The sequence below is a fragment of the Mastigoproctus giganteus genome, chromosome 5 (assembly GCF_048544385.1).
Source record: "Mastigoproctus giganteus isolate SK-2022 chromosome 5, ASM4854438v1, whole genome shotgun sequence".
Classification (NCBI taxonomy): Eukaryota; Metazoa; Arthropoda; class Arachnida; order Uropygi; family Thelyphonidae; genus Mastigoproctus; species Mastigoproctus giganteus.
The window spans coordinates 229,893,566-230,036,430 of record NC_143579.1 but is presented as its reverse complement, the minus strand read 5'-3'; the positions used below and the strand labels follow the sequence as shown (position 1 = coordinate 230,036,430).

Sequence of the window (142,865 nt, the reverse complement as noted above, 5' to 3'; positions counted from 1 at the left end):
TTGTTTGATGGAATATGGCTGCAAATTGAGTTGAAAAGAATATTCAGATGTATTAAATCAAAACAAAATATTGACAAGTCCTTGTATTTTCTGCTGACAAAAATACAATATATAATGGTCTGAATGGGGTGCTTAAGTTTCTTTTACAGATTTTTTTTTTTTTGCAAAACCATGATGCAGACAATGGATGTCAGTTACTTTTGCCATGATGTTAAAATATTTTTACTTTACTCGGTCAAAAAAAGCAATGAGTATTTATATTTTAAACAGAACTAGTTTTTGGAAATTTTATTTTGATTTGAATAAAAGTTAACTAATGGAGTTAAGCAAAAGCAGGTCAATTATAAAGGCTGTCTGGTTATATTTCAGTGCAGGCATGGAAATGAATGAATGCAAGCGATTTTAAAAAAAAAAGTGGAACCCCAGTATAACTGGATCCAAAACCTGTCTATGCTGAGTGTCATGAAGAGAATATTTTAATTCATAATGGTTGTTTTGCATATACATTATTAAAAATAGTCTCAGACTTTTTTTTTTTTTTTAACATCATGGCTTGGAACAACATTAAACTAAGTGAATCAACTTTTTGTTGCTGTTTCTCTGATTATACCTGTTGATATTTTATCCACTTGTGATGTGCATTGCCTGCTGTATAAAATAACACACACGCACAGTATCCACTCCACTGCACTTATAGCTGGTGATCTATTTTGATTTTTCCAGTTTTAGTACATATCCTCTTTTCATTTTTCTTATAGGCATGTATTATCTTACTTGTTCACTTATTTTATGTTGTAATGCATATTGATTTGTATGATCATTTCTTCCTTTCTTGTTTGCACCTAAATTTATCTTCCCTAACCTTAATGGATTATATCTTATTCATATAAGCCATCTCCAATATCTAACTGCATTATATGCCAACAACCTATAGTTATGAAATAAAAACTTCATAACTTCATATGTAAACTTAATCTTTAATTAGTGTTCATATATAATAGCAGTATCTACAAATAAAATATGCTACCTGTACAGGAACTTGCTTATAGTCTTGTCATTTACCTTTAACCACTAGGTTTTTGGTGCATAATATATATAAACCTTCTGGATATAGTAAATAGGTATATGTAAGCATTCTTTCATTGTCATTGAAGGAATTTATTGCTACATTGATGTCTTTCATTGCCATTAATCAAGACAATTGTCATTTAAATCATTGTTATGTCAATTTTTAGAGTTTTGTGGCTGTAAGTATTAAGTGCTTTCCTTTTCTGCAGTTCTTTCTCTCCAGTCTTTTGTGGTAAAGTAATCAATCTATAACTATTCATAATACTCTTTAGCTGAAGGTTTTTACTGTCTTCTCTTCCATTATCCTCCTTTGCAGTTTCTGAACTGCAAACCAGAAGAGATTAGGGCTAATTTAGTGGGATGCATATCTTCATCCCATATGGTTGTGGAGCTTAACAGATGTAGACCACACTGTTAATTTGTCCTTTTGTAGTCTCCACACATTTCACATGGCAAGTGGCAATGATGCTATAAAGTACCCCAGATTGATATGCTGTTTGATGCAGTAGAAGCTGTTGAATGCAGCAGCCTTGCACTCAAAGTAATGCTGGATTTTAGAATGTCAACCATAGCGATAGGTGGATCAAATTAACTCTTTCATGAATGCAAAAGTTTATTTAAGAAATGGGCTCTGTGGAATGATGAACATATGTTCTGAAGGTTGTTTTAAGGCAATGTCAACAAGTTCTATATATGTACGGATTATCTTGAAATGCTACAGACATGATGCCGGAATAAAGACTGCTACTATTACATTTAAGTAATAATTTTTATATTTACGACATTTTGAAATTTTAATATTCACACTCTCTAAAATCTTGTTCAAGACTGTGTACTTACACAAGCAAAGTTAAAGAAATTGTGAGATTCAGAACTTGATGAAACTGAATCAAGTAGTATGTGTTTGTGTGTGCACGCACACGTGCTAGCATTAAAGAATAATGAAGAAAATAAAATAATTAAGAAAGTGGGATAAGCATCAACAACTGCAAAGCTTAATCAACTGCATGTTGCTTGAACACAATGTAAGTTGATATACAATTGAGAATATGCTAGCAGAATGGATAAGCTGTGCAAGGTGCAAATACAATGAAAAATAGTGCAATACGCAGTGAAGAAAAATAAACTGAAAGGGGGAAATTAAGAAAAGGTTTTGTAGAGGAATACATACCAAAAATTTAAAACAATTAATTAATGGCTAATATAGAATGTTTATCAAGCCAATTATAAACAAATTAGGATAGGTTCCCAGTGTATGCCAAAATCAAATAAAGTGAAATATTGCATATAAAATACTGAATCCCCACCACCACCACCTTTTTTTTTTTTTAGCTAAATGGATCATCTACTTCTAAAACATTTGGCCACTGCAGTCTTTTTTTTTTTTTTTTGTCAGGTTAATTGCTGCAAATTGTGGCATATGTATGAAGGATAAAAAATAAAAACTTTCTCAAAATATATATTTTTGTTATTTATGTTCCCCAGTGAGATTTAATAAGAAGGTATGATCAGAGATATAGCATCACTTGATTTGTATTATATCTGTTTGTAGAATACAAGTGTTGAGAATATTGTAATTTTATAAAAAAATTTTCTGTTGGTGATATACTTAAAAATTGCTGCTATAATACTTGAAATAAAGTAGACAATGGTTTCATATATAATCAGTATAGATTTTTATTTTGTTTTTGTATAGATGTCAACCTTTATGACAATCAGAACTGCAAAATTAACTAGCAGTTGTGTTGAGTGTTCCATAATGTTAAATGCATGCGTACATCCTTAAAATAGAAATAAACCATGTTTGTATAATTCATTATAATAACCAGAAGAAAAGGGTAATGGGTATTTGAAGTTCTTTTTATTTTATATATGCTTGCTTATTGATATTTTAGTGTTGTAGTCTGTGAAGAGTGTTGGTATAAAAAAGCATATAAACTAATGATGCATCAAGCTTAAATAGTTGGCTTGAAGCTGATGAAATCTACTTGCTGCTTTCTTCCAGCACTTTCATTTGCTATGTCTCAAAATATCTTTGCAATAAAGTTTTTAATCTATTTGCCTGTTGTTGGTTTTTTCCTTGCATTTCTCACTGCCAACATTTTCAAAATAAGTGCGTGAGTATCTCAATGTATCTTTCAGTTATGTTTAATTTATTGTAATTTTTAAATTTTTTATCCCTTTTAGGTATGGTTTTTCCTTCTCATTTCTTCCTTCTAGGAGTTTTTTAGAAATTAAAATGTGCAACTCTCCTGAAATAATGGACCTGGTGGTGTGGTGTGGTGTGGTGGTTTAGCCCAGTGGTTTTCAACTGGGGTGCCACAACATTTCAGGGGTGGCATGTAATTTGGTTTAAGTTAAACTTATTTTTTTTTTTAAATTTAAGTATTTAGAACTCTTTATTGCATACAAAAGACACACTCCATACACAATACCCTTCATGGCTACAAGCCAGGGGTTTATTTCATTATAAAAGGTACCATATAACACTTTTTTTTTTTTTTTTAAATATTAGATATATGTATTCAGATATAACAGGCAGAAAATAGAGTAGGGGTCCCACAAAGTAAAATGTTACTTAAGGATGCTATTATTAAAAAAAGGTCTAAAACCACTGGTTTAGCCAATGAAAAATGTCCAAAAAATTTGTTTAATCAATTAGTCATCTCGGAACAGCAGGAAGTGATATAAGGGTGCATCATTAAGTTAATAAACAGTATCTTGTTCAGCAGAGTATATCAATAAAGCAACACATTAAATAACAAAAGGCACTGCAGTTAATCAACAGCAAAACTAGGGATAATTAAGAAATAAAAATATTAATATGTAGAAAACAACAAAATAAAAACTGTCAGAAACATACTCTTGTTTCTACAATGTGCATGTGCAAATACAAGAACAAAGTTTAAAGTTGCTTCACATGGCCTTAAAACTGAAGATATTTGTATGTTTCTTCAAAGGTTTTTCTCCTATATGTATGAATATTGTAAATTGTTAAGCTCAAGTTGCATCTGATTGAGCCCAACTGAATTAGCTGGAAACATGCTTTGAAGAGTTAACTGCACAGGTCCACCCCATACATGTGTAGTTCCTCTTGAACATGATCCTGCATTTACTGTTTGTTGAAGGTAAAAATCCATAATTTTTCTCTACATTTCTAAATATAAACAATTAAAATATTATCAATCAAACATGAAGGGCAATATTTCCTGTAGTACCAATCTGCTTCTAGGGTGGGGGAGTACATACCAAAGTTGCAGTAGAGATAGGTGACATTTTGTATATTTATTTGGCCATCAAAGGCTTATCCGGTATTCAATTCCCAGGAATTGGTTGAGTAGGTACTTGGGAATGATGGGTATTTAACTGAGATAAAGTGCAACAGAGTAAACATACCTTTGTATTGTACTGTGCAATGGGTTTGCATTTGAAAAATCTGATCAACTCTGGTTAGGCACTCCAAAGTGTTGTCACAGTTTTGCCTTTATGTTTCTGAAGTGGTGGAAGGAAGGACAGGTTCTCATCTTGGATGGTGACCAAGTCCCTCAGAGATTTAACCTTGTCCATCAAGATTTCTTGTATGGCAATGGAGTACATAATGCTTCTTTTTGAACATTGCCCCTGCAGTCTTGCAAATATTAATATCAAGTTCCAACACATGAGGCTAGCCTATCAAATGCTGTATTCGTTCAGAAGCAAGGAAAGTGATATGTTTTTTCTGCATCTTCAATAGGGAACAATGTTTGCAGTAAAGAATGGTTCCATCGCCATAGAAAAAAGGTGGCAGAGAGAACCTTCCACCATAAATTATTGTCTAACCTATAAGAAATTTTTTTTTTTTACCAAAGTCTTTTCTATGTTGTATATGATTGTTGCTTTTTTATTTTTTTAGGGAGATTTTTAATTCCAAAGAAAACTTGATTTGGTCATTTTGAAATTTGGATTATTTTTGAGTTGCATCACTCTTGATGCAGCTCAAGATGCTGAAATGGACAGCTTCATTTGGTGATTGTCCATTAAAGTAATTCCAATTTGTTGCTTTTGAGGATTTTCAAGATGACATTTCATGTTAAGAATTTTGTTGAGAATACAAGATAGCAATTGATTTTCTTCACCCTAAAGGTCATTGGGGTTTTGAAAGAAAAGAAATCATAGATAAATGAAAATCTGAATTATTTTAATGCTAGTAAGAGACCAGGACTATCATGAATGACCAGATCAATTTTATATCTCTGGTAGGTGGTATCTCTTCTGAGGTTCAGGCATGCATCTTTTAATGTCTAAATGAGCTCACTTCTTTTTATTATCTCATTAATCATTAAAATATAATGATAGTGTTAGTAATCATTTGGGACGGTGGTTCCCAACCTGTGGGATGACTATGATCTGCAAAGGTTGATGAGCATCCCATTTAGCAGTCCAAGAGCTATTTTCAGTACAGTAAATGATATGGCTTATCAATTTTCCATGCATGATTTTTATTTATTATTTATTAAATTTTTATTTCTGAAAAAATTCTGAGCTGTAATATTGAAAAATGGAAGAATTTGAGTTAAATTATTTTTTTATTAAATAAATAATGGGCAGATGGCATTTAAAAAAAATACATGGTGGGGGAACAGTAAAAGGGATCCTTGATCATGGAAAAGGAGCAACCTATTTAGAATGTAGAATTTTTGTTTCTAAATTCAGCTTGGGCCATATAACCTATCTAGAATGTATGTTGTGGATTCAGTTATCATATACAATGGAATAATCACCTTGTATTTGCTAGCAAAGTTTCTGTGTAACATTGAGAGGACTCAAAGGAGTTCTCTGAGCAATGTAGATGGGCTTCTGCACTGCTCAAATGATGGTTTTTTAGATTATCACAAGGGCTTCTTTGTTTTCTATTACTTTGATTGTGATCACCCAGGCGGTAGGTTATTTGGATGTTACTCTTACCCTATGTAGTACCATGCATTTATCAACAATAAAACTCCATGCCTACTTTCAGCCAGTCTACCAAATTTATTCAGGCCTTGTTTAAGTAGCATATCCAGATTACTGTCATTATTGACTGGAACTTGTGGGTTGGTCACTCTCAAGCTAGCAAGACTTTTGTTGATTTATTGGATGATTGTTTTCTACAGCAGCATATCCAAGAGACAACCAGAGGGAGTAATACTCTTGATGTGATTATTAGCATTAGCATTAGCATTAGTAGAGGCATTTGATGCAAGAAAGCAAGCTTATGCAGCATCAGCCAAAAAAAAAAAAAAAAAAACCACTTCCACTTCACCCCTCTGTTCGTTCAAAATACCTGTCCAGCTGAGCCTTAAACTTATTTAGGCTATCAACCTCCACCACAAGGGATGGAAGTCTGTTCCACCAACCAACCACCCGCTGGCTAAAGGCAAATTTCCGCACGTCTATCCTACATCTGTCTTTCCTCAATTTGAATTTATGCCCTCTCAGGTGATTATTCTGAGCTAGAGGAAGAATCCCATCAGCATTGAGCATGCTTAAACCATTCAAGGCTTTATACACCTCTATCAGATCACCTCGCTGGTGCCTAGTCTCCAGACACTGTAATTTGCAAAACTTAAGCCTTTCTTCGTAAGAGCACCCCCTTTGTTCCATTCACTAATCTTGTTGCCCTTCTCTGTACTCGTTCCAGCAGCTCTACATCCTTCTTGAAATGAGGCCTCCAGACCTGTATACAGTACTCTAGGTGTGGCCTGACCATCGCCTTATACAATGGAATAATCACCTCCTTATCCCTGCTGGAAAAATTCCTGTATATCATTGACAATACTCCATGAGCTACTCTTGCAGCCCGTCTGCACTGCTCAGAGAACTTCATATCTGCCTGCACAACCACCCCCAAGTCCCTTTCATTCTCTACCACTGTCAGTGTTGTACCATAGAGTTGATACGTTGCTCTGGGGTTGCTGTTTCCCATGTGTAGTACTTTACATTTGTCAATGTTAAACTTCATTTGCCACCTCTCAGCCCATCTGCTCAACCTTTCCAGATCCTGTTGCAGAAGCATAGTGTCAGTAGTGTCCTTGACAACCCTGCCAACCTTTGTATCGTCTGCAAACTTGGACATTAATCCCGATATACCATCATCAATATCATTTATAAATACAGAAAACAATAATGGACCCAACACTGAGCCCTGAGGGACTCCACTAATAACATCAGTCCACGATGAGCAGTGTCCATTGATTACCACTCTCTGTCTTCTCCCCCTCAACCACCCCTTTATCCATAGCAGCAATTTGCCTCCAATGTCACACTGCTCCAATTTGTGTAGCAGTCTTGCATGTGCAACAGTATCAAAAGCCTTTCTAAGATCCAAGTATATAATATCAAAGTTATTCCCTGCATCCAGTTCTTTTGTGACTGCATCATAGTATCCAATCAAGTTGGTCAGGCAAGACTTCCCCTTAACAAAACCATGCTGTGTCTGAGCTATAACTGAAGTCTTGTCTAAATGATCCTGCAGTGCGTCTTTAACCAGTGCCTCCATTAATTTTCCTGGAACAGAAGTCAAGCTCACAGGTCTATAATTACTTGTGTCAGCCTTTGATCCTCCTTTGTGAATTGGGGTCACATTTGCACATTTCCAGTCTATGGGTACCTCCCCTGAGTCCAAGGAAGCTCTCATAATTATGGCTAAGGGTTTGCTTACTTCCTTTGCTGCCTCCTTTAATATAACTGGATAGATCCCATCCACCCCGGGTGCCTTTCTTGTGTTTATCTTCAACAGTTTCTCCTCCACTTTACTCCCAGTTATTTCAAGATTCTGTAACTTACTGCTAGAGTTGAATACACCTCTGGCATTCCCCTCGCTGAATAACTCCTCATGTGTGAATGTCGATGCAAAATATTCATTTAGTTTGTTAGCCACCTGAGCAGGATCATCAACACTTGACCCATCAATATCAAGTGGACCAATCTGATTCATCCCTTTCCTTCTAGAGTTTACATAAGTAAAGAACTCTTTGCTGTTTTTCTTTGCATCCCTTGCCAAGGATTTCTCGTAATCTACCTTCGCCTGCCTAACCTCCTTTGTAACTTGGTTGCATATCAACTTGTATCTATCATAGGCTTCTGTGTCATGTGTTAATTTGTAAGTATCCCATGCATTTTTCTTCTCTGCCATATGCCTCATTAGTTCATCTGACATCCATTTTGGCCTAAACCTTGAACAATATTTCTTAGTTGGTATGTAAAGCCTAGTAGCTTCCAAGATAAGTTCTTTGAATGCTTCCCATTTTGAATTTGCTGTTGGTAACATCATCAGTTGGTCCCACTGTATAGAATTTAAATACTGTCTCAGTCCATCGTAGTCGCCTTTACGGAAGCAATAACCCTTCCCTTTACCCCTAATGGTAGTTACCTCTTTGAGTAAATCCCACTTCAGCACACTGTGATCACTGCCACCTAGTGGTTCATTTATCTGCAGATTCTTAATGCATGAAGAATCACTACTGATAATCAAATCAAGAGTATTACTCCCTCTAGTTGCCTCCCGAACATGCTGATGTAGAAAACAATCATCCAATAAATCCACAAAAGCCCTGCTAGTGTGTGAGTATCCAGCCTCCAAATTCCAGTCAATATCTGGGAAATTAAAATCTCCCATTATATGACACTCTGATTTACTGGCCCACTCTATTTCCCTGTACAGTTCCTTATTATACTCATCAGAGTCATTAGGCCTATAGCACACTCCTACTCTCAATTTTGATCTCCCAATGTTTATGTCACACCAAACTGACTCCACACTGCACTGTCCAGCGATGTCGACTGGCTTCACTTCCTTGGTTTTTATGTGTTTCTTAACTAATAGCATAACACCTCCCCCCTTCCTATCCTGTCTATCCTTTCTGTAGACGTTGTACTCCCCAAATTGCAGTTCCGCATCCCTTATATCTGTGTGACACCACGTCTCTGATATCCCAACAATATCTGCCTTCGATGTTTTGAGCAATACCTCAAATTCATCAAATTTATTTACTAAACTCCTAGCATTGGTGTACACGCAAGTATACCTGCACCTGTTTCTATTCTTAGCTACCCTAGCACAACCCATGTGTTTACTTGTACCACAATGGCTCCCAGCAGTCTCTGAAATACCATGCATCTTGTTTTTCAGGCTTCTGCTCATTCTAATAGAAGCAGTGCAAGAATCTCTTTCACCTCTGCCAGTGGCTACTGTCAATCTATTGGTCTTTGTCTCCCCCCAAGCTAGCAGTTTTCCGACCCACCTAACACTGCCTCGATAGCATCAGCAAATATTCTTGCACCCTTTCTATTTAAGTGTATCCCATCCCTGTAGAAGCAATCTCTCCTGTTAACAAGTACAGTCCAGGCTGAAAAAAATTCTACCCCTTGAGCCTTGCACAATCTTTCCAGGGCCGAATTGATCGACAAGGCTCTCATCATATACTCCCTCCTATCGTGTCTGGGCAGAATTGCAGACACTTTCAAATTCAACCCTAATTCTCGGCTTTTGTTCAACAGTGACCTGTACTTGTTAAGTAATTCTGCCGGTCTCCTACTCTTAATATTATTAGTGCCAACGTGTACAACTATATCACCTTTTGTGCCCTTAAAAGATGATATTCGCTCTACAACGTCATCAACCTTTGCCCCTGGCAGACATACCCTGGTCCTGTTCCACCTATCTTTTTTACAAAGCATGTTCCCCGTTTCCCTGACAATAGAGTCACCAACAACTACTAGTTCCTTCGGAACCAGCGCATTCTGCCTTGGGGGTTGTCTCTGTGTCACGCGATGCCCAAGTGCAAGCTCTGGCGTTGATGTGGGCAGCTGAGAGCTTGATGGGCCCCTCAATTTAGTTTCTTCGAGGGCATCCACCCTGTCCTTCAAGCTCTCATATAGGCCCAAAAGAACGCCGAGTTGTTGCCTGATATCGATACACTCCTTGCATCGCGCACACACAAAGACATCCCCCTTGGCAGTATCATGTTCCGTACCCGATTGCTCTGCAAACATCAAGCAAACAGTGCATTTTATTCATGCATTAAGAATTTGGGGAACCACAAAGTGGCAGTGATCACAGTGTAATGATGTAGGATTTATTATTATCAGCCATATGGTGCAAGAAGCCTGATTCTGTTGCACCAGCCAAAAAAAAATTTCTAAATCACCCCCAAGAAAGAGAAGAATGGTAAAGGGAAGGGATTTTGCTTTCATAAAGGTGACTACAGTGGTCTTGGACAGTTTTAAATTCTATACAATTGGACCAGCATCAAATCTGAAATGGGAAGCATTCATGGAATTAATCTTGAAAGCTAATGGGCTTTTCATACCAATTAAGAAATAAAGTTCAAGCTTTAGGCCTAAATGGATGTCAGATGAACTAATGAGGCTCGTGGCAGAAGAAAAATTCATGGGATGCATATAAATTATCAGGAGACAAGACTATGGTAGACCTACGCTAGTCTGTAATCAAGTCACAAAGTAGGTTAGGCAGATTAGGAGAAATCTTTGGCAACGGTTGCACGTAAAAATAGCAAAGGCTTTACTTATATAAACTCAAGAATGAAAGGGATGAATCAGTTTGGTCAACTTGACAATGGTTTGACTGTTGATACTGCTCAGATAGCTGACAAGCTGAATGAGTATTTTCATCTACATTCACATTTGAGGAATTTTGTAGGGAAGTGGAGGACAGAAGCTTATTAAAACATTTTGATGATCGAAGTGGAGGTGACATAAGAAAAGCATCTGGAGTGGTGGGATCTATCTAGTTATATTCAAGCATGCAGCAAAGGAAGTAAGCAAACCCTTGGCCATAATTATGAGAGCATCCTTGGATTCAGGGGAGGTCCCCATGGACTGGAGATGTGCAAATGTATCCTTAATTCACAAAGGGGAAATCAAATGCTGACACAAGTAATTATAGCCCTGTTAGTTTAACTTCTGTTCCGGAGAAAATAATGAAGTGACTGGTTAAAGAAGCAATACAGGAACATCTAGATAAGACTGCAGTTATAGTTCAGACACAGCATGGGTTTGTTATATACTTGGATTTCAGGAAAGCTTTTGATACTGTTGCACGTGGAAGACTACTGTACAAATTGGTGCCGTATGGCATTAAGGGCAAGTTGCTACGATGGTTAAAAGCATGGTTGAGTGAGAGAAGACAAGTGGTAATCAATAGATGCTGCTCTTCGTGAACTAGTGTTATTAGTAGAGACCTCCGGGGTTCGGTGTTGGGGCCATTGTTGTTTCTTGTATTTATCAAGGATATTGATGAAGATATATTGGTCTTAATGTCCAAATTTGCAGATTATACAAAAGTTGGCAGGGTTGCTAATGATAGTAGACAGTATGCTACTGCAACAGGATCTAGAAAAGTTGGGAAAATGGGCCAAGTAGTGGCAAATGAAGTTTAACATTGACAAATGCAAAGTATTGCATGTGGGTAACGGTAACCCCAGAGAAAATTACCATCTGTGTGGCACTACACTCAGGGTAGTAGAAAATGAAAAAGGCCTGGAAGTAATTGTGCAATCAGATATGAAGTTTTTTTAGCAGTGCAGACAGGCTGCCAGAGCTGGTCATGGAGTCTTGTCAATAATATACAGGAATTTTTGCCAACATGGATAAGGATGTGATTATCCCTTTCGTATAAGGCAATGGTTAGGACACTCCTTGAGTATTGTGTACAGGTCTGGAGGTCTTATTTTAGGAAGAATGTAAAGTACAGACAATGGCAACAAGGGAGTGCTCTTACCAAGAAAGGCTTAAGTTCTGCAAATTGTAGCATCTAGAGACTAGGCACCTGTGAGGTGATTTGATTGAAATGCATAAGGTCTTCATTGGTTTGAGCAGGCTCAATTCTAATGGAATCCTTCCTCTTGCTCAGATTACAGACCTGAGGGGCATAAATTAAAATTGAGGAAAGACAGTTATAGAATAGATGTGTGGAAATTTGCCTTTAGCCAGCGGGTAGTTGATTGTTGGAACAACTTTCATCTGTTGTTGTTGTGGAAGTTGATAGCTTAAATAAATTCAAGGAAGCAGTGGATGGGGGATATGGAAAGTTTTTTTTTGATTGATGCTGTATAAGCTTCTGTTCCACAGGCTTTTCCGTCATATTATGCTCTTGCCTATCAATATACTCGTGAATCCTCGCTATAGCAAGTCAGCACAATATCATGTGAATTCCAGAAAAGCCTGGGTTTCGAATGATCTATCTAGTGGTTCAAATTAGGACAAAATCCTGCGCCCTCAAGTCTCACTCAACATGTCACAGTGAGCGTACTCGCAGCGACAGAATTGCGTTGTGTTTTTTCATCCCGAAACAACTCTTAGCTAAGGGCTGGTTCGAAATGCCGCCATAAATGATTCTTTAAAAAAAATGATTGTTAGTGATTTGCATGTATTGACAAAGAATGATCACGACATAATTATAACAAACAAAAAAAAGGTTTATTTAACATATATGTATACAAATGAGTACAATATAACTGGTAAATAAAGTAGATTAATTGGTATTTAATTGTTAGACAAATTAATTGAATGCAAGCATTATCTTGCTGTTAGCTATATTACAATGTTGTAATATTCTTCATATGGTTTTTCCACTAATTCCTTAGCAAGTACAAAATAATTAGTGTTTGTCATAACATATCACTGTTCAAAATATGAAACAGGTAATTATATTATCTTAATAGTGTAATTAGTAATTGACAATTAAATTAATAAGTCGCATTATTATTAAAGTTGAATACTAAGAAAATAATACAATTGTCGGGGTATATTTATATATATTTATGTGAGGAATGATGTCTTATAAATGCATTAAACGTATGCAGGTAATGGATTCGGCTTTTGGGTGATTTAATACTGTTTGTTATCAAACAATAGGGGTTGACTTACCCGAAAATATTCTGCAACGCCTCGGGGGGGGGGGGGGAATCTGTTCCAGACATCAATACGATTCTTTTCTCATCTTTTCCTATTAATTATTAATTTACCTCTTCTTCACATAATGACAAAAATCGGCCAAAACTATCACTACTCTTTCTTTAGTCATGTCTTGCACCAAGATCACTGTGTCTCTGTGTGTCCGTCTCTCTTCCCCTTTTCCAATATATACCTCCGCATCCCCTCAACTGCGCTCCCTAAGAATTGTCTTATTCTCACGAGTCAACTATGTGGGGGGGGGAAGAATTAAATGGATACTGTACCATGCACGGCGTCGTAGTGACAATTAATATCTTTATAAAGGTCTTGTTATGCAAGACCTGCTGTGTCTTGTTCTGTAATTTCTACTCATATACAATTCACCGTTCTTCGGACCTTTGCGTTCGATCAACATTCTTGTCCGCTCAGGAGAACGGGTGACGTCACTGTGGTGTAGTATTACGGCGAGCGCACCCCTGGGGTGTTTGAATTCGAAAGTAAAAGCTTAGCTCAAGTGACGCTATCGTTATATAATTTAGTTGTATAGGCCGTGAAAAATATATCAGGCATTATTAGGCCAAATACCTCTTGAAAATAAGTGAAAGGGCTGAAAATGAAAAATATTTTTCACACACCTTCCCCCTACGGATAAGAAATTCTGAGCGCCGAGAATTTCACAAGCTCAAAATTTCTCAAGTTTTTTTTTTTTTAAAAAAAAAACGTGTAACATGAATTCTACCGGTGTAAAAAAAAATGAAGTGACAGACATCTTTCCTCTTACAGAATTCGGATTGTTCTCCACTATGATAAATGGTACCCCAAACAAAAAGAAAAAATGTGTCTACATACTTTTCAAAATCTTCTGAGTCCTCTAATCCTACCTTGGATGAGCCAACAACTTGGTCTGCAGACCTTAAACAAAATCCCATATTAGCAAGTAAATTTTCACAAGAGGTGTTTATCATATATGCAATGTCTATATTGTAGCAATGTTTATTTTTGTATTAACACAAATTGTTGTAGTATGTTGCACTGAATGTTCTCTACACAAACGTCTGAACTGGACAATTGAAGCACTGGAATACTGATAGGATTGTTCATTGTTGGTCAGGGAAAAATACTGAAACTTCTTCTCAAAGAATTCTTTGGTCACATTTCCTTTATAACAGCATTGACTCCGCACAATAGTATTACATGCAACAAAAAAAATCAAAGAATCTGTATCTATTCTTTTTAACATAATTAGTATAGTATGACACTAGATATACTATTCATTATGACAGTTAGCAACTGAGACAACACAAATGTTCAATACATATGACATCCTTTTATAATAAATGTATTTAAAATATATCAAGCAAACAGCAAAAAAAAATATTCTTCTAACAGGTGAACATTTATTTTACTTATTCTATCATATTTATTTATTTATTTACCCTTTTTTTTTAAAAAAGAAAAACATAGCAAACATCAAACATTAAATGATTATATAATATAAATCCTCACATATAATTAAATTCCTGCAACTAATATACAGAATTTGCAATAAGAACAAAAAAATCAAAAATCAAAAAAATCAAAGAATACATTGAATAAATATGGCTGCAAGTACTAACTTATTCTTGCAAAGTTATAAGACTACAAACTGAACTGTAAAAAATTTAGGCAGTTATATCAACTGACCAATTGTATAGTTTTAACTATTCAGCACCTTCTGATGGTGCAACCATCATCTGTGGGGAATATCTCACTAACTCTCCAGACATAGAGAGAGTTCTTGGGTCCACAAATCCTTAAAGTTTAAGGCCACTGAGTACACTTGTCAGCTGTGAAGACTGCATCATATTCCTTGAGTGATTTCATGGAGATAGTCCTTCACTATTAACTGGAACACCATGTCAGAGCATGAGAAAGACTAAATGTTCACTACAGTTCTGAATGGGAGAACTTTTTGCATGCCTTCAGAGGAAGGACAACCATCATGCACATAAAACTGATACATCCTAAAAAAATATCCTCTAAGCAACTGAGCAAGAAGATAGTAAAATGTTAAGTGGATCTCATTTTCTCTTTTTGTCTTTCTTTTTTTCTTTCTGGACAATTTGTTCAACTGATAGGTTCACAACCTTTATTCATCTTTTCAGATTTGTTTTGACTTGTAGGAGAGGGGGTGAGGTCTCATGCCATTTACCCTTCATCTATACACTTTCCACTCACTTTTCTTGTACTTGATCACATTCCAAAACTGTCACCTCCTTATTTCCTTTCATTTCTTTTCAATAAATGGATTTTTTTCTCTCTATTTTCAAAACAGAAACACACAAGTCACTCATGACAGATAAACAAGATTCCCTTAACAGAAAATAGTAACCAATCTCTAAACTTGAAAATGAGCTCTGATCTGCTCAATCAGTGCACTATTTTAATCATCAGCTATTTGGATTATCAAAGGCAAGAGCACAAGATTGATACTTCAACAGTTTGCTTTCTGTTCTCTTTTCATTATTGCAGTTGATATAGTCTAAATATGCATACCATCCAAACTCTCTTTACATTAATACAATATCATTAACCTTTCTAATGTCATACATGATAAAGTTCCAATTGGTGGATAAATTTCTTTCCAAAAAAAAAATATTTGTGGAACTAGAACTCTGATTTATATGGTATCAAAACTTTAGCTCCGGATGAGGCTGAGTATTCTTTTTCAAAATGCTACAAGGAAAGATTCTCCTATCTTCATCTAGAAACACAGGTGTTACTATTTATTACACTCTACTCTTCTCTTCGGAGGAACGACAAAACAAGCAGTAACTGGGCGGAACCAGCCGTCCTCAGGCCACTTATTTCATCCGATCTTCAAAAGAAAAAGCCTAAATATATATATAGACATATTTATATTTTTTTCCAGAATCTTTTCTCTTGTAGTGAAATTTTAGTCAGCAATGAGAGAGAGAGAAAACAAAAGAAACTAGGGGGTGCACCCAAAAGGCCCTAGTATCCACTGCAACCTTCCTCTCAAAATTGGCCTATACAATTGCAACATGTTTTGTGGAAGAGGACTATAATATAGGTTCCATAAGAAAATATTTTCCTCAATGGTCAAATTTGAATAAGAGTTCTAGTATTTATCTTCTTTTACCTTCTCTTTTTTTTTTTTTGGCGTGAAACAACTCCTGAAAATAACTCTTGTTTTTATTTGAAATCCAGATTCTCTTTCCATGTTCTCTACCTGTATCCTTTAATTCTCTGTGCTCACTACATCATCCCTAACATAACTGCTGATAAACACAGTGATAGAGTTTGATGAGAACTAACCTTTCTGTTCCCTTTATAAGTAAAAACTTCATGGGTCTGATACTCTAATTAATCAGAAACTTCATTTAATGTATCTCTTAGCTTATAATCAAATCATCTTCAACCGAATGCAATATTCATCTCATGACACTATGCATCAATTTAGCATGATACTGGAATCATTATTCTTATATAACTTTCCCTCTCCAAGAACTGACTTCTTTTCTTTAAAGATGGAGGAAACACAATAACAAACTTTTCCTCATACTGTTTTCTCTTTCTCACAAATTTCAATTTTGCTTCTTTATAGTTTTAATCTCTCCACGCATCTCTGATAAGACCTGCAAAATCAAAACCCTTATCACTATTTTGTGAATCCAGTCTCGAAGCAAGTGGACCTAGCATCCACTGAATAGTCCTATCTAATCCACTGGGTTGATCAGCGTGATCAGCACTTCCATGTTCTTCTGCATTTTGATCAGAAGATTCGCCTCTCTGCATCTCTGTTTCATGAGAGGAGCTTCCATGTTCTGTTCCTACTCTACTGTCAGAAGCTGATTCGTGAATTCTCACTTCATTTTGTGACGGTGGATTGAGGGTTACCACATATGGTGTGTGAGTTACACGACTACGACTGCGCAAATTATAGTCATGTGTCTGTACTGGCCTATGGGTAGATTCAACTGTCTCTTCAGACTGTTTTATCACTGACGGCCTATTTTGGTTCTCATTTGAAGATGTCGTCAAAGGTTCTGGAATAGGTGCAGTTCTGGTTGGCTGCAAATACACAGGTTGGGGGTCTATGGGTGGGATTAAATCACATTCTTCTATTATGGGGTCATCAAAGATCCATGTTTCTTTTGGCACTTTTGGCACCGTCTCTGTACCAGATTGATCTTGTATTTCACCATCTTCTGATTCTTCTGACTCTTCTACTCTAAGTTCAGGAAACACTTTCCTATTTACCACCTTTGTCAATCTGTCAACATGCACTAACTGCTTGTCCTTAGGTTTATTTATATTCTGTATTTCAAAATTGACTGGAGAGGTCTGATTGATCACACGGTAAGGTCCTGTACTCAATCGAGCCAGTTTCTTCGTGGTACCGGCTTTCACCTTAGGAGTGAAAAGGTAAACAAGACTTCCTACTCGAATATTCTTATCCACAGCCACTGCTGCTCTACGTTGTTCTTGTTTCTGCACTGCTTCCTCCAAATGTTCAGAGACCATTTCATAAGCTCTACGGAGTCGTGCACACATTTCTTCTGAATAGTTCTCTAAGGATGCGTAACTTGGCCTTAATTTTGCATGCCATAAATCTGAAGGTAACACTAAATCTCTGCCATAGATTAAAAAGTTGGGTGTTTCTTGAGTAGAACTGTGAGTTGCAGCATGATATACAGCTACAGCCAATGGAATCATTTCGTCCCAGTCAGTCTGAGTCTGATTTATGACATGGGATAATATGTTCGCTAAGGTACGGTTTAACCGTTCCACCTTGGCATTGCACTGCGCATGAAACGGAGAGGTATGAATTTGGTGAATGTTCAATTTTTCACATACTTGTCGCAATAATGAGGACATGAAATTTGTACCTTGATCGGTGAGTATGTATTTAGGAATTCCATGTCTCGCTATCACATTGTTTATAAATGCGGTGGCTACTTCATCTGCCTTCTGAGTTTTGAGTGGAACTGCTTCAACATAACGCGTGAAATTATCCACTGCTAACAATAAATATTTGTGTCCTCTCAAGGACATAGGAAGTGGTCCTAGGATATCTAATGATACTCGCACCCAAGGTGAACTTTCACTGGGAACTCTCATCAGAGCTGCTTTAGCTTTCGGATTGTACCCTTTTCGTTCCAAACACGATGGACATGACTCAATATAATTCTTAATGTCGCTGTAAATCCCAATCCAGAAAAAATTCCTTTTTACCTTCTCTAATGTCTTCTGTAGAGACCAATGGCCTCCGTTGTCGTGGCATGCTTTCAATACCTCTGTCTTCAAGCCCACGGGGACCACTAATTGTTCTGTTGGCTCTTCTCTTGTCGCTCCAGGGTCAGATAAAGTGTAATGATATAGTATTCCCTCTTTAGATAAATAGAAGGAATCTGGGATTTTTGCTGATGCCTGGGGTATTCCTTCCAATTGTTCAATTAACTTTCTTAAAACCGGATCTTCTCTTTGCAGGGTTTTAATTAAAGTTCTGGTTTGTTGCTGGGGCATCACCAATGACTCCATGGTTAAATCAGCTGATATGGGAGCTACTAACTCAGTTGTTTTAGCCTTTCTTAGCCTTTTTTTCTTTTCATCCTCTTCTAACACTGGCCTTGAAAGAAAGTCTGCGTTTGAATGTACTTTACCAGGACGGTACTGAATTTGGAAGTCGTATTCTTGTAAAAGCATACTCCATCTCGCTAAGCGGGGGGAAGGATTCTTCAGATTGAGCAAATAACTCAAGGGTTGGTGATCTGTTATCAGGGTGAAATGATTGGACACTAAAAAAGGTCTGAACTTTGTTACTGCGAAAACAATAGCCAAAGCTTCTTTCTCTGTCGTACTATAATTCAATTCTGACTCCTTTAATAGCCTAGAAGCATAGGCAACTGGCTGTCTTGTATCTTCATCCATCTGAAGCTCGAGACAGGCCCCTACACAGTACGCTGAGGCATCAGTAGATAAGAGAAATGGTTTTGTAAAGTCAGGAAAAACCAACAGAGGTTCAGTTGTCAAGGCAGTTTTCAGTTGATCGAAAGCGTGCTGCGTGGAACAGTCCCAAACAAAAGGTTTTTCTTTTTTTGTTAGCGAAGTGAGAGGTCTTGCTATCTCTGCATAATTGGGAATAAATTTCCTATAGAAACCTGCCATTCCAAGAAATGATCGGACTTGTTTTACGGACCGGGGGGGGCGTGCGTCTCGAACGGCGACTAAGTTTTCTCGATCCGGACGGATGCCTTCAGAACTAACTAAATGCCCAACATATTTAAACCGTTCTTTCAGGAACTCACATTTCTTAGGTTTTAGCTTAAGGTCGTATTCTCTCAGACGCTGGAAAACCTTTCGCAACCTCAAGAGATGCTCATTAAGGTTGGGCGATGCAATAATTATATGATCAAGGTAAGCGAAAATCGATTCTTCACCGAGTCCATGAAGCACTAATGATAAGGCTTTCAAGAATGACGAAAATCCATTTTTTAATCCATGTGGCATTCGAGAAAACTCAAATAAGGCTTCTCCAGTAGTGAAGGTGGTTTTGTGTCGATCAGCTGGGTGCACCTCAATTTGATGGAATCCACTTCGCAAATCAAGTGAAGAGAAGTAGCGCGCTTTCCCTAAAAGTTGGAGAATTTCATTTAAATCTGGGACAGGATATGCATCTGAAACCGTTTTCGCATTCAATCTCCGAAAATCAATACACAGCCTATATGATTGGTCCTTTTTGCGCACCAAAACAATTGGCGCTGAATATGGGGAGTTGCTGGGTTGAATGATGTTTGCCTCCAAAAGTTCATTCACCTGCCTTCGAACTTCATCTTTCAACAAGAAAGGAACTCTATAAGCTGTCTGCTTAACCGGTATGCTGTCCGTCAATTTAATTCTATGTTTATATACCTTTGAATTTCCTAGCTGAGCTGGACACTTGGCAAAAATGTCTCTATATTCATACAACAAGTCTGATAGTTTATGTTTCTGATCACCAGTCAAATGATCAAGATTAAAATCATTTAAAGTCACAGGAGATGTCTTATTGTCTTCTACTTCCTTACCTGCAAAAGTAACTGGATTAATTTCAACCCTTTCCAAACTAGCAATACCCATCCCCTTTGGAAGATATAAAGGCTCAGTTGACAAGTTTGCCACCAGGACTGATACTAATCCATCGGCCTGTACTTTGTCCACTGAACAACGGACAGCTAAGTCCTCACGACCAAGGTTATAATTAGGCTCTGTTAACACAAGTTGTTCTGTGGAAACAGCAAGCTGGTTACAATAGGCTGTCACCACCCTTTCGGAATATCCAGGTAGCACATGTTTACATGTGAGTTTAGCTACCACAGGTTTAGAACTCATAATTTGTTCCCTAACACCTACTTCTCTTAAACAAATATTCAATGGGATTGAGCGAACCATTTTTTTACCTAAGTCAATTATGAACGAAAAACGTCTCAAAACATTCAATCCTAATATAACATTATATTGTCCGGTGAAATTTCCATTAGCTACCAAAACATTATCTTGAAAACTTGCATTATCCAGTTTAATGTTTACTGTAATTTCAGTATGGATCGGTACTACATATCCCGAGACACCCGTTACCGTCAAGTTTGGAGTTCTTGGATTTAGAGACTTATCATGTTTAATTTTATTAAATAAGTCTGTATTAATTAAAGTTACGCTAGCGCCTGAGTCTACCAAAAATTTAGCCTCAACATTTTGAACTGACCCCATGATCAACGGCAATTGAGAATCGTTATCTAAGATATAAACTCCATGTTGCACATTTTTGTGGTTGGCATACGATTTAGCTCCTCTATAATAATTTTGACCTGGTAACACATTTCTATGACGCAGATAGTCCCTTCTATTTCCTTCTGACATCCGTTTATGTCAGAAATACCTATCTCTACCTTGTCTGTAACTTACATTATCTACCTGGTTAATTTGCCTACCAAAAATCGCTTTAGGGTGAGTTTGCCCCTGATTAAACTTATTTCTAGGCATTTCTTTTGTTGCCCCTGTGTAAGAGTTCATATCTGTCTTATTTTGATTATTATAATACATTTTATTTGCATTTTTAACCCCATTTCCATTAAAATTGCAACTTTGTGTATTAACATAAGGCGTCCGATATTTTGGTAACTCAGTGTATTCGCGCGCTCCGCGACTCGGGCACGGACGGTTAGAATAAGTTGGCGTCGGTCGGGAGCTGCTCGGACGACGGCAAGCGGCATAGCGTCTTACTGCCTGTCTTGCTTCGTATGTAGGGTTACAGTATACATGCTTCCCAGCATAGCACGGAGCAGGAACGCGTCTCTCACTTTGGGCGAGTTCATTGCTACTGACACCTGAGGGCATAGCGTCTCTTCGTTCGTCAGACTGCGAATACGTAAAACTACTGGGCGCTCTGTTATTGTAGGAAGGAAAAAATGGATAAGCTGCAGTATCAAAATTTTGACATCGTTCCGTTTCGTAAATTGGCGTTTGTAAATTATTACAAGTCGCGTTACTTACAGCTAATGCTTTAAGTGATTGTTTTAAGTCCAGTATTTCATCTTGTAAAGGTTTAATAAATTTTTCAAAATAATTTTCCTGCTGGCTACTGACTGCTTCATTATTAGATTGACAATATATGGCATTAATTGGTCTGTGTTTTGTTTCTGTAATAAGTTCATTTGTCTCCTCTCGTTTCGAAATAATAATTGCTTGATGGAAAGTGAGGGGGTTTTGTGACAAGACTATCCTTTTAATTTTATTTGAAACACCCCTAAGAAATTGGGCTAACATTGCCTGATCTAAAATCGACTTTGCTTCAGGGGTTTCATTTTGTATCTTAAACGCCTTTCTTGCCAGATTTTGAATTCGGGCTCCAAAGCTGGCGACATTTTCGTCAGGTTTTTGCACAGTATTAGCGAATTCGCTTAAACAAGTGACTATGGGTTCCGTTTTTTCAAAGTGAGCTAAGAAAGCATTTTTGAACACGTTATAATTTTTTTCCTTCCGTAATTCAATGGATTGTGCTAGAAATTCCGCAGCCAAAGAACGAAATTTCGCTCGACAAATCGAGATGAGTTCGGAATCACGCCAATATGCTAGTTCCCCTACGCTTTCTAAAGTTTCAAAAAAATATTGGGCAGATGGACCTTCATCTGTACCAAAAAAAGTAGGCACAAGGCCGAGAAAACCTGAGATATTAGCCACATGCAGTCTGTCAGATCCGGGAGGGGATTGTGTTTGTTGCGTATCAAACAATGGGGCAGAAAAGTCGGTTGAAGTTTGTGGGATTTGTTCTTCCATGTTGGATTTATAAGTGTCTATGTTAAATTAGGTGACTCTATTAATATTTGAGTAAAATTCGGGGTGGGAAGGTCCCTCCAAAATAGTGTACTGACCTTTACGTAGCTGAAATAGAACGAAACTGTTAGTACTGAGCAATGCTAAGATCAAAATGAGTTTCTAACACATATAGCAACCAAAAATTTTTTTTTTTTTGTAATTTATTATTATTATTTGTTTTGACAAATCAATTAACTACTACTAAATGCTTCTAGTTGTATGTATTACTACTGTGTATGTACTTGAGGACTATGTTATTTGTATTGCTGAAAAAGAAAAAAAATAATAATAAAATGTCTCTAACCATTCTCTGTATACACACAAAATCACTAGTGTTAGACGTTTCCCTTTTATTCTATTACCACATTAATCCCTTTATTTGTCTACTATTCACTAGTTACTCTTGTTGTGCTTTGCTCTTCAGTTTACAGTAATCCTCATAACTCACAAGCTTTCATATAAAAAAAAGAGGTTTTTCATCCCGCAAAAGCACATTTCATCCTGGTCACGATTAGCAACCAGTGTTCCACAGGCTTTTCCGTCATATTATGCTCTTGCCTATCAATATACTCGTGAATCCTCGCTATAGCAAGTCAGCACAATATCATGTGAATTCCAGAAAAGCCTGGGTTTCGAATGATCTATCTAGTGGTTCAAATTAGGACAAAATCCTGCGCCCTCAAGTCTCACTCAACATGTCACAGTGAGCGTACTCGCAGCGACAGAATTGCGTTGTGTTTTTTCATCCCGAAACAACTCTTAGCTAAGGGCTGGTTCGAAATGCCGCCATAAATGATTCTTTAAAAAAAATGATTGTTAGTGATTTGCATGTATTGACAAAGAATGATCACGACATAATTATAACAAACAAAAAAAAGGTTTATTTAACATATATGTATACAAATGAGTACAATATAACTGGTAAATAAAGTAGATTAATTGGTATTTAATTGTTAGACAAATTAATTGAATGCAAGCATTATCTTGCTGTTAGCTATATTACAATGTTGTAATATTCTTCATATGGTTTTTCCACTAATTCCTTAGCAAGTACAAAATAATTAGTGTTTGTCATAACATATCACTGTTCAAAATATGAAACAGGTAATTATATTATCTTAATAGTGTAATTAGTAATTGACAATTAAATTAATAAGTCGCATTATTATTAAAGTTGAATACTAAGAAAATAATACAATTGTCGGGGTATATTTATATATATTTATGTGAGGAATGATGTCTTATAAATGCATTAAACGTATGCAGGTAATGGATTCGGCTTTTGGGTGATTTAATACTGTTTGTTATCAAACAATAGGGGTTGACTTACCCGAAAATATTCTGCAACGCCTCGGGGGGGGGGGGGGAATCTGTTCCAGACATCAATACGATTCTTTTCTCATCTTTTCCTATTAATTATTAATTTACCTCTTCTTCACATAATGACAAAAATCGGCCAAAACTATCACTACTCTTTCTTTAGTCATGTCTTGCACCAAGATCACTGTGTCTCTGTGTGTCCGTCTCTCTTCCCCTTTTCCAATATATACCTCCGCATCCCCTCAACTGCGCTCCCTAAGAATTGTCTTATTCTCACGAGTCAACTATGTGGGGGGGGGAAGAATTAAATGGATACTGTACCATGCACGGCGTCGTAGTGACAATTAATATCTTTATAAAGGTCTTGTTATGCAAGACCTGCTGTGTCTTGTTCTGTAATTTCTACTCATATACAATTCACCGTTCTTCGGACCTTTGCGTTCGATCAACATTCTTGTCCGCTCAGGAGAACGGGTGACGTCACTGTGGTGTAGTATTACGGCGAGCGCACCCCTGGGGTGTTTGAATTCGAAAGTAAAAGCTTAGCTCAAGTGACGCTATCGTTATATAATTTAGTTGTATAGGCCGTGAAAAATATATCAGGCATTATTAGGCCAAATACCTCTTGAAAATAAGTGAAAGGGCTGAAAATGAAAAATATTTTTCACACTTCCTTTTTTGCATCATATGCCTCAGCTAATGCTAATTAACCACCCAGCTGACATTTATATCATCAGCCTGTATTGTCTGTAAATTGCGTGTTGTGTTCTGAAGTCGGTTTGCTGGGCGAAAAACCGAGTTTCTAGGAGAAAAAGCCATGCTACCTGAGACTGGCTAACTCAGCCACATTGTGGAAAACGCCCATAAAAATTCCTCCCGTCATTGACGCGATTCGAACTCAGGTTTCTTCCACATGGTGTGGGGAGGATGGCGAACCTACCAACTGTGCTACTCACGAGGGCAGGAAAATCATGGAATCTTAATCTGAGACCAATGAACTGAGCCACGTCCTGAAAAAAAGTAAATTCAAAATTACTTGAGTCTTTGAGTGGATTCAAACCCAGGCCTTTTCTAACCGATGCGTGGACGACAGTGATTTTATCAACGATGCTACCCTCATGTGCGTGTGCCATCAGCAAACTTGGACATGAAGCTTCAGTAATATCGTTAATAAATTTTGTCTTATTTATTAATATCGTTAATAAATTTTGGAAACAGTAAGGGACATCAGTGCTTAACCATGAAGGACAGCACCAATAAGGCCACCAAGAGCAGCAGCCGTTAATAACCACTCTCGTTCTCCTAATGTTCAATCGTCCCTTTTTCATGGTAGTAACCGGCCTGTGATGCCATAATTTCTATAGCACTGTTTATGTGCAACAGCATCAGAACCTGTAATGAAATTAATTATTTTTTGGATCCAGTCCTATTTGAGCGTTTTATAGAAGCTAATCAGATTGGTCATAAAAGGTCTCCTCTTAACGAATGCATATTGTGATTGCCGTATAACTCGAGATGATCCTGCATTACTTCTTTAACCATTGACTCCACTTTTTTTACTTGGCACAGAAGTTAAACTTATTGGTCTGTAATTACTCCATCCCACTTTAATTCCACTTTTGTGGAGGGGTCAAGGCCAAAATTGCTGTTCTCTCCATCCATTCTAAAAGATCTACATCGCTCCTAAAATGAGGCGTCCAGAACTGTAATGAATACTCAGGATGAGGCTCATGATTGCCTTATATAATAGGTAATCATTCCTTTTGTCCCTGATGGAAAAATGAAAAGTTAAAATTCCTGTAATGTAATGTCCGGTAATATAATAATAATAATAGAAGCATGTGATGCAAGAAAGCAAGTATCTATTTTCATTTATCAAACCTGAACTTCTACTTCTCTATGTCTTGTAGCAACCTACCTGAATCCTGTCATTAACCACCCTCCAACCCTTCTATCGTCGGCACTGTTTGATATTCAACTTACTATGGCTTCATCAACATCATTAATAAATTTCGAAAACTGTAAGTGGCTCAACACTGAACCTTGAGGGGTTCCACTAATAACATTAATCTAGTTGTATATTGCCTATGAATAACCATTGTCTGTCCCCTGCTGCTCGGCCATACCGGTAGAATTAACCTGCCCCTTATGCCACACTGCTGCAATTTGTAGCGCAGTCTTTCATATGAAACAGTATGAAAAGCTTCACTGAAATCGAAATACAATACAGTATATGATACGAAAATTACTCTCTTGTGCCCAGTTCTTTTGTGGCTACGGCATAGTAGCTGATTAGACTGGTTAAACAAATTATCATATCTGTATTGTGATTGTGCTATGACTGTGTTCCTGTCAAGATGATCATGCATTATTTCTTTAACCGTTGACTCCACTGTTTTCCCCAGTAAAGAAATTAAGCTTACAGGAAACAAGGTCCTAATTACTACCAATGGAGTAATTAGGACCTTGTTTCACCTATGTGTAGTTCAAGGGGTGAATTTGCACATCTGTGTGTAGACCCTTCCTTCAATTCAATGACGCTCCGTAATTATGGCTAAAGGTTTGTTTGCCTCTTTTGCTACTTCTTTTAACATAGTTGGATATATTGCAGTGTCTCCAAGATCTTGTTTACTTTTAGCTCCAATGTGTGCCCAGTATCTTATTTGCTTTTAGCTCTTCTTTGAATACCTCCCATTTAGCATTTGCAATTGCTTCCGGTTAACAGTTGCTCCCAGTGTTTGTTTGTTGTAGAGTTTAGGCGCATCAGCAACTTAAACCGTATTACACCGTATATATTATTATTTCTGTAAATTACGTGTATTCTGTTATTGTTTTGCTGAAAGAAAAACCCAAGTTTCCGGGAGAAAAACCATTCTACGATCGACTAACTCAGCCACATCGTGAAAACGACCCATAAAAATTCCTCCTGTGATCGAAGAATTCGAATTCAGGGCTTTCCTAGGAACTGTGCTACACACGAGGAAGTTGCTACCGATGAAAAGAATTTAAAAACTGTCTAAGGCTATTGTAGTCAAGTTTGAAAAACTGATATCCCTTCCCTTTAGGCTTTACAAAATAGTTACATTTTTGAAGAAATCAGTTGCGCTCTTACCAGAAATCCTTAATTATTGTTGAGATACTGCTAATAATCAGATGAAGAGCATGTTAGGGAGGTAACAAGCTTTCCCGTTACCTCCCAAACATGCAAGTGCAGTATATTTTCATTCAGTAAATCCAGACATGTTCTGCTATCCTGTGAATCCCAAACCCAAAAAAAGTTCCTGTCGATATCGGAAAAGTTAAAATCCTTCATAAAAGATATTTTGATTTCTTAGTTCATTCAGTCTGTTTCTGTTTGTTATACTCATTACAGTGATTTGGCCTACAAGATGTTCCTTATCATTGATGTATTCCCAATGGTCACGTCAACAAAAATAACGGTGTTAGTGTACAGAGTTCACGATAATTTTTTTTAGATAAAGAGGAAAATTACATATTAGACACACCCAAGAACTTATATAACTTACATAATAGGTCCATAAATTGAGTGTGTTCTCTGGTCGATTTTCCTATTTTTCTGGACGAAAAACCCTAGTTTCCAAGGAAAAAACCATACTATGCACGTCTTAGACCAACTAACTCATATGGTGTTGGGAGAACGGCGATTATAACCACTGTGCTACCACGCAGACTTGCGATAACAGGAATGAATAATCGAAAGAGTGAGTTATTGTGAAATTTTATTATTAATTCTATATGTTTAAATCTTATTGGACAATAAGATTTAAAAATATCTTTAGGAGCAATGTCCAAAAATAATCTCTTTCCATGTTGACAACCCTTTGACGAGTACTAGTATGCCTACTACGTCTCAGAGTATTGAGAGAGGGTAAAGGGAGAGAATGAGCATAACCTAACCTAAACAAACAAGTCAGTAGTGGATCCCAACTCTGTACAGTTCAACTTGTCAGTGATGGGTCCCAACTAGAAATGTGCAATATCTCGAAAACGATTCATTTAAGGACCCATGTTTACTTGGCTTTTTTGCATATTGTAGTCTGTACAGTTCACCTTTAAATTATTGACCATCACTTTTGAAACACCCTGTATATAAATATTTCCCGTGCTACTTATGGACAAAATCTAAGGTTAATCAAAACTTTGTGGAAAGATCTCAGACGGAAAGATCTCAGACGTTTAGTCATTGAGTTTTTCCCCCTCCCGCTTCGTAAACTGATTTTTCATCTTACAAAGATATAAAAGGATCAGAATACAATTTGCAGACATGATCTATTGACACTAAGTTGCTCTCAATGCCTATTAGAAAATAACTAAATTTATTCGTTGTTGTTATGTCCCTTCGAGTCTTGGTCACCATCCCGTCTCTCGTGATTCTTTGGACAAGTGCTCTATTTCATTCTATCCTCCGTTGAATTTCGCAGCTCCTGTAAATGAAATTTATAATGAAAGATAAATTGAAATTACTTATTTTCTCAGTTTAACTGAAAAATTACAAGTTGAATATAGCAAGAAACAATCATTGCCAAAATATTTTGTTATCGATTATTATTTTTTATTTTATTTTATTTTATTATTATTTATTTATTATTTTTTTCCCCAGTAAGTTTGGCTCCTACCGGGCTACCATGTAACTTTACCTCGCATGGTTGAATCGACGTGTGGTTTCACATATCAGACCTGTCTATGGCATCGTTGACTCGTGGTAATGTGTTGAATACTTTTAATTGTACTGTAATAATTTGATTCTTGGTCATCAGATGTTTTTGTAGCCACTGCTGTAGTAATGCTGCATGAGAACGATTTCCTAGAGTTACACTCTACTGTGTGACACAGATTTACACTCTGCTGTGTGATACTAGCGAAAAACAGACTGAATTTCGGAATAATTTGTTATTTATTTATTTTATATTTGTCGAAAGTCGTCATTTAATCAGTTTGGTGAAATTATCTCTGTAAGTTCTTGTGTCCGTTAATATCAGTTATTTTAATAATTTTTTTGAAAACACTTCACTAGGAGCAATAATGTTTATCATATTGCACCTGTAACCACCTTCCATCAAACTTATCATTACAGTTTTCGTTGCCGGTTTTCGTTTTTTGCTATTTTCACAGGCCATTCTGCATTACGGTTTACCTTTAGCAATAGAATATATTTTGCATTGTAATTTTTAAGAAGATTTTATTACTTGGCTCCTAGTCATTAAGATTCCCACATTCACCAGTGATGTATGAAAATTACGAAGGGAAGTGGGTTGAAAAATTACTAATTCCGTATTTAAAAAAAGAAAATTAATCGACAGTAATTTAATAATTTCATTTGAAGAATCATGGTATATAATGAGCATTTTTCTCAAATTCTAACGTGAGGGGCGGTTACCTGTCTGTCACTTTACGCAGTATTTGACAGCTGTTGATATGAAGTATGTGATTGTTGTCTAGTTAATTAAATACGCCCATGTCGAAAATGAGCAGGATAAAAAAAAAAAAAAAAACTGCCGACGAAAATAAGGATGCATAGGAAATAAATGCTCACTTGAATTAAATAAATAATCATATAGCGAAGATGGCTATATAAAAAATAAAATAAAAAAATAAGAATCAAGCAGACACAATACCTTTTATGAATAAACGTTTTAAGAAAGCCTGCTTATACAGCATCAGTCAAAAAAAAAAAAAATCTATCCACCTCATCTGCCAATTTTCCCTAATAATTTGTCAAATTTCATGGAGTCTTGCACAAATTACACTTGCCAAAGAATTGAAACTTTTTTTTATTCATCAAAGATGTAAATGTACTTTTGAAAACCAATTTTGCACGCTAATTTTAAATATGTTCTTGGTATTTTTCTAGTGCATGTAGATTTCCCCAAAGGTTCCTTCTTTCATTGTCCTGACCTTTGGAAAATTTTCACTTAAGTAATTAAATCTCAAATTTGTCTTACCCACTGCTTTCACAAAACTTTCCATTAGCCAAGTTTAATGTGGAGAGGTGGAAGGAAAATCATCATTGGATTCACTAATACTGCATTCTACTTGTTCCTGACTCGTATGTGCCTCTTTGAGGCCATTCGCATCTGACGTAATGGTCTACAGATGGTTGTCCCACAGGCAGAGGAAACAAACTATGATTAATCTTGAGAATACAGGATGCAATCCCATGGATGTTTGCAATGAGATCTGATTGACAGGGCTAGCTCTGCCCACTAGTTGCTCTCATAGGCTGCTAATCACCATGGTTGAAATAGTGTACGGGCCAATGAACTATGGTTTTTTAAATAGACTATTATTCAGCTAGTGAAAAGAGATCAGGTTAGTTTATTCCACTAATTTGGAACAGATTCAAACAAAAAACGGTGTCCATAATATATACTTTCATATCCAGCTAATGAAAAAAGTCAGTGGTGGAACCCATGTTTAGAGAGAGAGAATCTTTAATTGCAACTAGATGAAATACAATATTGATAAATAAGTATAGTTGCAACTGTCCCATCATGGCCAAAGGCCAGGGATTCACATCAGAGCAAAGCACTGGCAACCCCTCCACCTTTTCCATCATGCAGTATGATTGATGTCTTTTGAGGTTATGATGGACATCATGGTTGACAATCTTCCTTACATTTTGACGATACAGCTCTAAAACGGTGTTTGCAGGCTGGCCACTAGGTAGTCCACTGGGCTTGAACCTATTGGTAACTCTCTAGGAGGCTTCTGGATCAGTTAGTGTATAATCTCGCTGCCTCTACTCTTCCAGATAGTGACTGGAGGGAGTCCAAGTAGTATATATACAGGGGGCATTGTCAAGGAGTTGGGTATATTCTTGCCATTTGCATGCCATATCCAAAAATTTCATTACTTCATACAGCATGTTCTCCCCACCTTTCTTACTATTGAATATTTCATGAATTGTCAAACTAATAGAACAAAATAGAGGAAAACCAAAAACAGATTTGGAATTAGCATACAAAGATCTACCTAGTCCACTTTTTTTTGATTGATGAAAAATATTTGACCAATGTTATTATTTTTTGCAGATACTTTAGAGATAACCTGTAATATCAAACTACATATCAATCTGCTAAATTCTGTCAGGATGTAAAGTGTGGTATTGAAAGTAAAACTGAGCTAGTAACTGTAAAAGTTACAGTAAAGGTATACATATATAAAGTTGGTATCATAAAAGTAGAATATATTTTGGAATCCTACAAAATATCATAACGCACATAGGCTGGCCATAAATGTTATTTGTCATCTTAACTGTTTTCTTCTGCATAACAATCAGAGCTGTAAACTAAGAGGAGTAAAATTGTAGAGAAAATTAGAAAATGCCTAAGAACTTAATGATATTGCACTAAATTAGAATTATGAAATACAGCAATACCTCACATTGCACTGATAATTGGTACTGAAACTGTTCCGTGTTATGTGAAACCGTGCTGATTGAGGTATAATTATAATGGGTTTTAATTGAATGCGTACCAGAGAAACAGTATAAACAAATTATAATAAATTTATAAACAATTTGTGCTTGACAGCCAATTAAAAATTATTTGAAATAAAAAAAATACTGCAAAAATTTTATTAATGAAACGGTAACATCATGAAAGATGAGAAAAAAGCTTTATTGTTTATTTTGGTATTTCAATAATGAAGTCTGAAGTCATCTCTTCTTTTTCCAGCATACAAATCTTTGTAGCATCGAAATCCCATCTTGTAAAATTTTCCTCATCTTGTTGGTATATTCAGCATTTGGATCTCCATTCATAATAGCCTCGCAGACCGTCAACCCCCCCCCCCCCCCGAAAAACTTTCTCCAATTCTTCTGTTGAAAATTCTTTTGGTGCCACTTCAGTGTTATCCACTTCAGAATTGTTTTCCTCTTCTTCATATGCAGTTTGCTCATCAATTTCAAGGAGAGTTGCATCATCTAAGTCATTTCCATACGAATCAATGTAGTCACATACATTAGCAGTGTCCAAAGTTTCGAATCCCAAGTCTTTTCCGATCTTCACAATGTCTTTGGGATTTGCCTGAACTTGCAATTCAAAACCTGTGAAATCATTTGCCAAATGTGGTGAAACACTCTGCCAAACAAAACGCATGTTGTTGGCAGTGATTTCTAGCCAAGATGTAGATATATATTCGATCGTATTTAAAGGGGTAAAAAATAAATTATGAAATGAAAAGTTTGAAAAGCTATCACGGCAGGGTGGAATTAAGAATATTGAACACTGTTGCATGTTGCCGTTGACTGCCTGAGGGGAGCTATTGGCGCATGTGAGACAATAGAGTTAGCATCACAGCATATATCTAAGCGTACCTAGGCTATGACAATGCAGCATGTATGTAGAGTATGTGTCTAGGCTATTGAATGAGTTTTAATATGTACAGTAAATTTTCGACTTAAACTTAATTGAAAATCGTGCTGTTTTGCTGTTTGAAGCCGTGCTAAGCGAAGTATTGCTGTACTCTATTATTAAACATTCACAGATTGAGAAAGGTGATGTTTTTAAGCTTGCTGAATAATCTAAAAAAAAAAAAAAAAGTTGTCATTTGGTTTTTAGGAGCATTAGCAACTAAGGCCATATTGCTCCGGGGATATGCGGTGGTCATTTCCTGACTTTTCCGCATCCTCCATATTTGGTGGTCACAGGCTTGAACCCTGGTCTAATCAAGAAGCGTGTGCTACACACTGTTGCTCCTGGCTACGGAGGCACCTCAAAAAAAAAAAAAAAGCAAAAAGCTTTTTAATTAAATATGGTGGAATGCTAAACATGCTATTTGAAATAATAAGCAGCAAAGTACAAAAACCAAATAAAAGTGTCAAAAGGTTAGAAGAAATATAGTATGAAAAAAATATTAGATTTATCAAATGCATTTGATAAATTAATATTTCAATACTACTGTAATGAAATTTTAATGAATTCAGTTCTCTCACGTCCTATTTATAGACATCTCTTTAAATAAATCTCCAATTTAAATACATTAAATTTAAATTTATTTATGTAATAAAAAGTACAGTTGAATCTTGTTAATACAAAGTTCAAGGGACCTAAATTTTCACATTTTGTAATAACGAAGTTTTTAGCAACAAGGTCCCCCAAAGTGTCAAAATTTTACCTTTTTTTTTTTTGGTACATAGTACTGTATTTACCTAAGAATAATAATAAATAGTAATAATATCAAAAATAAATTAATAATAAAAATGAAAAATAAAAACAAAAGCTTTGTCTTACAATACAGTAATAGGAATAACACATTTTTTTTAAAGATTTTAATTGTATGATAAACTAAGAGAAAAGCAATTAACGGAAATGAAAATACAGTAGTACGGTATATATATTTTGATATATGCAATATTTTAGAATCATGGTAAAAAGAATTACAATCTTAATATAAAAGTCTATGTATTATAAAATATATAAATCTTAATATATTAATATATAATATAATCTTAATATACAAACCATTAACTTTTTAATAAATTAATCTAATTGAAAAAAGGAATACAATGTTGTTTGCAGTTTTTGTCCTGTATGCATTTTTAATTACAGCACAGACATTATAAAATGCAATAGTTGTTTCTTTACTGCAGGTCAACACATTCTCTATTATGCTCAATGCATTATGGACATCTTTTTTAGATGGCAGTGTATGCTTTTTCGCTGTTGCTAGTAACAAAAACTTCATCGTTTTGCTTGGTGATCAGCAACTCTTCTGGTGTTGGCTTTGATGTGGTAGCAATTTCATCATCCACCTGTGCAAACTCTTCAAATTCCATATGCTCCTTCAAATTCCCCCATTCCTCAATGTTGCTATCACATTCATCTGCTTGACCATGTTTTTTTATGATATTCTCTCCAAAGCCACTCTTTATCTGAAGTAGTTGATTATTATACTTGATGCAATATTCTCCCAAGCAATAACAAGGTTACAGATAGCATCCAAGGCATTCCAATTTGGCTGAAAATTGTTCCCCCCTATGTTGCTAATCAAATACCTTATCAGGCATGCTCTGTATGCTCTCTCTTGAGGGTATAAATAATGCCTTGATCCAGTGGCTGCATAAAACTGGTGGTATTAGGAGGTAAAAACAACAGCCCTATATTTGTTAACTACAGTGTGTTGGCAAAATGTGCTGTATGATGATCTTTAATCATCAAAATGTTCCTTTTTTCCGAAGCCATTCTATCCACTTTTGATAACCAAGATCAAAAAATTTTGACTATAAGCCAAGCACTTCTATCGGCCTCTTAATCACAGGGAAGTTGGTTAACTTTGGTTAGCTTCTTTAAAACATCTTGGCTTGGAAAACTTACCAATCGCAAGCGGGCGTAGTTTTGTACTGCCATCTGAATTGCAGCATAAGAGAACAGTGAGCCTTTGTTTACTTAATTTTCCACCATGACAAGACTCCTTAAACAACATATTTTTTTGTTTGGCAGCAAATTAGGAAATAAACCTGTCTTGTCAAGATTAAAAATATCCTTTGCCTCATAATTTTCAAGTATGGACTGTACAAAAATCGGACCTGATTTGGCAAATTAGATGCACACATTTGTTGGTACCATTTGAAAAGTTTGTTTCAAGTTCCTCCTGTTTTGCGCCTCGAATTCATTTCCTGTTTTTTATAGCTGCTCCAGTGTCACTCACTTCAAGTTTTTTTCAGTTTTTCAGTATTGTAGATAAAATAGGTAAAGGGATATTGTATTCCTTTGCAATGTCAGTTTTGCTTTGGTCCATCCTATCAGCCTCTTATATAAGTTTCAGTTTACTTTCCAGGGCTTAATTCCATCCATTTATTCTGTCCAGTATTATGGCTACAAATTTATCACCATAACACTGCTAGATGAGGTTTAATATAAACAAAGTAAATTAATTTAAAGACACAGGTTCCAAAAAAGACATCAGCTCAGATAAAATAGCACAAAAAATAGATTATACTGCATCAAAAGACTGTTTGAACTGGCATAATAATTGCAGTGACCTTAATCCCATGGAGAGCGAGGGAGTGTATATAAACAAGTTAGAAAAACTGTTTTTATTCTTTTGTTAATTTAGCAGCTCATCCTTCACAATGATATTTTTCAAAGTTCACTTACGTTGTAAACAAAAGTAAATTCTAACAAGTGAGTGCCATTCTTTGGGTAGCAGGGAACCAGGTGGCCAGAGGCAATAATAGGTGTAATAATCAGACAATTGTGCCAAAGTTTGTATTAAACATACAAAATAATAATATTTATTTTTCACAGGGTGAAAACGAACTTGGTAATACATATTAACCGAACTTTGTAATAAATAAATATATTTAGCATTAGCATTAGTAGAGGCATTTGATGCAAGAAAGCAAGCTTATGCAGCATCAGCCAAAAAAAAAAAAAAAAACCCACTTCCACTTCACTCCTCTGTTCGTTCAAAATACCTGACCAGCTGAGCCTTAAACTTATTTAGGCTATCAACTTCCACGACAAGGGATGGAAGTCTGTTCCATTTACATAGAAAAGCCTCTCCTTTTGCAGGGGAATGGTATATGCTTCGTATAAACGAGCTTGTATAAACTGAGTTTGTATTAATGAGATTTTATCGTAACTCTGTATTGGAGTGTGCAGTCAGGTTCATTTTAAATTCATTTAAAAAAAAACATGACAGGTTGCTGAATATCCAGATTTGAGAAAAACATCTCTGTTTATGTTACGTGGGACATCAAAAAAACCTACTTTCACCTGTCTGTTTGATTGATATATCTATCATTGGTTAATTTGATTAAATTAACAGAATTTATTCTGCGATTTCCACATACTAACAATGTGACTGAGCAATTCATTAGTTTTCTGAATGCATGGCAAAGTGAAAGAAATAGGTTGACCAATACTCTATATGTTGGAAGGGAAATTAAGGAAGAAACAGTTTTGTTTTTACTTTTGCACAGTTCAGGAAATATATTGATATGCATGACTCATGTGTTGAGATATTTCTGGGCCAGATTATTGCTTGGCTTGTGTCATGTGTATTAGTAGTAGCAGTGGCATTTGATGCAAGAAAGCAAGTGTATGAGCTTATGCAGCATCAGCCAAAAAAAAAAAATCCCGCCATTCCCTCCAAATGCCTGTCCAGTTCCTCCTTAAATTTATTCAACCTATCAACTTCCACAACGACAGATGCAAGTTTGTTCCAGCAATTAACCACCTGCTGGCTAAAGGCAAATTTCCGCACATCTAATCTACATCTGTCTTTTCTTAATTTGAATTTATGCCCCCTTAGGTTTGTAATCTGAACAAGTGGAAGGATCCCATCAGAATTCAGCGTGCTCAACCCATTCAAGGCCTTATACATCTCAATCAGATCACCGCGCAGGTGCCTAGTCTCCAGCCACTGCAATTTGCAGAACTTAAGCCTCTCTTGGTAAGAGGATCCCTTCATTCCCCTCACCAATCTTGTTGCCCTTCTCTGTACACGCTCAGGTAAATCTACATCCTTCCTAAAATGAGGCCTCCAGACCTGTACGCATTACTCAAGGCGTGGCCTGACCATTGCTTTATACAGAGGGATAATCACCTTTTCCCTGCTAGCAAAATTCCTATATATCATTGACAAAACCCCATGACCTGCCCTGGCAACCTGTCTGCATTGCTCAGAAAACTTCATATCTGACTGCACAATTACTCCCAGGTCTTTTTCATTTTCTACCACCTTAAGTGTGGTACCACACAGTTGGTATGTTTCTCTGGGGTTACTTCTACCCATATGCAGTACTTTGCATTTGTCAAGGTTAAACTTCAGTTGCCACTTCTTAGCCCATCTGCCCAAATTATCTAGATCCTGTTGCAGTAGCACACTGCCATTACTGTCATTAACAACCCTGCCAACCTTTGTATCATCTACAAACTTCTACATTAAGCCTGATATATCTTCATCAATATCATTGATAAATGTACAAAACAACAGTGGACCCAACACCGAATCCTGTGGGACTCCACTAATAACATTAGTCCAAGAAGAGCAGCACCCATTGATTACCACCCTCTGTCTTCTCCCACTTAACCATCCTTTTATCCATTGTAGCAACTTACCCTTAATACCATTCTATTCCAATTTGTACAATAGTCTTCCATGCACAACAGTGTCAAAAGCTTTCCTGAAATCCAAATATATGATATCAAAATTATTTTTTGCATCCAGTTCCTTTGTAACCACATCATAATATCCTATCAAATTTGTTAGACAAGACTTTCCCTTAACAAACCCATGCTGTGTCTGAATTATTGCTGCAGTCTTGTCTAGATGATCCTGCAATGCATCTTTAACCAGTGACTCCATTATTTTACCCGGAACAGAAGTTAAACTAACTGGTCTTTAATTACTCGTCACCCTTTGATTCCCCTTTGTGAATTGGGGATACATTTGCACATCTCCAATCTGTGGGAACCTCTCCTGAGTCCAAGGATGCTCTCATAATTATGGCTAAGGGTTTGCTTAGTTGCTTTGCTGCCTCCTTTAATATAACTGGATAGATCCCATCCACCCCAGGTGCTTTTCTTATGTTTAACTTCAACAATTTCTCCTCCACTTTGCTTTCAGTTATTACAAAATCATTAAGTATCTTGCTACAATTTGATAACCTTCTGCCATTTTCAAACCTTAATAATTCCTCATGTGTGAATGTAGATGCAAAATACTCATTCAGTTTGTTTGCTATCTGAGCAGGATCATCAACAGTCGAACCATCGATGTCAAGTGGACCAATCAGATTCATCCCCTTCCTTTTAGAGTTTATATAAGTAAAGAAATCCTAGCTGTTTTTCTTAGCATCTTTTGCCAAGGATTTCTCGTAATCTTCCTTCGCCTGCCTAACCTCCTTTGTCACCTGATTACAGACTAGCTTATATCTGCCATAGGCTTCTAAGTCGCTTGATAATTTATATGCATCCCATGCATTTTCCTTCTCTATTACAAGTCTCATTAGTTCATTAGATAACCATTTAGGCCTAAACCTTGAACAATATTTCTTAATAGGTATGAAACTTTTAGTAGCTTCCACGATTAATTCCTTGAATACTTCCCACTTAGAATTTACTGTTGGTAACATCGTCAGTTGATCCCATTTCTGAACTCTTCAATTAATGCTGTAGTTAGCCAATCTCAAGCAGAGAGAATGGGTTTTAGAATGGTGCAACTTAAACTATATTGTGCCATTGTGTACTATAGACATAGTACATAATAATGCAATATGGTGTAAGTTGCACCATTTTAAAACCTAATGATAATAACATGTATAACATGTATAATAACACATTGTGTAATATCACTTCTTCCAATAAGTGTCCCACGGTTCCACAAAAAGTTAATCTTCCAATAAATGTGAAGACAGCAGTAACACACTTAAAAAGAGATGTGGAGTATGCTTCTCAAAATGTGTGTAACAGTTGTAATTCAGTCCAGTTGAGTTTAGGATATGGGAAAGTTTGTTTGCAAAAAAAGAGATTCAGAATAGACTGCTTTTTGGATCTGTTTTAGAATTCCAGTTTCCTGAGCAATGTATCATTCAAAGATTTGATTAATCAAACTTGTTTTCAAAATGATTGGTACTGAAATCTAGTTACTTCCCTAGTACCTCTTTAAAACATCTCGTATTAACAGGTGTATTTTAGTGGATTAAGTTCCGCCCTCCATCTCTTTTCCACTGATATAGTGGTAATGACTCTGGGTTGGTGTGATACTTTTGTCACTTGTTTGGAAAGGTCTCTGTTCAAGTTCTGTCACAGTGGCTTTCCACTCAAGTTTGCGTTTTGCAGTCTCAAACAGAGGTGTATGGTTTGTTTGTAGGATTTACCTCCCTGCAAACAAACCAACATCAAATGCAAGCAGCTTTAGTAGACCTGTTCTCACAGGCATTCAGTTCATGGGAACCATGCATTAGTCTGTATAATTTCCTTGTGGGTTATGAACCTGCTCACTCACAAGAACGTCCTGTAATTTTAAATTAAGTTATACACTTTCCATGAGTTTGTGTATGCATAATTTTTCATCTTACAGTTCACCTTTTAGGCAATGGACAATTATGCATAATAGCCCACTTCCTAATGTAAATATTCTTTAGTATAGGGTGCAACACTGTGTGAACTAGTGATTTTTATTTTGCAATATCATTTAAACAAATTGGCATAATTTTGTGAGAGAAAAAAAAAGTAAAGAAGCTGGGCACTATATTTCAATATATATATATATATATATATATACACACATAACGTTTCAACACTTCTCCCTCCAATAATATAACTTGGGTTTATACACTTTATAAATGGCTGTTTATCTACGAGTTGACCTCAGCAACTAATATTGTTGTTAATCAAATAATCTCACCTAGTATGTGAATCCATTATTCATTAACACTCTCCTTTTGAGTTTTTAATGAATAATGGACGGATCTACTGGGTGACGTTATTCAATTAAAAAACAATATTAGTTACTTTAGATCAATTTGTGGATAAGCATAGTCATTTCTAAAGAAATAGCATAAGCTTAAGTTCTGGCATTGGAGGAACAAAAGTACCTCCAGTCAGCCATGACAGAAAAATATAATGCTGTGTTACATTATTTTCTCAAACTGTGGGGGGAAAAAATTTGTTTATCCAGTATAAATAATGCAGTTTTAGTTCTTAAAACCTAAGAATAGGTCCCCTCTTCAGTTATGCAGCTTTCTTATCTATGCTGAAAATTTCTCATGGCATGATGTTACAGGTTTTCATCAGTCGACCTTGTGGAATCTTTTCTTTTAATTTTGCAATATTTGACTGGCAGTTGTGAAAAACTTTCCTTCAAATATCTCCCTGGGAGAAAGTTATTTGCATTAAGATTCAGGGATCTTGGAACCAATTTAATGTCAACAAACCTTTAAATAACATGATTAGAGACATTATGCAAGACTTGCATAGTGGCACAGGAAGTGGGTGTTGTACATTCTTGTTGGAAATAAATGCTATTCTGGTCTAATCTAGTATTCATTAACTCATTTTGTAAAAACTTCTGCAGTAAATGTCATTCTGCATTCACTGTTACAATTTGATCATCCTTCTCCTGAAAAAATAATGATTTTCCTGTGATTTCAAATGCTATCACATTCAGAATCATAGGAGGACTTTATTGTAATCGTCAGACTGTATAAACCTTTTCACACATTTCTCTAAGAATGTTTTTTAATTACTGTGCAAATATCTCTAAATTAAAAGATTCCACAAGAAATCAGACTGATCAATGACATGATTGCTTGTTGTATCATTTCATGGATAATTTTCAGTATGAATTATAAAGCTGTGTAACTAATAAGTGACAGTTTTTAAGAACTAAAACTGCATTATTTTTACTGTTAAAATTTTTTACAAAATTATGTTAATTTATCCTAATAATATTGGAAAAACTGAGTTTGCAATGCACCATGTACTGAAATAAAGATGAACTAGCTGTACTCGTTGCGAAAATTTCTCAATTGGTAGCATGGTTTTTCTCTAGCTGTCCTAAAGAAATGTAGTCCGTGTTTTGTGGTGAGCATGTAAGCCAGTATGCATCGAATCCTTTCTCATTTCTTTTATCTGAGGAATCTTATAAATTTTCTTTCGTTTCACCATCTTTCCGATTATTCAAAATGTGCACGTTGCATAACAATTTCACACGTACAAAATGTAGTACAGTCTCTATAATACTTCTTTGAAAACGACATTTTTTATATTCTTATGCCCTTCTGGTAACCTTATCTTAGCATGCTGGAATGATCTGACCCTAGACTGTAGAAAATGTAGAGGAATGGTTGAGATTTTATATACTGTACATATTTTATGAGACAGTAAGCAGTGAAAGAAAGGCTTAAATTTTGCAAATTACAGTGTCTGGAGACTAGGCACCTGCGAGGTGATCTGATTGAGGTGTATAAAGCCTTGAATGGTTTGAGCATGCTCAATGCTGATGGAATTCTTCCTCTTGCTCAGAATAATCATTTTAGAGGGCATAAATTCAAATTGAGGAAAGACAGATGTAGGATAGATGTGCGGAAATTTGCCTTTAGCCAGCAGGTAGTTGGTTGGTGGAACAGACTTCCATCCCTTGTTGTGGAAGTTGATAGCCTAAATAAATTTAAGGCTCAGCTGGACAGGTGTTTCGAATGAACAGAGGGGTGAAATGGGGCATGTTTTTTTTTTTTTTTTTGGGCTGATGCTGCATAAGTTTGCTTTCTTGCATCATATGCCTCTACTAATGCTAATGCTAAGACATTGCTACATACAATTGGCCGTGACTAAATACAGGGTTAGTAAGCAAAATTCCGACTGTATCAAACATTTGCTCTCGACTTATATTTATAATCATCGCAAAAGCCAGCCAAATAGGAAATTGCAGTCTCTTAAATGAGAATGACAAAGTCGAATTGGATGGAGTCAAATCTACTTGCTGTAAAGAGTACCCGTTTTCCTTTAGCTTCACCTGTTATTATTTCTAGATCCAAACAATTCTGATGTTTGACTTTGACTATAAGTCTCATACCGTTGATCAATCCTTCTGAAATTGCCATATTCCGTGGTAAAATAAAATGATCCCTGAATTTTTCACACTTAAAATGTAAGGCTTGACAATGAGCACACCTTTCACTAAGTAAGCCAATATTGTGACATATTAAATCTTTTGGATCCTTAAATGCATATTTGAGACCGATCCTGGATGCATTTGCAGGTGCACGAAAATGTGTTTCTTCTTTGCTGCAGGGTACATTCAACTCGACCAGTCAGAGTAGTATGGCGGTAGCGGGGGCTAAGGTAAGCAGTACTAGTAGACAAAACTGACCCATTCCATAAAATAAAACTATTCGGAAATTTTATATTTTCCCATTTTTCTGCACACCTAGGAAGAAATATCTTCAATTTGTCACCAATTTCAGCCTGATCGATTAGGCCTGTCGTTTACAATGGCCGTCTCAACAAAAATGGCTTCTGTAGTAATATATAGAATAGATATTTTATTATATAGTTTAGTGAAAAACATTTTGAGTACTTCTTAATTTAGTGCCTATGGCACTTGCTGCCACACTATTTTCCCCCTGTAGAGGAATGGTTGAGATTTTATATACATATTTTATGAGACAGTAAGCAGTGCAAATTTCGTCAAGTCTTTCTATTTTAAATATCAACCATAACTTCCATCATTTGGTTCTTTGAATGATCATAAATTTGTTTCACAATCTTCTAGAATGGCAGTTACGTTTTTTTATATATATATATATATATATATATAATTATGTTCTGAGATATAAACTGACAATCTTTAGTGGATGCATGTGGACAGTGTGCATGCATGTATGTATAAATTATTTTTTTTCCCCTTCATGAAAGGGTCCAAAGGAGTATGAATGTATAGCCACTCCCCGACTTCTGCAGAACTCTACGTAAGTCGAATTTTGTGTGTCAGAATTTCCCTAAATGCTTTGTAGCACTCGCAACTATGTGCACTGAATTTGATTGAAGCAAAAAAGAAATGTGTGACGAACATGTAAATGGAATCATTTATTCAATTTTTTTATCTCATGTGCAGGAAAAATTACAATTTCAAAATTATAAAATTACAAAAAGAGAGAGGAGACAGGCATCACATCAGCAAGTTTTACCTTTCAAGCATCGTTGCCAGAATTAACTCTCCAGCTTATAAGCAATCCGCTGTGGAGATGTAGAAGGGTTTTTTCAACACATCACAAAATTTCTCTGCATCAGCAGAATTGGCATTGGCGACTTCACCGCATACTTTAATGTTTTGGAAACCAGCACGATGCTTGAAACTATTAAACCACCCGTTGCTTGCCACGAACTTTGCTTGGGGTTCGCCGTACTTATCCTTATTATCTTCATAAATACTTCTTGCTTTTGCTTGAATCACCTTTTGCTTCTGAATCTGATTTTCCATCCATATTATTAATAGCTTTTCCATCTTTGATATAGCACCTGAACGCTGTTTTGTGATCATTGTTGATCTTAAATGCATTGATCCTTTAATGGGTTCTTTTATACACCCACTTTCCCTTAAAATATTATTCACTGTTGAAGCAGCGAGACCTAATTCTGTGCAATAGAAGATGAACTTTGTCTTGCTTTATACTTCTTAATTAACCATCGTCATTTCTAAATCAATTTTGTTTCGTTTCCTGGCACTGCCAGCACTTGCACTTTCCATTGATCTCTTTCCCTTCACCATTGTAATAAGTAAATAGGAATGAAGAGAAGATTCTGAAAATTTGTTTTTTATATGATTCAAGATTTCAGTGAAGGGGAACTCATTTCACCATAATACCATAATGTAAAAACCCACAATTCCAGTTATCTGTATTATTGCAAATGCGATAAAATCGAGTTTACTACCTGGTTATAATAGATTGCGCTAACAGAAAAGTCCAGTAAACTGGAAAGTGCAAATTGTTTTATGGTGGCGACCTCCGGGGAAAGTGTTTTAGAAAAATATCACAAAGGCATTCAAAATTGATTCTTATAACCAAACATATAACGATGAAAGTGCAATTTCCATTATAAAATTGACCTTTTAGAGAGATAAATTGCTTAGTTATATAGTGAAAATTTCAACTTCCAAGGTCTTGGAATGAATTACTGTGGGTTTTTACATTACGGTATTATGGTGAAATAAATTTTCTGAATTTTCTCTTCATTCCTATTTACTTATTACAATGGTAAAGGGAAGGAAAGAGACCAACGGAAAGTGCAAGTGCCGGCAGTGATAGGAAACGAAACAAAATTGATTTAGAAATGAAGATGATTAATAAAGAAATATGAAGCAGGACAAAGTTTGTCATCTATTGCACGGAATTAGGTCTCGCTGCTTCAACAGCGAATACTATTTTAAGAGACAGTGTGCATATAAAAGAACATGTTCAAGGATCAACGAATTTTACACTGGGGTCCAGTCCACCCCAACAGTGATCACAAAACAGCGTTCAGGTGCTATATCAAAGATGGAAAAGCTATTAATAATATGGATAGAAAATCAGATTCAGAAGTAAGAAGTATTTATGAAGATAACGATAAGTACGGCAAACCCCAAGCCAGGTTTGTGGCAAGGAATGGGTGGTTTAATAGAGTCAAGCATCGTGCTAGTTTTCAAAACATTAAAGTATGCAGTGCAGTTGCCAGTGCTGGTTCTGTAGCTGCAGAGAAATTTAGTGAAAAATGTGTAAGAAAAAACCCCTTCTAAATTTCCACAGCTCTCAACTTCCGCAGCGGCTTCCTTTTCAGTTGGAGAGTTAATTCTGGCAATGATGCTCGAAAGGTAAAACTTGCTGATGTTATGCCTGTCTCCTCTCTTTTTGTAATTTTATCATTTTGAAATTTTTGTATTTTGTCCCCGCACATATGAGATAAAAAAATGAATAATTTTGTTTACACTGGGGTTCAAAAAAAGTGCATGCCCCCTTAAAATTGTAATTGTCATCCAAATAACATAAGTATATAGCATTATTTCTTACAGATTGCATCAGATAAGATTGACACGTGTCGGTGACGACGTAATATTGCATCAGCTGTTTCTTTCAGTTATATAAGCATGCTCGACAAAAGTTGCAGAGGGTGCTTATATAGCTGAAAGTAACAGCTGATGTCAGGATTAAAGTAACAGCTGACGTCTTTGATTGTGTCAGGATGGTGAGTTACGTGCAGTTGATGCCACGAAGAAAGAGTGCTATTGTTGCTTTATGTGAGGAAGGATGTTCTTCCCGTCATATTGCTTATAGTGTCTTGTAATCAGTTCACAGTGAGTAGATTTTTTTCCAAACTCAAGAATACTGGTTCTGCTGATAGGAAAAAAGGAACTGGATGCAAACGAGTCTCTATGCCAAAACAGGACCGTGTTTTGAACTGCTTATGCCTTAAAAACCAAAACTGTAAAGCTTCTTCATCTGAGCTGAAAAGAGAATGGAAATAACATACAGGAGTAGTAGCAAGTGCAGTAACAGTCAGAAGACACCTCTTCAAAAATGGACTTGTAGCCCGTCGTCCTAAGAAGCCCCTTCTCACACAAAAAATGAAAAGGGCCCGATTAATTTGGTGTAAGGAATATGTCAAATGGACCCCTGAGCAGTGGAAGTCAGTTATTTTCTCAATGAGAAGAAATTCAACCAGCATGGCTCTGATGGGAGACAAATTATTTGCCATAGACAAGGTGAAGAATACCATCCAGACTGTATGGTGTCTGCAGTGAAATTCCCTACCAGCCAAATGATATGGGGGTGCATTTCGTATCACGGAATAGGTCACCTGCAGTTTATAAAATATTTCTTAAATGCCAATGGATACCTGTCTATATTGGAAGGCAAATTGCTGCCAACCATTAGAGACCATTTCAACCTGCCAAGTAACTGCATCTTTCAGGATGACTCTGCTCCTTGTCATTGGCAAAAAGTGTAAGTAGCCATTTCTCTGGTTACTTTAGCTTCATTTCTACGTTAGAGGTTCAACAGTAATGTGTTTACATTTGTTATAGGTGGAAAAATGGTTGGAAGAACAGTTCATTACAACTCTTAGCTGGCCAGTAAACAGCCCGGACCTGAATCCTATAGAGAACTGTTGGCATCTTGTGGAATCTGCAGTTTCCATAAAGAAATCAAAGACCTTTCGTGAACTTTGGGAAGCCATAATTCATGTTTGGAACCAAGAACTATCAGTTGATTATCTTCAGAAATTGATCTTGTCAATGCCTCGATGGTGTGCTGCTGTCATCAGGGCCAGAGGTGTTTCAACTAAATATTAGTTTGCACCCGGTGAACTTTTCATTTTGTTTTCCGTTTTAAATGATAAACTGAAACAAATTGAGGGCTTCTGATAACATTTCAGCCATAATTGTTGTGTTTACCAAAACTGTTGTATAAAGGTTGCAAATGCTCATTTTGGAATATTTTGAGAGCACCTGTCAAATATTACTTAGCTTTGCCTTAACTATTAATAAATATCTTTTGTTTATATTTCTATTTTTGATGCTAGTCATTAATGTAACATACCATTGCGAAAAAAAGGTTAAAAATTTGAAATTCCTAGGTGATGCACTTTCTTTGAACACTAGTGTACTTGTCAATCAAGGTGCCTCCGTAGCCAGGTGGGCAGGAGCAGCAGTGCATAGCACACACTTCTTGATTAGACTGGGGTTCGAACCCGTTACCACCAAATACGGAGAATGTGGAAAAGTCAGGGAATGACAACCGCATATCCCCGAAGCAATATGGCTCTAGTTGCTAATGCTCCTAAAAACCAAATAACTAACTAACTTGTGAATCATTTAAAAAAGAAATGTTTGTCAAAAATTTTTTTTGCTTCTATCAAATTCGCCATGCATAGTTGTGAGTGCGAAATTTCCCTAAATGCTTATTTACAGAAATTCCGACCTACGTAGCGGAACGCAACCCTTACGTAAGTCGGGGAGTTCCTATAGTAGCAAATAAAAGGTGTGAAATATTCTGCAAAATGATTGCCAAATATAGATATACATCACATCTGATTTTATTCTAGTGTTGAATTTATTTTACATATTTTGTGTGTGGGCACACGGATTGTTGTCGGAGGGCAATATGTTTTATTTTACAATACACAAATTTGTCGCATGATGTCTATCTATGGCCAGTGTTGTCGTTTTAGTGCCTTAGATTTGGCTTTCTTTTCCTTTCCTTTTTTTGTTTATCTGAAACGAAAAACTTCAAGGACTATGAATGAGTTATTAGTATGCTAACCAGAGAGACGTCTAAATTGCCGATCCTTTTATCCTCGTGTATGTCAATGAGATTCTGTAAGTGATCGGTGCATTGGGAGGAACACTTGAATGAATTAGCATTCGTCCCATGGTGTTCATGCCGACCGGGCTAGCCGAGTGGGTAAAGTACCTGCCCGGCAACCCAAAGGTCGCGGGTTCGATTCCCGCCTCGGGCTTGGATCAAAGTACTGCAAAAACCTTGGGAGGTGCAATATGGCCACAGAAGCCGATGCGCCAACAACTACCAAATCAAAAAAAAAAAAAAAACCATGGTGTTCATGGAGCTGATTAAACAATGACAAGGAAGAGTAAAACGTCTACTTCAGTCACCCCAAAATTAGTGCATCTCCATTGACAAGTTGTCTGCCCCACATGTCATTCTAAAGCATGCAGTTTCATTAAATTTATGGTTTTGAGGTTCATTTTCACAACAACATTCTACCCTTCTCAATCACTTTCTTTCTATATAGCCAATAGGACTGGACTTTGTCACTTTTAATACATTTTATAACTGTTTTATATGTATCTGTTCTGTTTTTGCTTATGATGGGAAAATTTTTGCAAACTTGCTTGAAGGAGAAACTGGGGTAAAAGAGAGTGGAAAAACAGAACAAAAAAATTCAGCCAATCACGGATATTTTCATTTTGCTGTATTGGCAGAGAAAGTTCTGCAGCTGTTATCAAGCATCATCTACTATTCAGTGATTCTACAGTTTCAAGTGTAGTGATTTCACTTGACATTTTCAAGAACACAAAAAATATTCACCCATTACCATTGCAACCATTATTTTCTATCCTGTGATATAAAGCTGAAAATGTAAGTGAATTTATTATTCCAGTTTTCATAAGTTTACATGGTGGACCATTCACAAATTATGAATAGTCCATGACGTTGGCAATCATCAAACGTTGTATAGTTTGCAATACTAATATATGTTACCCATTGCTCTAGATATATTTTTATTTATTTATTTTTTTTTTTTTTTACTATTCTTTGCATTTTGTTACAATTTGACAGAATGACTTGTAATTTTATTACTCTGATGGTCAATTTTTTTTTATTGAAAATTTGTTGGTGAATCATTTATAAATCAGAGAAAGATATAATATGAATTTCCTTTTCAACCTCCTTTCTTTGAAATTTGACTTTCTGCAGTCTAACTTTCCTAATACGGAGTGTTGCTTTAATGCTGGTTCACTTTTCGAATTACTGAAGTAGACTGCCCAAAACATAGATGCAGTAACTTAAATCGTTTCCTCATGCAAACCACTGTTCTGTATAGGTTTAACAGAGTGTTGATGAAAACTTTTCCTTTTTCATTTGTGATGATTTTGTGTGTTCAACTGCTTTGAGTAGATAACTAATTTTTTTTTTTTTTTTTTGCTTATGAATTTTCATATTAAAGTATAGTGTGTAATTTTGCCCCTTTTTGAAAATGAGCAAAAAATATAGTCAACACTTCCATGATCAATGGCTCAAAGATACTAAATATAAGACAAATTAGATGGTAATTATTTGAAATGTTTTTGTGCTGAATTAAATGATATTGAAAAGCCTCATAATACAAACAAAGCACAAGAAAGCTGAAGAGCCCTTTAGTTTTCAGCATCAGAGAGCAGGGGCATATTCAGGAGTGGGCAGAGAGAGCATATGCTCCCCTTAACCAAAAATTCAAATTTAAAGAAAATGAATGCAGTAGGCATTCAAACACCCCCCCCCCTCAAAAACCTGTTTGCCATCCCCCAATTACAATGATACCTGGATGGTTGCCGTGTGCCACCTTTATGATGTGATACCTGAATATGCCATTGGGGAGCTATATGATTTTGTAATAACTGAGAGAGAGGAAGTGGAAGAGAAATTGTCGAAGTTAAACATAAAAAAGGCATATGGGGTGGTGGATGAGATCTATCCAGTTATATTAAGGGAGGCAGCAAAGAAGGTAAGGAAACCCTTAGCCATAATTATGAGAGCATCTTTGAGTTCAGGGGAAGTCCCATGGACTGGAGATGTGCGAATGTATCCTCAATTCAATCTGCAAGAATATTTGCTGATGCTATCGAGGCAGTGTTAGATGGGTTGGAAAACTTCTAGCTTGGGGATATACAGACTAAAAGGTTAACAGTGGCCGCAGGCAGAGGCAAAATTGATTCTTGCACTGCTTCTATTAGAATGAGTAGCAGCCTGGAAAGCAAGGTAATGGAGACTTCCAGGATGGCTGGGAGTCATAGTGGAACAAGTAAATACATGGGCTGTGTTAGAGTAACTAAGAGTAGGAACAGGTGCATGTATACTTGCATGTCACCAATGCTAGGAGTATAGTTAATAAATTTGATGAGCTTGAAGTGCTAGTCAAAACATCAAAGGCAGATATCGTTGGGATATCAGAGATGTGGTGTCACACATATAAGCAGTGCCGAATTGGAATTTGGCGAGTACAATGTGTACAGGAAGCATAGACAGGACAGGAAGAGAGGAGGGGTTATGCTGTTAGTTAAGAAACACACAAAATCTGAGGAAGTGCATCCAATTGATGTTGGTGGACAATGCAGTGTTGAGTCTGTTTGGTGTGAAATAAGCACTGGCAAAGTAAAAATGAGAGTAGGTATATTTTATAGGCCTAATGAATCTGATGAGTATAATGAGCAATTGTGTAGAGAAATAGTGGGCCAGTAAATCAGAATGTCTTATAATAGGGGATTTTAACTTTCCAGATATTGACTGGAACTTGTGGGTTAGTCACTCGCACACTAGCAAGACTTTTGTGGATTTATTGGATGACTCTTTTCTATAGCAACATGTTTGAGAGGCAACCAGAGGGAGTAATACTCTTGATCTGATTATCTGCAATGATTATTCATGCATTAAGCATTTGCAGTTAAGGGAACCACTGGTGATAGTGATCACAATGTACTGATGTGGGAATTACTTAAAAGATGTAACTACCATCAAGGCTAAAGAGAAGGGCTTTTGCTTTCTTAAAGGTGACTACAGTGGTCTCAGACAGTTTTTAAATTCTGTACAGTGGGATCAACTGATGATGTTACCAAACGTTGAATTCTAAATGGGAATCCTTCAGGGACTTAATTTTGGAGGCTACTAGGCTTTTCATTCTAACTAAGAAATACTATTCAAGGTTTAGGCCTAAATGGATGTGAAATGAATTAATGAGGCTCATGGCAGAGAAGCATGTATGAGGCATGTAAAGTATCAGGTGACACAGAAGCCTATAGCAGGTATAAATTAGTCTGTAATCAAGTCACAAAGGAGGTTAGGCAGGCAAAGGCAGATTACGAGAAATCTTTGGCAAAGGACGCAAAGAAAAACAGCAAAGGGTTCTTTACTTATATAAACTTTAGAAGGAAAGGAATGAATCAGATTGGACCACTTAACATAGATTGGTTGACTGTTGATGATCATGCTCAGGTAGCTGACAAACTGAATAAGTATTTTGCATCTACATTCACACATGAAGAGTCATTCAATGAGGAGAGTGCCAGAAATTTATCAAACGCTAACAGGGAGCTAAAGTAGAGGTGAAATTGTTGAAGTTAAACATAAGGAAGGCACCTGGGGGTGGACAGAATCTATACAGTTATATTAAAGGAGGCAGCAAAGGAAGTAAGCAAACCCTTAGCCATAATAATGAGAGCTTCCTTGGAATCAGGGGAGGTCCCCATGGACTGGAGGTGTGCAAATGTATCACCAATTCACAAAGGGCGATTGAAGGGTGACACAAGTAACTACAGATCTGTTAGTTTAACTTGTGTTCTGGGGAAAATAATGGAATCATTGGTTAAAGAAGCATCACAGGATCATTTAGACAAGACTGCAATAATAGTTAAGACAAGACATGGGTTTGTTAAAGGGAGGTCTTGTCTGACCAATTTGATTGGATACTATGATGTGGTCACAAAGGAACTAAATGCCAAAAATAATTTTGATATCATATATTTGGATTTCAGGAAAGCTTTTGATACTGTTGTACATGGAAGACTGCTGTACAAATTGGAGAGGTATGGCATTAAGGGTAAGTTGCTACAATGGATAAAGGGATGGTTGAGTGGGAGATGACAGAGAGTGGTAATCAATGGACACTGCTCTTCGTGGAAAAATATTGTTAGTGGAGTTCCCCAGGGTTCGGTTTTGGGCCCATTGTTGTTTTGTATATTTATCAATGATATTGATGAAGGTATATCAGGTTTAATGTCCAATTTGCAGATGATACAAAGGTTGGCAGGGTTGTTAATGACAGTAAAGACAGTATGCTACTCCAACTGGATCTAGATAAGTTGGGAAGGGCTGAGAAGTGGCAACTGAAATTTAACATTGACAAATGCAAAGTACTGCATATGGGTAGTGATAACCGAAGAGAAATATACCAACTCTATGGTACTACACACGGGAAAGTGGAAAGTGAAAAATAACTGAGGGTAATTGTGCAGTCAAATATGCAGTTTGCTGAGCAGTGCAGATGGGCTGCCAGGGCAGGTAATGGGGTTTTGTCAATGATATATAGGAATTTTGCTAGCAGGGACAGGGAGGTGATTATCCTGTTATACAAGGCAATGGTCAGGCCACACCTAGAGTACTGCATACAGGTCTGGAGGCTTCATTTTAGGAAGGATGTAGAGTTGCTAGAACGAGTACAAAGAAGGGCAAGATTGGTGAGGGTAACAAATGGGTGCTCTTACCAAGAAAGGCTTAAGTTCTGAAAATTGCAGTACCTGGAAAGTAGGCACCTGCGAGGTGATCTTCCTTGGGATTGTTCCTTGGTGACCTTGGGATTCTTCCTCTTGCTCAGACTAAGAATCTGAGGGGGCACAGTTTCAAATTGAGGAAAGATAATTGTAGACTAGATGGGCGGAAATTTGCCTTTAGCCAGAGGGTAGTTGATTGGTGGAACAGGCTTCTATCTTTTGTTGTGGAAGCTAATAGCCTAAATAAATTTAAGGCTGAGCTGGACAGGCATTTGGAATGAATGGAGGGGTGAAATGGGAACATTTTTTTTTTTTTGGTTGATACTGCATAAGCTTGCTTTCTTGCATTGTATGCCTCTGCTAATGCTAATTTACAAAGGGTGGCATGAGTAACTATAGACTTGTTAGCTTCTGTTCCCGGAAAAAAAATGGAGTCATTGGTTAAAGAAGTGATGCAGGACCATCAAGACAGGATTGCAGTTATACTTCAGTCGCAGCATGAGTTCATTAAGGGGAGATCTTGTCTGACCAACTTTTTGGATACTATGATACAGTGGCAAAGGAACTGGATGTAAAAAATTATTTTGATATATACTTGGATTTCAGGAAAACTTTTGATACTGTTGTGCATAAGACTGCTTTGCAAGTTGAACCATTGTGGCATTAAGGGCAAATTACTGCTATGGATAAAGGGATAGTTGAGTGGAAGAAGACAGAGTGGTCATCAGCAGACACTGCTCTTTGTAATGTAATTTTATTAGTAGAGCTGCAGTCTCCCAGGGCTTTGTCCTGGGTCCATTGTTGTTTTCTGTATTTATTAATGATATTGATGAAGGTATATCAGGCTTAGTGTCGGTTCGCAGGTGATTAGTTGGCGGGTCGGTTAAACCTTCCTCAATTTGAATTTATGCTCACTGGTGCATGTAGTCTGAGCAAGGGGAAGGATTCCATTAGATTAGGTCATTTAAAATTAAATTTATAATAATAGACTAGACCCACCTTTATTATTGCAATATTACTGTGTATAACTAGTCATGCTGACATCTGTTTCAATGAGCCTCTACATAATACATTTCTTGCCAATGGTCATATGCTATTTCATCGAATGACCGAAAATATTAAACGTGATGATGGCAGCCATGGTTGTTGATACTGAAATTAAGCCCTCAGCACTAATTCAGTGATTCCCAATCTTTTTTTTTTTTTTTAAGATGTGATCATATTTCAAAATTTATTAAACCTTTTTCTAGTAAGTTGCAGGCAGTATGCAGCTACCTAGGAGTGAGTTTTTCCAAGGAATTTGGAAGTTTTGTAAAAATTCAAAAACTATGTACATAAATGTTTTATACATAGTTTTTGAAATGTCTTATACATAGTTTGTCAAAAATAAAATCAAAATTAAAAAAAAAAAAAATGCACATATATAAAATATTTTTTATGCTATAATATATTTTATATATGTAGTATTTACTTTTATATATGTATTATTTGATTCAGTTTTGACTTCTGGATCTAAGTTTCAGAGAATTCCTTCAATTTCAGCTTGTGTATTCCTAAATTGCCTCAAACATTATTCAAAAGTTGCACCCCATGCTGAATTTTGAAACTGTTATAGATATTAAAAATAGCTACTATTTTTTGCAAACTCATTTAATAAATAGCAACACCACATCCTTGTAAGTCTCAAGACAATCTCTATATATTCAGACTTAAATTTTTGACACTGTGTTGAAATAACCTTCAAAATGTACACATTTGTATATATATGTTGCCCTCACAAAAGGATTAAAATTTTTGTCATATAAAATTACAAAGATCTATAATTAATAATGAAAAATTAGAACTAGTGATTTATAACTGAACAGCTGACAGGCATATATGGTGCATGTGGGCAGGTCTATACAGTTGAAAGAAATGGTACTCAGTCATGACCATAATTCCTCTGTGAAGATTTTTTTCAGTGAAGTAGACTACACATGGCAGTGTCTGGTAACTTTATTTTTTACATGCACTTTATGGTTTAATTAAACCTTTTTTTCTTTTTAATAGCATTCCAGACTCGTATATCAGTGACCTCACTTGGCATTGTAACCAGATAGGTTGGGAAACATTCCACTAGATGATATACGAGAGCACTGATTCTTAACCTGTCTGATGCTGCAGATCACTTTTCAATTAAATAAATTTTGCATAAATTACCAGTATCTTTTTACACCTTTTGATTTTTATTAAAATAATAGAAATAATCTTAATTTATTATTATGGAAGTATTATTATTATGTATTCAGATTGATGTTGATCATAGAAACATTTAGTTTAAAAATAAATGAAACTAAGCTTCTATTTAAAAAAGAATCAAGTTACTGATCTTTAATAAATGCAGGAACCTCTTAAATGATTTCTGGCTTCCAGTGGTTTACAAACTCATTTGGGAGAGTTTGTGCAGTGTTTCTCTCTAGATTTAATTACTTGCATATTAAAAGAAGTTGAATTTTTATGCTAAATACATAAATTTCATCATTTTGTTTTAGGTGCTCCGAAAATGACAGATGCCAAATATTTCACTACCACCAAAAAAGGTTAGTTTTATTTTATTGTATTCCCCCTTCTATATAGCCTCTGTATATAGCTTTTATTGTTTCAAAAATATAATACTATGTTTCCTTTTCAGCTAGTAAATAAAGCCGCATTATGTGAAAACAACATAAAATCACTGCTGTAGGAAAAAATAAATGAAATCAGTACATTATTAATTCTAAAATGAAATGCAAGTTGCATTGTCTTGGAATATAACACTAGTTTTATACAGACAACTGTATACCAGGAATGTTTCTTCCATAAATTTCAAGGTTTAAATGTTAATAATTTTTAAAGAAGATACTGAAATTTCTACAAAATAGGGATCTCAGAATTCCTTAATTATTTGTTCATTATTTTGTACTAACCACAGATTGTAAGATTGTAATTTTAAAGTTTGAGAACAGCTCAAGTTGTATCAGTATAGCCAACTCATATGCTTACGTGCGTGCACGCACGCACACAGAGGACACTGCAAACCATATTATGTGACATGCTGTGACCAAATGGCCTAAGATTCTGATTTACCATGAAAACACTACCACCAACTAAGACCATCATAATTAACATGCCAAGGAATCCAAACAATCAGGTTACCAGTGCTGTTTCCTATATTTTCAGAGCAGGAAAAGAATGTATACAAGGAAAGTGCTTTAAGTGACTAGCAGCTTGACTAGTGTAAATCAATTCACCAGCAGTGGGGAACACACTGGCTCCCAAAGAGGTATGATTGCTAGTGTTTGTTTAGTGAATGCTACAGCAGTGAGGATGGCTGCACTTGTTGGTTATTCAAAAACTAGTGTCGGTTAAGTCCTTAGCAAATGTAAGAATGCCTGGAAAGCATCTGGGAAAAGATGCTACTCCAGCAAGGTTCTTAACATGGAGTAGATTATCAAGTGTGATAATCTAAATGACAGAAAATTAACCCCTCCATTTAGTGCAGGTATGTCACAAGGCATCAGTACCCCATTACTGTGTAAAGAATCCCACAAAGAAATGCACAATGGGAATAGGCGACCTTCACAGAAGCCAGTGATCTTAGAAACTAACTGGAAAATCTCTCCATTGCTGCCACAAACACAAAGGATCGAAGTAGGACTGGGGTAAGTCTTGCAGTCAGATGAGCTCTGTATGCTTTTCAGCAACAATGAATGAGCACACATATGAAGGAAACCACAAGGTACTGGAACTATTGTTGTGTACTAAAAGTACATGCTGTTGGCGAGATATTTGTGTGGGGTATGTTTCATGATTTACTTCTGATCCTTCTAGAGAGCATCATATCCAATCATTGTTGCAGATCAAGTACAGTCAGCAGTATCTTCTCTTTATCCCTATGGACGGGAAGGGAACTTTCAAGTTGATGTCACCATCCATTGTATCCGTTGTACCAAATGTGTGAAAGTGATTTGAAGGGTGTGAGGAAGGCTTGGATCATCTGTGCTGCCACCCTAGTCCTGGAATCTTAATCTCATTGAGCATCTCTGGGATTAACTGGAAAGGCATATTTATTAGCACAATCCTTTACCCATATTACCCTCTGAATTGAGGACAATTTTGTTACATGAATGGCCTAATATTTCTCTTATCACATTTGAATACATTGTTGACTCCATATGACGTAATGTTGGGAAGTAATTTGGACCATTGGAGGTCCAACATACTGTTAGCCCATGGTCCTAATAAATTGGCAAGGCAGTTTATATGAATCATGTTAGCAACATAATTTAGCAAAGAAAAAGAAAATATGTATATTTAAGGTTAAAATGCTGATTTGGATGTTATACAATCAGAACTTCAGTGATTGTTTTTGTAAATAATATTAATTTTTGATTCTTCTGCAGTATCATTCTTTCATTGTATAATAATATATATAATTTGTAACAGATCTATTTGTTATGTGTAAAAAGTTTTTTCTAAAGTTTTTGATTTCATATTTCTGAAAATTGGGTGATAAATCATGTTTTTGTTTGTTTTTTTTAAACTCCAGGTGAAATTTTTGAATTAAAAAGTGAACTGAATAGTGACAAAAAGGAAAAAAAGAGAGAAGCTGTAAAAAAAGTCATAGCTTCTATGACAGTAGGTAAAGATGTAAGGTAAGAAAGAAATTCATGCTATGATGTAATTTAGCTTGTGGTCATTTCAGCTTTCTTTAGGAGGTTCTTTGCTTAGTGTAAAAGCAGTTTACACAGCTGATTTATGCATTATACTGCAGTATATACTAATTATCCTGGATTCCAAAAAAGGGGGGGGGGGAGAATTTTTTGCTAATAAAGTTAAAGAAAGAAACTTATGATGCTATTAGGTTTTCTAAAAAATTAACCTGTTAAATTATCAGCACATTTTGCTGCTTTTAATTATTATCCTCTATAAGTTGTGAAACCCATCTTGATATGCCATGAAAAATTATAGTGAATGTGTTTTAATTGTAAATGTTTGTCTTCAGATGCCTTATTACTTTGGATTCAGGTGACTTCATCTACACTAACTTGTTCATTTTTATTACCATTCCAACCAAAATCATAGTTGTGGTCATCTGGATATATACTTATATAGTTTTGAGCTGAGAAATTGTTGCACTTAAATTTTCTTGTTGAAATCTGTCAATTTTCATGAGCCTGTTCTTAGGTGTTGTGTTGTAACTTTTATATGCAGTAGCATACATAGGCTGTATGTTCATAACAAACTAATAACATCAAGATTTAGAAATTTTAAGAACTTAAAGGGTTTCAAGCCTTGGTAGTATGACTGATGATAATATGTCTGAATAAATATATTTTTTTTTCTTTCCAAATGAATTGTAAACTGAAAATATTGTCCCACTTGAATGAAACTTTCAGTATTTGACTGTCTCTTTCACATTTTCTAGGCTTCACCTCTGCTACAGCTTTACATTGTTTTTCAATAAAAATCCAAAAATAAAACTTTTAACAAAAAAAAAAAAAAACTTTCCAGATTCAAATTGTAATGAGGTGGTCATATCAGATTTTCTTACACTTATGCTTACATTTTGGAGTTGGAACAACCCCAAAATTCAAGTGCTGTGCAATGCAGCTATTTATGATTTTTTTTTCTTTTTTTCTCTCTATAAATATAAAATTTCATGTGCCTAAACTGGATCATTGTTATTTTTAAATTCTTATGTGATCATGCTCAGATTTAGCTGTTTATAACAAGGCTTCCAGTGAAGGTTTGATTGAAATTTTTTATGGCTAGTAATAATACTACATAGTTAAAAAAAAAAATTATCACATGTATAATAAATAAAAAGTAAATTATTACATTCTTAAACATAAACGTTATAAAATACAGACGTGTATGGGGTCCAGATTCAAATACCTATAGTGCAGCCATTTATGAATATTTTGTGTAATTGACACCCCCACCCTGATTATTTCAAATATTTTTTACCATTCATTTAAAATTTTGCATTCTTAAACTTGATAGTTATTATTTTTTAAACTCTTAATTACATAATTTTACAATGGCTTATACCATGGCTTCCATTAGAAGTTTTTTATTGAAATATGGCATTCTGGTAATTGGTACTGTAAAGATTGTACAGATAAAATATCATATTCATAAGCACAGTAGTAAAAAATATGATAACATAAGTGATTGTATGTGATATTTACCACTTGAAAGCTTTGTAGCTTATAGCAAGGTTGTGTATGAATATTTCTGATTGCTTTTTTTTTTTTTTTCACTTAATCAATGCTTCTGTGGTTGATCTTAATATAAAATATCTGAATCATAACTGTAACAGTTATTTTTTTTTAATCATTCATTACCAAAGTGAGCACATGTGTTGATTTTCAAATCCAAATTTTAGGTACTCATCCTGCAGTTCTAAATAGAGATTTTTAATTGAAAATTGATATTTTGGTCTTTAACTTATGCTAAATGGAGTGGTACATAGATTCCTTTGTTTTGGGCCAAAAACACAAAGTAAGAACAGGAGAAGATGTGCATTCCTGGACATGGGCCTAGTCAAGTCTGTTTCAACTCGACTATGTCAGTTATTAGCTTTCAAAGAAAAATGTGCTCAGAACTCACTGATGTATAAGTATGAATCTCTTGAAATGAATGTTTTAAACTTTTTATATATTAATAATTGTATTTTAATCAATCAGCTATATCAATATACATATATATATATATAGTGAAAGGAAATCAGAATGAAAACCATGTCATGGTGCAAAATTTGGTGACCAGTTTCTCATGATTGTGACTCCTGACTCCAATCAACATACTCTTGACACCAATTAAAACTAGCTCTTTTGTATATAGTTTTAGAGGAGTTTACCTCAATATAGTACGTAGAACACTTCCGTATGATACCCTCCAGAAATTAAAACGAAAAAATCGACAACTTACCGGTACATTAGAGTAAATTATAAATAATTAAATAATCAATTTAACACAATTAAAAATCAAATTAACGCAATTAAAAGAATCTAACGAAAATATTCAAAACGATTTTCCTTCCTGAAGCTGGCAACTTGAGGTAAACTCCTCTTATTATTTTACTAATATTATTATCAACGTAGAACATATTGAGTAGTACAGCTCTGATTCATACTATCTAATAGAGTTTTAGAGAACATGCACCTGGCCACTGTGCATAAATTAGTGATGGGCATAACTGAGATTGGTAATCAATCATTTCAATAATAAAAATAATTGATTATTAAAATAACTAGGTTAAAAATAATGACAATGGAAGGATTTGAGCTGATATTATCAGAACCAGTCAAGTCCTGCACCACCATCTTAAGTGCTTTCAGGTGATACGGATAAGGATGAAAAATTCATAATTATTTCAATCATTCCTGTCACTAGCATAAACTTCTCTCATGAAGCCTTAAAAACAGATAGTATGCTTTAATGTTTTGAGAATTCTCTGTGATGATATGCTGTTAAAACCAGATAATGGACATCTTGTGTGGAAATGACACAAGGACTGCCTCCAATAGGTCTTTGAGAGTTAGTCCGCAAACTGGTTTCAGAGTGTGCTATATTCAGCAACTTGGCTACTTCAGCTTAACTTTTTCCTGCCTTTGTTCTCTTAATGCCCTCATCTCAAAGAATCATTCAAATGCAGTCTTTGTGACATTTTTGTAAAAATGGCTATCTGAATAATTCATCTGTTATCTATAAATTGATATAGTGCAAACAATAAAGAAAGCTGGAAGTTCCAAAAACGGGTTGTTTTTATTGATTACTCAGTTTGCATGTTGTAACAGATTGTGTGTGACTTTGTTTGTGGAATCAGAGAGACATTATTTCCTAAATGATATTTGGTTCTATTTTTAATTATATTTAAAAAATGTAGTTGCATTTTTCCTGGTAACTTTTGAGCAGTAGTGTGTTTTTTATAACTACAGTATTGCTCAGAATAATACATGTTATTTCAGTATCAATAAAAATTATTTATTAAGAAAATGTATTTTTTATCTTAAGATTCTATCCCAGAAGGTTTCACTATATATAACAGTTGAATTTTTTTTTTAAATTTGATATTTTCTACAGTCATTATTACCATTGCCTTTATTTTCTATTTCAGTGCCCTCTTTCCTGATGTGGTGAACTGTATGCAAACTGACAATTTAGAATTAAAGAAATTAGTGTATTTGTATCTGATGAACTATGCAAAGAGTCAGCCTGATATGGCAATCATGGCAGTCAATACTTTTGTTAAGGTTAGATATTTTTTTATTCTTTAGCCATTTTTAATATAAAAAATTGTTTGAGTTTTTTAAAAAATCGTGTAAATGTTTTATATTATTTTGTTTAATCTTCCACAGTAAAGTATTCAGTTTTCTATTAAAGAAATCAAAAAAAAAAATCTATATTTCTTCTTGAGGAATTTTTATTTTTTGAAAGAATTCTGACTTTTCCTCTATGCTTCAGATCGGACAAAAAAAAAAAAAAAAAAAAAAAATTGATGCATCAGGATAAAGATTATCTATTTAAATAGATTATCAATATAAAATTGTTCAGTTATTCTAATTCTTGTGTGTTAGCTACCATGGTCCTATTATATATGAAATAGTCAAGGTTTTTTTTCAAAGTGTACAGATTTGAAGCACCTTCAAGTATATATGTTTTAAATTCATATGTTATTTAGATAAGTGTGTTGTTTTATTTGGTTTTTGATAGTAAAGTTATTCACTCTTTCATTAACCAATTAAGAGCCACTGTTTTTCAAGAAAATATTCCAAAAACTGTAACTGTTTTTTGTCTGCTTTCCAAATGTAGTCTGATTGAAACCAGATTTATATAGGCAATCTTTCCTCATTTTTCATATACACACACAACCTGTTTCCATTGGGATTCTTGAGACCCCATCGAGGAGGAGGAGTTAATATTTATGCACCATTTTGAAACAAGATGCTACCATTTTATCTCGGCACCTCCGTAGCCAGGTGGGCAGGAGCAGCAGTGTGTAGCACATACTTCTTGATTAGACCGGGGGTTCGAACCAGTGACCACCAAATACGGAGGATGCGGAAAGGTCAGGGAATGACCACCGCATATCCCCGGAGCAATATGGCCTTAGTTGCTAATGCTCCTAAAAACCAAATAACAAACAAACAAACAAACCATTTGATCTTAAGTGTTTCAATTATAACTCATTTGTTTACAGTCTGATCCAGACCAAATTTGTAATGCCTTTGGTGGGGGGGGGGGGAATAAGAATGTGCTGTGATGGAGATACTTCTCTTTCAATCTGCCATCTTGAAATAAAATGGCCACCACTCGAACTACAGGTCCAATCTGTTTTAAGCTTTATTTTATGGTTCGATTGAAGCAAAATTTATAGTACTTTATTTACAGTACAAAACTGTAAGTAAAGTATGCAATTTTATGAAGATGATGATTTAGTTGCACTGAATCATCATCTTTTGAACTAATATTATGTGATAAATTAGAAATATCTGTTAATCCAGAACCTCATTCAGTAAGAGAAATTTCGATTACTAAATCACTGTTATCGACTAGTTTTCATTATGAAAATCAGTGTAATATAAAAATAATTATTACCTACTCTAGAAGATAAGCTAAAACAATTTTCCCCAATTATATTTGGCAATAGTAAAGTGATAAAAGCAAGCATCCCAATGCTAGTCAAAGAAATCTTCATCCACGCATTCACTTAAAAACATCGACCTTTTAAGTAGCATAAGTAAGTAACGTGTGTACTCTATGCATGAAAGATGTTTTATTTTATGTGAAAACATCTATGGTGGCTCTAGAGTAAAACCGTTAAGTTTTGAATGGTTTGATTGAAACTTATGCTACTTTGAAGGTTGATGTTGATCAAAATCTTGAGAAGCAGATTTTATTAAAGTCTACATTTTATTCTTGCATAATATTACTACCCACTGCTTACTCTACCAAATAAATGTTAGTGACTGATTTGGCATCATTTAGGAAAAGAAGTCATTTTCATATCTTAGTATAAACTTACTCTACTGAATCAACATTAGTGACTGAGTTAGCATCGTTAATGCCATTTAGGAAGTGACGTCAGTTGCTTCATTTCCTTTAAAAAAAATTTAACAATTGCCTTATTTATTTACAGTGAAAGGATAGCTTAGCGAATATTTTCATTCGGCGCTATGATAGCTTAGCGAATATTTTCATTCAAAACTGAGACATTGAAATGTGGTCAATTTTAAATCAGTGAATCTGCCTATAGAGTATACATGCAGACAAAAAAACTTAGTTGCTATTATTATGAACATAATTTATTTTTAAGATAGTCATAATATTAACAACCAGAACAAAGAGTACAATAAAATTTATTCAGAAACGTTTACAAGTGGTAGCATTATAATCTTCTGGAAGCCAGCATGGTGAAAAAAGCATTTTCAGCCACTTAGATTAAGGCATAAATGAAATAAAACTTGTCATTATAATTGTGTGTTTAATAATATACATGAGCATTGTACTGCACTGTATCCTATTGGCAATGGAAGGAATTCTTAACAACCCCTTTAGTCAGGGTAGTTAGTGAGGGAGTAGGCCCTATTGAGTTATTTTGGGTTTTTCAGTGCACAACATGCAACTCAGCCTCCAAAATGCTTGTACTGAATAATATACAAAGTGCAATATGGCTTTAGATGCATGTGTTATAGAAATCATAACATTACATTGACTAGAAAAGGAATTCAGTGACTATTCTGAATATTCAGTGATTATTCTGAACACTAAGAAAGCAATAATTTATTATAACTAACTGTTTCAAAAATAATTGCACATCTTCATCCTCAGAAAGATTTCTCATTTTTTGTAGTTATGTATAATGGCAAAAAAATGTATTTTGTGAGATTATGCTTATTATTTTGAGCATGAATGTATATCATTTATCAATTAAACCATTTTGTCAGATAGATTGAGGAAATATTCAAATATGATATTGAGGAAAGTAGGGGGATATTATTGTAAGTAGAATTACACTTTGCATTATGATAGCCTACAAGCTGTAGAAAGAAAGTTCCAGAAATTATATTATAAGTAAGTTAAAACTGAACACTAATTATTCACTTTTGTTCCCTCAAAATCCTCAAACTTGTGCAGCTTTACATCAGGTCATTATTTTCTTGTAACAATTGGAAGCATATTTCGAACTTATTTACTGTTAGTTTTTAGTGTCCTCAACATACACAGCTGGATTTTTTCCAAAGTTCCAAAATGCACTGATTTCAGTGATGTTTTGATACTTGGAAATAAAAAAAAAAGTCAGACAGAGCTAAACTGGGGAGGAGTGGGGGGGGTGTCCCATCCAAATGATATATTTTTCTACCAGTAATTGCATTACAGGCAACACCGAACAACAAAGGTGACTACAGTGGTCTCAGACAGTTTTTAAATTCTGTACAGTGCGATCAACTAATGATGCTACCAATAGCAAATTCTAGTGGGAAGCATTCAAGGAATTAATCGTGGAAGCTACTAAAAGTTTCATACTTATTAAGAAATATTGTTCAAGGTTTAGGCCTAAATGGTTGTCAAATGAACTAATGAGACTTGTGGCAGAGAAGAAAAATGAATGGTATGCATATAAATTATCAGGCGACACAGAAGCCTGTGGCAGATATAAGCTAGTCTGTAATGAAGTCACAAAGGAGGTTAGGCAGATTACGAGAAATCTTTGGCAAAGGATGCTAAGAAAAACAGCAAGGCTTTCTTTAATTATATAAACTCTAAAAGGAAGAGGATGAATCTGATTGGTCCGCTTGATATCGATGGTTCGACTGTTGATGATCTTGCTCAGATAGCAAACAAACTGAATGAGTATTTTGCATCTACATTCACACATGAAGAATTATTAAGGTTTGAAAATGCCAGAAGGTTATCAAAATGGAGGAGAAATTTTCGAAGTTAAAAATAAGAAAGGCACCGGGGTGGATGGGATCTATTCAGTTATATTAAAGGAGGCGGCAAAGGAAGTAAGCAAACCCTTAGCCATAATTATGGGAGCATCCGTGGACTCAGGGGTGAGGTCCCTACGGACTGGAAATGTGCAAATGTATCCCCAATTCACAAAGGGGGATCGAAGGGTGAAACGAGTAATTACAGACCAATTAGTTTAACTTCTGTTCCAGGTAAAATAATGGAGTCACTGGTTAAAGATGGATTGTAGAATCATCTAGACAAGACTGCAGCAATAATTCAGACACAGCATGGGTTTGTTAAGGGTAAGTCTTGTCTGACAAATTTGATCGGGTACTATGATGTGGTCACAAAAGAACTGGATGCAAAAAATAATTTTGATATCATATACTTTGATTTCAGGAAAGCTTTTGACATTGTTGCACATAGAAGACTACTGTTCAAATTGGAGCAGAATGGTATTAAGGGTAAGTTGCTACAATGGATAAAAGGATGGTTGAGTGGGAGAAGACAGAGGGTGGTAATCAATGGGTACTGCTCTTCATAGACTAATGTTATTAGTGGAGTCCCACAGGGTTCGGTGTTGGGTCCACTGTTGTTTTGTATATTTATCAATGATATTGGTGAAGGTATATCAGGCTTAGTGTCTAAGTTTGCAGATGATACAAAGGTTGGCAGGGTTGTTAATGGCAGTATGCTACTGCAACAAGATCTAGAAAATTTGGGCAGATGGACTGAGAAGTGGCAACTGAAGTTTAATATTGCCAAATGAAAAGTACTGCATATGGGTAGAAGTAACCCCAGAGAAACGTACCAACTGTGTGGTACTACACTTAAGGTGGTAGAAAATGAAAAAGACCTGGGAGTAATTGTGCAGTCAGATATATGAAGTTTTCTGAGCAATGCAGACAGGCTGCCAGGCAGGTCATGGGGTTTTGTCAATGATATATAGGAATTTTGCTAGTAGGGAAAAGGAGGTGATTATCCCTCTGTATAAGACAATGGTCAGGCCACGCCTTGAATACTGCGTACAGGTCTGGAGGCCTCATTTTAGAAAGGATGTAGATTTACTTGAGCGTGTACAGAGAAGTGCAACCAGATTGGTGAGAGGAATGAAGGGATCCTCTTACCAAGAGAGGCTTAAGTTCTGCAAATTGCAGCGGCTGGAGACTGGGCACCTGCGAGGTGATCTGATTGAGGTGTATAAGGCCTTGAATGGGTTGAACATGGTGAATTCTGATGGGATTCTTCCACTTATTCAGATTATGAACCTAAGGGGGTATAAATTCAAATTGAGGAAAGACAGGTGTAGAATAGATGTGCTGAAATTTGCCTTTAGCCAGTGGGTGGTTAATTGCTGGAACAAACTTCCATCTGTCGTTGTGGAAGTTGATAGGTTAAATAAATTTAAGGAGGAACTGGATAAACATTTAGAGGGAATTGTTTTGTAATTTTTTTTTTTTTTTGGCTGATGCATAAGCTGATACACTTGCTTTCTTGCATCACATCCACTACTACATTGCATTATTGGTGATGCCATTTAAAAAAACAGATCCTTCAGAAAGAACACATTCTGTTTCTCTAATTTGGTTCCATTTAACTTATTACTAAGCCCAAATATAAAAACTCTGCTAATATCAACAAATTTTGTGTTTTTGGAAGACGTACATCAGTGTACTTCAAGAGCACTAAAATCCATATCAGAAAACAAATTTCAGAAATCTTCAGTTGTGGCTACAGAGAATGCCTTCATGTAAAACTGCACAAAGGAACTAATTCTGAAGGGGATAAAAAGCAAATAATTGGAGTGTTCAATTTTAACTTCCTTATAAAATAATTTTTGTAACTGTCTAGTTACACTTCATGTTTGGTTTGTGTCCTAGGAATGTTTAACTAGCAATAACTTCCATAACACAAATATATAGGCAATCTTTCCTAATTTTTCAATGCCATCAGATCATTTATTCATATAAAAGTTGCACCTTTTAAATTCAACTTACTTAGTTTTTGTATTTTTTAGGACTGTGAAGACCCTAATCCCCTTATTCGAGCTTTAGCAGTCCGAACTATGGGTTGTATCAGAGTAGATAAAATAACAGAATACCTTTGTGAACCTCTAAGAAAATGTCTCAAAGATGAAGATCCATATGTAAGAAAAACTGCAGCAGTTTGTGTCGCTAAACTGCATGACATCAATGCACAACTGGTTGAAGATCAAGGATTTTTGGATCAACTCAGAGAGTTGCTTTCTGACTCTAATCCTATGGTATGACTTTTTAAATTAATTGGTACTGATGTTAATTAATGAAAATTTTTCCCGTAAATAAGTTAGTTTGGAGAATTATGAACTTATTTACATATCAAGGTTTTGTTATTATTTTTTTTTTACTTTGCTTTCCTTGATGCCAAATTCTTTTGTTGAATTTTTAATCTAGTCATATGATTAGTGATCCAGATATATTCCAAAGAAAATAAAACAAATAACTTTGAGATACATTGAATGCAATCATTTATTTCTTTAACTAAATAATTTATGACATTGCTCTTGTAGAATATTATTTTGTAGCTGTATGGCTACCTGTTTGATTGGACTTGGTGCATAATGGCCGATCTGCCAATGCACCATAAAACAGCAAATCAGTCAATCAAACTACTTTATTTTATTCATAGAATATACTTAACAGTTTGCAATTTAACTAAAAATAAGTTTAATTATTATTCAAAATATACATTATATAGTTTTTTCACCTAGGAATACCAGTAAGTCTAAAGTTAAAGAAAATCAATGCACTGCTTATTTTCTTACCAAGATTCCTTTAAGAAAGTAATTTCTATTAATTTCAAAGAAAATTGCAATGAACCAAAAGTGATTACTAGTTATAAAATTTTACACCTTTAAACACTAAACATAGTTTCTGTCTGTTTTCTTATTTTGAATTTGAGTGATAAAAAGAGATTTTTCTATTAGTAATAGTCAATGGCCCCTTTATTATAATAAAAAAAAAATTCCTTTCCATATAGAATATTTATTTTTAATGAATATAACAAATTAGATGCATAATTTTTATGCACATACGCGCAAACACACACACACATATTAATAGATAATATTTAAATAAAACTAAATGCAACATGTCATAATATTCTAAGAGTTTAAGAGTATATATCTATATGATATCGGTATAGATACACTATAGACAACTCTTAAGAAAAAACTACAGTAGTAGTGTGAAAGGCATTATTTCATCTGTATCTCATTATGCTTATCCTTCATAACGGGTTGTCCATATATTGCACTACCTCTAATAAGTAACGCTTCACTAAAAGAGAAGACTATTGTTATTTATTCTCGGTGGGCACCATCACCCAGACAGCACCGTTTCAAAGCTAGTTGGTTTTTCATCAGTGGGTGGGCAGGTACCCTTGTATTACAAACATGACAACCCAGTTGTGAAGTTAATCACACAATATGAGAGATGCCAACAGGTTTGTGATAATATTTAAATAAAACTGAATGCAACATGGTATAATATTTTAAGAGTTTAAGATTCTGTATCTATATAATATTGGTGTACATACACCATACATCATTTTGAAGGATGAGCACAATATGAGATAGAGGAAATTATGCCTTTCACACTACTACCAGAGTTTTTCTTTAAGAGTTGTCTATGGTGTATCTACACTGATATTATATAGATATAGAATCTTAAACTTTTAAGATTCTAAAATAAAATAAAAATAAGTCTAAAATAAAATGAGTTTAGATTGATCTGTAATTTTATATCTGCTGTTATTTTCATTTGATATATTTTAGATATATGCAGCATATGTTCTTTACATAGGTTGTGGCTAATGCAGTGGCAGCTTTGTCAGAAATCAATGAAACATCTAGCAGTGGCCAGCCTTTAATTGATATGAATGCACAGACAATTAACAAGTTGCTTACTGCTCTTAATGAATGTACAGAATGGGGACAAGTATTCATCTTGGACTCCCTTGCTAATTACACTCCAAAAGATGAAAGGGAAGCACAAAGGTAAGGAATAATGTTGTTGATTCATTTTGTCCATGTTCTAGCATTATTGATTTTAGAATTTTATAAAATAATTGTACAAAACAAGTTTGATTTTAAAAGTATATAATAATATAAATTAAATTTTAATGCAAAAATTATCTAATTTTGTGATATGTAAAAAAAGTACACATACACACCTGGTCTCATCCAGTTATCTGTCCAACTTTGCCTTAAATTTACATAAGCTCCCTAGTTCTATCAAGTCAGGTGGTAATTTGTTCTGTCAGTCAGTTACCCTATGGTTAAGAGAGCATTTTCTTATATGTAGTCCACAAATATCCTTTAAGTACATGTCCTTTAGTTCATAAAACCTCCAAAAGAAAAGAGCATTGCCTTTAAGTCTCTCTCTCGTTCGGTAGTTTTCATCAGATTCTTTTGTCTCATAATAGTTATAGAGGCCTGATAACAGGCTTCTAACTACTATGACACTACTACTAACAGGGCTCAGTGGAACTCTGAAATGTAGCCAGTCTAATAAATTTAGATGGGAGTGGTAACATTTCAGTAACTAACTTATTCAAATTCTTACATGATATAACTGTTTTTATTTCATTAAATACTTAAGTGGAAAGCTGTAAAACATTCCCCTTCCAACTAATTAAGATAATTTCTCCCCTATTCTAATATCTGCTAAATATTATAGTTACGATTTTGTAATCATACCATTTCAATTAATTTGATATGTTTTCAATAGTATAGCCGAGCGTGTGACACCAAGACTGGCTCATGCTAATGCAGCAGTTGTTCTTTCAGCTGTTAAGGTAAGCATTGCTTATCCTCTTACCTTTTTTTTTTTTTTTTTTAACATTTTTATTTGCCCAGATTATTGGAATTGATTTTCATACAGGTTCCAGGAATATATTACCACTTTTAAAACTTTCAGTAATTTTTAAATAGATTTCAGTTGTCAAGGATATATCAAATTTGAATAGATTTATTTCAGTGTTGTTTATTGTAAAATAGCTATTTGTCCTCACAGTAGTTTTATAATCTTAAAAAAAAAAAAAAACATAAATCCCAACCTGCAACCCATGGCCAAGCTGTAAGCATATTCCCAAATAGCTGTGTGGGAAAACACATGGCACAAAATCAACTTCTGTGAATAAAATTACATGTCAAAATGATCAATTGACAGGCAAGTTATTAATTTTTTGATTCAACCAATCAACAAATATATGTTGCAAATATTTATTGTTAAGTTCAGTAATTTATAGCATGAATTAAAAGTACAGAATCTGTTTTTACTTTTATTTATTTATTTTTATTCCAATTCAAATCAAAATATTATAAATTTTTTCATGAATCATGAGGCTTTACATGCAAGGTTCATAGTAGAAGCTTTAACATTCTATTTGTTGGAAGTCTTGCTAAGTAAGTGATTGATGGTAATGTAATGAAGTAAAAAAGTTTAGTTCCTCAAAGAATGCAATGTTCCTAATTGAAAGAGTAAGAATGAAAATTACATTTATCAAAATGGATTTATCTGAGCAAATGCAGTCCTTTAGCTTGCCTGACCTAGCAGTTTAATCTGCATGTGCAATTTTTCTAACACAATTGCGGTTATTCACCAGAGTAACTGATATATATTGACTGTTGTATTTATTAATATTGCCATTCTTATAACAGTTCTTCCTGCTTAATGATATATTCTTTTATGTTTTAGGTGCTGATGAAATTTATGGAAATGATGAGTCCCGAGTCTGACTTTGTAATTACTTTAACCAAAAAGTTGGCCCCACCACTTGTCACCTTGCTCTCCAGTGAACCTGAAGTACAATATGTAGCACTACGTAACATAAATCTAATTGTTCAGAAAAGGTAGGATTTGCTAATTAAAGATTGAAAGAGACTTTCTCTTTAAAGTTTTTTATAACAGAATACAGCGGTTGCAATTCTGGAGGTTGTACTGGTTTTCTGTTTGAAATCTCTTCCCCCCATATACACCGAGCCAAAACATTATAACCAGCGAATCTTTATGCAAATCGAAGCAACTGCAGGTGAACTGTAGTGTGGGTCAGGACACGGTATAAAAAACACCTGGTACTGAACTCTGTTAATCAGCGTTACTCTTGTTCTTCAGGTGGTAAAGGCAGCAGACTTAAGCGAGTTTGAGAAAGGCCAAATTGTAGTGGCCAGATGACTGGGCCAGAGCATATCCGAAACGACACAGCTGGTGGGGTGCTCACGGGCAGTCGTGTTTAGTACCTACCGAAAGTGGTCCAAGGAGGGGGAAACCCACAAACCACTGGTGAGGTGTTGGATGACCATGGCTCTCCCGGATGGTACGTGGCAACAGAATGGCAACTGTGGCGCAACTTACCAGTAATTGGAATGCCGGTGATGGGAGTATTGTGTCACAACACACAGTACATCGAACCCTGCTGAAAATGGGCCTGTGTAACTGCACCTCACTCCGAGCTAACCATGGTTCACCGGCGACAGTGCCTGCAGTGGGCATGTGAGCATCGAAACTGGACCTTGAGTGATTGGTACAATGAATCACATTTTCTATTGCACCATGTGGATGGCCGGGTAAGTGTGCATCGTTTACCTGGGGAAGTGATGGTGCCTGGATGCACCTTGGAATGAAAACAAGCCGGTGGCGGCAGTGTCATGCTTTAGTCGATGTTCTACTGGGATACCCTGGGTCCAGTCATCCATGTGCTGGGCACTCTGACATCTACCACCTACCTAAACATCATTGCTAACCAGGTACACCCTTTCATGGCAACAGTCTTCCACTCTGGCACTGCCATCTTTCAGCAAGATACTGCACCATGCCACACTGCCCAGATTGCTCGAGACTGGTTCGCGGAACATGATATTGGCCAGGTATTGCCCTGACCTCCAAATTCCCTAGACATCAATACCATCGAGCATCTGTGGTTTGTGTTGGAGCAAACTCCGATCTTTGGCATCTCAACCACAGACCTTACAAGAGTTAAAGGATCTACTGGTTATGTGTTGGTACCAGATACCACAAGACACATTTAGAAATCTTGTAGTGTCCATGCCTGACCGAGTATGAGCTGTTTTGGCTGCATGTGGAGGACCAACATCATATTAGGTAGGCAGTCATAATGTTTTGGCTCATCGGTGTAAATTGTACACTATATTATTACCAAAAAATTTTGGGACACTAAGTGACAGGATAAGTTTACATATCAAATTTTAGCAGTGGTATTGGATCTTCATGGAACACTTTTCATGAAACCCAGTGCTATATTAAAATACCAACTAAATTGGTTTTGCATTAGCAAAACCCCTTTATATAGGAATGGAATGGTCTGCGACTTTGGTGAAGGGCAAGATATGCAGGTGCCAGTATCTTGACAGCCAACATGGTTTAGTGGCCCCATTCTGTGGTGTTACGAGTCTGCCCTGACTGGCCCAACATTGGCTGAACAACCTACCACAAAGGTAACACCTTTGTGGTAGGTTGTTTGACAGCCACATGTGGTCAAAATCAATGGTGACCATCATGTGTCTCATCTCTTGACACAGCACAGTGGCCCAGCTAACCATGTAGGAATATCAGGGCCAATAGATGCAAAGCCAATATATGCCATGCATAAGCTCATGTAGGCTATGGCAGTCAATGTCCACATATACCCATGCTCACTGCAAGACACAAGAAACTGCACCTTGGATGGGCACATCAGCACCAACACTGAACCACCAATGTGTGGAAATCTGTTGGCTGGTCTGATGAATCCTGTTTTTAATTTTATCATGCTGATGGCATATTTGCATTTGGAGAAAGCAACGTGTGAGGCCATAGCAGATGGATGTGCTGTTAGTGTTTGGCAGGCTAGAGGCAGTGGTGTTATGGTTTGGGGACTATTTTAGTGGAACACCCTGGATCCTCTGATCACCGTTAATCAACAGCTCGATAGGAACAACTACTTTTCTGTTGTTGCTGACTAAATATACCCCTTCATGATAGGAGCGTATCCATACAACTCTGCCATCTATCAACAAGACATGTGCCATGCCACAAGGCCCAGCGGATTGCTAACTAGTTTCAGGAGCCTGGCAATGAATTCTCCATTCTCCAGTCTCCCATGGCTACCCAACTCACCTAATCTGAATCTAATTGAACATGTTTGTGGGACCTACTGGAAAAGGACATCTGATGCTATGACCATCCACCTGACAATGTGCGTGCATTATTGGACCCATTGTGTAATGCATGGATAATGCTACCACAGGACATACTGCAACACCTTATTGTAGTCCATGCCAAGATGTGCGGGCTGTTATTACAGCAAAGAGTGACCCCCATTAGCTATTAGGTGTTACTAATGTAAAGCTGTGCATGCATGCACACTCACACTATATAAAATAACTTATGTATAATTTTGGTGAAAAGTCAAACTTGAATAATTTTGCATAGATAGTAGCGTAATGTTGCTCCCTTTGCTTTCTGTACAATATGCTCCATGGAATATTGAGTTCTCGAGGCAGTTGTAATTCCCTGTGTCTTTGTCTGATGATCAGGCTTTTAGTTCCAAAATGACAGTTGGCATTATTGGCTTTCCATTTCCTGAACAAGTTGCCTTTTTTCCATACATATATTACCTTTGATATGGTGCTTGAACTTCCTATTACATTGCATACATATCAATTTATATAATGTTACATTTTTATTCTTATTATGTTTAATGTGTAGCTCGATATGTGACTATACTGTGGAAGCCAATGGGTATGATACCTGCTGACTTCCACTGTACCATTCAACAGTAGATATATTTTTTTAATTCTTGTATTAAAATCGCACAGGAAAAACCCCTATTCCTGTAGCAGATTTAGTAAATTAAATTTTTCAAAGTAAATGAAACTGAACTTGCCACTATAAAAAATATATTATGAACATACAAATCTCATGCAATATCTAATTGCTGTAATTATTTTTATTCCTAGGCCAGATATTTTAAAGCATGAAATGAAAGTATTCTTTGTGAAGTATAATGATCCCATTTATGTTAAGCTTGAAAAGTTGGATATAATGATAAGATTAGCTACACAAGCCAATATTGCCCAAGTATTAGCAGAATTGAAAGAGTAAGTACAGCTGATTTTTTGAGGTTTAAAATAATATTTGTACTTTGTAATTACTTTTAAGGATAATAACTTCTTGTGAAGGCTAATACTTTTCACTCTTGTTATAAATCATCACTAAGAAAAGATGCAACCAGAATCTATAGCATAATGCAAGAAATAATACAATATACAACACTGTATATTGTATCAGACATGAAATTCTCTGAGCAATGCAGACATGCTGCCAGGACAGCTCACGGGGTTTTGTCATTGATATACAGAAACTTTGCTAGCAGTGATAAGGAAGTGTTTATCCCTTTGTATAAGGCCATGTCTTGAGTACTGTATACTGATCTGGAGGTCTCACTTTAGGAAGGATGTGGATCTGCTGAAACTGGTGCAGAGAAGAGCAACCAGACTGGTGAAGGGAAATTGCAGCACCTTGAGACTGCACCTGCAGGAAAATCTGATTGAGGTGTTTAAAGTCTTGAATGGATTGAGTAAGCTGAATGTTAATGCCATTCTTCCACTTGCTAAGACTACACACATGAGGGAGCATAAATTCAAGTTGTGGAAGGATGGTGCAGGATAGATGTGCAGAAGTTTGTCTTCAGCCAGCGGGTGGTTGATTGTTGGAACAGGCTTCCATCTGTTGTTGTGGAAGTGAATGGGTTGAATAAATTCAAGGGAGAACCAGACAAATCCTTGGAGGGTATGAATGGGTAAACATTTTTTTGGCTGATACTATATAAGCTTGCTTTCTTGCATCATTTGCCATTACTACTACTGTATTAAATTATTTAAAAATTTAATTTTATGTATTTATGTTTTAGGAATTAATCACTTACTCCTATCTTAATATCACAATATGTGATCATTGTGAAATTTAAATTGGATTTAATTTGACCACAGTGTAGTGTATATTTTATTTCCGTAATATAGACCAATAAAAACTTTATATCCAACTGAATATATATTGAACAAAGTCTAACAGTTGAGACTCACTAATAAATAGTTAGTGGGACTGTAGTTACCAGTTCCTCTGTGATGTCGTTAAGAACTTATATTATGTACAGCATAATATTTTGAGAACCATGTGATATCTCATCATGATAATGATTGGGTAGGTAAACCCCAAAGGGTGGGGCGGTTGTCTCTCTATGTTCTCTCACTACCCAAGCATGTTTTAGCACCTCTAACTTTGTGCATTTCTTGATAAAGAAATGCACAACGTGACCTTCACCTCAAAAAGCTTGTGACATGACACTAAAAGATAATGTTAGTGTCATATTAGCATTAGCATTAGTAGAGGCATTTGATGCAAGAAAGCAAGCTTATGCAGCATCAGCCAAAAAAAAAAAAAAAAAAAAAAGTAACATAAATAAATAAAAATAACCACTTCCACTTCACCCCTCTGTTCGTTCGAAATACCTGTCCAGCTGAGCCTTAAACTTATTTAGGCTATCAACTTCCACGACAAGGGATGGAAGTCTGTTCCACCCACCAACCACCCGCTGGCTAAAGGCAAATTTCCGCACATCTATCCTACATCTGTCTTTCCTCAATTTGAATTTATGCCCTCTCAGGTGATTTTTCTGAGCTAGAGGAAGAATCCCATCAGCATTGAGCATGCTCAAACCATTCAAGGCTTTGTACACCTCTATCAGATCACCCCGCTGGTGCCTAGTTTCCAGACACTGTAATTTGCAAAACTTAAGCCTTTCTTCGTAAGAGAACCCCTTTGTCCCATTCACCAATCTAGTTGCCCTTCTCTGTACTCGTTCCAGCAGCTCTACATCCTTCCTGAAATGAGGCCTCCAGGCCTGTATACAGTACTCTAGGTGTGGCCTGACCATTGCCTTATACAAGGGAATAATCACCTCCTTATCCCTGCTAGAAAAATTTCTATATATCATTGACAATACACCATGAGCTACTCTTGCAGCTCGTCTGCACTGCTCAGAGAACTTCATATCTGCCTGCACCACCACCCCCAGGTCCCTTTCATTCTCTACCACTGTCAGTGTAGTACCACAGAGTTGATACGTTGCTCTGGGGTTGCTGTTTCCCATATGTAGTACTTTACATTTGTCAATGTTAAACTTCATTTGCCACCTCGAAGCCCATCTGCTCAACCTTTCCAAATCCTGTTGCAGCAGCATAGTGTCAGTAGTGTCCTTGACAACCCTGCCAACCTTTGTATCGTCTGCAAACTTGGACATTAAGCCTGATATACCATCATCAATATCATTTATAAATACAAAAAACAATAAAGGCCCCAATACTGAACCCTGAGGGACTCCACTAATAACATTAGTCCACGATGAGCAGTGTCCATTGATTACCACTCTCTGTCTTCTCCCCCTCAACCACCCCTTTATCCATAGCAGCAACTTGCCTCCAATGCCACACTGCTCCAATTTGTGCAGCAGTCTTCCATGTGCAACAGTATCAAAAGCCTTTCTAAGATCCAAGTATATAATATCAAAGTTATTCCCTGCATCCAGTTCTTTTGTGACTGCATCATAGTATCCAATCAAATTGGTCAGGCAAGACTTCCCCTTAACAAAACCATGCTGTGTCCTAGCTATAACTGAAGTCTTGTCTAGATGATCCTGCAGTGCTTCTTTCACCAGTGCCTCCATTAATTTTCCGGGAACAGAAGTTAAACTCACAGGTCTATAATTACTTGTGTCAGCCTTTGATCCCCCTTTGTGAATTGGGGTCACATTTGCACATCTCCAGTCAATGGGTACCTCCCCTGAGTCCAAGGAAGCTCTCATAATTATGGCTAAGGGTTTGCTTACCTCCTTTGCTGCCTCCTTTAATATAACTGGATAGATCCCATCCACCCCAGGTGCCTTTCTTGTGTTTATCTTCAACAATTTCTCCTCCACTTTGCTCTCAGTTATTACAAGATTCTCTAGCTTACTGCTAGAGTTGAATACACCTCTGGCATTCCCCTCGCTGAATAACTCCTCATGTGTGAATGTCGATGCAAAATATTCATTTAGTTTGTTAGCTACCCGAGCAGGGTCATCAACAGTTGACCCATCGATCTCAAGTGGACCAATCTGATTCATCCCCTTCCTTCTAGAGTTTACATAAGTAAAGAACTCTTTGCTGTTTTTCTTCGCATCCCTTGCCAAGGATCTCTCGTAATCTGCCTTCGCCTGCCTAACCTCCTTTGTAACTTGGTTACAGATCAACTTGTATCTATCATAGGCATCCGTGTCACGTGTTAATTTGTATGTATCCCATGCATTTTTCTTCTCTGCCATATGCCTCATTAGTTCATCTGACAACCATTTAGGCCTAAACCTTGAACAATATTTCTTAGTTGGTATGTAAAGCCTAGTAGCTTCCACGATAAGTTCTTTGAATGCTTCCCATTTTGAATTTGCTGTTGGCAATATCATCAGTTGATCCCACTGTATAGAATTTAAATACTGTCTCAGTCCATTGTAGTCGCCTTTACGAAAGCAATACCCCTTCCCTTTACCCCTAATGGTAGTTACCTCTTTGAGTAACTCCCACTTCAGCACACTGTGATCACTGCCACCAAGTGGTTCATTTATCTGCAGATTCTGAATGCATGAAGAATCACTACTGATAATCAAATCAAGAGTATTACTCCCTCTAGTTGCCTCCCGAACATGCTGATGTAGAAAACAATCATCCAATAAATCCACAAAAGCCTTGCTACTGTGTGAGTGACCAGCCCCCAAATTCCAGTCAATATCTGGGAAATTAAAATCCCCCATTATAAGACTCTCTGATTTACTGGCCCACTCTATTTCTCCGAACAGTTTCTTATTATACTCATCAGAGTCATTAGGCCTATAGCACACTCCTACTCTCAATTTTGATCTCCCAATGCTTATGTCACACCAAACTGACTCGACACTGCACTGTCCAGCGATGTCGACTGGCTTCACTTCCTTGGATTTTATGTGTTTCTTAATTAATAGCATAACCCCTCCTCCCTTCCTATCCTGTCTATCCTTTCTGTACACATTGTACTCCCCAAATTCCAGTTCTGCATTTCTTATATCTGTGTGACACCACGTCTCTGAAATCCCCACAATATCTGCCTTTGATGTTTTGAGCAATACCTCAAATTCATCAAATTTATTTACTAAACTCCTAGCATTGGTGTACACACAAGTATACATGCACCTGTTCTTTTTCTTAGCTACCCTAACACAACCCATGTGTTTACTTGTACCCCAATGATTCCCAGCAGTCTCTGAAATATCCTGCATCTTTTTTTCCAGGCTGCGGCTCATTCCAATAGAAGCAGTGCAAGAATCACTTTCACCTCTGCCAGTGGCTACTGTTAATCTATTAGTCCTTGTATCCCCCCAATCTAGCAGTTTTCCGACCCACCTAACATTGCCTCGATAGCATCAGCAACCATTCTTGCACCCTTTCTATTTAAGTGTATCCCATCCCTGTAGAAGCAGTCTCTCCTGTTAACAAGTACAGACCAGGCTGAAAAAAATTCTACCCCTTGAGCCCTGCACAATCTTTCCAGGGCCGAATTGATTGACAGGGCTCTCATCATATACTCCCTCCTATCGTGTCTGGGCAGAATTGCAGACACTTTCAATTTCAACCCTAATTCACGGCTTTTTTTCATCAGTGACCTGTACTTGTCAAGTAATTCCGCCGGTCTCCTACTCTTAATGTCATTAGTGCCAACGTGTACAACTATATCACCTTTTGTGCCCTTAAAAGATGATATCCGCTCTACAACGTCATCAACTTTTGCCCCTGGCAGACATACCCTGGTCCTATTCCACCTATCCTTTTTACAAAGCATGTTTCCCGTTTCCCTGACAATAGAGTCACCAACAACTACTAGTTCCTTTGGGACCAGCGCATTCTGCCTTGGGGGTTGCCGCTGTGTTCCGCGATGACCAAGTGCAAGCTCTGGCATTGGTGTGGGCAGCTGAGAGCTTGATGGGCCCCTCACTTGTAATCCTTCGAGGGCATCCACCCTATCCTTCAAGCTCTCATGTAGGCCCATAACAACGCTGAGTTGTCGCCTTATCTCCTTACACTCCTTGCATCGCACACACACAAAGACATCCCCCATGGCAGTATCATGTCCCATCCCCCATGGCAGTATCATGTCCATGTTGCACTAACAGATAATGTTTCAGCAGATGGCAGTAACAGCAGTGTGTATGAAATATCGTATTTGTTTTAAAGTCTCATGCTAAGGATGAATATAGTATTACATTTTGTCTGCATTGCATCACAAGCTTTCAAAGGCTGAGAGAGAGAGTGAGGTCACTCTCAATCTCTGAAAAGGCACAAATAGTTTCTCAAACAATGAAGAGAGAACAGAAGTATCTACTGAGCTGAAAGCTTTCCTTTTGGGTTGTAGGTAATGTAGCTACTCATTATCTGAAAATTAAGGTATCATGTAGCCCTCATATCTGATTTTGCTGCTTTCAAAACCCACCATCTTTTGATGTTGGCTGGGGTTAAAATAAGGATTTTTCTCCCTACCTGCTTAATATTTCATTTAATACATTAATTATAATTTGAGTATAGTAATAATTTGCTTTTTTATAATTTAATATTTAATTGAATGATTTTTAAAAAATGAACAAATTCATTTCTTTTTAAATGTTGCTTGATTTTTCTTATGTGCAGATATGCTACTGAAGTCGATGTAGACTTTGTGAGAAAAGCTGTACGGGCTATTGGACGATGTGCCATTAAGGTAGAACAATCAGCTGAAAGATGTGTCAGTACTCTTCTTGATTTAATTCAGACCAAAGTGAATTATGTTGTACAGGAAGCCATTGTTGTTATAAAGGTAAAGTAATTCACTTGTTGATCATAATTGGTTAATTATATTGGTATAATATGTTAATCTGATTTAGTGAATATTTGCCCAGTTCGTAAAATAATTGGCTAAAATGGTTGCTTCTTGCTTTTACAGTTTTAATGTTTATTGTATATTAGATGTTTTAATTGCATTTTAATTTTTTGATTAAATTCTTCATGTAAAGTATAAACTGAATTAATGTCATCCGTAATCTGGGTCAGGAGTAATATTGAGAAGCAGGTCACAAGTAAGCTAATTTTGATAAAGTGTACATTCAAACTAAAATCTTAAATGTCACTTATAGGAAAGATGGTTAGATAAAAGTCAGATTAAACAGTTAAGCAAATTAATCAAATTGAATCAATGATTATGCAGCAGGTTTTAAATTTAGATATGAAGAGAGAGGAGGGAACTTTCTGAAGTTCATGTTCTGCATTTCACCCTTTTACAATATATATACTGTGAAATCATATATTGTAGAACAATATACATGGTTTCACTGAATGAGTCCACTACATTCTCATGTAGTGGACTTATTCACACTTGTGTTTTTCAGTGGTTTGGAAGATTTCAAAGGATCTGGCAAATGATAACCACTGTGGACATCTAACACTTCAAACTGCAAAAATAGTTGAAAAATTTACACATTGATTGCATATGATCATCAAATGATTTTTTATTGTTATAAGAAGAACTTCACATTAATAGAGAAACAGTTTGTGTAATTTTGACATATTTTGGCAAACAGGAGATCTCTGCTAGGTTTTGTTCTGCACGGACTGATGAGAAAAAGCTGTTGACAATGATCCCTCCTTGTCCAGTTCAATCATAACAGGTGATGAGTTGTAGTATTTCAAATATGATCCACAAAGAAAGAGACAAAGCTTTGATGCCTATGAACATATTCTCAGAGAATCGGAAATGGTTGTTTTCAAAAATCAAGGTGAAGTTGATCACTTTCTTTAAAAAGCAATTATTCACAAAGAATTTGTTCCACCAGGTAAGATAGTGAATAAGGCCTCAGTTTCAAGAAAAAGTGCCATTCCCTGTTGTGTGACAGTTGTAAGTTACATTCACCTCCTCCTCCTGATAGTGTAGAGGACATTAAAAGAAATCTGGCAAAGGAATTGGTTATCAGTTCAGAGGCATTTAAAAATGTTTCAAACAGCTATGAGTGATCTTTCATATGTGCAACTCACAGATAGTTTCCTTTTAAGATTGTCAAACCTTGTATGATAAAAACTCTTTGTTAGAATTAGAGAATAGGGTCTTCCAATTATCTGTATTATTGCATAAAACTCTTACAAAAGAAGCAACAATCAGAATCTGATCTTTCTGTGGAATTTACTGTCAGTCCATCATTAATAATTGAGGAACCAACAGTATTTTCTTTTTATCACTACAATGCAGTTCTCACCATTCTCAAGTTACTTGATGGTTATCAGTCTGTGTTAACATTTCCTTTTTTCTCCGTGTGTTAAGCATATTTTAGAAGTCATTTTCAAAAGATTTCAAAAATATTCTGCAATACTAAACCCAAAACAACAAGCTTTCATGTTGTATAGTGGTAACTGTTTACTTTAACAATGAGCACCCCTACCAGCAGTCGGCTAAGAAAACAAGAAATTCAGAGAAAGTGAAATGAATTAGCTCTGACGAATCTTGGATTCTTCAGAATTTTTACTGGGTAGCTGAAGTAGTGTTACAATGGGAAGGCAGAAAATGCGTCAGTCACTTCAGCTTTCCAGATGTCTTGATGCTGGATACAGGCTTTTACTGTATTTTAATTTTACACTGTCATCTATATATAACTTTTAAATCTACACTATACACTTACTATACTGGTAATCAAATATTTTGGCTTAACCTCTTAACCTTCCATCACTCACACCCTCAGTTATAACAAGGATACTCAAGTAATCTATGTGATCCCTTTTTTATTTTAATTATAAAAAATTAATTTTTAGCTTTTTTTACTGAATTGAAAATGGTGATTGAAAATTTCGATTTGCTAAACCTAATTAAGAAACTATAACACAAAAATAAACAAAAACCAATAATAATAAAGTTTTTATCATATTTTTTAGGAGTTTCAAGGTCACTGATCTTCCAGATTGAAACTCAGATGCTCGCATGATATCTAGCAGATATAACATAAACATCCATATTTGTTCATGTTTAGCCATGAAGTCAAAGCATTTTGGCGAAATTGGACACTTGTTCCTGTCATTTCATACCAAATACAAAATGTAAGACATATTGTATTCGGTGTTTTGACTTTTGGACTTTGGTATTGACAGATGACCTGGCATCTATTAAATACCGAACAAAAATTTAATATCTTGTAATTTATTGTATATTGAAATGAACAGAAAATACTGTATAACCAATTAGAGAAAATTGGTGGGAATTAGAGAAAATTAGAGAAAATAGTATACATGGTAAGATTTGATTTCATTTACAAATTTTTTAAAAAAATGGTGTCTGGCAGGTGCCATGCTTGCAGAAGTGTAAACATATTGCAAGATTTTAGAAAATGTGACAAATTATTTATAAAACTGTAATTCAGACAACAGCTATAATATAGTGTGAGAATTCTCACACTTTATATTATAGTTGTAATAAAGTTGTATTATAATTATCATCTTTTATAAACTTATATGAAAGTGTCAACATTATCTTCAGTTCTTCCAGTACAGATTTCTTCATAGTCCTGCAACTTTTAATCTTTTTTTACTGTCTCAGCTAACAATGTTTTCTTCATTTATCTGTTTTCATTTTTCTTCATTTCTCAAAAAAATAGTATCTTTATTTCTCATTCTGTAAACCATTCAGAAAGCTTACAAAAATACAAAATTGTAATTTTTCTACTCCAAATTAATGATTTTCTGTGTTGAGGGTGACTTCAGCTCCTCTTATTTTTTTGCATTTGGGATTGCACAAGCTTTCCCAACTTCATATTAATTGCATTTTTAACCCGAAGTTTAGTCTGCATTTTAACTGAATTTTAACAAAATTTTAACATGTGTGGCATATGAAAAGTATGGGATCCTTGCATTTATTTTTCTTTTTCTGGATGCATCATAAGAATGAATTACTTATGTGCATTTGGTCTCTCTCTGCTGCTCTTACGGACATTTTATCCTTTTCTTTGCCAACCTATAATCACAACACATAATCATGTGTATAATGATAAAAATTTGATTTCATTATTCTGGTGGCTACTTTATATATTGTAAGGTATTGTGTTATGGTTAATTTTTATTCAACTACTACTCAATTTTATCTGTTTTCTGTAATACAGCAATCCATCCAGATTCTCTATTCTTTTTAGCAGTGCTATGCGAGACAATAGTATACATGTGCATGTTCTCAATATTTTAATTCCATTTGTTCAACTACAAAATTTTGTACTTTTTATATTCTTGTAGTTATAATGAATGCTGAAAAGAAATTATGCCCATAATTTAAATCATTGAACTATGGCATAATTTATTCTATTTAATTTTGATTCTTTAAGAAGTAATCATTCAAAGAAAACCATGTTTTAAAGATATTCTGTTTTGGAGGGTTTTTTATATTTCTCTTTGGCCAACTGGGGTATTAGAATGTTTATATACAGGGTGTTTCAGTTAAACGTTTCAGAACTTCTAAGAGGGGCAGGGTACATCCTGACAACTCGAAATCATATAGCAATGTGGGGTCGGAAATGCTTTCCTGAAGCGGTGTTGTACACAGAAGCACCATAAAGAAAAGAGACCGTAAGTGAGAAATCGTTTTAATAATACATGAAAAGAAGCAAAAGGTACATGGATTAAAGTAAGTGTTCGAAGTTTCTTCCACGGGCTACAATGCACGCCTCACATCTCCGACGCATGGACATCCGAACATTCTGGAATACTCCGGGCGAATTTCGAATTTCTTGAACAAGAACGCCAAGTTAGTAGGATGGATGATTACACGAACGCAGAGTTAGCCGATATGCATTTGGCGTACGGGGCTGCAAATTGTAGTGGGCCAGCCGCCCAGCGTTTGTACGCGGAACGATATCCGACGAGGCGTATTCCCAGTCATAATTTCTTTGCAAGACTGCACCAGAGGTTAGCTGAGAGAGGTTCATTTGAAAGAGCTGACAGGGACAGGGTAAGAACAGCATGGACTCCAGCCGTCGAACAGAATGTGCTGCAGCATGTACAGGGGAATCCAAGAACGAGTACACGAAGTCTAGCAAACGCAGTCGGGGTTTCCCATTGCAGCGTCTGGAGGATTCTCCGAGAACAAGACATGCATCCGTTTCACGTGCAGCGTGTCCAGACACAGCAACCGGAGGATTATGCACCTCGTATTGCTTTCGCACAGTGGTACCTTGGAAAATGTGCTACAAATCCCCTTTTTCCTGCTGAAGTGTTGTTTTCCGATGAGGCATCCTTCACAAGGGAAGGAATTTTCAACACGCATAACGACCATATCTGGGCGGTCGAGAACCCGCATGCAATACGACGTCGTGCAGCACAGATTCGATTTTCGGTCAATGTATGGGCCGGTATTATGGGAGATCACCTCATCGGACCTTACCTGTTACCGTGTCGTCTAACCGGACCTATCTACTTGATCTTTCTGCAGCAAGTATTGCCACAACTTTTGAGAGATGAACAGATTTCTGCATCGACGCAACAGACAATGTGGTTCCAACACGATGGAGCCCCTGCCCATTATAGCGGAGATGTTCGTAACTACCTGGATGTCACATTTGGTCAACAGTGGATCGGACGTGGTGGTCCCGTGCGTTGGCCTGCTCGGTCACCCGACCTATCATGTCTTGATTTTTATTTCTGGGGTCATATGAAATCGCTAGTTTATGACACCCCTGTTGACAATGCTGAGGAGCTGGTTGCAAGAATCGCAGTAGCTGCCGAAGAAATTCGAAATTCACCTGGAGTATTCCAGAATGTTCGGATGTCCATGCGTCGGAGATGTGAGGCGTGCATTGTAGCCCGTGGAAGAAACTTCGAACACTTACTTTAATCCATGTACCTTTTGCTTCTTTTCATGTATTATTAAAACGATTTTCTCACTTACGGTCTCTTTTCTTTATGGTGCTTCTGTGTACAACACCGCTTCAGGAAAGCATTTCCGACCCCACATTGCTATATGATTTCGAGTTGTCAGGATGTACCCTACCCCTCTTAGAAGTTCTGAAACGTTTAACTGAAACACCCTGTATATAAAATGCATCATTTTTGAATGATTAATATCAATAGTTTACTTTAAAATTTCTCAATGTATTTATGTATTTTTATAAAATAGTCTTCTTATAATATTGCCTTATTTCAATGTTTAATTTCAGTTCTAGTAATTTTCTTTTTTAGACATTTTAATTAAAATTGTATTTATTTTACAATTTGAGGTTAATTTTAAATTTTTTAAATTTCTGTTCAAGTATAGGTGCGTAATGATTTGTAGATTTTTTTTATTATTATTACCACTTAGGACATTTTTAGAAAATATCCCAACAAGTACGAGAGTATAATTTCTACCCTCTGTGAAAATTTAGACACCCTGGATGAACCTGAAGCCAGGTAGGTTGATTGTTATTATGATGTTGTTTAATTTAATTCCAGTAAAGTTTTTTCATATTTTTAATTTAAAGTGTGTTTTTTGTTATAAGTTAAGGTTTAATTTTTTAAACTTCTATTCATATTTGTAAGTTTATTTATATGCTATACTTCTTTTTTTGGGTTTTTGATTTTCAGAATTTTTGAAAACACCAACAAACTGCAAGAAGAGTTTTATGGTAAACATAATAACCTGTCATATATGCAAATAGTTGATTTTTCATCTCATCGCTATGGACTTGAGACTAATTGCAAAATGCTTCAATTTTCCATCACAAAATAGTAAGGGTTGCAGGAATTGAACATATTCAATCTGCAGATAAAGGAACTACTAGGCGACAGTGATCATAATATATTGATGTGGGATTTACTTAAAGATGTAACTACCATCGGGGGTAAAGGGAAGGATTTTTGCATTTGTAAAGGTGACTATGGTGGTCTCAGTTTTTAAATTCTATACAGTAGGACCAACTGATGATATTACAAAGGGCAAATTCTAAATAGGAAGCATTCAAAGAATTAATCTTGTAAGCTGCTAGCTTTTTATTATTAAACTAAGAAATACTGTTCAAGGTTTAAGCCTAAATGGATTTCAAATGAACTAACAAGACTTGTGGCAGAGAAGGAAAATGCATGATATGCACATAAATTATCAGACGACGCAGAAGTTGTGGTAGATATAAGCTAGTCTGTAATCAAGTCACGAAGGAGGTTAGGTGAGTGAAATCACATTATGAGAAATCTTTGGCAAAGGATACAAAGAAAAACAGAAAAGACTTCTTTACTTATGTAAACTGTAGAGGGAAAGGAATAAATTAGATTGTCTACTTGATATCGATGGTTCAACTGTTGATGATCCTGCTCAGGTAGCTGACAAACTGAATGAGTATTTTGCCTCTGCATTCACACGTGAGGAATTCTGTAGGGAAGTGGAGGCTAGAAGTTTATCAAACTCTAACAGAGAGCTAAATGATTTTGTAATAACTGAGAGGAAAGTGTAGGGGAAATTGTTGAAGTTAAGCCTAAGAAAGGCAGCAAAGGAAGTAAGCAAACCCTTAGCCATAATTATGAGAGCATCCTTTGGTTCAGGGTAGGGGATACATTTGCACATCTCCAGTCCCCGGAGACTGGAGAGGGAAAATAATTGAGTGCCTGGTTAAAGAAGTGATGCTGGATCATCTAGACAAGGCTGCAGTTATAGTTCAGACACAGCATAGGTTTGTTAAGGGGAAATCTTGTCTGACCAATTTGACTGGATACTATGATGTCACAAAGGAACTGGATGCAAAAAATAATTTTTATATTATATATTTGGAATTTTGGAAAGCCTTTGATACTATTGCACATGGAATACTGCTGTACAAATTGGAGTAGTATGGCATAAAAGGATGGTTGAGCGATAGAAGCCAGAGTGGTAATCAATGGACACTGCTTGTTTTGGACTAATATTGTTAGTGAAGTCCCCCAGGGTTTGATGTTGGGCCCATTGTTGTTTTCTGTATTTATCAATGATATTGATGAAGATATATCAGGCTTAATGTTCAAGTTTGCAGATGATAAAAAGTTTGGCAGAGTTGTTAATGACAGTATGCTACTGCAACAGGATCTAGAAAAGTTGGGCAGATGGGCTGAGAGGTGGCAACTGGAGTTTAACAATGACAAATGCGAAGTACAGCCAGGCCTCGCATAACGCGAGTTCGATTAACGCGATTTTCAGTTAACACTATTTGTAAAATTATACCACTTTTCACTTTACACGATGCAAATTTCCAGTTAACGTGATTTTTTTTTTTTTTTTTTAATGCGATAGTTGAAAAAGATTCGAATCGCGCATTAAGCTTACCGCAAGTCGTGCGGTCAATTAACAAATGTTTGCCTGCTGCCCGCCTCGGTGTGTTCCTTCAACCATCAGAAGAAGATGTGCTACTTGTTTGTCTCCTGCTAATAAAGTCAATGCACACTTGCATAAAAATTCAAATTTTTAAATGAGCCAGATGAAAATGTTACCGTGAAGGAGATAACGGTAAAAGAATTAGATGAAATCTTTCGTATCGCATAGAACCTCAAACAAAAGGTTTGAGGTTCTCTGCGATATTTATTTTGCCAGGGTCTAGAGAAGATTGTTGTTGGCTATTGGAAATTGATTGATGAAAAGAGAAAGTCAACACTGTTCAAATATTTTTGCAACAGTCATTTCCTCATTGTGTATTTTATGTCAGAAGTTCCCAAACTTTCTCTGTTCATGGCACCCTTAGTGTCTCAGTAATTTTTTCAAAGCGCACCCAGACCAAAAGAAATATCTAACAGTTCCGTTTAGTAGTTAGGTCCAAACAACTTAATAAGAAATGTTGAAACTGTGAACTACCTCGAGCTAGTAGTTTGCGAAGTGTCCAACAGATGTCGAGTATCGCTGTGTTTCCATCGAAAATTTAAAATATTCTGCGGCGCACAGTTTGGGAACCGCTGTTTTATGCAATAAACATTTAATTCAATAATTATTTTCATTATCTTTTACATTGTATACTGTTAAAAAGTTATTTAAAAGGTATTTTTAAAATTCTTTACAGACATTCCAGAAAGTCAAGGACCAATTATAATTTTTCCTAGTGATATTCGATTAACGCGTTTCCATTTTGTGCGATGCGCTTGCGGGATGAATTAATCGCATTAATCAAGGCCAGCCTGTATTGCATATGGGTAGCAGTAACCCCAGTGTAATGTACCAGCATGGTACTACACTCAGGGTAGTGGAGAATGAAAAAGACCTGGGGGTAATTGTGCAGTCAGATATGGTGTTATCTGAGCAGTGCAGACAGACTGCCAGGATAGCTCATGGGGTTTTGTCGATGATATACAGGAATTTTGCTTGCAGGGATAAGGAGATGATTATCCCTTTGTATAAGGCAATGTTCAGGCCACACCTTTGGTACTGCATACAGGTCTGGAGGCTTCATTTTAGGAAGGATGTAGAGCTGCTGGAATCTGTACAGAGAAGGGCAAAGAGATTGGTGAGGGGAACAAAAAGATGCTTTTACCAAGAAAGGCTTCAGTTCTGCAAATTGCAGTGTCTGGAGACCAGCCACCTGCAAGGTGAGCTGATTTGAGGTGTTTATGGCTTTGAATGGTTTGAGCAAGCTTAATGCTTGTGGGATTCTTCATCTTGCTCAGATTATGCACTTGAGGAGGCATAAATTCAAATGGAGGAAAGACTGTTGCAGATCAAATGTGTGGAAATTTGCCTTTAACCAGCAAGTTGTTGATCATGGAACAAAGTTCCATCTGTTGTGGAAGTTTATGGCTTAAATAAATTCAAGGAAGAACTAGATAAACTTTTGGAGGGAATGGATAGGTGAAGAGGGAAGTGTGCATTTTTTTTTTCTGATGCTGTATAACCAAAAAATACTTCAAAAATTAAAGAACTAAAAATAAAAAAGGAAGGGTATGAAGGAGACAGCAAATATGATTTCTGTAAGGAGCAGTGATACCTGTAAATCCCTAAAAGGTTGCATTTGTATAGTGAATTTCTGAAGACCAGCCAAGCATCAACTGGTGCCCATGTATTTTTTTTAAATTTATATTCAAATATTTAAGCCTATTTATATGTTGTGCTTCTATTTTTGGGCTGCTGATTTTCAGAATTTTTGCAAACACCAACAAACTGCAAGCTATAACAGAAAAGACTGAAGAAAGTATGAACTTATGAATTTAAATACAGTCTAAATAGCATAAGAAAAATAAAACTACAAAATTAAAATTTTGATGTTGACCAGCAGCAAGTTGATTAACCCAAACTAAATGCAAATATGCAATTTAAGATATATGTCATAAAACTGCCAATAAAATAAAATAATAAAATTAAATAACTAAATCAATCCAATCCACATATTAATAAATTGAGTAACAGAAATTACTCAAACTAATTACTCAAATGAACAAAAAGGAAATTAATAACAAAGGGAGAGTCTAAATAATGAAAAGGCTTGAACTGAAAAAATGTGTGGAATTATTATATGATATTTAGATTAGCTTCAACGCCTTTTCCACATGAATGTATTGCTGAAGCTACAGTGGGTATTTTTGTTTACCTATGCCCAAAACAAAAATATGAAAAATAAATAAAGGAAATGATTAACAACTGAAATTAACAAAGTAAAAATTATAAGATACCATAAGATTACGATTATTAATGTCCCAGAAATCATTAAGTATGTTGTTTCCAGGATATTGGATTTAAATTTTTTTTTTTTTTTTTTTTTTGGTGCTTGCAAACAAACAACAATGAATACTCATAATTGTTTAAATATGCATTTTTTTGTGTTTTTCCCATTCTAGAAAAATATTTTAAGTTGAGTGAAAGGCATAGGGTGGATCTTTTGACTATATTCAAAAGTAAATATTAAACACTTGACTCCAAATTGTTGATTTAAAATACTCCCTTTAAGTTATTGAATAAATATTATATATCGATACATAATATTTTAGCTGAATGAATTCAGATTGTTAAATACATTTAGTAGTATATTTATGTTTTTGATAAAACCTTTTTTCAGGGCTTCTATGATTTGGATAATTGGAGAATATGCCGAAAGAATTGACAATGCTGATGAACTCCTAGAGAGTTTCCTGGAAGGTTTCCATGATGAAAATACTCAGGTTTGGAATATTGTTTTATAGCATTTTCATATTCTCTCTCTCTCTCTCTCTCTCTCTCTCTCTCCGTGTGTACAACTAGCCTTAGTTTATGTTGCTTTTCTGTATATTTATATATGAAGTTGGTTCAGAAACTTGTGTTAATTCAAATCTGAGATTATATAATGCTGCTGTCAGAGTAGTGTGCCTGAGTAACTATGCATTTTCTTCTATCAGCTATGAAGTAAATGGAAGCACTGCTGCAAATCATTTTCCAGAATGTTGCAAATATGTCATGGTTCTGAAGAGGTGAAATTCTTATGGCAAGTGATCTAGCAAGTGCAGAGAGTGTGGCATAACTGCCACCTTGTTATTTGTCAAGTACTTTGTCACATTTAGAACTGTGTAATGTTGTGCAGGACTAACAGACAGCTATAGACTGAAGGCCAGTTCTTGTCAATCCACAGCTGCCAGTATTTACAGCGAAGAGCATCCTCTAAATGCCAAAGAAAATCTCATGTGACTGTCTTGTTAACACTGAACCCTTCTAGTATAAATCATGGTAAACAATTCCTTTGGCATTGTAGAAAACATCCAGTGTGACTTTACTCTTGCTTCTGTACTAGATAGTACAGTATGTCTGTGCAGAACTGTTCTGTTCTGTACTGTTCATGGGGACAAAGTGAAAAAGTTCATCCAAACAGAAGATTGGTGCTTGCTCTAGGGATCATATGAAAGCATTGATCCTTGTTCCTGAACAAAATAGAGGACTACAGATTATCTCCTTCTGGTCCTCCCTTAATTCACGTGGAACGGTGTACTTGTAAACATAATGCATGTGTTCAAATTATTCTCGAACAATATGGAGAACCCCATGGAAATTTCAATACTACCTGCTATTTCTGGAACAGCCCATCAATGATCAGTGCATACACATTGCTACACGTCTTCAGTCTTACCGGGTGTTTGAAAGTCTGGTACTCCAGAAGCATTTGTGATCTTTCAGTTCATTTGCTGTGCAATCATGTGCCTTACTCATAGTGCCATTTCTATATGTTTATCAATGCATCTTCTGTCTTATTGGCAGCGTTACACAATTTCTGGCAGAACTTCACATTAGCATGCTGCTCCATTGCATACATATTGATAAGGAAAGTATCTGCCTAATAGCAGATTTCAGCATGCTGCACTTCAGTGTCATTTAGCAGAGACTTAAAAACATGTAACATGTTGAGCACATCATGTTTTTCAGTGACACTTTTATGAAACTATTAAAACTTTCTGAACCAACCTCATTGCATATACTGTACATACATTTGGGTGTAGAGTAACCAGATGTCTCACATTTCAGTATATTTTGTCTGGTATCCTGTGCCCCCTCAAATCCCTGAGATGTATCAATGCCCCTGTTTTCCAAAATTTTTAAAATTTTAAATGTACTGGTTTTATCATCCCTGTTTGCACGTATTTATTTTTACTTTCAAACTGTATCTACTAAATAAAACTTCATAAAACACATTTGCATTTCTAGTGCTGGTAAACCCAATTTTATGCATAAATTCAGTTTACCAGGGTTATCAGAAAAAATAAGGATAACAGCTAGGCTTATATTTTCAGTCTTTCTCTTCTGTCTGTAAGTTGTCTTAGTGGTGCAGATTACCATCCTGCAGAGCACCCTCCTGTGAGCTAAAAGGTGTAATTCCACATACCAGACATATTCATACAGTTAATTTCGATTCTAGATTAAATTTTGCTTTACAACCTCCAGTACACTGGGCAATATCCATTGATCTTTCTCAAGGATGCGATGTTATTTTCATTACTTTGTAATTTTGAAAATTTTGTTCTTTAGAACAAATATTAAAATTTCTTAATGTACTTAAGGCATTTTCCTTGTAAAAGAAAAGCTGCTGAAATTTAAAATAATCTGAATTGCCATTAAATGCTAATATGCTAAGCACATTCTATGTTATACATACTTAGCATATTTCAATAAGAAAATATTAAATATTGACTTTTCTAAAAATTATATTATAATAGAGATTGTGAGTTATATGCTTTAGGTGACCAAAATGCTGAAATTGTGTATTTAAGAAAAATATGTTCCCTTGAGTGTTTCAAAATTTTAACTAATCAAAATATTCAGTATAATGAAATTAAATCATTTAAGGATTAAATGATTTAATTTGAAGTTTGAGGATCAAAATACATCAATTTGGATTTGAAATGTTTAAATATCTATATTTGAACATTCAGAACGTGTCAGTATTAGTTAATCAATAGAAATGTATAGTTAGATACTTTTATTAACACTGCAAATTTTTGTAATTCTCATTTCAGATATTAATAATCTTTGAGTTTTATTTTGACTTTATTTTCAGTTTTATTTTAAACATTCACGAATAGATGGTTAACACATTAATTACTCAATATGAGAAAGTTGACAGTTGTGCCGTGGAGAAATTCGATAAATTTTTTACACATGATAACAAGATTTTCTAAGTTTTATTTTTTGCCACCATTACTAGTCATGTTTGATGTATACTCTCTATATGTTAATACATTAAAATAAGCATTGTGTTTTTTATAATGTATTATTATACATACGTGCTAAAGAGAGAGGGTGTCCATTTCTTGGGATATTATTTGCTGTTTTATACTTGTAATCCTTGCAAAGATGGGTGGGTGATATTTCTCGTTTTTTCATTATTGCTTTCAGTAAATTTTCACTAAACATAGGCAATGTGAGCCACTGACAAACTTGATATCACTTTAGAACTGTTGAGAGTAGTAGAGAGAAAATTTTACTTTGGTTGTGTCCCCCCCCCCCCAGTTTGTTTTGTGTATAAATAAATCCCTATTTATAGAAAAGATTAACCATTGGAAGTAGTTGCTTATTGAAAGGAAAATATTAAGTGTAGTTATGTACTGAAATAAATAATGCAATGCAATAAAATAAATAATGCAATTAACAAAAAAACATTGATTTCAGCATGGTGGAAGTATGCAATAAAATTTTTATATCTTTTGCCTTTTAACTGGCTCAGAAAAGTAGTATCGTTAAATCTCTTCCATAAGTAGTAACCTAATTTATGAGCATAAAAATAAATTTAATTCTAATTAACAAGAATAGTTTTCTCTGTGTTACACAGTTTGAATTACATATGTTAACTAAATGAATGAAGAATTTTTAGCAAAGTTTAATAAACCCTTAACTCACTTGTGGTGAAACTACATAAAGATTAAGAAAATAATATCTAGATTATTAGCATTAGTAGAGGCATACGATGCAAGAAAGCAAGCTTATGCAGCATCAGCCAAAAAAAAAATATTCAGAACAACAGATTTTAATGGTAAAATCTATGATAATGTAATGAGTTGCTCATCCACCTCCATGCTGCATTGCAAGTTAATGATTCCCTTCATAAGGTCTCCAATCAACACAATAGGGAATGGAGCTTCACTGTAATTCTAGTTTTGTTTGTAGTTAGTCAAGTCTCTTTGCCATTTGTATGGACTGTTACTTTAAGGACTCTTGACTTCATCTTATATTGTAATGTCTTATTTTTAATTTTTGTTCTTACTGCAGATGAAAAAACTGGTAATGGCATTGAAGTCATTCAGTTAATAATAAAAATTTCCTTTTGTTACATTACATTACAATAAAGTGTTACAAATAATGCATGTTAAGGCAGGTAATTATTCAAGAAATAAAAGGTATGTGCAGATTCATAAAATCAGTTATTACTTGATAAAAACATAAGGCTTATTTCTACATCTTACAAACCTTTAACAATTCTAAGGGAGATGTACATTGAAACCATTTTTTTAAAAAAAATGTTCGAATATGGATTATATTTTTACAGGTCCAGTTACAGCTTCTAACTGCCATTGTAAAATTGTTTCTGAAGCGACCAACAGAGACTCAAGAGCTGGTTCAGCAAGTACTTAGCTTGGCCACACAAGATAGTGACAATCCTGACCTCCGAGATAGAGGTTTTATTTATTGGCGCCTTCTCTCTACTGATCCAGTAGCAGCTAAGGAGGTAGTTCTAGCAGAAAAGCCTCTAATATCTGAAGAAACTGATCTTCTAGAGCCAACTCTTCTTGATGAGTTGATATGTCACATAAGTAGTTTAGCATCTGTTTATCACAAGCCACCCTCTGCATTTGTAGAAGGCCGTACAGGAATTCGAAAATCTCTTCCTCCTAGGCAAAGTTCGTGAGTATAATTGAGAACTAACCATTTTTTTATAATTTACCAGGTGATCACAAAGTTTCTTCTAGGATTTACAAATATATTTAACCCCTTTTGCCTAAGCTGTACAGGGTTGATATGTTAGGGATATGTTGCCTTATGATGTACTCCTGTACAGGGTATGTTTAACATGTTTCCTCTTACCAATAAACTGATATTCTGCAACAATCAGCATGCATAACCTCTGCTTTAGATTATGTTCAAATTGACAGAAATTTGAATCAGCTAGTTATTTCTGATCAACATTTGTTGATCAGAAATAACTAGCTGATTCAAACCTATATAATGGATAACAAGCTGAACCAAACATTACCATTCCTGTAGTAGCAGTGCATGGATACTGTCCTGTATCTGCTTTATGGAAATTCCTTGAGATAATATTTATCTGAAGTCAGGGAGATAATATTTGGCTAAAGGTTTTGCTGGAATTGGGAGCATGAGAGGCCAGTGAATATCCTGTGGACTGGCAAAGCATAATTTATCCCATTACTGTTTGAATGGAAAAAAATTGTTGCAATTTGTTGTGAAGGACTGGCTCAAAATATGTATTCTGTTATGAGAAAATGTCTGACTTATGAGGGCTGTTTCCTGCTGTGCTGTGACCGAGGTTGGGTTGCAGCCCTCACCCAAGACAGACAAATTTTGCCATTTTGTGAAAAAGCGTATAAAAGTTAGTTCCATACCAGAAAAAAGTATTTCTCAACTTCAGTTGCAGTGGGTTAGTGCTACTTGTGAGTGTTGACAGTATCCCATTGAGGTGCCTAATACCTGTCTTTTGAGTTTATGGTTGTAATTGATATTGGATTCTCTAGAGGTAATTTCAAGTGCATGAGAAATATCCATTAGAACGAGGTTGGTCCAGCATCTTGGCATAGTATCCTTGTGCAACATTCACCTGCTACATCAAACTGCTGTGGTAATTGGAATAGAGGAAAATGAGAAGACATCAAAAGATATCCTGTCCTCATTTTGGTGCTACTGACTGCTGCTGAATGAATTGTACAATTGTGCACTGTTAAAAACTATGTAGAAAGTCTGACCTGTTAATAATATGTTGATCCTTGTCAGATGTGTGGATAAATTATACATCTGTGATTCAACAAAAGAGGTTATGGATGGAATGCCTTATTTGTGCAACATGAAGAAGGCTATGGAATCTGAGATGGTAACCTGTTGCATGAAGTTTGACATACATATCTTTCGAAATCTTGTTTCTGTAAACCAGTTCCCTACCATGCTGTTGTTTCATTTTCAGGCACTTTATCAGAAATTACCAGCATCTCATGATGATACTCTAACAGAAAATGAACTAAAGGACTTTATAAAATATGCTCATCACACATACAATAGGAGTCAAGGCACACCTATGCATACTATTTTTTAAAACATTATCACAAAATATGTCATGCTGGAATTAACATATCCAAACCATGCAGTATATGTATAGTGAATCAACTTATCCAGATGCCTAATCTGAAACCAGCCAGTTTAGCAGGATAACAGGAACTCTCTTTTATATTTTCACAGGTCTCCACTATCCTACCAATGTATATGTAAGGACATGTACATGACAAGAGAGAAAGACAGACGCTGAAGAAGGGAAAGTTTCTAGTTCTGTGAAAGCTCTAGTTATTTTCTCTTTCCAGTTGGAGACATATCAAAGTTCTTTATTTTGCAAGTATTTTCTGTCATATTTACTGAAGTGTTTTTATGTCGCTTTGCCAAACTTTTATCAGAGCTGCTACTCTTGCCAGTTATTTTGACAATAATCATCTAATAATTCTCAAAACACAAATACTGTTAAGGTAATTTTTACAGTGCAGTTTATCAAGAAAAAACAAATTAAAACAATTCCAAAAAAAATGCCCAGAGGAAGACTTTAGCATATGTGTACAATGTGACTTCCTAATAACATAATGGAAAACCTTAATACAGCCACTCCCTGAATTACGTAAGGGTTGCGTTCTGCGGAACTCTACGCAAGTCGGAATATCCCTAAATGCTTATGTAGCACTTGCAACTGTGTGCACCGAATTTGATTGAAGAAAAAAATAAATGTTCGATGAATGTGTAAATAGAATTATTTATTCAATTGTTTTATCTCATGCGCAGGAAAAATTACAAAAATTTCAAAATTATAAAATTACAAAAAGAGAGAGGAGATGGGCATAACCGGCAGCAAGTTTTACCTTTCAAGCATCGTTACCAGAATTAACTCTCCAGCTGATAAGCACACTGCTGCAGAAGTTGAGGGCTATGGAGATTTAGAAGGGGTTTTTCCGAACACATCACAAAATTTCTCTGCAGCTGCAGAATCGGCACTGGCGACTTCACCACATACTTTAATGTTTTGGAAACCAGCGCGATGCTTGAACCTATTAAACCACCCGTTGCTTGCCATGAACTTGGCTTGGGGTTTGCCATACTTATGCTTAATATCTTCATAAATACTTGTTGCTTTTGCTTGAATGGCCATTGGACTCAGGGGCACTTTCTTCTGTATCTGATTTTACCTCCATATTATTAATAGCTTTTCCATCTTCGATATAGCACATGAATGCTGTTGACCTTAAATGCATTGATCCTTTAACATGTTCTTTATACGTGCACTGTCCCTTAAAATATTAGTCGCTGTTGAAGCAGCGAGACCTAATTCCGTGCCATAGATGGCAAACTTTGTCCTGCTTTGTACTTCTTAATTAATCATCTTCATTTCTAAATCAATTTTGTTTCGTTTCCTAGCACTGCCAGCACTTGCACTTTCCATTGGTCACTTTCCCTTCAGCATTGTAAAGTAAATAGGAATGAAGAGAAGATTCTGAAAATTTATTTACGTTTTTTATATGATTGAAGATTTCAGTGAAGGGGAACTCATTTCACCGTAATACTGTAACATAAAAACCCACAGAATTACAGTTATCAGTATTATCGCAAATGCAATAAGATCGAGTTTACCTGGTTATAATAGATTGTGCTAACAGAAAAGCCCAATAAACTGGAAAGTGCAAATTGTTTTTATTGTTTTATGGTAGTGACCTCGAGAAATGTGTTTTAGAAAAATATTAGCATTAGTAGAGGCATACGATGCGAGAAAGCAAGCTTATGCAGCATCAGCCAAAAAAAAAAAAAAAACCTCTCCCATTTCACCTCTCCCTTTGTTCCAAATACCTGTCCAGCTCAGCCTTAAATTTATTTAGGCTATCAACTTCCACAACAAAAGATTGAAGTCTGTTCCACCAATCAACTACCCGCTGGCTAAAGGCAAATTTCCACACATCTATCCTATATCTGTCTTTCCTCAATTTGAATTTATGCCCTCTCAGGTGATTATTCTGAGCATAAGGAAGAATCCCATCAGCATTGAGCATGCTCAAACCATTCAAAGGCATTTGAATCCATATCACAATCATAACCAAACCATATCACAAAGGTGTTCAAAATTGATTCTTATAATGGAACCTATGATAACGATGAAAGTATAGTGCAATTTTCATTATAAAAATGAACTTTTAGGAGAGATAAATAGCTTAATTATATAGCAAAATTTTCAACTTCTGAGGTCTTGGAATGAATTACGAAAAAAAAAACTATTATTGGGTTCACTTTACAATATTTTCACGATACTTCCATTTATTCCTATAGGATGCAAAATACGTTTCCACGATTTTTTTAAGTTTGCACCGGTCTGTAAAAATTTACGTAAAGTCGAATTTCCATAAGTCAAGTATTACATAAGCCGGGGAGTGCCTATAGTTGAATCTAGGTTTTAGATTAAAATTTTTACCCTTCATTATTGAAGAAGACAACTTGTTACAGTGTCTTGTGAACATTAGAGTTTATTAACTCAAGTTGATAACTCTAATATTTTATTTTGCATCCTTGCCATTATATTTGTCAATTTAATGATGAAAAATTAAGTTAATAAATGCTGTAGTGTTGGACTAACCATTGCCCTGATGTAGCATTGTGTGTTAATAGGTACATACTTTGTACACTCAAATCCATATGCTACCATGAAAAATATTTGGCCCGCTGTTTACATATTATGTGGCTGAAATAAAAAAATCCTTGTGCCTCAAGGTTTTCTAGGAGTATAAAACACAGTCCATCTAGAAGTATAAAATGAACTTTTATTGGTAATTGATGACTAATAAATGTTTATTTTTAAATGTGGTATATTTTTGTTGAGCAAATTCATGCTCTTTGGCAAGACTGTAAACTGCATTCATTCTGAAACTAAGATAACCTGCAGACAAAATTTTAGTTGTAGTCAAAAATGCATATATATTTACAAATCCCATGCCACAACTGGTACACAACCTCAGTAGTTCACAACATTGCATCTCAGTAGAATGTATGAATAGTTACCAAGATTTCATTTAAATAGTTGGATGAGGAATTACCTTGTCTTCGACATTGTCACTTCTAGTTTAAATCTTTTTACTTTTGTTTGCATTAGTTTACTATCTAAATTGAATGGATTCACTTTACTAAAATAAAATAATAATAAAATAAATAAATTCAGTGGTTTTGATTACTTTAGATCCAGGTACAATATATTAATTTTTGAGTATCTTTTCAGTGTTGGATCAGCAGAAGAAGCAGCAGTTGGTAGTCCAGCTACTAATGCAGTTCCTACTGAACAACCTACTGTCATTCCTAGTGGTGATAATCTAATTGGTGATCTACTAAGTTTGGATATCAGTGCACCCCCAGCCCAAGCTGCATCTGTTCCTTATAATCAGCCAGTAACAAACACTGCTGCAATGGATTTACTAGGAGGTGGTGGTGGTCTGGATAGTTTAGTAAGTTTGAATTCAGCTGTCTAAATGAAATTTCAGAGTTGCACATTTTTGTTTTAACATATTTATTTCCTTTGTTTAATCCTTAGCTTGAGAGATTATATTACTAAATAGGCCTCTGGAGTCAATTACTGCTAAATTCTTGCAATTTCCAACCAGGATCAAAACATAAAAATACTTGGAGATAAAGATTTGGCTGCTCTACCATTAAAAAAATAATTAATAGTAGTTACACATTAACGGCCTGAAAATCCTTTTTACATTATTAAAATATGAAAAAAAACTTGAATTATTATTTTTTTTTTATTTTTATTTTTTTTTTTTTGTCATTTATAAGCAGCATAAGTTTGGATGCAGAAATTACAGTGCTTGCTTTTTTTTTATTTTAAAGGATTCTGCCATGTAATGCAGAACCAAGCATTATCATTCCTGTGGTGGCAATACATGATAGTGTCAACACACCAGCTGGATTTGAGCACATCTAGCAAGAGAAGCCATCAATCCAAAGTATCAAGAAGGCCGTGTTGGTAGTAGTAACAAATGCAGCACAATTTGATTTTGGAAAGTTAGTATGTCCTTGGATCATCAGAAATCTTGCTGCCATTAACTGTGAATACTGCTGCAATTTGCCACAAATTCAAACAATGACAGAAACAAAACCCTTATCGGTCACTGAGAAAGCTAATGAAAAATATAATTTCATGTCAAAAAACGGTCTTCTACACTGCCAAAAAAGCTTTTGTATTCAAGCCTATAAGGCTCCAAAAAGTGAAATGCATTTATTCACAAATGAAATAAAAGTCATCCAACTTAAAAGAGCAAAAGCATATCTTCACCTCTCTATGGGTCCCATGTTACAAAGTCATATAATCTTATAAAAAAGTCAACTTCTGTCAGCATTTTGGATAGGAATGACCACAGATAGTAAACACTGATTTCAATTATTGTAGAGGTTAAAATCAACTAATTCCTTTCTTCTGTTCTTTGGACTTTTACCTAAACACTTCTCATAATCTACTCTAGTATCTAATCCTCTTCCCCCAAGAATGTCCGAGACCACTGTAACCCCTCTCTTATGAAATTTCCTTTTTTCCTTTGACAGTAATCTATTTATTTAAATGTTTGTTTCTTAGCATCACTAATATGCTAATAAAGGAAGCAGTCATCCAGAAAATCCAGAAGTGTCTTACTTCTGGTGTTAATTGCCATAATTCATAATTGTGTTTATCAGGCACATCCACATTCACAAACTGAAAGCCAGTTAAATGCTCCTGGGGAAAGAGCATTTGGAGGAGGAATCTTTGCAACTGGTTGAATCATTCTTTTTTAAGGACATGGTTATTTCAGAAAGCTGTCATACAATGTTACAGGAATAAGCCAGCCCTGCCCTACAGGATGATGCTGTAATACATTATCTCATTGAAAGAGAATTTAACTAAAATTCTCCTAAAAAATGGAGAAATCACTATGGGCCTTTTAAGAGCCATCTCCCAATTTAACTCTGAATTTTTTCTGTAGGCTTATTTGAAAGGAAAAAAGTGTATGGTCTTAATCTTAAGAGCTTTAAACATTCTTAAAACATTCATTGCTGAGGAATTTTCTAAAATTAATCATGTGTTAACGAAAGTATGCCAACATATGGGCCTCCATAGCCAGGTGGGTAGGAGCAGCAGAGAGTAGCACACGCTTCTTGATTAGACCGGGGTTCGAGCCCGTGACCACTAAATACGGAGGATGCGGAAAGGTCAGGGAATGACCACTGCATATCCCGGAGCAATATGGCCTTAGTTGCTAATGCTCCTAAAAACTAAACAACAAACTAACAAACAAGCATATAGATGTGCATACAAATTTTAAAAATTTTCAATTAGTGATATATAAACTAGATTTTGTTCTTTCTCTTGAAGTATTGAAATGTATTGGGTTAACTTAATTTCCTAAACATTTTAAATTTAATTTTATAATATTATAAATTTAATTATAAAAAATTTTGAAGCTACTTTCTGGAATATTTTGTAAAATTAATTCTTGCCTTTTGTAAAGCTAATCCTTGTAAGTTACATCCTTTTAGGTTTAATGTAAATTATTAAGTTTTGTAGTTAATAAACTTTTTGTAACTACTTATTGTAATTTTTTTATTTAATTTCTGTAATTAATTTACTTTCTACTTTATTAATAGTTGTTTATAAGATCCACATTGAATATTTTGTCCAATGATAACATGGCCCACATGGAAATGGCCATAGGCAGTTCCCATACAAGTTCATCTTACATAGCCTGTGGCATGTATTCAAAAGTCAATCTAGGTGATAATCATGGGTCAGCTGACAAATCCCTTCTTGATTTTTCAATGTAAGGAGTGTAACAGTCCCAAATTAAAACTTGGTGCATTTCTAGAATTTGAGTCACTGAAGAAGTGAGTATTTACCCAAGAGAAAAATAACTGAGAATTCGTCAGCACTAAGTATTTAGTAACCTGCCAGGTAATGCACTCCCCCGCACAATTCAGGTCCCAGAACAGAATAGTGAAGTGCATACTGTTCTAGTTCAAGAGGATTTAGTTTTATTAGAAGACTCCATTGTCAGGGAAACAGGTAATATATTTTGTAATAAGGATAGGTGGACTACTCTAATTGTCTTTAATTGTCAGGGTGTGTCTGCGAGGAGCAAAAATTAATGATGTCACTAACAAATTGTCAGATTTTAAGGGTGAATGAAGAATCCCATTATTAATGTTAGAACTAAAGATATTAACTAGACATGAGCTCACAATTTGGATAAATATGGGGCTATACTGAAAAAATGCAAGTGAGGTCAAAATGTGCATATATCTGGAATTCTGCACAGTCAAAATAGGAGGAACAGCATGCTGAAATCCTTGTGGACTAACTCAAGACTGGAGGGGCACTTAGCAAAGTTTTGAGAGGGGATCAGCATAGCCTGCATTTGGAGGAAGAAGGAATCTGTTTTATAGAGATGGGATGCATTTGAGCAAAGATGGTGCAAAGATTTTTGCTGGTATTATTGAGAATACCTTAAGGATTCGGGGAACTGCTAGTTGGGGGGGGGTAATATAGATATATATATATATATATCTGATGATGTGGGTCAAAATAATGCTTGCACACATCTGAAGAGTTCTTGTTTATTGCCACAGCAACCTGGTCTTGGCGCATTATAGCCTTAGTTGCTAATGCGCCAATAAAATCCAAACCAAACCAAAAAGCCACAGCAACTCTTATTGGCAAAATATACAGACTGTAGCAAACAGGAAGCTGATGCCTAGGGTAAGAAAGTTTTTAAAAAATATATACAAGTCTTTTAAAAAGTTTTTTTATTTGTTTTTTGTAAACACATTTTTTAAAAAGTGTATACAATATCAGTAGTGTCGTCAGTAAAATGAGTGAATTTGAACTCCTGGTTAGGATAACTAATGCCGACATAATAAGGCTAACAGAAATGGTTGGTATCACCTAGAAATAGGAAATGATGAGTGTTACTATGGTATGTACATTGTCATTAGGAAGGATAAGGGATGGTGAGGTCAGACTTCTTATCAAAAGCAGCCTGCTGAATTTCATTTGAATTGTTTATATTACTACTGAGTTATGATTTAAAATAACTACATCCAAACGTGCCATCCTGCATTGTGTGTTTCCATGTTACATAAGAAAAGAAGTTACAGTTGATATTACGACAGCTGACATAAAACCTCCTGAGTTGGGAACTGTTATTATTGAGCTATTTCTATGTCCATATTAAAATTTATTTAACTGATATTAACTTTCTATTTGTTTTTAACAGCTTGGTGATATGACTGCATTAGGAAGTGGTGACCAAACAACTGCACCCACACCTCCAGTGTCTACATCTTCTACAGTTACTGCTGGACTTTTGGGAGATATTTTTGGAATGGAATCTACAAATACATTCTTTACTCCTCCTAAACAGGTATTTAAATCATATACATCAGTCAAAATTTAATTTCTGAAATAAGAAAGTATATTTAATTTGTTTGCAAGTGTTCATCACTGACCAACAATAAATTTGTCTTTAAATACTGCTTTACTATAGTAGCTTTCATAAAACGTATACAACCAGAAATTAAACCTACATGCTAATTATAATTATTCAGTATATGATTATTTGCCCATTTTCTTGTATTTCTTATATCAGCTAGTGTAGTTTCATGTCTAGAGCCAAATGTACAACCATGAAGCCCCCCCCCACAACCCAGTTCCAATAAAATCAGCCTTTATTATTATCAATAACAATAACTTAATTTTTTATATTAATAATTTATTAAAGCCTGTCAAATTGTGCCAGTAATAATGACATAATTTATGACAGACTATTATGTCAAAAAATAGTGCACTGAAAACTCAGTGATAAAATTATAGTAATACCATTATTAAGTAATATCATTACATTATACCCTTGTTTAGGAATGCAATAGTTGTGATGTTTATATAGGAAACATCTTTTTTAATGAAAAACTTTCACTCTGCTCACTTTCAATAATAAGGAAAACAGGCCTGCTGTCATTCCTCCCCCAAGCTTTTGTTTTTGAAAGTGCTTATTCATTTATCATTTTGTACCCTGCCACCTATCACTTAATATTGATCATCACTATTTTATATTTGATCTGTAGTAGTAGTAATAGTGGTATGTTATGCAAGAAAGCAAGCGTATGAGCTTATGTAGCATCAGCCAAAAAAAAAAATCACACCATTCCCTCTAAATGTTTGTCCAGTTCCTCCTTAAATTTATTTAACCTATCAGCTTCCACAGCGACAGATGGTAGTTTGTTCCAGCAATTAACCACCCACTGGCTAAAGGCAAATTTCTGCATATCTATTCTACATCTGTCTTTCCTCAATTTGAATCTATGCCCCGTTAGGTTTGTAATCTGAATGAGTGGAAGAATCCCATCAGAATTCAGCGAGCCCAACCCATTCAAGGCCTTATACACCTCAGTCAGATCACCTTGCAGGTGCCTATTTCCAGCCGCTGCAATTTGCAGAACTTAAGCCTCTCTTGGTAAGAGGATCCTTTCATTCCCCTCACCAATCTTGTTGCCCTTCTCTGTACTTGCTCAAGCAAATCTATATCCTTCCTAAAATGAGGCCTCCAGACCTGTACACGTACCCAAGGTGTGGTCTGACCATTTCCTTATACAAGTATTCAAGTATTCTTGTAGAGTTATTGGAGGCACCCAGGGTTTCCCCTATCTCCTCCGTATATTAGGCGTTCGCCAAATGCCGGCAATAGAAAAAAAAAAAAAAAAAAGAGAGAGAGATAAAGACAGAAGACAGAAGAAATGTGTTCATTAAGTGTGTGTATTGTGTTGTTACTGTTGTGTGTATATGCCGGCGCCTGGCGTTTAGAAGCAGGGAGCCGAGGCAATAAGCCCAATGCCCGACTCCCCGCTCCCGTCCCTAGCCACGAGGAGGCAGCCAGGAACTACTAGATAGCGAAAAAGTAAGGGGGTACCAGAAAGCCTGATAGCCCAAGAGGGAAAGTAAATTTACTAGTTGGAAAATTCAATTTTGGATGAAATCAATAGTAAGCGAATTGCCTTATACAGAGGGACAATCACCTCCTTGTTCCTGCTAGCAAAATTCCTGTATATCATTGACAGAACCCCATGACTTGCCCTGGCAGCCTGTTTGCATTGCTCAGAAAACTTCATATCTGTCTGCACAATTACTCACAGGTCTTTCATTTTCTACCACCTTAAGTGTAGTACAAGACAGTTGGTATGTTCCTCTGGGGTTACTTCTACCCATATGCAGTACTTTGCATTTGTCAATGTTAAACTTCAGTTGCCACTTCTCAGCCATCTTCCCAAATTTTTTAGATCCAGTTGCAGCACACTGCCATTAATTCTGTACAGTGGGATCAACTGATGATGTTACCAACAGCAAATTCTAAGTTGGAAGCATTGAAGGAATTAATCGTGGAAGCTACTAAAAGTTTCATACCTATTAAGAAATATTGTTCAAGGTTTAGACCTAAATGGTTGTCAAATGAACTAATGAGACTCGTGGGAGAGAAGAAAAATGCATGGGATGCATATAAATTATCAGGCGACACAGAAGCCTATGTCAGATATAAGCTAGTCTGTAATGAAGTCACAAAGGAGGTTAGGCAGGCGAAGGCAGATTACGAGAAATCTTTTGCAAAGGATGCTAAGAAAAACAGCAAGGATTTCTTTACTTATATAAATTCTAAAAGGAAAGGGATGAATCTGATTGGTCTACTTGATATCGATGGTTCAACTGTTGATGATCCTGCTCAGATAGCAAACAAACTGAATGAGTATTTTGCATCTACATTCACACATGAGGAGTTATTAAGGATTGAAAATGCCAAAAGGTTATCAAATTATAGCAGGTTGCTAAATGATTTTGTAATAACTGAGAGCAAAGTGGAGGAAAAATTGTTGAAGTTAAACATAAGAAAGGCACCTGAGGTTGATGGGATCTATCCAGTTATATTTAAGGAGGCGGCAAAGGAAGTAAGCAAACCCTTAGCCATAATTATGAGAGCATACTTGGACTCGTGGGAGGTTCCCACGGACTGGAGATGTGCAAATGTATCCCCAATTTACAAAGTGGGATCGAAGGGTGACATGAGTAATTACAGACCAGTTAGTTTAACTTCTGTTCCGGGTAAAATAATGGAGTCACTGGTTAAAGATGCATTGCAGGATCATCTAGACAAGACTGCAGCAATAATTCAGGCACAGCATGGGTTTGTTAAGGGAAAGTCTTGTCTGACAAATTTGATAGGATATTATGATGTGATTACAAAGGAACTGGATGCAAAAAATTATTTTGATATCATATACTTGGATTTCAGGAAAGCTTTTGACACTGTTTTGCCTGGAAGACTACTGTACAAATTGGAGCAGAATGGTATTAAGGGTAAGTTGCTACAATGGATAAAAGGATGTTTGAGTGGGAAAAGACAGAGGGTGATAATCAATGGGTTCTTGTGGACTAAAGTTATTAGTGGAGTCCCACAGGGTTCACTTATGTTGATACCTTGCACAGGTCCTGATGGATGCAAGCAGCAGACATCAGAGCTTTTTAAGATTGGTATCTGAATGAAATAAATAAGCCAAATATAAATTAATAGCATTTGAATAAACTAAAAATTAATTTCATAAGCATGATTATGGTTATAGGTTATGGACCTCAGGTAGGTTGTTTTCATTACGGTTGATAAGTCAGTCTAATGGTTGTTTTTTTTGCTACCTAAATGGCATAAATGTAGCATTTCAGCCATGGAAACACATAAAAGATGAACTGTTGATTTCTGAAACTTAATACTTGAGAGATTTGTGCCTCACACTTATTTTTGAATACATTGTACTGCAGTTGTAATGATAGGAAATCAAATGATAGGAAAGCAGCATTAAGGGAAAACAAAGTAGTAATACAGAAAGACAGATGATACTGAAACTGAAGAATAGCGATGGTGTACTTATAAACAGCAGAGAAGGCATAATTCAAATAGCAGAAGACTACTATAGAGAATTATACAAGGAGTGAGGGAATGATGCCAGCAGTGGGAAAGATGGATTGCAAAGTAGCAACACATACGACATAGCCGATATTCTTCCTGATGAGGTAGAACATGCATTGAAGAAAATGAAGACTCAGAAAGCCCCTGGGGAAGATGAAGTCACTGTAGAGTTGTTAAAATTGGGAGGAAGAGACATAACACAAAAACTGGCAAGGCTCTTCACAAAGTGCATTAGAAAAAGTGTGACGCCTAAGCAGTGGAATAATTCAATCATAGTTTTGCTGCATAAGAAAGGAGATAAATTGGAAATTGTAGACCAATGAGCTTGTTATCCCACATATACAAGTTGTTCACAAGGGTATTACTAACAGATTAGAAAGAATACTTGATGAGAATCATCCGAAAGAGCAAGCTGGCTTTAGGACAGGATTCTCAACTATGGATCACCTTCACGTAATATCACAGCTAATGGAGAAAGCAAATGAATATAAAACACCATTATGCCTGGCATTTGTGGATTATGAAAAGGCATTTGACTCCATACAGCATATGGCAATGTTTCGAGCACTGGAAAGACAAGGCATAGATATCCCGCATATTATGATTTTGAAGAAAATATACGAGAGTGCTACCTCCTTTATTAGACTAGACAAAGACAGTAGGAAATTTAAAATTGAGAAAGGAGTTCGACAAGGAGACACAATATCTCCGAAGCTGTTTACTGCTACCCTTGAGGAAGCTTTCGGAAGATTAGACTGGTCGCAGAAAGAAGTCAATGTGAACGGAGAGTACCTAAACCATTTACGATTTGCAGATGACATTTTGGTCATAAGCCACGATCCCAAAGAATTAGAGGAAAATCTTAATCAGTTATGCAGAGTTAGTAAGGATTTTGGACTAAAGATGAATAAGGCTAAAACAAAAGTAATGATGAACAAGTATGCCACGGAAAGGGAAATAATGATTGAAGGAGCAGTAATTGAAAAGGTGGAGTCATATACTTATCTGGGACAAGTTATTAGCTGTAATAATGATAAATGGCTGGAAGTCAAGAGAAGAATAAATTTTGGATGGATAGCATTCAGGAAATATAGTCACGTAGTGAGGAGCAATATCCCAGTTTGTGTGAAACGTAAAATAATGAACCAATTTGTGCTCCCCACCATGACTTATGGAAGTGAAACTTGGGCACTCACCAAAAGAATGGAAGAGAAGCTAAGAACTACACAGCGAAGAATAGAACAAATTATATTGGGAATCAGACTGATAAGAAGAGAAACACATGGATTAGTCAGCAAACTCAAGTAAAGGACATTCTTATCAAAACTAAAGAACTAAAATGGTCTTGGGCAGGACACATAGCTCAAAGACATGATGACAGATGGACTAAGAAAATAACAGAATGGTACCCAAAAGGAGCTAGAAGAAAACCTGGAAGACAAAGGCAGAGATGGATAGATGAAATTCATGAGTTTGTGGGTAGTAAATGGATGGCCAGTGCTCAAAACAGAAGGAACTAGAAAGTTGCTGGAGAGGCCTTCATCCTACAGTGGATTGAAAATGGCTGATGATGATGATGACATTAGGTTACAAAACAGCTTATTATGAAATTAAGTGCATTAATAATTTAATAGCAACAAACTTTCTTCCACGTTTTTTTACAGATAAAATAATTGTTACATTTATTTGCATATTTCAGATGTGGCTACCAGCTACTAGAGGCAAAGGCTTGGAAATTACTGGTACATTTACTCGCCGTAATGGACAGGTGCTTATGGAAATGACTTACACTAATCGGGCAATGCAAGCTATGGGTACCTTTGCTATCCAGTTCAACAAGAATAGGTTATTTTAATATTTATAATATAAAAAATATGTAATTTTTTTTTATTATTTATAATTGTTAAGCTATCAAAAGAATAATTTATCAGCATACACAAAATATCATCCTTTCTCACCTGCTGCAAAAAAATCATAAGCAGACACAACCATCTCAATTTGAATTAGAAATTTTAGAATCACAAAGCTTCTCATGAAAAGTTAATCCATCTGCTAGTACAATAATATTACCAAATACTAATCTGAAGCACAGCATCATTTCAAGCTTTAACCACCAGCTAGCTACTTTGCATTCAGAGATTTTGTAACTTCTCACTAGAAGTTGTCTGAAATCACATCAATTCATATAATATTCTAGCAGTTGCTAGCCAAATGAGAGGTGGGGAGAAATCTGAAAAATTTTAAATTTTTAAGGAGAAAAATAAAGTCTGCCTTGTATAAAGTGAATGAAGTGTTTGGAGAAAGAAGGATAACTATAAAATGTCAGTTAGTTGGTAAGCTTCTTTCAGTAAACTTATCCTAAATAAATTACATGACTGACTAGAAGAGAATTTTCACGACTGAAAAACTCCAGGAAATCAGTGAGACAATGTATCTTTTACTGGGCTAGAGCTCTCACGAATTGAACAAATTTTGAAATTTTGGAAATGGTAAGGATGGCAAAAAATATACCCAAGAAAATGTAGAAAGAAATTCTCAGTTATATTTTTGCCATCCTCTCTTTATGTAGGTCACACAACCTCCATTTCCACTCCATTAGGTTATTTCTTTTTAAAATTCATTTCATTTTATAAGTACTTTATTCTAGTAAAGGAGATATATAGCCTCACTGGTTTCCCAGAGTTTTCACTTCTGAAAATTCTCTTTTAGTCAGTTATGTAATTTTAGGATTAATTTATGTCTGAAGGAGACTTGTCTGACATTTTACAGCTATTGTTCTTTATCCACCACTTCATTGGCTTTATACAAGGGCAGACTGTATCTCTTAAAAATTTTGTTAAAGTTTTTCAGATTTCCATTTCTCCCCTCCATTCAGTCAACAATTGCTAGAATATTATATGTATTTTATTCCAAACTTCACAAAGGGCTTTTGCAGTTTAAATCACATCAGTACTGAAAGATGGCCACAGACATTTGCTGGAAAACACACCAATTTCTTTGACATCTTTAGCCTTTGAGATTTTCTTTTGAATGCTGAAGAAAATTTTCTCTCTATATTTCAGACAATCCCATAACCAACAGTCCTAACAATCAGGAATTCTGATGACATCATTCAGTGACCACCTTACATAAAAGGCAAGTCACTGAATGATGTCATTAGAATTCAGAAACAGCTGATAAACTTATCTCTGCAACAGATGGAAATAAATTTATATCATATTTCTTGAGTTTGAGACTATTTGACAGCAGCCTACATGCATGCCAATCACAAAGTAAAATCACTTACTATTAAACTGTGGGTTAATGCTCTAGTGGAGCTTGTTTCTAGACTTATTAGTCTGCTTGTTTTCATTGACAACACATTAAACATGATGAAGTGAGCCATTCAGCAACATGGTTTCCATTCTTGATTTCATTTCATTGTCAACAGTTATATTCTTGACACATCAGCTCTGTTATCAGACTATAGATATCAGTGCTCCTTTAGAAAACTGAAGGTTTCACCTTTGTTTGGGATGACTATTTAGCTATTTCCAGCTGGTATTCAATATAGAAAATGTTGACAACAGAATTGTTATCATGTAATAACTAGAAATGGAAGAAACATCTGGTTCATGTCTTCATTAAATGACATACACCGATGAGCCAAAACATTGACCACCTACCTAATATGATGTTGGTCCTCCACGTGCAGCCAAAACAGCTCGTACCCAGCGAGACATGGACACTACAAGATTTCTAGATGTGCCTTGTGGTATCTGGTACCGACGCGTAACTACCAGATCCTTTAACTCCTGTAAGGTTGAGATGCTGCAGATAGGAGTTGCTGTCCCAACACAAACCACAGATGCTCGATGGGATTGATGTCTGAGAAATTTTGAGGTCAGGGCAATACCCGAAAGTCTTCCTCATGTTCCGCAAACCAGTCTTGAACAATCAGGGTGGTGTGGCATGGTGCATTATCCCGCTGAAAGACAGCACTGACAGATGGGAAGACCGTTGCTGTGAAAGGGTGTATCTGGTCAGCAATGATGTTTAGGTAGGTGGTAGATGTCAGAGTACCCAGCACATGGATGACCCAGGATATCCCAGCAGAACATCGCTCAAAGCATGACACTGCCACCACCAGCTTGTTTTTGTCCCAGAGTGCGTCCAGGTGCTATCACTTCCCCAGGTAAACAATGCACGCGTACCCAGCCCTCCACATGGTACAACAGGAAACGTGATTCATCGGGCCAGATGACCTTCTTACAATCACTCAAGGTCCAGTTTTGATGCTTGCATGCCCATTGTAGACACTGTCACCGGTGAACTGTGTTTAGCATGGGCACTCAGAGTGGCCTGTGTGTTGTGATACATTACTCCCATCACCAGCATTCCAATTACCGCAAGTTGCACCGCAGTCACCCTTTTGTTGCCACATACCATCCGGGAGAGCTTTCGCTCACCTTGAGCATCGATGAGCCACGGCTCATTGACGAGTCATGGTCGTCCATCTAACCATGGCTGACTGTGAGCATCCCACCAGCCATTCCATTTCAGATATGCTCTGACCCAGTCATTTAGCCATTACAATTTGGCCTTTATCCAATTTGCTTAAGTCCACTGCCTTTCCCATCTGAAGAACAAGAATAACACTGATTAACGGAGCTCAGTATCAGGTGTTTTTTATACCTTGTCCCCGCACGTGCCGTAGTTCACCTACAGTTGCTTTGATTTGCATAACGACTCGTTGGTCATAATGTTTTGGCTCATCGGTGTATATCTCTGGCATAGTCCATTGCTGTTATTAGTATTTAGCTGGACATCTTTCAGCAAAAATGCCTTAAGAAATATTTATATCCATGATATTGCTAACAGTGCCTCAGGAAGTCTTTTGTCTTCTGAAGGAAACTAACTCCAGGGGCTCACATCTGGTGAGTATGGACTTGACACACCCAGGATCCTGAGCTGGATATCATCATTCTTCTCTTTCTTGGTGATTCCCTTCTACTTTTGACTCAGGAATTTTTTTTTTGGCTGGTGCAGCACATAAGCCTCAGGCTTCCTTGCACCATATAGCTAATAATAATAAAAAAAAGCAGCTACCTAAGATACCTTAGGACATGATTTTAAAAGTAGGTGTGCTGTTACTATCATTCTTTAAATTCCTTGCTGTTCTCTCAAGGAGAGAAGTTATATTGCAAAATTTTGCATATACAGACAACTTTCATTTTTCCAGCTTCGTTAGGATTTTTATGGAATTGTAAAAAGAAAAATCTGCAATCAACTAAAATTAATTATGGAGTATCAGACAATAAAAAATCATAACTGTTGTATTATTTGTAATATGATATTCAACTAGTTTTGCAATATTACTATACCTTTCAATAAATACTATACAATGCAGAATTTGGTGAAATGTCACATGTGACACTTGTTATAAATGATAATTACAGTATAAGCACATGCACCAAACTACAATGTAAAATAAAAAAATCTGCAATCAACCAAAATTAACTATGGAGTGGTCAAACAATAAAAAAAAATAACTTGTGTAATATTATATTCATATGACTTGAACTTCTACAGAAGTTCAAGTCCAATGTCAACAAATATCTTCTTTCGTCTTGTCAATCTCCAACCCAAGCACGGTACTAAGTACTATAGGTTCTAATACCTCTCGTGTTTGGGGTTCACATAAAAAAAAAAAAAAATCTAGTTTAACAGTATTACAGCAGTACTTTCCACCAAATGTTGTACTGTACATGTACAGTACAGTATTTGGTGGAAAGTTAGATGTGACATATTCTTATAAATGTTGATTACAGAAAAAAACTTTACTCCTCCTCCTCCGTAATGCAGTATACAGCACTCTGTTAATGTAAATAAAAAGTAATGTGTTATTTGTTGTACTTATTATGGTACTGTTCAATTTCTTGAACTGTACCATAGTATGGTGTGTACACCCACATAAAAAAAAAATTATAATGCTAACTTAATACATGACATACATCCTTGCAAAATTTAATGCTTTAATTCAAAATTTCAAGATTATCGATGTTTTCAACCTCTCTTGAAGTGCCAGCAATAAGTAAATCTTTCATAAAATATTTTTTTATATCAGACTGCCTGCATGTTTTTTTTTTTTTTCTTTTGTCATTGAAATTACTTGCCAGCATATTATGATGCATAACTTCATTTGTGAAAATGACTTCTGGTATGCATTATGACAAATAAACAAATATATCAATAATAAAAATAATATTTGTACTGAAATACTGATTGGCATGATACATGGAGTAGCAGTGAGACTGCATGCTACCAACCATTTTCAGAATAATAATAACATAAAACTAATCTGATGCACATTGAACAAAATAATATGCAAATTCATATCCAAATGTGAATTTGTATACCTGTACCAGGAAGAGGTATTTGATGGTTGGATATAGGAGTGTTTATTGTTAGTTATTGTACTTTTAAATAGTCACTTTATTTTATATGTACATATTAAAGCATGCATTATCATCAGTTCATTTATTTATATTTCTTATTAACATATTATAGTTGCGCATTCAATTAAAAATACATTCATTCTTTTTACAGCTTTGGTTTAGCTCCTGCTCAGCCATTACAAGTTCCCACGCCTCTGCAGCCTAATACCTCTACAGATACATCCTTACTTATGAATACTATGGGTGCAATTCAAAAGATGGAACCTCTTAATAACTTACAGGTAACCAGTGCACAAGAGCAGTGCCAAATTTTTTTTATAATTATTACATTCACATGAAAACTTGTTATATGCATTTCACAGTACTTGAAAACAAACAAAATTATTACACCTGTATCAGAACCTTGCTTTTTGCAATTAGTAGTAGTAGTAGTAGTAGTAGTAGTAGTGGCACTTGATGCAAGAAAGCAAGTGTAGGAGCTTATGCAGCATCAGCCAAAAAAAAAAAAAAAAAAATCACACCATACCCTCCAATTGCCTGTCCAGTTCCTCCTTAAATTTATTTAACCTATCAACTTCCACAACGACAGATGGAAGTTTGTTCCAGCAATTAACCACCCGCTGGCTAAAGTCAAATTTCCGCACATCTATTCTACATCTATCCTTTCTTAATTTGAACTTATGTCCCCGTAGGTTTGTATTCTGAACAAGTGGGAGGATCCCATCAGAATTCAGCGTGCTCAACCCATTCAAGGCCTTATAGACCTCAACAGATCACCGCGCAGGTGCCTAGTCTCCAGCCACTGCAATTTGCAGAACTTAAGCCTCTCTTGGTAAGAGGATCCCTTCATTCCCCTCACCAATCGTGTTGCTCTTCTCTGTACACGCTCAAGCAAATCTACATCCTTCCTAAAATTAGGCCTCCAGACCTGTACGCAGTACTCAAGGCGTAGCCTGACCATTGCCTTATACAGAGGGACAATCACCTCCTTTTCCCTGCTAGCAAAATTCCTATATATCATTGACAAAACCCCATGACCTGCCCTAGCAGCCTGTCTACATTGCTCAGAAAACTTCATATCTGACTGCACAATTACTCCCAGGTCTTTTTCATTTTCTACAACCTTAAGTGTAGTACCACACAGTTGGTACGTTTCTCTGGGGTTACTTCTACCCATATGCAGTACTTTGCATTTGTCAAGGTTAAACTTCAGTTGCCACTTCTTAGCCCATCTGCCCAAATTATCTAGATCCTGTTGCAGTAGCACACTGCCATTACTGTCATTAACAACCCTGCCAACCTTCGTGTCATCTGCAAACTTCGACATTAAGCCTGATATACCTTCATCAATATCATTGATAAATATACAAAACAACAGTGGACCCAACACCGAACCCTGTGGGACTCCACTAATAACATTAGTCCACGAAGAGCAGCACCCATTGATTACCACCCTCTGTCTTCTCCCACCTAACCATCCTTTTATCCATTGTAGCAACTTACCCTTAATACCATTCTGCTCCAATTTGTACAGTAGTCTTCCATGCGCAACAGTGTCAAAAGCTTTCCTGAAATCCAAGTATATGATATCAAAATTATTTTTTGCATCCAGTTCCTTTGTGACCACATCATAATAACCAATCAAATTTGTCAGACAAGACTTTCCCTTAACAAACCCATGCTGTGTCTGAATTATTGCTGCAGTCTTGTCTAGATGATCCTGCAATGCATCTTTAACCAGTGACTCCATTATTTTACCCGGAACAGAAGTTAAACTAACTGGTCTGTAATTACTCATGTCACCCTTCGATCCCACTTTGTAAATTGGGGATACATTTGCACATCTCCGGTCCGTGGGAACCTCCCCTGAATCCAAGTATGCTCTCATAATTATGGCTAAGGGTTTGCTTAGTTGCTTTGCCGCCTCCTTTAATATAACTGGATAGATCCCATCCGCCCCAGGTGCCTTTCTTATGTTTAACTTCAACAATTTCTCCTCCACTTTGCTCTCAGTTATTACAAAATCATTAAGCACACTGCTACAATTTGATGACCTTCTTCCATTTTCAAACTGTAATGATTCCTCACGTGTGAATGTAGATACAAAATACTCATTCAGTTTGTTTGCTATCTGAGCAGGATCATCAACAGTCGAACCATCGATGTCAAGTGGACCAATCATATTCAGCCCCTTCCTTTTAGAGTTTATATAAGTAAAGAAATCCTTGCTGTTTTTCTTAGCATCTTTTGCCAAAGATTTCTCGTAATCCGCCTTTGCCTGCCGAACCTCCTTTGTGACCTGATTACAGACTAGCTTATATCTGCTACAGGCTTCTGCGTCGCCTGATAATTTATATGCATCCCATGCATTTTTCTTCTCTGTCACAAGTCTCATTAGTTCATTTGATAACCATTTAGGCCTAAACCTTGAACAATATTTCTTCATCGGTATGAAAAGTCTAGTAGCTTCCACGATTAATTCCTTGAATGCTTCCCACTTAGAATTTACTGTTTGTAACATCGTCAGTCGATCCCACTGTACAGAATTTAAAAACTGTCTGAGACCACTGTACTCCCCTTTACGGAAGCAAAAACCCTTTCCTTTACCCCTGACGGTAGTTACCTCTTTGAGTAAATCCCACTTCAGCACACTGTGATCACTGCCACCTAGTGGCAGTGATCACAGTGTGCTGTGAATTACCAAATACCATGCTGCAGATGAGTACACACACACCTGTAATTTGTAATTTTTAGTTCAGTACTGTACTTTAATATTAAGAAAACAGATTTTACTAAATTTTTGGGATCATGGCTAATGTTGGTTATACCGTACAACAGTGAAACTTCGGTTAATTCATGTGGTACCCATCTTGCAGTAATATTTCTCATTATCAAATTACACTTCAAGATACAGAAGACATGTTTCCTTGTCAATGCTACAGATCTTTTATTATACACAACATAGGTATCAGCTCCAGTTCAAGCTATTTGTCAGTCCTCATTTATCTTCGTAATTAATTCCATACTTATTTGTACACTTGAAAAGCACAATAGGTATAGATAGCCAGATTTTGAGCAATTGACCTGTATTACTCAGATTGCCAGTGATGACCAGATTAAGGTTATTTGCACCCCTTATACTCCCCTTCTATGTTAATACAGATAACAGCCTAGTTTAATATAATTATCTAGATAAAACTTCCCCATTCAACTTATTTATAGAGACTTGTAGCACTCATCACTTATGTAATTTACAACACGCTCCATTCTCAGCTTTGCTTTGCCAGTAACCATTACACACCACACAGATTCATTGCTTTCCTATTGCTATTCTAAATCTGGGTAACACCTTATCTGCAAGGTTATATTAATGAGGAAAATCAGATTTAACTTTTAAATGTTCACATATCCTGCTTATCAACTGTTAAAGCAGAATGTGTATTTTAATTAGCAAAGACCAAAGTATTATATAGTCTCTTATAATATTGGAACACTACTTTAAATCTGCTGCTCTTCTTTCCCTTTTTCCCTCCTCCCTATCTTCAATTTTGACGAGTGCTTGAATTTTCATCCAGCACTGGTCACAGAATATGCACAACTTTATTGACTCCTAGTGACTTAGTTGCTTCACTGCTTATTAAAATAACCCAAATCCCTTGGATGTATATGCAACATACTGGTATTGTTTGGAAGGGCATAGGGAGTACAATTCAAATGCCCATAATGAATTTACGTGAATACACTAACTGGGAAAAATCATTGTTGTCGTGATATCTTGCAATCCTTGTGTAACTGATTATTGAATACTTTAGTGAGCTGTACTTTAATTCAGTTCTCCAAAGTTCATCAATGATCAGGTGTTCATTTTAATTTAATGGCGGTTAATTCTTAAATATCAAATATCAATTCTCAAACATCCTTAACATTAAATAGAATAATGTTAAGGATATTTGAGTTTGAAATAATTATATTATCATTTAGTCCACTTTTAAATTTTGCCCAAATCTGTATAATGTGTAGGTAAAACATAATAAATAATGACTTTTTTTTTTTTTTTTTTTTTTAATGTAAACTCCAAACACAAGAGGTATCAGAACCTATAGTACTTAGTACCGTGCTTGGGTTGGAGGTTGAGAAGACGAAAGAAGATATTTGTTGACATTGGACTTGAACTTCTGTAGACTGTAATTTTCAGGAAATACGTATGAAGGAAGGTTGTTCCAGAAAATGGCAATTGAATGAATAAACGAGGAAGATGAAAAGTTGGTTCTGTGAGTTTGAAGTTGGACAGTAAATGGATGTTGGCTGGTGGCGGCACGTGTTCGAACTGTTTTGAAAGAGAGAGAGCGGGAATTATAGAAGCCAATTCAGAAGAACAGTGCCCATGGAAGTATCTGTAGAAGAGGCATGCAGCAGAAACAGTACGTCTATGAGACAGCGAGTGGAGAGACTGTTAGAGATGAATCATTAATTAACCTAATTGCCCTCTTCTGAATGGAATAAAGAAGCCTGAGAGAGGTTTTGGGGGCACCACCCCAGATGTGGGAACAATATTCCATGGCAGGGTGGATTTGCGATTTATACAGAGTGAGCAGCTGTTTGGGAGAAAAGTAACACCGAGAGCGAAAGAGAAAAACCAAGTTTTTTAGATGCAGAGGAAGAAATATTTGTAATGTGCTTGTGCGAAGAGTGATCAGAAGTCAGAAGACCAAAAGAAATATATCATTTTTCCTAGAAATCAGAGTGTCACTAAAGATAAGCATAGGAGCAGAAGAATCCTTTTTGCGAGATATAAGACAAGACTGAGTTTTAGAAGGGTTGAAATCAACTAAGTTGTCTTTGCCCAGCTGGAGAATTACCTGAAGATCAGCATTTAAGGAATTGGTAGCAGATTTTCGAGAAGTTGAAGCTGATTGAGCAGGGCAAGTTTTCTCAAAATGGAAAGTAGAATGCAATGTGCTATCATCGGCAAAACTATGGATAGGATTTCCAGTCAATGGAAGGAGGTCATTAATATACAAGAGGAAAAGAGTGGGGGAAAGAACTGAACCTTGGGGAACACCGGCATTAGTGGAGAAGTTAGAAGACAGAGCCATCTACCATCACCCTCAGTGAGCGATCAGAGAGAAAACTGGATAACCAATTACTAAAAACAGTTGGCAAACCATAAGATGGAAGCTTGTTTAGAAGGCCTTTATGCCAAACACGATTGAAAGCCTTTGAGATGTCAAGAGCAACTACTTGTGTTTCACCAAACCTTTCCATTGAATTAGTCCATAAATGGGCTAATAAGCCAGAACCAGCGGATCGACACTGACGGAATCCATACTGGCGATCATTGATCAGACAGAAGGTTTCTAGGTAGTTTAAGAGTTGGTGGTTAATTAATTGCTCCATTACTTTAGAAAGAGTAGAAGTAATTGCAATTGGATGGGAGGGATTTGTCACCCTTTTTAGGAACTGGCTGCATATGACCAAATTTCCAAGCAGGAGGAAAAACATCTTTGGAAAATGGCGCAAAAGAATAGGAGTAAGTTCAGGAGCACGGGTTTTGAGAACAAGTGGAGAAATACCATCGGGACCTGAAGCTTTCTTAGCATCAAGATTCATCAAAATCCTTCTGACATCCTTTTGGCAGAAGACCACAGGAGGCATTGAATGGAATGTGTTGGGAATGATGGGAGGTGTTTTACCAAGATCATTAATACATGAGCTGGAAGAAAAATGGGATGCTAGCAGGTCAGTTTTATCCTTGGCTGAAGTTACAACCGAGCCATCTGGTTTGGACAGAGGTGGGAGCAGAGATGGGCAAAAGTTGCATCCAATAGCTTTGGCAAGAGACCAGAATGCTCGGCTACCATTAGGGCAAGAAGCAAGTTTTCTACTCTTAGCCTGTTCAAACTCTAGTTTGGACTGATTAATAACTGCTTTACAATTGTTGCGAGCTTTGGTGTAGGCAGAAAATGAAACTGAAGAATTAGAAACAAGCCAATTACGATATGCAACATTCTTTTCTTGAACAGCCTTAACACATTTATTCCAAGGTTTAGATAAAGGACAAGATTTTAAAGTGGAGTGTGGGATAAAGGATTCCATTCCTGCAAGAATAATTTCATGGACACGATCTGAGCAAATGTTGACATCAGAAGTTTTGAAACAGTAATCCGACCAAGGAGAACAAAAGAAATCTTGCAGGTCAATCCATTTTGCATTCTTGTAATGGCAAACAACACATGGTTGTGAATAGCCATGAGATAAAGGCTCCATTGGAGAAGAGACAATCACCAAGTTGTGATCTGAAGTGCCCAAAGTACCTCTCGCTTTGACCGTGTACTTAGAAGAGTTGTTTGTCAGAAAAATATCAGACGTGTTGGCTGTATGATTAGGATTGTCCGGTATTCTTGTAGGTAAATGAACAATCTGTGCAAGGTCATTAGTAATTGCAGAAGCCTCAGCATCTCAACCAGCTGGGTCAGTGTGACTTGATAATGGAAGCCAGCTGGAGTTGTGAACATTAAAATCACCAAGCAAAATTACCTCACTGTTAGGAAAGTTGGACTGGAGAAAGTCAAGTTAATGAGCTCCAAGTGATTAGTGGAGTTGGGAGAACAGTAGAGACAACAGATTAATTTGACACAATGAGGTAGAGAGATTTTAAGCCAGAAAAGATCAAAGAGAGGAGATTCCAAATTGCCAAGTCTCTGACAGGGAATATTAGAACGGACATATGCACAAGTACCACCTTTGAGGCGAAAGGAATCATAGCGAATAATTTGAGCATCTGAGATGAGCAGTAGTTGAATTAACCGATAACTGAGATTACGTCAGAAAAAGTACGTGGGGTTTTTGGCAGACTGCAAGTGGAAATGGACATCATTGAGATTAGAATTGAGACCACGTATATTTGTGAAATTAATTAGGAAGTGCTTGGGAGGTTTAGATATTTTCGCAGATAAGCTTGCTCTATTAGTTTGACAATTCATGGTGTATTCAATAGTAAGAAAAAGTGGGTGGGACATGCTGTATGAAGTAATGAAATTTTTGGATATGGCGTACACATGGTAAGAATATACCCAGATCCTTGACATAACATGGCCTCGACAATGCTCTCTGCATGCACATTACTTGGACTCCCTCCAGTCACTATCTGGCAGAGTAGAGGTAGCAAGATTATACGCTAGCTGATCCGGAAGCCTCCTATAGCGTTACCAATAGGTTTGGTCCTGTGTACTAACTAGTGGCAGGCCTGCGAACACCGTTTTAGAGCTGTACCCTCAAAATGTAAGGAATATTGGATCACGCCACGATGTTCATCATAACCTCAAAAGTCATCAGTCATACTGCATGATGGAAGAGACTACATACATATATTATACTTTGTCTAAAATAATCAGGCCTTGGAACATAATGGCTGTTGCTATCAATCAAACAAACAACTCTAAAATAAACAGGTATGATAATGCTTGGATTGTGCATGTAGCAAGTAACATTGCACTATGTATAGATAAAGCACTTATCAAAATTAATAGACCTCATGGAGTAGCACAGTGGATATTGTTGCTGCCCTCTCTTACCACATTAGTAAATAAAAATGGTTGGGTTCAATTTCCATCACCAGCTAAAATTAAGGAATACCTTCAGGATAGGATGCCAGCATGTGAAAGTAACATACTTTTACGGGCTCTTTTCACACTTGGTGAGGGTTGTAAAGTTTTTTGCCCAGAAATACTAGTTTTTCAACAACAAAGCATGCAAACAGATCATAGAATGCATGCAATTTAGACACTATATGTTGATGATGTCTTGCAGTTGTACTTGCCTTGCCTCAAATCTACTATTGGTAAAAATTTAAAACTCTTAGTTGAGACAAATGGTATGCCAAAATTATATTCTAACATTTATTTTTTATTATAATGCTTGTTAAATAATAATAATTTTTGTAGTAGTCTATTGTTACATACATAAAATTTTACAACTAATTGCCATCAAACTACCATAAAAATTATGGGTTAAAAAACTAAATTCAGTAGCATTTTTGAAACAAATGAATTCATAAATTTTCCTGAATGTTTTAGGTGTTACCAAGTAATCATAAATTAAAAAGATGAATAACCATTTATAAAAAGAAATAATGAGCTAAACAAGTTTGTCTGTATTTTTTCTTCATTTACAGGTTGCTGTGAAAAACAACGTTGATGTTTTTTATTTTAGTTGTTTGGTACCAATTCATGTATTATTTACTGAGGATGGTGCTATGGATAAACGTGTGTTTTTGGCTACATGGAAGGACATTCCAGCACAGAATGAAGTCCAGTGTAACTTTGAGAACATTCTTCTTAATACAGGTAAATTATTGTAACAGTTTATCTTAATACTTTACTTATAAAATAAGCTTAAGAATAAAATATTCTGCAACTTTATTAATTCCAAAATACATCAATGTAATGCAAGAAAATGCTATTCAGAATAAAGGTTAACAAGGTGGTATCTATGCACCACCAGCTGCTGACCACTGAAGGTTTCTAGCCATGAACAAAAAATTGTCCATTCTAAATCTTTATCGGTAGCCAGTAGCTCACAGAATACCACCTTGTTGACCTTTATTCTGAATGGCATTTCTCCACATCACATTCACATATTTTGGAATTAGTAAAGTTTCAAAATATTTTTCTTCTTGTGGTTCATGTGCAAAGTACAGTTTGTTCCCTTGCAGTTTTAACTCTTTCATATCTGTAAATAGATGTCTTGAAAATAAAATAGGCGTTACCAATCACGAATTCAAGGATATCATATGCTTCTGAGGAAATGGGATTATCCATGAATATTGTGGTATTGAGAACTTGCACAGCTCAGATATTGATAATATTGATCATTATACTCAGTTACAGTTTGTATTTATAAATATAAACCACTATAAAATGTTTCAATACCAACATAAAATGACAGTAGGTCTGCAAGTACAAAGGTACAACTGTAAGTGTGAAAATACAGAGTTACACATGCTTTTAAAATGTTTTGAAAGAGGAACTCTCACCTTACTTTTATTTAGCCTACAAAGATAGAAGTTATGATTAGGTTTGTCTTAGTTCAATAACCTCATCCTGGCTAATATGACACAGTTCATAATGAGGCTAATTTTCCCATATGTCATTAGATATTTCTGGCGTGATTTGCTGAACGATTTTTGCTTTCAGGTCATTAATGTGACCTGAAAGAAAAAAAATGTCAGTTGTTTTGTGAGCTTCACGAAACAACTTGCATCACAAACTCAAATGGTATTTACTGCTGGCTGTAAATGAAGGATTCCAGGAACATCTCATTTTTACTACATCATCTACTAATTTACAATTTTCAGTTTCCACATCTGCTGTTAAAAGGAACCATTAATGGGAGGTAGCATGCATTCTGCTGGTGCATTAAGAAATGTCTACTATTCAGAGTTGTCTGCTAATGGGATGTGTTTGATAAAGGTGTTTTACTTACTATCCCCTCCCCCAAAAGAAACATTTTAAATACTTTTAGAACATGTAAATGAAATAACTCTAAAGTAGTATATTACACTTCATAATGGCATGCATAATCATGCTCTTTTAATTACTTATTATTATTAATTTCAAGACACATTTCGGAATGCTGTTCTAGTGCATTTTGGCATTAAAAATGGTTCCGGATTTAGATTTCTAAAAATTGACAGATATATTAATCTGGAGCTTGAATTTAACCTAAGCTAAAATAAATGGCTTTACAATTTATAAACTTAATTTTGGATATATATATCATAATTTAAGAAACATTTACAAAGTTTCAATTGCCTTTATTTTTCTTATGTTTAGATGACGTATCCCAGAAACTTCAAAGCAGCAATATTTTCACAATCGCAAAACGGGTTGTAGAAGGACAGAATATGCTTTATCAGTCTATTAAACTTGCAAAAGAAATCTGGGTATTAGCTGAAATGAAAATTCAACCAGGAAACACAACTGTTACAGTAAGTAAATTGAAGTAATAAGTTAATTAAATAAGTTACATAAGCTGCTGTGTAGTGGTAATCTCATTTATTTTGTTTTTTATTATGGGATTGACGAATTGGAAATCTTAAAAAAATTTGCCACATACAAAGCAGTCAGTCATTAATATAGTTAGCACAGCTATTTTCTTACTACATCCCATCTCTAAAATAAAGAGAAAAATTATTTGTAACTATTAATCTATCCCACTTATGCTGATTTCCTTTATTAGCAGGTTCCCCTTTAGCAAACACAGATCCAGGCATTTAAGATATAATTTAAGCTTTTTCATTGGTTTAACAGATTAAATGAAAATACGGTTATTTAAAAAACAAAAAAGCCTATATTTTCTTCTAGAATAAAACAAGATTACAAAATGCAGTATTTTTTATGGAATCCTTGTGGGTTTTTTTTTTTTAGATTCCAAATTTACTCACAAAAAATTAACTTCTCTTACGTTAGTTAAACTTTGAATTAATCAAAATAAATAAATGTTCCGTAGTGCCGTCTTGCATTTAATCGAATTTTCTGTTGTAGACAGAATTTTTAACAATCACTTTAAATTAATTTGCCCTGGAAAATTCCTTTTCTAATTGCTTGCTTTAGGAATTAACATTAAAGTATAAGATACAACAATCTTCTTTTAGTATTTTGTACTGAGAAAAACTATATTAAACATTTAGATTTAATGTGCTTGAATATCACAACAATGCTTTTATTTATTCCACAGCACTACAGTCCTTGTAGAACATTGGCCTCCTCAAAGATTTTTCTCCAGCTGTCTCTTTCCCTGGCCATTGTTCTCCATCGTCTCACCCTAAGCTGTCATAGGTCATTCTCTATGTTGTCCACCCACCTCCTTCTCGGTCTTCCTCTCATTCTTTTTCCTCCCGGTTGCCCTTCCATTGCTTTCCTTGGCCATCTGTTTTCCTCCATTCGTATCATGTAGGCACCTCCGTAGCCAGGTGGGCAGGAGCAGCAGTGCGTAGCACCCGCCTCTTGATTAGACCGGGGTTTGAGCCCGTGCCCACCAAATACAGAAGATGCGGAAAGGTCAGGGAATGATCCCCACATATCCCCAGAGCAGTATGACCTTAGTTACTAATGCTAAAAACCAAATAACAAACAAACACTTTGTATCACGTGACCTGCCCATCTAAGTTTTGAACTCTTTATCACTCTCACTATATCTGGTTTTCCATACAGTTCCTTCAGCTCTTGGTTTGTCCTTATCTTTCACTCTCCCCGACTTTTATAGGGCCAAAAATTTTCTGTAATATCTTCCTTTCCCACACATTTAAAGATTTTTCATCCTTTTTATTAAGCACCCATGTTTCACTAGCATAAGTCACAATAGGTCGTACCACTGTTTCATATAACACTAATTTCATTCTTCTAGAGAGCAGCTTTGATCAAAAGTGTTTCTGCAGGGAAAAGTAGCATCTATTATCAGCATTAAGATGAATCTTTTCTGGGGTGTTACTATTATCATGTTGAATCATAGCTCCCAGATATTTGAAGGATTCTGTTCTATTGAAACTATGCTTCACTGTTTGCCAGATCTGTTGGGTACTTTCTCTCCTTCCTACTTGTAATCATAAACTTCGTTTTATTTTCATTTACCCTCAACCTAACCTTTTCTGCTTCTTTCTCAAACTCTTCAAAAGCTGTCCTCAGAATATGTGGGTTTCTGAAGTCATCACTACATCATCTGCATAGGCTAAGTGCTGGTAGAGTCTGTTATATATGATCCCATTGGAGGTGGCTGATACTTTCCTCATAACCCTCTCCAACAACAAGTTAAAAAGGACTGGCGACAAAGGTCCCCCTGTCTCAGCCCTCTCCTCACTTCGAAGGATTCAGAGAGAGATTCCCTTGCACCTTAACCTTGCACTTGCTTCCTTCCACCATGATCTTCATCAGTCTTACAAGATTTTTTGGTATGCCTAGGCTTCCCATTGTTTCCATCAGCTTCACTCTATCCACACTATCATATACCATGCTGAAATCACAACAATAGTTTCTCAAAATATTTTTATCTCTCCTTCATAACTGGTTTTTTTATGTGCCTCTAATGGACACATGTAGTTCTCTATTAAGAAGCATGGGTTGAGGGTGTGATTTAACATGTTTGAAAAATGTTACATTGTTTCAAGCCAACTGGATATTAGAGACTTTGTAATCTATTATTAAAATATATACCTAAATATATAAGTTTTATAATCCACATCTTTAAATGAAGATCGTTTCACTTAATTTGAAGAATGTGTATTTTCAACTGTAGCAGATAAAATTCATTCTTGTAATAGTCTTTTGACAAAAGTATTAAACATATGCTCATAGTTATAAAAATTATTTTAACAATGAGTTATAAAAATTATTTTAACAATGTGACATGCGTGGGAACATTAATTTTGTTTTAAGTAAAACATAACTGACACGCTACACTGCTACAGTATCTCTATATGTGTTGTATAAATTACTAAATCGATGATGACAAAGTCTGTGAAACTCAGATCCAGAATTTGATAAAACTGAATAAAGTAATACATAAATAGTTGTATAGGTAATTGTATCAAAAAAGTAACAATGGATTTAAGATTTTTTTTTTTTTTTTTTTTTGACAGTAATTTTGCTCTAGTGTTTGGCAGTAAAGTCAGACTAAGAACATTGATATATTAAAGCATTTATGTACAGGGTTTTCATCCTTGGAAAAGTTTGCTCACAGAGCTTGCTCCTATCAAATATATTGTAGAAGACCTACCCACTTGCAGAAAATTCACTGCTGATAAGGTTAATTACTTTGATATCTTGCCACCAAGTATCTTGAAGGAATGGAATATCTTCATGAAATTAAAATAGCTGAGCTGTTTACTATCTGGATCACACCTGATGCCATTACACTTCCATTTATTTGAAGATACCCTTCAATCTGATGTCAAGATGACAATAATAGTTTTGTTCCAAGTTCTACAACAAGGATATGCAGAAGCTGGTTAGTATGCCTTAATTTCATGGGGTGAGGTCAGTATGTCTGGAGGCAAGGCATGTATATGTGCATTCTTGTGAAGATATATGCCTCTCGATGGTTTTGTTAACATGTTCACTGCTGCCTTCAAGAAGCAGTTAAAATCCAAATTTGCAGCTTTGGATTTTAATCCACTTGGAGGGAAAACCACCCTACTTTTAGAACTTTTGTTAAGCAACATTCACGGGGCTAATTAATTCAGTCACGAGATTCTTATACTCTGTTTGAATGCATGTGGTGCAGTCATATTTCAAAAAAATGAAGTTAAAAAGTTTATTATTCTTTCTTGTTGCATAACTTACATTATATACCAGGGGTGACCAACTGAATTTATGATGTTATCTACTTTTTTTTCTTCAAAATGTGCCACGATCTACCATCTCATGAAATTCATTGTACATGGTTAAAAAGTTAATAAACACATATTGAAAAATGTTTATAAATTTTAAAATTCAATGCAATTCAAAATTCTTATTTTAAATTCATGCGTATTTAAATTTAATTTTGTGAAGTTTGTGTCTTCATGTCATTTGCCAAGCTTTCAAAATCGGGGATATACTGTGATAAGGCCAGCCGTAAAAAATCTTCTGTATGCAAGTCCGTAAGAGTAGAGCGATTCTTCGTCTTAAAATATGAAAAGGCAGATTCACATAGATATGTGGAACCAAAAAAAAAAAAAAAAGTTCACTGCATTTTTTTACATTTGAATACTTTTCTCAGCAAACATATTTCCAAAGGTTTTTTTCTGATTATCTGGCTTTTAGGAAGATATCGTTTCGCCGTGTAATAATTTCATTTTCAAGTAATATTTTCTCCATGTAAAAAATCGCAACGATTTTTTCTTCAATTTGATTCGTAACTAAATCGACATTAAATGGATAAGAAATATACTGAACAATGTAGCTGCTTGATAATGAACTTGCATATTTGCAAAATGATTGAATTTTTTTTCTTTGAGATCCTTAGCCATTGCCAAAAATTGATATTTATATGCAGAAATACTACTAATCATGTCACTACATTTTTATTTTTTCCTTATAATTCCAAATCCAGATTTACTGGTAAAATCTCCCAAAAAATCCAGATTACACAACCACTCTGTATCTTGTAGCTGCTGATAATCATTCTTGCAATCAACAATTTTTTTTAATTTCATTCAGCAAATTTCGAAATCTCTGTAGAAACTTACTCCAACTCGACCACCTCACATTTGTGTGTAATATCAAATTTGGTTCATTTTCATCGAGTTGCATTTTGAAAAGTCTCCTTTGAAGAGATTGTCCTCTGATGGAATTGATGATTTTGAAAGCTATGTCCATAACACTTCTAGTATTTAATCTTTTGCTGGCTAACACTTGTTGGTGGATGATACAGTGGTAACTAAAAATCTGGGAATTCATCTTGGCACAATGCGATGAATCCATTAAGATGCCCCGTCATTGCTTTAGCTCCATCTGTTGTTATTGATACGAGCTTAAATGGTGGTAATTTTTTTTTTTTTTTTTTCAAAAAAATTTTTAATGCATTAAATATATCAAGACCTCTAGTTTCTTTTAACGAAACCAGTGGCAGAATCATCAAAAACCATACAAATCAAAACGAGCAATTTAACTGTATCACTGATGTCTGTAGATTCATCGAGTTGTAAAAAAAAAGGAGACACAATTAGCAATATGAGCACACAATTGTTCCCTCACATTTTTACTCATTTTTTCGATGTGTCGCATCACAGTATTTCGAGATAATTGCAGTCTTGAAGAGCACTTTTAATTTCATTTTTGTTCTTAACATTTTTGAAAAGAGAATCTGTTATTCCTAAAAATGCGTGTTTGATGAATTGACCATCAGAAAATGGAAATTTTGTTGTGCAAATCTGAATTTAAGTTCTTTTAATTTATTTTTTTCTAAGGTCACAATTAGGCTGAAAATCCGATTGGTATTTACCATGGAGTCTTGAAGTGGCTTTCTAAATTTGCTATTTTGAGTATAGCCATGGAAGCATTGCAAATGAAACAATAACATATTTCTTTTATCATTACAAAAAAGTATCCTATTCCACTCTTGATGAAAATGATACATTTTACTCTTTTTTATAGTATTCATTTTAAATCAAAGGGTATTAAACTACTAGTACTGCCCAGTCATTAATATTAAGTAAGCTAAATAAGAATTCGACACATACACTATGCTCTCCACAAGGTAACTGCGTGAATTTTCACAAGAGCCCTAGCTAGCTGTGCTGCAACAAGAATAGTCACGTGGTTCAATGGATTTGTAATAATAGTATGCAGTGGGGCACATAATAATATTAACATTTAGATTTTGACTAATGTATTTTTTATATAAATTTAAAAGTCATCGTGATCGACTGAAATTAAAGCTGCGATTGACTTGTTGGCCACCCCTGTTATTTACTATTGTATTAAGGAGAGCAATGCAAAAGCATTGCAGAACAAGGTTTTGTTTCAACACAATAACACAACTATGTACAGTTTGTGCAGTGCTTATTGCCACAAAAAAAGACTGCATCAAATATACTCACAGTATCCATCTTATTCACCCGTCTGATTACTTTATACATCTCAGGAATAACTTTCAAGGGATGGTGTTTTGTTGATGATGCCATAAGCAACACAGAATTTATTTAGTACTTGGATTGAAACTTCTGGAACAGGAATTAAAAGCACTGTATCATTGTTAGCAGAAGCAGGGCATAACTGAGAAAACTACATTGAAAGGTCCTAATGAGTTAATATAAGTAAGGAGGTTTTGCATTAAAAAAAAAAAGTGAGTACAAGAAATTATCATTTGATATCAGATGTGTTGCTGGAAGAGGTGATGCAAAATAAAACATTAAATGAAATGTGTTTACTGATGAATGTAATGTTATAAATGGAGTTGTTCTTAGACAACTGTTTATGGTTCTCTTGTTTTCTGAAGTTGCTACTAGTGCTAGAATATGCCAAGACTACAGCATCAGTTGATGCCCCTCCCTGTTAAATGTAATTCCTATTTGTAGTATTGCTAATGATAATGCATCATATTTCAGTTTACAGTTTGACAAACTTTGCTCTGTACAAAGAGCTGCAGCTTCAGATATCCACTACCAGTTCTTTAAATTCTGCCCTCTACCAGTAATTCATCAGTAGGTAGAGAACTTAGTTAACTTAAGTCGTTCTAAACCCAGTTCTGTTTTATATCTCTCAACAAAAAGAATCTGATGTTTCCAGCTCATCCTCAACAGTGTTCTGGTTTCTTGACAACACATTCTCTACCCTAACTTCTAACATTTTCCTAGCATAAACATATTGTAAACAAGTCCAATGTCAGCAAGTTTCTAGCTGTTGTTCTCATTTGCTGTAAAATGGTTGAAATTAATATTAAAATCAATCAGTTTGAGCATTTTAGGGATTGAAGTTTTGTGGTTTAATAAATTAAAATCAATCACTTTAGTTTAAATTTATTGAATATCACTTTCTGTACTTTAATAAGTAATTTTAAGTGATTTAAAATATGTTTAGTCATTATAATTAATAGTAAACTTGATAATAGAGGAATTTTTGTATAGTTTTGTGAATATTTTTTCCCTTTCAGCTTTCCCTGAAATCTCGTGCAATGGACGTAATCCCTGTTGTTCAGCAGACTTATGATGTTCTTTTGCATAGTTAAGGAAATGTAAAAATTACTGTCAATTTACTATTGTTATTCCCTTTGTATATTTAGTAATATTTGTTTGCATGTTTCTTGAACAGTGCGATCCCACTGTTTCATGCTGGTTATGTATTATAATATATATATAAGATAGTGGACATTCCATATGTAATTTATAAATACCTGTGCATAGATGTGAGAAAATAATGAAACAAATAAAGAGTAGAATACCCAGAGTGTCTATTTTTATTTGCATACCTGAATATATTTCATTGTAAAAACAACTGGAAATGCAGCAACCAGTTTGAATTTAATACTGATGTTATAATTATTCATGTACCCTGCAGTTAGAGGTTATATTACTAGTTTTGTTAAGGAGCAGGTGAGTTAGCCATTCATTCTGAAAGGGGAAGCATTGCCATCTTTAGCACAATTTAAATTCTGTTCTTGCCAAGCAACATATTCATTAACAAGGAATATCAACCAAAAGTACATTGCAGGGTTTCAGAGATAAGAACTTCCTATTCATTCTCTAGTAGTAACTTTTTATTTATTTTTTTTTTTTATGGTTATCAAAAAACAAAATATTTCTATACATACAGTGCTGCAAACGAGTTGAGGATAGGAAATAAATTATAATTTTAAGAACTTTCTTCAAAGAAGTTGTTCTAAAGATTGAAAGTGAAGCAGTGAAAACTGGGAAGAAATTTTTTTCAGCAAGAATAGATTTGAACAGTGGTGGGGGGGCATTGTATAGTTTTTAAAGATCATGCAGTGGCTGCTGGCGGCTTAGCAGAAGCTCAGAATTTTTAGTTTCACCTCTGAGAACAGCTTATTTCTCTTAATTCTTCATGGAATTTTGTTCTAAATGACAGTAGAAGGGGATTCCAAGAAATCTGGTATGTTATTTGGGCAAACCAGTATATGACTTACTGCAACATAAAAAAAGTGCATGAAGAATACAAAATGTAATATAGTTTGACTGAAGAGGAAATATCTACAGGTGAAAATTGTGTGTAAGTTTTGATTCTATGCAAGTTCTTTACAGGAAATATTGCATATGTTAAGTACCAGCTTACAAGACTTTCAATCTGTATGAGGACAGTTATCAATTCAGCCTAGATTTACCACAACTAAACTGCTTGACAAAATTAACAGAATAAAATGTTTCCATGAATATTTTGTGAATTGTGTTGCAGAAGGCAAATATTTGATTTAATAGGCATCATCCTGGTACGTAAATTCTCCGCTTCCAGTGGAAATTCATCTACCTTACAGGGCCACACATTATGCAAATTATTCATGCCTATAAAAACACTGATTGCAACCACATCACTTCATTCCCATTTTTTGGCTTGCTCGGTTGGTTAGCCATGTCTCCAGTACTCAGGATGGCAAGTCATTGTCATTTAGATGAATCTTTGAGATGGTGGGCCATTGGACAACTTGAAGTCAGACAGTTGCAGGTTGCATAAATGTGTCACTCGGTGTTGTCTTGGTACTATGAAAGTTTTGGGAAAGAGGAATCATTACAAGAAAAGATGCCCAAGATCGCCTGAAGGATACGTCAAACACAACAGACCACTATCTGGCTCTAACAGCAAGATGGAACCCAATGATGTCATGTTATCAACTGTCTCTTGAGGTTGCTGCAGCCACAGATGAAAACATTTCCAACTGAACTGTGCTAAGAAGTCTTAATTCAAGTGGACTCTACACAAGGAAGCCAGTGGTTCGTGTCCCATTAACCCCAAAACTCCCCAGAGCTTGTCGAAACTGGTGCCTTGAACATGTAATTTGGAACCCTGACGAATGGAGTACAGTTCTGTTTTCTAATGAGTCCCATTTTAGCCTACAAACAGATTCTAGACATTACTTCATCTGGAAACAAGGAATGTGGTACCATACCTCCACTATCAGAGAAAGGGACACTTATGGTGGAGGCGGTGTTCTCATGTGGGGCAGAATAATGATCAATGGCTGCATTCCTCTTCTGTTCGTGGATGTGTTCTCCGTACCTTGGCCGCAGTTGCAGTACCTCTTTTGATAGGTACCATAACTGTGCAGAGGTACCAAGAACGTTCCTCACACCCTGTGTATGATGTTTTAGGGGTTCAGTTGTCCCATATTTTCTTTTCATGCACAACACTGCACATGGAGCTGAAGTGGAGGAACATCTTGAAACTGAAGATATCCAATGACTGCTGTGGCCAGCATGATCGCCTGACTTAAATCCATTTGAACGTGTGTGAGATGCCCTTCGGTATTGTTTTGCTTGCCGACAGCTAACTTTGTGAACTATCTACACTGATAGAAGAATAGTATTTGTTGCCACAGAATATTATACACTCCTTTGTGGAACATGGTTATCTACTTTCAGGCCTGTTTAGCTGTTGGAGGATATCATATGCTGTACCGATATCATGTGACCATATTTCCGAGAATCTTGTGTTGACTTGTGTAATATGACCTTTTTAATAATTCTTATACAACCCCCATAAATGTTCCTTATACATGTCCGAAGTTTCTCACTATCTTGTCATTTCGTTGTTATTCTATGGTACACCACATCAAATTTTATCCTGCTTCATCGCAAGCTGCACAGGTTACACAGTGTTTTTTACATGTTCAGTTAATTTTGCCGAGCAGTGTATTTATTCTCGTCGAGCAATTTCCAGCATCTTATATCAAGCCTCTGGTAAGAAAAATAGTCCTTTTTGTTTCATATCTACATATTTCATTTAAGCAATTCTTCTTTAGAAATCAGTAAGTAAAAGTCCAGAGAAGTAAACCACTTTTTTCTCTTTTTACCTCCCATCCCATCTGTTTTGTCACCAAGTGGCACTGTTCCTGCCTCGTGGCGAGGTCATAAAACTTGGGTGGTAGAGTTTATGCTCCCTCCTTCAGAGCCCCCAACTAGATATCTGAAATAGACCATGGTACTTCATAGTGATTAAACTTAATGCTAATTGTATGCTTACTCTTTCTCAGATGGCCTGTAGAAAGGCACAAATTTAAATTAAAAAAATATTTTTAGCAAATTTGCCTTCTCCACAGAAAATAGTTTATTACTGGAATAAACTTCCACCTGATGTTCTGGAAATGTGTAGGAAAAATTGAATACATTTATAGCTTAGGGAAATTGTAATGTCAGCTGGATAGATACCTATCCAGCTCATCTTAGAATTTCCCTAAGCTGTCAGCCTCAACTACCCATGGAGATAACTTATTCCAGTAATTTACAATTTTATAGCTAAAAGAAAATTTCCTACAATCCAGTTTAAACCTCTTCTTCTGTAATTTGAATTTATGGTGCTTAGTTCTGGAATCATAACTATGAAAATTTCACATTCATTTTACTATCCCCTCTCAGAACCTGACAGATGTCACTCAGGTCCTCTCCCAGGCTGTGTATCCCACATATGGACACTTTTAAGCTCAGTTTTTAGGTTAGTTTGTATACCTGGACACATCTTACATGTGCCATGTCATCTTACATGTGCCATGTCATCTTACATATGCCTTATACAGTGGGAAGATTACAACCTTCCTATATCTAAAAATGTTTGATAAATCATTGATAGATACCTTTTGCCCTCTCAATTTATCAAACCACACTTTGTGTATGTCCATATCACAACTCCTAAATATCTTTCCTCCTCCACTTTTTAATTCAAACCCACCAAGTGTTAGTTATTTTGAGTTTGCTATTCCCCAAGTGAGGGACCTTGTATTTTGCTGTATAAAAACATAGTTGCTTCTTTTTTGACGATCCTTGAATCCTGTCTAAGTCAACCTGAAGGAGTGCTGCTTGGTGCTAATCATTAACCAATGTCCCAATCTTGACATCAAAAAATATACAAAATGTTTGTCAAGTTTTCTGATCAGGTTGTTTTCTTAAATAACCTCCCTAAATTTTCATTTAAGAAAATCTGAAATAAAAGTGGTCATTTCCCCAAGCTGTCAGCTTCAAGTACTCACAGAAGTAATTTATTCCAGTAATTAGCTTGCTAAAAGAAAACTTCATACAAAAGAATAAATTTATTTTAAAATTCATAATTTCAACAGTTGACATAATCTTTGCAGTCTGTAACTAACCAACAAAGCATGTGGCATGCCCTACTCCTAAACCATATCCAGCCCTACTGTATATGCCTACCTGTACAAAATGGATGTTTTTTTATGAATTATGCATTGATATTAGCAATGGCCACATGGTGCAAGGAAGCCTATAGCTTATGCTGCACCAGCCAAAAAAAAGAATAAAATAAGAAAATTTTAAAAAATAATAAAAGAAAAGGAAATAGACAACCTATGTGTTTCCTCTTCCTGTAGGTAACTATCAAGCTGACCTCTGAATTTCTCCAAACTGTTAGCCTCTACTATGCGTGTAGGTAACTTATTCCAGTAATTTATAACTCGCTGGCTAAAATAAAACTTTCTGCAATCCAGTCTAAACATCTCCTCCTGTAACTTGAATTTATGGCCCCTAGTTCTAGAATCATAACTGAAATTTCATCCTCATTTGTTTTACTTATGCCTCTCAGAGCCTTAAACACCTCAGTGAAATCTCCTCTAAGGTGACTAGTTTCTCAACTCTGCAACCCACATATTCAAAGTCTTTCCTCATATGGATGCCCTTTTGCCAATCTCACCAGGAGAGTTACCCATCTTTGGACCCTTTCAAGAAGCTCAATGTCTTTCTTTATGTACGGTCTCCATACTTGAACACAGTATTCCAAGTGTGGTCTAACAGTAGCCTTATATAATGGGATTATGAATCCTTATCTCTACTAGCAAATGTTCAATAAGACACCATGAGCCTTCCTTGCAACCTGTCTACAATGCTCAGAGAACATCATATGTGACTGTATCATAACACACAAGTTCCTTTCCTCCACTAATGGCTTTAGTTCAACTCCACCAAGTGTGTAGGCGCCTCCGTAGCCAGGTGGGAAGGAGCAGCAGCGCGTAGCACACGCTTCTTGATTAGACCGGGGTTCGAGCCCGTCACCACCAAATACGGAGGATGCGGAAAGGTCAGGGAATGACCACCGCATATCCCGGAGCAATATGGCCTTAGTTGCTAATGCTCCTAAAAAGCAACTAACAAACAAACCAAGTGTGTATAGTTATTTTGGGGTTACTGTTCCCCAGGCGTATTACCTTACACTTTGCTGGATTTTAAAATGCATTGCACAGAAATCTCTTGGTGCTAAGAGATAATCTCAGTATTCTAAAATGTAAAAATAAAGTTATTTTTCACTGTTCAAAACATTATGTAAGATTTCTCACTGCTTCTGACATTCAAATGACATAATTTTGAATACACTCAAATTTGTAATCATCAATGACCATTTTAAAATTTTGAGGCACCTTTGTGGGAAGTTTAATAACTGAAATGCATTGAGCTTGATTTTAAAAAGTAAATCTGTAATGGAAGGCATTGTGGTACAGTGTGAGCACCGCTGTTTTTCTGTGCTGCTGTTCAAAATCCCAACAGCCAGATTTCCTACGGCCAAAAATCCTGATTATATTTTAAAAAAAGTCTACATCTCAGAAACTGTTTTTGCAATAAAAAATGTTTTTTATGTAATCAAAACAGCCACTAAAATCATTAAAATTTTATTTGAACACATGGAACATGTACATTGCAGTTATTCAAAAAGGCCACCATAGCCTAGTGGTCCGGTTCACGGGTGCATAAGTAATGTCATGCCTTGAGTGATGAGTGACCGGGGTTCAAGCCTGTGACTGCTGAATACGGTGCTGTTTCTTGTATTATGTCTATCTTGTGAGCTCTGACCGTTTGGTTGTCCCGGAATATAAACAGAAAATTTATTTATATGATAATGTTAATGTTTTATGTCATATTAATGAATAAACAACACACACTTATTAAATAATCGGCGCCTCCGTAGCCAGGTGGGAAGGAGCACCAGTGTGTAGCACACGCTTCTTGATTAGACCGGGGTTCGAGCCCGTCACCACCAAATACAGAGGATGCGGAAAGGTTGGGGAATGACCACCGCACATCCCCGGAGCAATATGGCCTTAGTTGCTAATGCTCCTAAAAACCAAATAATAACAATAATATTAAATAATCTTAAGTATTATAATAAGAAAATGGGATATTTTTTCCTGTTACCCCTTTCAAAATATCCTGCCGGCACCCATGGTCATGCCTAATGTACTTGTCAAAGAAATTCGTGAAAGTATGCCTAATAACAAACAAATAAATACCTGTATAATTACAGTTTTAGTTATGCTAATGATATTTATGACAAATGTTGTGCAGCTGCCAAAATACATTAATCTAAATTTTCATATTCTGAGTGTTCTTATTTCAAGTTTTTATCTTCAGCATTTCAATGCTATACCTGTAATTACTGCTCAAATGCTCTGTACAAATAGCAAAATTAGACTTGAAAAATTCCCAATTAAATGCAACTTAATAAAATAAAATTAAGTCGTTTTTATTTGCTGATCGTATTTTAAAACTGTTTTAGTCACAGACAACATGATCTTCAAATAGAAAGAGGTATTTGTCGTTAAATTTTGTTATTTTTTATATTCTTTCTATACAAAATTAATAAGATAAATTTTTACTTACTGAAAAACTAATAAATACAGTCGATTCCGGTTATTTGGGACACATCAGGACTAGTGCCTTTTGGCCCAATTAAATGGCTGCCCCAATTATCCAAAGTTTCATGTAAATAGTTAAAAATACAATGGACCCCTGCTTTACAATTGGTTCACTGTACAATCAAATCACTTTACAATGGACTCGCCATAGTAAAGTACCGTTCACTATATGATGTGTAGTAAGCACTGGTCATTATGATCACGTTTGTGAATTGAATTTTAATTCTATTAAACTGATTCTAATTAGCAAAAATAGGAGGAATATTATCCACGGGCTATAAAAGTGAAGATATACTGTATTAAGCACACATTTACCCTTTATTACCTTACCAATTAAATGATACATGAAAATCAGAAGAATATACGTGATAATCGGAATAATTAATATGTACATACTAACTAGACATTTCTGTTCACTGACATTGTAGGTGGGGATTTAAAACAGTAAAAAGATAAGCAATCAATAACAAAGAACACGGCACACACAAATTGCAAGTGACACGATACGTGCAAGTGAGAACGGAGTAACAAGTTATGAAGCTTTAAAAATAGGAATGAAGAGAAGATTCTGAAAATTTATTTTTTTATGCGATTGAAGATTCCATGAAAGTGTAAACACATTTCACCATAATAACCCACAGAATTCCAGCTGTTGGTATTATTGCGAATTCGATAAGATTGAGTTTGCTATCCATTTATAATAGACTGCACTAACAGAAAAGCCCAATAAACAGGTGACTGCTAATTGTTTTATGGTTATGACCTCCAGAAATTGACCAAACCATGTGGTACAGTCGGAGACAATCGTAGGGTAATCTCCAGTCCTGCGGTCTCCTGCCCTGATTAAACGGCATGTTGTCCCAATTAAGTGAAGTAAACCCTGGCTATTTTCTCGATTGGGTTCTGTTTTTTAAGATTTTCCCCAAATAAACAGCTGTCCCGATTAACCGGTGGCCCAAATAACCAGAATCCACTGTATATGGAATTATATTCATATATTCTTACAATATAGTAGATACTGTCGGGATTTTGGGCCAGACCCGTTTTTCTGATGAATACAAGAAAGAAGTAATTTTTATTTAAATAACTAATAAAAGTATTAATAATGCAATTTTCTAGGTTTTTCTTTTGCAAAACTATTAATTCTTCCAAATATCTATTTTTGAAATCAGAACAATGAGGTATTTCTATACCATTCAGAAGTACAGGAGGTGGACAAAATACTGCAAGCACCTGTAATAAGAGTTATAGGTATGCACTAATATGGCATTGGGTCCTCCTTTGCTTTTAAAACAGCTTGTATTCTACAAGGAATATATTCCAATAAATCTTGTACTGTCTTAAGAGGAATATTTAAAGCTTGTTGAGCAAGGAAGGTGGAGGAAATCTGCTTCTCATTCTCCTCCCTAAATATGCCCATAGTGGCTCAATAACATTTAAGTCTAGCGATTTCCCAGGCCATGGGAGACTTAACCTTCATGCTCCTCAAAGAAGATCGGACACCTGGCTGTGTGTATCGGAGTATTATCATCTTGAAACATGGCATCATTTGTAGGAAATAATGCCTGCACCATGGAATTGAACCTGGTCACCCAAAATATCAATGTAATCAGTGGCAGTAAATTCACCCATTTGGAGTGATGATAGGACCTAAAGATTACCAAGATATTGCTGCCCAAACCATTGTTGATACTCCCTCCCCCTTCTCCATGTTTGACAGTTGTCACAAGACAGGATGATGTATTTCCTTTGCCATTTGCCAAATGTAACCTTTTCCCTGATCTTGGAAAAAGTGTGAATGATGATGATTTGTCCGAAAATATGTTTCTAATCAAGTAAGTATCCAGTTTATGTGCTCCTTACACCATTGCATTCTCTTTTTAGCATTACTGGAAGTTTACTTGTTACTGACGAAAATTATTTCTGTTAGTAACAAGTAGTTGGCAATAGCAGCTCTGCCATAAATTTCAGTTTTATGAAGTTATTGCCAGACTGTTTTACTAGAAACTGGATTGCTGAAACTCACATTAAGTTCTGCAGTTATTTTTGAGACAGAAGTTTTAGTTTTTGAGCTACAATCCTTTTCAGTGTCTGGTAGTCTCTTTCAGTCAGCTTTGATTTTCTACCACAATTTGTCCTGTCAGATTTTGTTTTTTGTACTTGGTGAATGAACATCACTTTTGATACAGTTGCTCTGGATACATCAGCTGTTTCCATTATTTTGTTCCCCCATATATTCCCTCCCCTTTTTATCCCATCTAATTATATTATATGAACTTATACGATTAAAGTCCTTAACTCTTTCAGGATTGTCTCTCAGTTACCACATTCCCACCCCCTTATCATCCATCCTACTTTGGCATTCTTTAATGTAAGGAGAACCCATCTTGAAGCATTTTATTGAAACAGTTCAACTCTAATGCATTAAGATTGTTCTCCACTTACCAAAGAGTGTGTTAAGAATATTTTTGTTAAATCTGCACTTTAGCATAGGATTGAAACTGAAATTTTCTCATTATGGTCAACGTATAGGGGTTAAAAAAAAAGTAAATCAGGAAAGGGAGGAAAAGAGTGAAAAGCTTCCTCCCAGGAAAAACCATGGAGAGAATAGGGGGGAATAGTAAGAGTATAGAAGGGAACACTGATGAAATGTGGTTGAGGGGATGAAAACAATAGATCCCTAGTGTCATTTGATCCATAGAAGCTACAGAAGAAGCTCTTCCTTAGTAACTTCGATATATAAATTTGGTATCTGGTTTTGTAAAATTTTTCAAATAACTGTCTTACAGACACAGGATTTTTCCATGAATTCAGAATATTTTTTTTGCATAAACATTATTAATGTAAGGTGAGAAGGTGAAGAGGCTTTGCTCACCGTCTCTGAAGGTAAGAAAAGCTTCCAAAATGCCAGTACACAATTGTGAATAAACTGAGTAAAGAAAAACCATTTCATTAACTAAGCCTTATACATCCATCACAAGGAAAAGAAAGACCCACCATAAAACCTTCTCATTATATGGGCTATAAACTAAGGTAAACTAATTAATTTACCTTAAAAATTTACCCTTGATCTCACTTCCCACAAAAGCCAAAGAACAGTAGTGAAAGGAACATACCGCCAGGTCTGCCACTGCAGGGAGGCCTAACATGTTAGGGGCTCAATGGTTGATTTAGTATGGTTATTAAAAATCATGGGTGATCTGGTGGGTTAGCCCATAACTTATAGTTTCACAACTGCAAAAAAAAAGCCATCCTTTTTGAAGAGGCAAGTAAGCAGATAAACAGCTGACCCAAGTAGGGCAAATTCTTCTCATATGCCAACTTCAAAGGATAGGTTAGATTTGGCTCATCATGGCCTTAGTTGCCCATGTGCCATAAAAACCAAAATCAAAGGATAGGCAGTATGGGTATTTTTAAAACCATGGAACATACCATTGCATTTCTTTGGATAATGCGTATAATGAAGGGGGCTGAAGGTGAAATGAGAGAGAATAGGAAAGCCTCCCTTTTAGCCTTGTTGACTAATAGTTTAAGAAGAGAAACAAGTTACAAAATTACTAAAAAAGGAATTAAAAGAAGATTAAAGCTTTCTACTCAGAAATCAAGGTTCATGGGCTACCCATCCTCTTAGCTGAGGTCTTGGATAATTAATTTATGATTTCAGGATGCATATTCCATTGTCAGGAAATGAGGTATTACAGGCTGAAGGTTCCACTGTTCTAATGAGGTTACAGGTCCGATGTACGGTTTAGTGCAATTACATCATTTTTATACTTTTTACCTAAAGTGGGTAAAAGGCATCATTTTAATTCCTTCACAAGTTGCCACGATATTGCACTACCTCGCATAAGTAATGCTTCACCAATGGAGAAGGCTATTGTTACTTATTCTCAGCGGATACCATTATCCAGACAATACTGTTTCAAGGTTTTTTGGCCCCTCTTCTGTGGGTGAGCAGGTACACTGGTGTTAAACCATATGTCAGTAAACTCCCATGTAGCTTGAAGCTCTTGCCCAAGAATACTTTTTAGTCTAGGTTACAAATCTGTTAACATTAAATGACATCATTAGTAGTACTAGCGGCAAATGATGTAAGAAAGCTTATAAAGCATCGGCCAAAAAAAAAAATTTTAAAAAAATTCCCACATCACCCCATCTCCCTCCACTAGTTTGTCTGGTCCTTTCTTGAATTTATTCAAACTACCCATTTCTCCAACAACAGATGGAAGTTTGTTACAACAATCAACCATCCACTGGCTGAAGGCAAACTTCTAAATGTCTATTCTGCAACCATTCTTCCTTGGCCCCCTCCTATGTAGTCTGAGTAAGAGGCAGAATGCCATTAGCATTGAGCTTGCGCAATCTGTTCAAAGCTTTAAACACCTCGCAGATGCCTAGTCTCCAGACACTGCAATTGAAGAACTGAAAGAATGGATTCTTGATAAGACCAAGTTGACTTCACCAATCTGATTAGATACTATGATGCAGTAAAAAAGGAACTGGATGCAAAAAAAATAATTTTTATATCATATATTGTATGTGGATTTCAGGAAAGCTTTTGATACTGTTGCACATAAAAGACTGCTGTACAAATTGGAGCAGTGTGGCATTAAGGGAAAGTTACTGCTATGGATGGTTGAATGAAAGACAGAGAATGGTTATTAATTGATACTGCTCTTCATGGACTAATGTTATCACAGGATTCCTCCAGGATTCAGTGCTAGCAAATCCTGGGGGAATCCTGTTCCCCCAGGATTTGCTAGGGTACGGCCCTATATCTTCTGAGATATTGATGATGTAGGGCCGTATCGTGGAGTACGATCTAGGTATAGCCTAATCGACCAGATTGAGCCACTCTGGACACCTTTCACTTGGAATCAGTGTTAGTTCTAATGACAGTTGCTGATGGCATGTGAATATGGATTTTCACTTTTCCTCTGTGGGTTGAATTACTACACCACAGATCAAAATCAATATCAGCGGAGCTCAGTGTGCCAATGATGCTGTTGGGAAAGTGCTGCTTGAAGGTCGAAAGCTTCTGCAGGTTTGAGCAGAGCACTAGAGAATTTCTGAGAGCTCTACCTGGGATTTTCTAGCCCACGAATTCCCAGGTGTTGATGAAGTCATGGACTGTGGAGCACAGATTGAGTGCCATTGTGAGCTTCTGTGCATATACCAAGTGCCGGTCCCAATTCTAGCCGTAGTGCCAGAATTTACTCTTGGGTGGTGCCCTCAGAGAGAATAGGGTGCAAAGGAATATCCTGCTGTTTAGGGTCATTACTTTGGCTTGGTTGTGATCTGTTGCCGTCCTGAGCTTCCTTGGACTCGGTCCGGCTCCTGGTTTCTCTGTCAGCCTTTGGGACAGTAAGTTTTTTATTCTTATTTTTACTCGCCGGTGTCGGCTTAGCATCCCCATAGTCTTCCTGGTTTTCAGGGTTTACAAATTCACTATCAGTGTCTAGCTGCAGCACCTCAGATTATTTGCTCTTGCGTGGATTACCGTCTACAGTTTGTCGGTTCCTGTAGAGGGTTAAAAGTTATACAAAATGACGTCTCACACAAGTCCGTGCGATGAATGGTCCCCTCGTAAGGTGGGAGCAAAGATTTCGGCTTCCTCTACAGGGCACATGGGGGGGGGCTGGTGAAGTAAAGTAAAGTGTAAAGTGTATTTAGTGCCAAGCAGCACCAGGAATTTCCTCCATCTCTGCGTAGCTTTCGTTGTGGATGTACCAGTTTGCTGTAAATGCCAGAGATTAAGTGTGTGGATATTGTACATGTGTAGTGTCTGGACCATTGTTCTTCTGGTCATTTAGCCGCTGGACCCTTTCTGAGCCCAACGTTGCCCCACTTTCGCCGTGGAGGCAGATCAGGAACCCAGTAGACTCAGATTTACTCTAGCAGATCCTGCCGCTTAATTTCCTGAGATTTAGGCGGCTAGGACCTTAAAAAAAAAAAAAAAAAAAAAAAAGATTTGGCATTGACATAGGCGCGATGTCGATTGAATTTGGAAGACAAAAATATGGACAAAAGGTAATTTTGACATGTTTAAATTTTTGGTGCTTGGGGAGGAGACTGAATACTGGGAGGAGAAAGTTAGAAATATGGGGCCAATAGGGTAGGTAGCCCCAGATATCATGCCCATGCCCCACTAGAGAGGAAACGTGGGAGGGGAGGGAACCGTAGATCGTCCCCTCCGCCAAGGAAGTTGGATTTAAAGATGAAGGGGCTGTCGGCAGCTAAGCTAAGCTTCGTCTCGTCATTATTTTCAGTTTTCACTCATGGGGTAGGCCCCAACCATGTATTACCTTTCAGCACTCTGTATCAGGAGTCCAGTAGTGGAGTCAAACGTGGGAAGCGGTCCCGTCCGGGTTTAATAGTCATACCCAAGTGCCTTCCAGTTTGGGTTGTTGGTAAGTGTTGTATGTGGAATTCATCCCATTTTCTTGGATTTGCTGGCAGGAAGGCTTGACTTGTCCTACATTTGTGAGCCGTTTCTTTTGTCAGTTCGTGATTGCAATCAGAGTCCTTCTTCTAGCGAAGAGTTCCTGAGCGAAGGTGGTAAAGGCCAGGTACTCCTCTCCTGTGTCCAGAAGGTGATGTTCCTGATCCTTTAGGATGTAAATCACTCTCGTTATCAGTATTCCTCGCAGGTCATCATACTGTGTACACTGATGCATAAGGTGTGTCCAAGTTTCCCTTTCCTCCCAGCAACACAGCAGGTTTTCAAGGATTCCAAGGGCGGTAAGTTTGTTGTTGAAAGGACAATGTCCCGTGAGCAAGTATGTGGATCGGAGTCCCTGGTTGAACCAGGGTGGTCATTTTGGATACACCCTGTCGATTGTGGGAATGGATTTTCTTGTGACGTCCCCTTTTGTTGAGGTAGTCCATCTATTTTGCCATTCCCATGTTAGGTAGATCATGAGGTGTGTTTTTTCCGTCTTCATGTCATTCGTCTGTTCTGCAGTATATGCCAGGAAGGCGATGGTGATTCTCCGCTTGAGGTAGTAGTGGAGCCCATGTCTGATGATCTCCAGGTCCAAGGGGACAGTCCCTGCCAGCACTTGGAACGCCTCAGTGCTGACCATGCTACATGCTCTCGCCATTGTTAAGAGGATTCTTCGGTGGATTGAGTCAATTATTCTCTTGTTTGCGTCAATCCTAGTCCGGTGAATTTTTTGGTATAGAGATCAATATTCGCTCTGACTGTAGAGGAGAAAAGAAAAGATGTATGAATGAAATAATCGATTTATGGCAGACAAGATGGGATACTATACCTACTGGAAGAGTGACCAACTTGTTTATCCCGAACGTGACTTTTCTGAATGATAAAAAAGTTCGCAATTGGTTTACACCTAGTTTACAGTCGTCATTTTTGTTAACAGAGCACGGGTCAATGAATGAGAAATATGCATTAGGACTAAGTAACACGTTTTTGCGGGACCAGGGAAGGCTTGCAGCATATACTATATGATTGTCGAATATATGAAAATGCCAGGACAGCGATACGTGAAATTCTTGAGAGTATAGCTCCAGGAGAAGAAGCTATATTTTTAAGAGACTCAGATGCTCCAGGTATTTGCTAAAGAAGTGTTTGAACTAAGGAAAAGTATGATTCCAGTGATACGAGGTTGATCAAATCCATCTGGCTGGAGGCATCGAAGTGTTTTGATGCTGCCGCTCTTAATGGTTGCACAACTGGAAGATCTACTCTTCTTTTCTCTCTCTCTCTCTCTTCCCCCCCTTTCGGTTTTTGGTATATATGTTTGTATGTGTGTGCGTATATATTTTTATGTATATATGTATGTCTGAATATATACTAAAAATCAATATATATATACTAAGTATATATATTTATTTTTATTATTTTTTTGTTATAATTATTTTTATTATTCTTTTATTTCTCTTCCTTTCGGGGTTTTTTTTTTTTTTTTTTTCCATCTGGAGTGAGCCCCAGAGTAGGAAAATTTTATTTATTTATTTTTTTTAATTAATTTATTTATTTATTATTATTTTTTATTTTTTATTTTATTTATTTATTTTTTTTTGTTGTCTCATACTCTGAGACCATAGGTGTCCCATCTACTGGAACTGGTCTTACCTTCCCGTGGTGTGGACGAGTACCCAGAATCATCTGTCCAGGT

The 142,865-nt window shown here is 35.9% G+C and overlaps 1 protein-coding gene across 1 annotated transcript; it reads left to right on the top strand.

Moving 5' to 3' along the window:
- The first annotated feature begins 28,313 nt into the window (after nt 1-28,313).
- AP-1-2beta (adaptor protein complex 1/2, beta subunit) lies at nt 28,314-128,303 on the top strand. The gene is made up of 20 exons (XM_090374445.1): nt 28,314-28,402; nt 53,703-53,750; nt 55,739-55,844; nt 59,315-59,450; nt 65,171-65,416; nt 66,996-67,189; nt 67,923-67,989; nt 68,892-69,046; nt 72,152-72,292; nt 77,939-78,104; nt 83,607-83,695; nt 88,282-88,384; nt 92,227-92,582; nt 97,201-97,423; nt 101,225-101,371; nt 106,653-106,798; nt 111,542-111,671; nt 119,564-119,735; nt 121,224-121,378; nt 128,020-128,303. The coding sequence occupies exons 1-20, from the start codon at nt 28,384-28,386 to the stop codon at nt 128,092-128,094; spliced, it is 2,874 nt and encodes a 957-aa protein (XP_090230571.1). The 5' UTR covers nt 28,314-28,383; the 3' UTR covers nt 128,095-128,303.
- Nucleotides 128,304-142,865: the final 14,562 nt, after the last annotated feature.

Excerpts from the sequence above, each read along its gene's own strand:
- AP-1-2beta (XM_090374445.1), top strand. Across the intron at positions 111,672-119,563 it reads AACCTCTTAATAACTTACAG|GTTGCTGTGAAAAACAACGT; the intron begins GTAACCAGTGCA and ends CTTCATTTACAG. Across the intron at positions 119,736-121,223 it reads GAACATTCTTCTTAATACAG|ATGACGTATCCCAGAAACTT; the intron begins GTAAATTATTGT and ends TCTTATGTTTAG.